General features: G+C 39.0%; 4 protein-coding genes and 3 long non-coding RNA genes across 14 annotated transcripts in view; 4 read left to right on the top strand and 3 right to left on the bottom strand.

Moving 5' to 3' along the window:
* LOC135168819 (glutamate receptor ionotropic, delta-1-like) overlaps window positions 1-22,224 on the bottom strand; it is a 63,348-nt gene extending 41,124 nt beyond the window's left edge. Inside the window, exons 1-2 of the mRNA XM_064133378.1 lie at window positions 22,051-22,224; window positions 11,012-11,115 (exon numbers count right to left, since the gene is read on the bottom strand). Of these exons, the coding sequence (XP_063989448.1) occupies window positions 11,012-11,115; window positions 22,051-22,147 (201 nt within the window). The 5' untranslated portion in view covers window positions 22,148-22,224. The remainder of the gene's footprint in view (window positions 1-11,011; window positions 11,116-22,050) is intronic.
* Window positions 13,280-14,834, top strand: LOC135168886 (uncharacterized). Its single transcript, XR_010300110.1, has 3 exons — window positions 13,280-13,679; window positions 13,899-14,168; window positions 14,260-14,834. It is a non-coding gene; the product is annotated as an uncharacterized LOC135168886 (long non-coding RNA).
* LOC135168880 (uncharacterized) lies at window positions 17,911-21,702 on the top strand. Its single transcript, XR_010300108.1, has 3 exons — window positions 17,911-18,380; window positions 18,461-19,361; window positions 19,492-21,702. It is a non-coding gene; the product is annotated as an uncharacterized LOC135168880 (long non-coding RNA).
* A 22,805-nt stretch (window positions 22,225-45,029) lies between the features above and the next one.
* Window positions 45,030-72,941, top strand: LOC135168047 (tumor necrosis factor receptor superfamily member 3-like). The gene is made up of 2 exons (XM_064131894.1): window positions 45,030-45,423; window positions 68,310-72,941. Exons 1-2 carry the CDS (start codon window positions 45,361-45,363, stop codon window positions 68,802-68,804), a joined length of 558 nt encoding a protein of 185 aa, XP_063987964.1. The 5' UTR covers window positions 45,030-45,360; the 3' UTR covers window positions 68,805-72,941.
* Ap-2alpha (Adaptor Protein complex 2, alpha subunit) lies at window positions 72,159-111,985 on the bottom strand. 3 transcript variants are annotated; one of them, XM_064131863.1, is made up of 9 exons: window positions 111,833-111,985; window positions 110,231-110,323; window positions 105,435-105,646; window positions 105,161-105,354; window positions 98,632-100,281; window positions 93,129-93,397; window positions 92,901-93,045; window positions 88,004-88,211; window positions 72,159-73,271 (listed from the first exon to the last, which is right to left on the bottom strand). In XM_064131863.1, the coding sequence occupies exons 2-9, from the start codon at window positions 110,292-110,294 to the stop codon at window positions 73,194-73,196; spliced, it is 2,820 nt and encodes a 939-aa protein (XP_063987933.1). In that variant the 5' UTR covers window positions 110,295-110,323; window positions 111,833-111,985; the 3' UTR covers window positions 72,159-73,193. The 3 variants fall into 3 exon arrangements, with proteins under 3 accessions (XP_063987933.1, XP_063987944.1, XP_063987954.1); XM_064131874.1 differs by lacking the exon at window positions 111,833-111,985 and adding an exon at window positions 111,585-111,809; XM_064131884.1 differs by lacking the exon at window positions 111,833-111,985 and adding an exon at window positions 111,282-111,302.
* Window positions 111,986-125,169: 13,184 nt separating this feature from the next.
* Window positions 125,170-127,763, bottom strand: LOC135160859 (splicing factor YJU2-like). Of its 6 annotated transcripts, XM_064117945.1 has the most exons (4): window positions 127,594-127,752; window positions 127,165-127,282; window positions 126,903-127,034; window positions 125,170-126,310 (listed from the first exon to the last, which is right to left on the bottom strand). In XM_064117945.1, the coding sequence occupies exons 3-4, from the start codon at window positions 126,945-126,947 to the stop codon at window positions 125,264-125,266; spliced, it is 1,092 nt and encodes a 363-aa protein (XP_063974015.1). In that variant the 5' UTR covers window positions 126,948-127,034; window positions 127,165-127,282; window positions 127,594-127,752; the 3' UTR covers window positions 125,170-125,263. The 6 variants fall into 6 exon arrangements, with proteins under 6 accessions (XP_063974015.1, XP_063974057.1, XP_063974030.1 ...); XM_064117987.1 differs by lacking the exon at window positions 126,903-127,034; XM_064117960.1 differs by lacking the exons at window positions 127,165-127,282; window positions 127,594-127,752 and adding an exon at window positions 127,130-127,148.
* A 5,556-nt stretch (window positions 127,764-133,319) lies between these two features.
* Window positions 133,320-134,566, top strand: LOC135166538 (uncharacterized). Its single transcript, XR_010299698.1, has 3 exons — window positions 133,320-133,546; window positions 134,158-134,394; window positions 134,473-134,566. It is a non-coding gene; the product is annotated as an uncharacterized LOC135166538 (long non-coding RNA).
* Window positions 134,567-144,179: the final 9,613 nt, after the last annotated feature.

The following is a 144,179-nucleotide window of genomic DNA, read 5'->3' as shown; positions in this document are numbered from 1 at the left end:
TGGGTGAGCTCATCGAGTCATCGGTCTCCGCGTCGCGAATGATGCTAGGCAAGGCCCAACCTTCAGGGCTGCCGCAGGTACGTCGTTCACCGACGTCACACTGGCCACCCCTGGCATGTATAAATTCATACGTGCATGGAGGTTGCAGGACGAGTGGTCCACCGGTGACCACACGTCGGTTTTCTTTCGTTCAGTGATCCGGAGTTCCTCACAGCGCGTCAATAACTCGGGAGTCGGCGAGGGCTCCGCCATGCGGTTCAACGTTCATCGGGCCGACTGGGAAAAGTTCAAGGCGACCCTCGATAAGGAGGCCCGTGAGAAACTCGTGGACCATCCGCTGGATCTCCCAGCGGATGTTGAGAGAATGGCAGAGGTGCTGGGTGACGTACTCACGAAAGCCTGCCAAGATTCGATGCCGCGCCGCAGACATTACCGTCGCGCGAATCCGTGGTGGACCGAGGAGCTGACCAGCGAACGCAAGCTGGTCAGTCGTCTCCGTAACGGCTACCGAAGGGAGACCAACCCTGACGCGCGAAAAATTAAACAGAATAGGTATCGTGTAGTCCTGCGGTCGTAGGCTACTTAGGGCTTGTAAAGAAAACAGCTGGCGCCGTTACATAACGACGGAAAGCAACGCGAATCCCTGGGGCTTCCATTATAAATACGCGGCTGATAAATTGTGTGTCCACGGTACTCAGCACAGTTAGAACCGCGAATGGCACGACAGTTACACTGCGTCAGACTGCTGAGGTACTGTTGAACACACACGTACCCGACGATGACCCCAACGAAAACACACCGGAACAGACGGACATCCGCGAACGCGCGAGGAACCTAAGTGTTCAGACAGAGGATGCACGAGACTTGACGGACGACTAACTTAAGGGCCTCGTAAAGACCCTTAAGAATGACAAAGCCCCAGGATGCGACTTAGTAGAAGTTAGGGTCTTGAAAGTCGCCGTGATGAGGACGCCTCACATTTTTACTAGACTTTTCAACGCCTGCCTTAAGCACGGCGTTTTCCCCAGCGTTTGGAAAGTCGGCACACTTCGTGCTCTCCTCAAAGGAGTTCACAAGGATGTATCCGAACCCAAATCGTACCGTCCCATTTGCCTCTTGTCGGTTGTCGGAAAATTCTTCGAAAAGGTCCTTCACGGGATCCTAACGGCGAAAGTCCTTACTGAGGACAAAATATCAGAACGCCAATATGGCTTTCTGCCTGGACGCTCCACGGAAGACACGATAGTAGAGTTGCATGAATTAGCCGAGCGCGGTAACGACAAGCGGTACATCATTGGACTCCTCTTCGATATCTCGGGAGCCTTTGACAATATGTGGTGGCCCCTAGTCCTCCAGTCTTTGGCGGATCGAAACTGTCCGAAGAATGTCTTTGAAGTGCTCTGGAGCTACTTCGACAATCGGACCGTCAAGATCGCCTGGAGCGACCAAGAGGTTTCCAAGCCGGCCACCCGGGGCTGTCCGCAAGGATCAGTCCTGGGCCCCGCTTGCTGGAATCTCATGTTCGATGCCCTCCTCAAGAGCATCGAGCAGAACTTCGACGCAATCGAAGTCGCGTACGCGGATGACCTTATCGCAGTCGTATCGGCCGACTCGCGTAAGGAATTAGAGCGGATAGGCCAAGCCATCGTCGACCACATCTCGTCGTGGTGCGCATCAGCGAAGCTCGAACTGTCGAAGAGCAAGACAGAGGCAATAGTCCTGGCATGCTATTCGCAGAAGAGAGCGCCGCTGACGCAGTACAGGTGGGATAGGGCGCGAAAGCGACGGCGGCACGTAAAACCGGCATTGGACAGCCGCCCAGTCGACATTCGGCTCGCCGGGAAAAAGATTAAGTTTAGGGAGAGCGTAAGGTACCTCGGGGTACATTTTAATAGGAACATGAAGGCCACACCATTCTATCCACTTTTTCTAGCACATAGAAGACTCGCGTAATTTCTCCAAGATTTAAAACCGACGAAGGTCTCTCTAAACATTCAAGACAATGTTAGTGTTAAACTGTGAGATTTTCCCCATCAAATTGTCTATGTTTCCCAAGGCCCAAGAAACTTTAACGTTTTTTGTGTGCAACCGAACAGTCGATTCAAACGGTTTATGACTCAGGCCCTTTCAGTCGCTTCAAACTTAAGTACCACGGTGGGCCTTTCCCCAGACGTGACATTTTCAAAAACACCCAGATTTATCCACTCCACGCGGACTTGGTCAACATCCAAGTCATAAACCGCCAACTGACCAATCACGATCTCAAGAATCTCTCTTCATCAATCAAAAGAATCCTGATACCCCTACTCATCCTGAAGGAAGAACTCAGGAACAAGGGTTTGACCTGGAGAGAACGAAGGAAGGTCGAATCAGTAGTTTTCGAACGTCGAGTGAGCTCACGTTGATAGAAGATAAAGTGCGCGTTTTTAAGACATTACGACCTTTCACAGTTCCCATCAATTACCTAAATCAGTTTGTTTTTAAATGTAATAATAATTTAACCAAGGTAATCAACCTTACGCTAGGAAATAAACAAGCGATTCACCCAAATCATTCATAGTTTTTAGTCAATTTAATTAGTAGCTCAAATGTGTTGTCTGCTATAGAGTTAGACGAAACCGCGATGGTCAAGTAAAGTCCCTGTTTTATTCGAAATAAATGTCAACTCGCACACCGAACAACTAGTGACTATTGTCGCAGTAAAACATGGGCCGATCGAACAGCAATTAAGAGTGTTATGAAGAGAAATAGCGATTGTCACGATTATTACAATGAACGGAGCAAAGAAGCACTAAAGATTCGCAAAATGATATCTGATGCTATCGCGCGTAGTTCCGGAAGTGGACTGATAACCGCCACTGGGCCAGAAATCGCAAATGCCCGAATTCCGGGGCGCTAGAGGTCCCTGGACCCTTTGACAAGAATTGTTGACCAGTCCCGGACGTGCCCCTCAGGTGCCAAATTAATTCACCACCGATCTCTGATGGTAAGTCACCTGTGTGCGTTGACCGATAAGCCCAAGCCCAGTTGTGGAGACGAACTAAGGATGAGCAGCTTGATGCTCCTGAGAAGATCTTACCCCGCTGGTTGAAACTGGCAACGATGCGAGCTTCACGATGGGCCGTTAAAGTGTAAAACCGGCCGGTGTAGTTACCGCTCTTGTGAGTCTATATCTGCCAGGATGGAGAGCGGTAACTCGAGCAAGAGGCCACTTCATTGGTGGAAGTCTATCTTTGGTACAAAGGACTATAGGGGCGATCTTAATGTCATGAGAGGAGTGCGACATGGAGATTGACTGGAGGTTCTGAAGATAGCGCGTTGACAACGGCTTCCAAAAGCACTAGACCTTCTGCTGGATGAGCTGCCAAGGGGAAAGATGACCGACGTTCGCTTGTTCCAGAGAAGGTTCAGGCAACGCTGTCAAAGCTTGTCCAATCAGGAAATGCCCTGAGGTTACATCATCAGGATCTTCGGAGAGACGCTCAGGCGGTCGCGAATTGAGCACTAATGTGATCTGAGCCAGCAGAGCGGTTAGTTCCTCGAACGTGAGCAGGTCTCCTCCAATTGTGCGTTTGAGATAGAATTTAACTGACTTCACTAGTACTTCCCATTTTCCTGCAAAGTGAAGAGCCCCCCCGGGGTGTAGCGCCAGCTACATCATCAACACCGTCAGAGTGAGACGATACGACTCTCACTCCTGGTGTTGTTATTCTTTCGATGGTTCGATGAAATTCTTCACCGGATTATCCCCACTCCCGGCAAAATCACCTGCCGAATTCCGGCATTCGATCGTTCTAGATCAATTAGTAATACTTCGTCTACGATTCAAGCAACACGCTGCAATCGACACTGTACAGATTAAGTTAACGGACTAGTAAACCGAATATTATATTTTTATAATCAAGTGCTTGTTATTTATGTAGTGCATAGAGCGAACTCCGCTACATAATTACAGGGTCTGCTACAGGGTCTGCTAAAACACTCCCGGCATTCCACCCGGCACCACATACGCACGACGCCTGGACCACCCGTTTGCTGCCGAGCGCGTCGCCTGGCGCCTGACAAACTCAGGATGGCCCATGACGAGTTCTCCAGCATGCTGAAGCTGGGAACTGCACGGAGATCCGAAAGTCCGTGGGCGTCAGCACTCCACCTGGCACCCAAGAAGGATAATGGTTGGAGACCATGCGGAGACTACCGGCCGCTCAACGCGAGGACAATCCCCGACAAGTACCCTATCAGATACATCGAGGATTTCTCTGCGAGCCTGCACGGGACAACGATATTCTCAACCATCGATCTGGTTAAGGCCTTCAACCAGATTCCTGTCGCACCTGAGGATATTGAGAAGACGGCCATCATCACGCCGTTTGGGCTGTTTGAATTCCCATTCATGACCTTCGGTCTCCGGAACGCAGCCCAAACCTTCCAGCGTTTGATTGACGAGGTTACCCGGGATCTCCCCTTTACATATGCTTACATCGATGACATCTTGGTTTTCCCCAGGGACCCTGCGGAGCACCAAGAGCATCTCCGAGCTCTCTTCGCCAAACTACAAGAGTTCGGCCTCGTCGTCAACGCTCGGAAGTCAGTCATCGGCAAGCCGGAGGTAATTTTTCTGGGCCATCTTATCTCAGCTCAAGGAATCAGGCCACCTCAGGACAGAGTCGAAGCCATCAGAGAGTTTCCGCGCCCAACAACGGTTAAAGCCCTCAGGAGATTCCTCGGCACCCTTAACTTTTACCGACGGTATATCAAGGGAGCTGCCGAGATTCTCTCTCCACTGACCCACCGTCTACAGGGCCCGGACCTAAAAGGCTCTCATCCAGTAGAATGGACCCCGGAACTGGACCAGGCATTCGAAAGCGCCAAGCAAGCCCTCGCGAACGCCACCCTGCTGTCGCACCCAAACACCGAGGCAGAGTGGGCAATATTTAGTGACGCATCAGACCACGCCATCGGAGCGGTTCTCCAGCAACGTCATCAAGGATCGTGGCAACCGATAGCTTTCTTCAGCAAAAAGCTATCTGGTTCAGCACTCAAGCACTCGACGTACGATCGAGAATTGCACGCGATATATGAAGCAACCAGGCATTTCAGGCACATTTTTGAGGGTCGTCACGTGATCATCTTCACAGACCACAAGCCCTTGACGCATGCCTTCGCCCAGAAGCCAGAACGAGCAACTCCATGGCAGTTCACACGGCTAGACTTCATCGCGCAATTCTCGACCGACATACGTCACGTGGCCGGAACCGAGAATATCGTCGCTGACACCCTCTCGCGAATCGAAGCAGTGTCAACAGTTGTTTCTACTGAACAACTGGCACTAACACAACGACAAGACGAAGAGCTCCAACAGCTCATCCAACGAGAGGAAGGCAGCCTCCGACTTCAGAGAATCCACTTTCCCGAGCTGGACACGGCACTGTACTGCGATGTTTCATCGAAATCAGTGCGACCATTCGTCCCTCAGCCTCTACGGAAGCAGGTTTTCACTTCCCTGCACTCGTTGGCTCATCCAGGAAAGAGGGGTTCAAGGAAACTTGTCTCGGCTAGATACGTCTGGCCTTCAATTCAAAAGGACTGCGCTGAATGGACGAAACACTGCCTTGAGTGCCAACGAAATAAGGTGACTCGACATGGTGCAACCCCGCTCGGAAATATCCAACTACCATCGCAACGGTTCGAGCACATTCACATCGACCTTATTTCGCTGCCTCTATCGAAGGGCCATAGATGGTGTCTAACGATCGTCGATCGGTTCACCAGATATCCAGAAGCAGTACCGCTAATCGACTCGAGCCTCAACACAGTCGCTCAAGCCCTGCTGTACCACTGGATATCTCGACATGGAGTACCACTCAGGATCACGTCTGATCGAGGTGGTCAATTCTTCTCAGACACCTTCCACAAACTCTCAGAATTATTGGGCAACCGTCGTCTGATGACAACGCCATACCACCCGCAGTCAAACGGCTTAGTCGAACGACTCCACCGCCAACTAAAAGCCGCAATCCATTGTCACGGCAACGAGTGGTACGACGCCATTCCAATAGTGTTGCTTGGCCTACGGAACGCTTGGAAGGAAGACATCTCCACCACGCCAGCCGAGATGGCCTACGGTGAGCCACTGCGCCTTCCAGGTGAGTTTCTAGCTCCCTTAGCCGACAGATCGTTAGCCTCAGACTTCGTCGGGAACCTAAAAAAACGCCTCCGCACCATGGCGCCGCAACCAACATCTCGTCACGGAAACAGACAGACCTTTGTTTTCAAGGATCTGGCGACCTGCTCTCACGTTTTAGTCCGGAACGATCAAGTCCGTAGGGCTTTTGGCTCGCCTTACTCAGGCCCGTTCCGAGTGATCAGCAGACATGAGAAATTTTACAAGGTCCACTTCCGTACCGGAGGATTCGGGGAGTACCAGAGCGTCGCCATCTCAATAGACCGACTGAAGCCGGCCTACGTCTTGCCAGAAGATTTAGACCAGGTGCTAGGTCAGCCTCCCGAGCCACAACAACAGCACAGCACAGCGCAACAACAGCTAGGTCGAGACGAACCTCAGCCGCCCACCAGCATGGCGACCAACTCAGCCGTATCAAACACCCAGGCCAAACGCAAGCGAGTAACCTTTAGCCGTCCAAGGCGACCAAGATAGCCAACGCAGCTATCTCTCGTTTGCACCGCTATACTTTTTCTTTTCTGTTACACATTTTTTTTTATAACCATGGCCACTTTATCAAACAGGGGAGCCATGTAGCGTCAGCTACATCATCAACACCGTCAGAGTGAGACGATACGACTCTCACTCCTGGTGTTGTTATTCTTTCGATGGTTCGATGAAATTCTTCACCGGATTATCCCCACTCCCGGCAAATTCCGAATTCCGGCTTTCGATCGTTCTAGAACAATTAGTAATACTTCGTCTACGATTCAAGCAACACGCTGCAATCGACACTGTACAGATTAAGTTAACGGACTAATAAACCGAATATTATATTTTTATAATCAAGTGCTTGTTATTTATGTAGTGCATAGAGCGAACTCCGCTACAGGGGGGGGGGGTTGGCAGACCACTTCGTACCATCGTTGATCAAGAGACGAGCAATCTGATCCGATTCCTTGCATGCCAGAGAGAAGACCTTCTTTAACTCCTTCTCGGCTCCGAGGAATGTTGTTCCCCAATCGAAGAATTCCTTTAGAGACCGCGCCAAGCGACGAAACGACGATACACCGCAACGAACCCCTCCGTGGAGTAAAAAGAGACAACTTCGAGATGGACGGCAGACGTATCCATACAGACGAAAACTGTAAGCCATCCTTTGTAAGATTTAGGGCGACGTCCTTTCCATGAGCGGAGTGACACTGAGCCGGTATAATCAATCCCCGTATTGAGAAGTGCACAGCTAGATGTGAGAACGAGCTACTGGGAGCTGACACATGAGTTGTTGCGCTCGTATTCCTCACTGTCTCGCACATAGAACGCACTTCAAAATAAATGATCTTACTGGTACTCTTCCACTGATGATCCATTAAGATCACCTGAGCTGACTAAACGTGGGCTGCGTTCCACTATGAAGGGTTCTCCGATGAGCCCTTTGAATGACGAGTTTAGAAAACTGAGGTTCTCTCGGAATGATAGCTTCATATTTGCTACCACTATCGAACTGCGGAAACCCGACACGTCCACCAACGTGAAGAATACCCCGGTGATCAAGATAAGCGGTCAACCGCCCCTGAGGATGAGAAGGCCCGAGTTTCTGCCCTCTAGACAAGGTCATCAGTTCAGCCGAGAAATGCGCTGACTAACGAGCCTTGATCCAGAAAAATCAAGCACGTTCAACATCGCCGGGGTTAAGAGCTATCGCTAACGATGATCCGGGGGTTCTTTTTAGACGAGCAATAAAGCGCCTGTAGAGGGCAGTAATCCTGAGCAACTGTGGCGACTCCGATCTCCACCAGCTCCGGAGCGCCTGTGCAGATCGCGCTTACCTCACTGACCGGCAGGCATTCGAGTGCGTCGACGCAGATCACGGCGCCGGCAAAGAAGAATCGGACTGATGCGCAGCCGCAAGCGAAGCGCATGCGTAGGGCGGGAGCACAACGAGAGGTTACAAAACTGTGATTTCCGCCTACACCACACGTATGGCGAATATTGTTGTAGACTGATTGTTATTAAGATATACATATATTTCAAGAGTGTGAATAAATACATATCGTACCTGACACGTGAGAATCTTCTTTACCCGAGGTTAGGACTCAGAATAGCTAAACAACTAGCACAGCGACGAATACTGATGCAGTAACTCCCCGATTTCTGGCCGCTGGACTCTAAAGTTGCACTCTTCTACAGCCATGCTGGACTCTGGCACGATAGTTCGTGCGAAGAGATTGGACGGTGTTTACCTTTCGAAACGCAAAATTAGCTGGGTTCGCCTTTCCGTTGACGAGTTTCCATTGAGCTTTCTTTAATGGGCTGGACACGATTTCTAATACATTCTTTCTATTTGGAAGGGTGAAAGCTGATCCACGTGAGCGATACTGAAAAGTCGGTCCACAAGTACGTTCGCAAGCTATGAAGTCGAGCTGATCTTTCACGTACTTAACAAGCTATGCAAGAACAACGGCAGCTGAGAGCTCCAGTCGTGGGATAGTCAGCCGTTTAAGTGGAGCTACGTTTGTTTTTGACCAAACCAATGAGATGCGCGGTTCTTTTCTCCCCTTGGGGACTTCGATACAAACTGCGTCTGCCATTGCAAGCTGAAAGGCGTCTGAGAATCCGTGCATTTCCACCACAGAGCCCTCGAGCAATCCCATCCATTGGGATGCGCATACGTTGGACAACAAGCTAAGATCTTGACGAAAAGTAATCCTGCGATGAGCTCTTTGAGGTGAAACTTCATCATCTCAATCAGGTTTCTCCATCCAGATCTCCTGGAGAAGCATCTTCCCTCTGATGACTACAGGAGAGAGAATTCTAAGCGGGTCGTAGAACTAAACAATTTCGGAGGGAATCCTCCGCTTTGAAAAGGACGAATCCTCCCCCATCTGGTTGAGAAGTCAAAGTTGTCCGACGTAGGCTGCCAAGACAAACCCAGCATCCTGGTCTCTGAGTCCTCGTACATACACTGATTATGGGAGGTACTTCCAGGGTCGAGCCACCGGAGAAGAGCGGAGCCCTCGTTGTGCCATTATGCCAAAGGCATCCCTCGGGCAGCTGAGACAACTTCGAGATAGACCGCAGACGTACAGAGATCGTGAACTTTTTGAGCCGTTCTTACGAGCTGGTCCTGGGTATCTGCACCCCCACAGGTCAAAAACATATCTTCCTTTCACTTTTCCCGACATTCCTCGGAAGGAGCAGGGGGGGGGCGTTACCTTTGCCAGTTCTCATACTCACATCCGATATCTTATCTTCCGGCACTGTACAGAGTTTTTCTGTCAGTATTTACAATTTTTCGAGGTACTTCAATGGATAGGTCACGTGTGGTGGACGATGACAACTCGATTCACTCTTTTGCGATTTATCTTTTCATATAAGGAATTGTGACTTTTCCGGTTAATATTCATTCAACCAATGGGAACGGTCACAATAAAGGGACCGGGGAACAATTCAAACAACAATAATTATATTCTGACATACGTATTTAGACGATTCATCACTATGAGCGTTGAGTCGTGATATCAAGTCTTTCTTGATTTTGTGTCTTATTAGGATTATAAATTTCATTACTGGAACATCTATGCCTCAATTGTCCTCACTTATTTCCTATTATTTGCGCTAAACGCCATATTTTTCCTATTTGAATGTATTGTCATAAAATCATTTCCACTATATTAAAATTCCTAATCCCATGTCACTATATGCCTAGTCCCCATGACCATCATCAACATCCCAGGGGATCTTGACCATACCTGAACTTCATGAGTCCCAATATTTGAAGTGTTAGATTTCTAATATATAGTTAATCCGGAATTTCCCAATTTTACAATACTCAGCCGATCACAGCATTTCTTGCTGGATATAAAAACTGCGACTTGCTCATCTTTAGTTAGTTACAATCAACCGTTGAACTGTTCAATACAGTCCACTGTGATATTGTACAATCCATAATCAACCAAATACACTCTTTATTAACATCAAAAAGTGTTGTGTTTTCGAGTATTTTATCCATCCATTTTAATATCCGACCAAAGTTTACCACGTCGTTCGGAAGTATCTTTCAAACGATACAATGAGAATGATTTCGGCCTCTTCTAAATATTCAAATTTTATCCAGGGCGGGAGGTTGAGGGAGGTAACTTGTGGGACCTATTCATATAATAAAAATAGAGTTCGACTCTAGTCTTCAATAATCAAAAATAAAATGGTTAAATTGAGGAAATCTTTTTTTTTTAAATAGTATAATATTTTAGGGGGGATGAATGGGGACTCACCGTTGGGGTGATGGGTTCAACCTGTGGGAGAATAGCTGTTGGGACGAGGTGGAATGGAAAGGTACTCACTCGGTGAGGGTTCGGCTATTCCCATCCAGGGTGGATCGGTTCCTCAGCACACAAACTCGCGGCGCGGATTTTCAGGGGTTTCATCGTCACCGGAACAGGTCCGGAATTAGCCTCTCTTCGTGGCAGTGGTTTTTTTTATCTTAGTGCACTTGTAGGGAGATAATATTTCGATATCTTGTTGAAACTGTTCTAAGTGATATCTCACCACGTTATTATAAGGGGACAGTTGTTGTTCGAGTACATGACTCGCGGGCCGTTCGGCTCTTCCATGATCTATTCGAGGGTCCTCAATTGTTGATCGTTGATTTCCGGTAGATTCCTTTCTGGGTGCGATCAGGTGCTTTCAGTTGTCTTCGGGCCGTGGGGGAAGGAATTACAGGGAACAGGTTATCCAATGGCGAGTTAAAATACAAACAAACTGATGATAATAAAACGGGGGGAGATAAAATAATATATTACATAACCTCGTCAAAATACATAATTCTTCAAATTGGCTTGTTCTCACCTCCAAAGTAGCGACTTTGATGACTGGCGGTGCAGGTTCACCAACCACAGAAACAGGAGCAACATCCGCCAACGAAACCTTGAAGTATTCCGCAGAATTCTCCCCTACAATATTATATTTCTTTACAGTTATACCAAATTTTCATTTTCAAATAAATATTACATGACAGTAAATAAATTTAAAAGGAGAGAAATATTCAATAAGAGAATAATTTTCATACAATACGCCGGATTCATTCTGTTCGTCTTATAATTTTGATTTTAATGGCTTCTGAAACAGCACGATAACGTAATTCAAATTTTTCAAGCCGATTCCCAACTCGTTGAGTGAGGTCCATATGACCACAACGCCAGTTCATCCACTGAAAAAATCCTTGTGATTTTACAAAGTGGCAATTCATTATTACTCCTCTATCACTGTAGGGTAGGATGCTTCGCAACTAGTTTCCACCTCGTGAGGTGGTTGGAATTGTTTTTCGGAAACTTACATGAGTAGATATATAATCTCCATGAGTGAGACTGAAAGATTCACGTTTCCTAAATACATGATTGAATTCTTCGTGAAGATGGTTCAAAAATATCAGTCTCCCTATAATGTTCAAGAAACTCATGATTCCTGCGAATCTTGCGGGCAACCGAATAGGATGGGTTGAATTATTGGCGCTGCAAAGTTATAGTGAGCTCCGTCAAGCTGGCAGGATACGAATGAAAAAATCAAATCCATATATTTCAGCATTAATGTGCTTATTATGTGCTTTTCTTGGCCACTTTTTGTTTTTTTTGGGCTCTTACCATTTTTTTAAATAATTGAGACCTCGCTAGGTTATGTGTAACTCAGCAAAACATCTAGTTAGTAAAGACTTTTTGCTGCTTACGTGGGCTTATTTTGTTGTGCTTTTTAAGTGTTTAAAAAATATTGCCCAGTGTTGGAAATCCCACGAAATTCCTGGCCCTCCCTTCTCCCGCGACGATGCTTCGACCGCTCGACCCCCTAGATCACAACAAACCTCTATGGCCAGGGGGATAATATGAATATTTCCTAATTTGGGGCGCCACGTCCTGGACGCCTCAACCCCGGGAATACACATTTAAATCAAAATGACTGGTCACGTGGCAACAATTAGGCCAATTGTCGTCCGTGACCCAGATGATCCAGATCCAAATGTTTGGATTGCACTAGATCTTTTATCTTTAGAAAAAATGTCACACGAAATTCAGTATTTTTGTGCTGCGCCTTTTTTCTTACACTGGTGCACCAAACATCAGTTTACAGTCTATAATAAACTATTAACTTGAGCTGACAACGACCATGTCTGCTTAGTAATTGATGCATCTGGTCGACTTGTGAAACCACTGCCTTTACCCAACATGCCAACGACGGGACTAATATTCTCATATAGTATTGTTGCTAAAAATTCAGCATGTCAAGTTCCCATTGCACAAATGTTGAGTGCACGGCGTACAGCGATTGATATTCAATTTTGGTTGACGTCATGGCGAGAACAAGGGACATTGCCAATCCCTACAGAGGTGGTAACCGATGGATCCCCAGCTCTGATAGATGCTTCTGCCATTGGTTTTACTCGCGAAACAACCGTCATTGAGTACGCTGATGTCTTCTTTACAGAGGTTCCTGTGGCGCTACCTACTTGCTATATTCGACTGGATGTTGCTCATTTTCTGAAGACTTATCGAGCTTTATTGGGTAAAGTCGCAAGGCCTATAAGGCAATTCTATTTAGCTGGACCGGGGAAGCTGACAAGATTTGAAAACCGACAAGAAGCTAAGAGAATCATTCAAGCATTGCTTACCATATCAAACTGTGAGAGTGATGGACCTCAATCGAATGGGGAGAAATCAACCATTCAACAAGAAAAAACATCGTGGAGACGCTATTAACGGATCAGGATTATGAATTTTAATCTCTTAGAGAATCGCTTATTATTGAGCGAGACGGAACTCCACAAACTCAAGAGCCAGAAATTGAACCAATAGAAACGATAACCCAACTAAGTGAGTGGTATAATGAGGTAGTCATGGTGAATCCTAATTTTGTGTAAAAAATCAAGCAGAAACCTGGCAAACCCCGAAGTGCAAATGCTCACTTTTTCCCTCAATTTGCAGAAAAACTAATGGCAGATGTAAAGTATTTACCATTGTGGCGTTGCATTACTCGGAATGATTTCGGTTACGGACGTAATCCTGGTTCTAGCAGCCAAGTTAAGGGAAAATTTAAGAACCGTTCATAGTCTGCTGCTTCTTTCGAAAGGTTATAAACCTCCTAGACCTACTGATGACTTCATCCAAGTGTATAGCCACACATCTTAATGGATTATCAAAAATGAAAAGAGTAGAAATTGCGAGAAAAAATAGACTTAACCAACAAACCCCAGACAATGTACCTGATTCCTTCGCGAACACAGAAATCCATTAAGAACGTGATGGTAAAACTGATGCAGAGGAGACAATACATTCGAATTCCTCTGATGAAAATCATGGATGTGAAGGTTTAGATTTGGATTATAATTACGCGTCTGATTAGAAGACAAATACATGGTTGCCCCATACACTCTGCCCACCTCAGTTTACAAGTTCACCCATTGAGCCAGCGATTCGAAAGTAAAACCCGAATAAGAAGTTCATTACTTTTAACTAGATAAATTCAACAGGTAATATTTTTGACGTCAGCCATTCAATTCGTGAATTAGAACACTTTGATGCTGATCGATGCGGAATAACTAAAATCAACGAATGCATCACTTGTAGCGAACAAACTGAAGATAATGATAAATGTAGGCTGAGCCATTGTCATATAATGAATGTGAAATAACAAATAGGGACGAATAGTCGATTAATAAATGCAATTTTTCAATTTTGTCATTTTCTAGTTCATCCTCGAGACTCCTGCTCAGAGTACTCTATCATGTTCAGGATCACGTTAGCGACATCCGGATATGTTTGATTTGTCAAGACAGTCTGCAGGCCATTCAATATCTAATTGAGGAGCTCGATATGAATTTACCTATTGATCAAATGGATAAACTCTATTGACAGCAAGCAAAGACGGGATAAATTATGAGAGTATTACAACAAAACCCACAGATAGACTGACTTGTCCAGTCTGTAAGCGCGCAGTGGGCTTAGCACACAAATGTAAAGTATGTATCAAATATTCAGTATATTTGGTTGTGCCTTTTGATTGGAAAATTCCATTGGATAAGTTCATCTTTCATTGAATTTTTCTTTCAGAATTGTCATCTTCCAGTTCAGGCTATTGATACTTGCTCAATACCAGATGCTGAAGCCAACGAAGGTATTGGACAGTTGAGGGCTTCTCATATTTGTAACGAAAAGACTTCTAGGATTATCGATTCTCCTTTCTCAGAATCTAATTCCAAATTTCCAAGCTGTAAAAAATCTGGCAGGAAACTGAGCATTTGCATTGTACATATGATTTGTTCTATACGAGTCGCTATCGTTACGTTATTCCATACAAAAATAATTTACCATGACAATGATTTTTCACAAGTTTGATTAATGTCTTCAATGGAATATCAAGTTTTGTTTATTCGAGTTCAATTTAAGAAATCATGGGTGTAATCTTGAGGAAGCAAAATTACAATTCGTCCAAAATAACATTTGACGAACCTGAAATTCTATAATTACGATTAGTCATTTTTTCGTTGTATTCTCTTTTCACTTAATTTTGTCGCCGAAAAAAAGATTTTGAATCATTCTAGAAGTACCTCATTATTATAGATCTATTTTTATCGAAACATTTTCTTCAAATTGACTTATTTTTCTTAAAAATCTGTCGGAGTATATGTTGCATCAGCCAATACATAATGTTAATGAGTGTCATTGTTAATCATCAATCGTTCAAATTCAAGTTTTTTCCATTGTATCGTTTGAAAGATACTCCCGAATGCCGTGATAAACCTTGTTCGGATATTAAAATGGATTGATTAAAAACTCGAAAACACAACAGTTTTTGATGATAATAAAGAATGTATTTGGTGTATTATGATTTGTACAGTGAGACAGTGCACTGTATTGAACGGTTGCACGGTTACTTGTAACTGTCTAAAAATGAGCAAGTCGCAGCTTTTATATCTTAACAAGTCTAACAAGAACCGCCGTGACTGGCTTGGTATTGTAAAATTCGGGAATTCCCGGATTAACGGAAGTTAACGGAAGGGTCAGGATCCCCTGGGACCCTGATGATGGTCATGAGGACTAGGGAGATAGTGACATGAGATTAGGAATTTTAGTATACTGGAGATGATTTTATGAGGATGAAATCAAAAATGAAAAATGACGTTGTGCGCAAATGACAGGAAATAAGTGGGGGATATTGAGGGGCAGATGTTGGGGAATTACCCAGTAATGATTTTTATAACCCTAATGAGACCAAAAAATCAAGAAAGACTTGATATCACGACTCAACATCCATTTTGTTTCGCGAAAAGTCATGATCATGGACTAAGATAAGAAGCCACATGGAATAAGAATAGTATCTCATGTCATCAGGTAATAAAAGTATTATCTGGCGAATATGGCTTCATAATCCGAGCCGAGACTATTTCGAATATATATGCTTGAGTACCAATAATATATCCAATAAAGATTCCATTTAATTTACACGACATTTTCTATTGCAGCTTTGCAATTATTACATTTACACATTGGACACCTGTTCGTCATCATGCAATGAAGATAACAGAGGCAATTCACAGGGTTATATTTGTAAAAAATGTGGTGGTACTGAAGATTCCGGGGAGTTTGTTTAGATGCGGTGTTTAGAAAATTGGATGGGTCAAGCACAAAAATCTCAATTCTTCTTATTTCTCAAGAACAAGAAAAGCGCGGATATTATTTACGAAATAAATTCTCTAAGGAAGTTTTTATGATAAAGAGAAAACTAGCGGCAATTCCGATCCTGAAGAGTGGAGAGAATCCTGCCTTGAAAGCTGTGACTTTGAATAAGAAGAGGGTTGATTTAAAGAATACTTGTGCGTTTGATAGTTTCACCCAGTTATTTATGAGCGCATTATTCGATAGTGAATATTTTAGTTCTATCCTCCAAATTTTTATGAACAGCGATTAATTGGTTAAAATGTTGATTGACGTGAGAAACAATGGAATAAGCAAAAGGATATATCATTTACGAGCTGAGATTCTGCAACCAATAGCAACAGTCGGAGTCGAACATGCTGACTGTGTCGTTATTGATGCCCGAATGAAGGTTGGAGAACTGCCGAACTCTCTTGAAAAATATTCCGGGCTTCAAGGGAGTCACCAAACGTGATACTTGCAAGTATCAGAGTGAGAAACTGTTCCCAATTACAAGTTTAAATATTGAAACGTGGACAACAGAAGATTATAATGAATCTATTCGGAATGACATTATTATGTCACAGGATAGAATTTGCAGTCATTATCGACAGGAAAATGATGAATGTTTCGGTAGAACTTCCAGTGACCTCACAATATCAGGTACAAAATGATATGTAGATAAATATCATTTGGTGATACATCATATCGCAAAAAACTATCTACACTTCTCATTTTTTAGAAGGATTTGTGATTTTTGAACTTCACCTCAAGGAAGAGTTTCAGAAAATACGATTAAATGAAATTCCCAAGTCTATCTAACTTTTGAAGATGGCAAAGGAATATTCGTTGACAGGGATTTGATGCACCGCATAGTAAAGAAGACTCTAATCGTGAAATGATTGGATATTACAAGGCTTTTTGTTTTCATAATCATAAATGCACGGAATATCATAGGAAACTAACGAAACCTGATATTCAATGCCGAATGATCGAGAGAAAAATATATATATAGAAAAGCCATAGAGCCCTCTTTGAAATATTTCACTGCACATTTTACAATGAATTTGACTAAAATTGAAGAAAGATGTAGAAGACTTTTCTACCGCTGTAGCTGCAATTGTGCCAAAAAAATTGAAATGCCGTGAATCGTTAATATTATGACAGATTTGTATAATTCGAAAAAAAACTAAGATAAACGTCGTAATTTTTTGTAATGTTTTAAATAAAAAATAACTACAATTCTAATGCCTTCTCTTCATTTATTTGCCAGAATCTGGGATTTGCACACCGGAATTATTTCACTTATTTATATTGTTCAGTTACAGGAATTTTTCTGGAAGCGTTTGTAAAAGGGTCCAAATTTAAGTATGTGTAAATAGAACTTTCCGATAGAAATGCAATTCAAGTACTGATTTTTCAAATTCTCAATTTTTTTCCAAAATTGTTTGCTCAACAATAAGTGAAAAAAGTCCATCCGGTGATGGATTAAGAAAAGTGTTCAGATGTTTTCTTGATGGAATTTGACGACAGAGGTCGCCACAGCATTATTCCCATTCTTTCCGAATTTTTTGATGGCATCGAAAAGCCCAAAAAGTTCCATTACGGAATATACGGATGTCTTAATTAACCGTTAATGGCGATTTTGGAGTTTTGCCAGGCAATAGTTTTATAGCACATAAAAAGCACAAAAAAAACCCACGTAAGCAATAAAAAGTCTTGACTAATTAGATGTTTTGCTGAGTTATACGTAACCTAGCAGTCTTAATTATTTAAGAAATGGTAAGAGCCCAAAAAAACGAAAAGTGGCCAAAAAAGCACATAATAAGCACATTGATACTGAAATATATGGATTTGATTCTTTCATTTGTATCCTGCCAGCTTGACGGAGCTGTTATAATGGATTTCCAGGATCATTGAGTCCTTTTTTGGCTGGGTGGAATATCATTTCGCGCAGCTGTGACCGTCATCTCTACTGCATTGTCAGGTGGCGGCAGTGTCGATGGAAAAACATAAAATAAAATAATTAATGATTACCTGTCTGGTGCAGAAGTGGGTGAAGTTTTTCAGTCGGTCTAGGGAGGTGATGTAAGTTACTTGGTTAAAGTCTTCGACAAGATCCAAAATATTTCGCGAGCACCAAACCAAAGTGGATATGCCCACTCGACTTATCAACACTGGATCGTTGTGATACATGACTAGTGATCGCAGTTACATTAAAAATATCGAGTGAGTGTTCCTCATTTATTTTGAACAACAAGCGGGCGAAATTCCGTCTAGATACCAAGGACTCTAGCTTAGTCAAAACAGGCCCCTAAATTATCATTTTGGGATAGAAGTTTTCTGAGTCTTGTCGCCAGTCTTGGATCGTCGATTTTCTGAAATCCACTTAGCGACTGTCGGGTAATTGCTATATCACTGTGAATAAATTTTAGGCACCCTATTCGGAAAGTATACCTTTTGATGATTGCTTTTGTATTCATGCATTAAATGCCTCAGTTTAACAACTAATAGCGAGTGTGTGTTTCTATAAGATAGTAAGATAACAATGAACTATAATAATCAAAGATAATAATTATTTTGTAAGCATATATTCCATTGGTATTTTCTTTAATAGGATCATAGGATAGTTTCAAAGTGGACAGTTGACAATTCGTTCTTAGTGAGATGGGCAGTCCGCATAAAATTCATATTGAGGCCAGCAAATACCACGTCAGCGGTAGATTGTACCATCGATAGTCGGAAACTTAAAAGTTTAACAATGATGTCTTTACTCCCTTCAGTAAAAAGCCGCATTCGATTATCTTTAGAGTCTAATCAGCAGCAATGTCGGAGAACCTGTCACGATTGCAATGATCAAAAATTTGATTACATCATGTATTTTCCAGAAATCGTGACTAAAATATTCCCCAATAAATCTCTCTCTTTCTCTCGCAACAATTTCGTCAATGTGTGACCCAAAATGTACTCTACTGTCAAACATTTCATGTAGATCAATCTAATTGAGCGAATGAGATTTTTATTCAGACAGTTAAGGTCCAGGTGATTCTTCTTTCACCATCTGGCAGACCCGTCCGGATCATTTTGCCAATTCATGATATCTTCACCATTCACAATGATGCTCAAGAACTTAGCGCCGTAGGCATAGATGACCTCTCCACAACGTAAACCATCGACTATAGCATTTAGAAATATGTTAAAAAGCAGGAGAGCCAGGTTAGAAATACGAAGTACGCGAAAGGTACCCGAGCAGGTTTTACAAGTTGATCCGAACGCTGCTGCACCACAAGATCTATCAGTCTCATGAGAGCTGAGCAGAGAAGGGATCTGCTCCGTCACTCGTAATTCACCAATCTACCCCAACAACGAGACAATATCAACACGATCAAACGTTTTGGAGCAGTCAGTATGGATAACGTCTACCTGATTTCCCTTGGCCAGGACGACACCGACAAACTGAACGTGAGCTAGAAGGGTGGTGACCGCACACCTCCTAGGTCTAAAGCCATGCGACAAAGGTGAGAGTTGAAACATTGAAATACCAGAGATGAGATTATAAATTTAGATTTCAAATTTAGATTTAGATAAATTTAGATAAATTTAGATTAATTTTATAAATTTAGATTTTAAATACTAATTATGTTCCAGGGATTAGGAAAAAGCTCAGTGCGCATAGAGAGATCAAAGTTTAGCTCAATAAGTACCGCGGGAGCATGGAAAGTGTCCATCCCAATGCTGTTAGGAATCCCATCCACCCACGCACTCTATTTTGATACCAGAGAGCAGACTGCTTTTGATATCTCATATTCTCAAGAACGAAGTCACCCTCTAAGTGATGTGGGCCCATTGTACTACTGGCATTAAGATCGGAATTAATATAAGTACTATTGAGGAAATGAGAGAATTGGTGCAAGAATTCACGACGATTAGTGAAAACCCTTCCAACATGATGAATAAGTCCCTCGATATCGGTTTCTAGTGTATAGGATCCACCCACCAGCCAGAATTTTCCACAAAGACTGAAATATTTTCCTAAGAAATCAAGACCCAGAAAAAAGTTACGTGACAATATTGGTGTAAATTTTATGAACAAATATTTTTTGTTTGAAACCATTTTCGATGTCTCCAACCATTCAAATGAAAGATCAAGGTCCCCAAAGCCATCTTCCTATCCGTATTCGTCGCCTTAAAATAGATCTGATAAGAATATCAAAATAGCACAATATAAGTATAATAGAATATTAGTAACAAAGGTAGTTGTTTCTCACTCGTCAGCAAGTACTTTTTTCATGTTTATGGTACGATATTTTATGAGGTTGGTCATCACTTATGTCATAACATGCTCATTATTTCAAGACCATGGGAGCGCTATCCATAAAGTGCTTACATATCGATTTCTCCATGCTGGAATGAACTTGAAAACAAATTTTCTATTTTTTTTCTACTCATAAACCCTGTCGAAGATTCACGATTTGTTCCGATCTCCGTGTAGCGGATTTGCCGAAGGATGAGGGAACAACCTGCCCGGGTACAGTCACCTCTTTGACGAAACTATCACTCGGCAAGGAAACTACGAGATAAAAGCCCTACAATCCCTTTGACCGCCGTCGCCGGGAACCGATCACGCTTCCATGTCTATAATAATCTAACAATCTTACCGCACGGCCACAATCGCCGGTATCCAAAAACTTTATATTTATTTTAATTGTTGTACTAAATATAATTGTGATAAGTTTTGACAATGTCGACTGTCTTTTGGAGGTTTGTATGTCACATAAAAAATCGTGGACCAAATCGCCATTATGGGCTGGGTGAGGTGGCATGGAATATCCCCTATTTAGTCTGATTCTATTTTATGTTCATATTATTTTACTGAATTATATGCGATTGTATCATAATATATGTGGCCTATATTTTCATTTGTATTCGATTCCCGTATGGAAGGGAGCGAGAAAATAAATATCGAAGTCGATATATATTTAGTTTGGTGAGAATAATTGTTTTCACCCAAAGTGTTGGAAAGTCTAGAGGAAAAATTCAATAAAAAAATAACACCAAGTCACTTCAATGAGAAATTAAGATATTTCCACACTTTATATTTACTTGATGAATTTGCGATTAATTGGAAACACAATGAAAAATGTACTGTGAGAGGAGTTGAAATTACGGGAATTATGTATTGAATAGGACCGACGCGATGTGAGTATTCGATTATACGAAAATACACGGAAAAAGAGTCGGTACATTATGATATTAGGTAAAAATGAATACTGCAAAATGTGGAGAAAAGTGTCGAGTTACATATTCAAAGTCCGCATGGACTGAGCAGAAAAATTTGTTGAATTTCAGTTGGTCAAAAAATAAGTGCAAGAACATTTTCATTCGTTTATCTATATGAGGTGAAGGGAGGGTGGAAAATAAAAAGGCGTCGTAAGTTCGGGACGTGTCTGGGTCTGAACTCTTCGAGTAACCGTAATCAAGTAATAAATGATCCGAGTTCTGAAGCAATTGAATATTTTTCTTGAGATTTTTGACAGGCGAGGACAGGTGATGACCGCCGTAATAAGGGTGTAAAATAATTAACTATTCTTTGTCGGATTTATAGAAAAGCACAATAAATGAGCTCGAATAATGAAATATTTTCCTGGATTCGAAGAAAAAGGATACAAAAGAAACGAAAGCGGTTTTTGAATTTTGAGTAATATTTCGAAGGTTAAACTGTTGACCGTAATAAAACTTTTGTTTTCGACTGACGGACTTTTTGAAAATGTAGCCTTTATGATAGCTATATTACAATATTTTAAAGGATTAAAATTTTTGAGACGACGAGTGATAAAATAAATTCAAGTCCAATTTATAAAGACGGGTTGTTTTTTTCTAATTTGGAATTACCCCAACACGATGAACAATTCCGTGACGGAACAATATACCTGTCAATGATTATGCCAAAGAGGCAAACAAATCCGAAAATTTCAACACGTAAGCATTGATGAAGTGAAAAAAATTCAACAGAGAAGACCATGTTCATAATTGATGGCAACAAATTTGTACTCTGAATATTCAGTCTGATTGTTTTCAGCCAATGGATATTGTGTGAATGAACTGTAACACTTGTAAAATTACGTGCCACCGGCGAGTAAACTTTAATTATTCTATTTTTTGTTGAATATTTCTCTCTCTATATTTTTAATAGAATGATAATCCTACACTCATACGGATTCTGGATCACAGTTCCATTATTTGCTGAGTCGGTCACGATCCCCAGAGCACTGATGCCCATCATCATGAGTTCGGTCCCCCGCATTGTTCTCAACTTTTAATCACTATTCACCTACATTCGTTATAAAAACTGGTAAATTTATTGCACGTTAATGATCACGAGAGAACCACGCACTCGATTGGTAAAATGCTTCTCACAGCAGGAACTGAAGTGAATCGATACTGCCGCCCGGTACCGTCCGTATACATCCAACAAACTATCCTCAGGATGGTATTCTATGTTTACCATAGCCAACCCCTCTGGACAAGTTACGTATGGAAGTGTTTCACGTATAAAGATACCGATCATTTACTGTCACGCATCACGCGACCCATTCGGGATGATCCACTGCTGATTATTGGCTTAGTAATGTTAAAGCTTTTGAAGGGCAGGACTATGTTTTTATCGTTAAAGCAGCGGTCAGGGGGAGAATGTCGCGAGGTGAGTTCCAACTGCGTAATGCTAATATATGGGGAGATTCGCTGAGGGGTGTGACTCTCCCAGCTGTCAGTATTTTTGCTTGACATTCAACTAGGCTGGAAGCACTGGCAGGTAAAATAAGGGGATGTGTATGTCCTTCATAGCTTTACTATTTGACAAGAAAGTGTGTCATTGCTCATGGGTGATGTCATTTTACAGAAGAATATTCATTGTTCAACTTCTGTGGACAGGGAATTTATTCCGTTCATCCCGAAAGTCCCCGAAAGTGGAAGGATTTCATATCCAAATATCCATAACAATAATATTTACGTCGAAATATTCTCGAAAATTTATTCGCAGAAAGATATCTACGATAGAAATATCGGCCATAAAAATATGGTATTACTAATAATAAAACTGTTGAAGGTAGGCACAAGTCCCTTTAACAACAAAGCCAAAACATCTTATGTTCCTGTTTAGAATAGGAAATTGTTGATGTTTCTTAGTGAAAAGAAAGAGCAAACGGGGGACCTAAGGCGTGCTCCCATTTTGAGTGCAACAGATAGTGGAGGTAATTGATTTAGTGCGCGTGGAATACCGAGTCGAAATTTTGGTAGGTTTTTCGGCTACATTTCAACATCGGTTAGTAGATTTGCGACATTTGAATGCCGTTGAGAATCGACTAAATTTTAACGTAATTGGACTGTCTTGTTTCTAAATATTCCGTATTTCACGTTGAAAATCCGTCCAAGTTCAACAGAAGATGAAGGGGGGGGGGTCTTGAATCATGAAAAAAAACCGGACAGCTGGTCACTTAGGCAGGCAAAATGGAATATTGAGGTGTATTGGAGAGAGAAACAAAATGGGATAGTCGGATCAATTGAAGAATGAGTGACTCCTAGCGTTTTGTCAATTTTGAAACAATTAAGTGAACTGGTGTGGTGTACCCGATGTTCCCAGCAGTGTGGCCATCAGCAGGCGTACCGATGGTGTTACGTACCGAACTGGTTCTTCCCTAAATCCAGGTGGCGGGTCCAATGCCCGTGGAGTGCTGAACCACTCTGCTTCACAAGTGAGAGAATATTTGAATTAAGGTGAAGAAATTAATAGACACTAACACAGAGTTTAAAAGCACACTGATGTAGATATAATTGACTTTAATAATTGTTTGTTTCACAATAATAACTTTAATGTTCAATATTCGTAGGTGATTAACAACTGAACTGCTCTTCTCAATACCCAAGATGGATCTACTCTTGACTTTTTCTTAAAAATTATTCTAACACTAACGAAAATATTTCACGCCTCATGCTCATCCATTAAAGGAGTAGGGCGCCGATCACAACCCTGACTCCGGTCAGCAGGGTTGGTCTCACTCCCCCACACTGTTGTCTGCTGGGCCAGCACAGACGCTTGGGCCTACGTGATGAGAAACAAAAAATTCTCACATATGCCGAAAGTGGAGAGTGAGATGCTGGGAAAGGTCTTGAAGATAAACTGTCGTCGGAAAAAGGTTTTTATGACTCTCCGGGTTCAATTGCACTCGTAATCCTAATAAGAAAAAAAATTGCCGGCGAAGCTTTGTTATCGGGGGCTCCTGAAGGCTACGAAATATTGAGATTTGTAGCTAGTTTCCTGTTTGTGCTTGTCTTTCGACTTTCCCCATATTTTATGTGTTTCTTAATCTAAATATTATTTCAAATATTATGAACTAAACTTTAATAAAATAAATCGACGTTGTATTTAAACATGAGCGGTTAAATATCGTGGAAATGGTTATTATCTAGGGACCCTAAGTCACCACTAGTGTTCTACTCGACAATAGAGCTTCGTCAGCGCCGCGGAGCACAAGCAGAGCACTTATCCCTAGACCCAGACGTCGTCGCGCCCGAGAAACTCACCGGTGCTGTTACTAGCATGTAACGCTCCTCAGGTGTATCCAAAGTACTTATTAGGAGATGAAAAGGTTAAGTGTTAAATAAATATATTTATGGTATGTTCTTAAATATTAGTGCCCTCATTATTGCGATTAGATGTCCCGTTCGAATCCGTGTAGTAAACCCAAAAAATTGGTAACCCCGACGTGATCTACGCAGATTACGGCATCTTTAATCTCCGAGTACACGTGATACAAGGAAGACATATACAGCACGTCACGACCACCTCAGGATGTAGCGAGACGACGCAGTCCCTTGGGCTTGGGATAGAGACGGGACTTGACCGATTCGTTGATCGACCTCGACAACAACATCCAGTGCAACAACGAACCTGATTATTCAACCCAAGTGGCCAATGTCGAGACACCACGCAGGTACCGGTTCAAATTGCCTGTATTGAGCAAGAGCCAGCCACAACTCTGGTTTTACCAGGCCGATTCAGTCTTCCAGGCCTCCCGTGTCACCGACGATGTCGACAAATTCCACCTTGTGATCAGTCATCTCAGGCCAGACATTCTGCAAGAGATTCCCGACATCCTGGAAAATCCTCCCCCGGCAGATGAGTACGGATTGCTTAAACAAGAGCTTTTGAAACGCGACACTGACTCTCCTGACCGACAGCTGGAAAAGGCTTCAGAGGTGCAGCTGGGGAGTCAGAAGCCTTCACACCTAGTCCGCCAGTTACAGCTGCTGGCAGGCAACAGAGCCACAGAGAACTCTATGGATCAAATGGCTCTCGCTGCTACCTGCTGACGTGAGGTAGATCCTCAAGATTACCAAGACGTTGCCATGGAAAGACCTGCCCATCGCCGCTGATGATCTACTGAAGGAGTCCTCCAACGCAGCCGTCATGGCTGTTTCCAGCCACACGAGCATACCTACCCAGCAACATACAAACTCAGTGGCCTCAGCGCTCATCGAGCTTCGACAAGCGTCGGCCCAGTTGATCATCTTGAATCAGAGCATGGCCAAATCCATCGAGAGGCTAAGTCATACTATTAACAGAGGCAGGTCCAGGTCACGTAATTCCACGACATCCTGATCAAACTCACCAGCCCCAGAAGATATGTGCATATACCACGTAAATTTTGGAAACCAGGCACGTAATTATCACAAGCCTTGTTACTGCGTATCCTCCAAATACGGCCAAATATCGAACAGGGGAAATTAAAACCGCTGTCGTCAGTCATGGCAGTAGGCGACAGCGACTCCAATAATATATAACCCGAACACCAAGGAACGCCGCCTATTTTTCACCGATACTAGCTCCAATATCAAGTTCTTCATGGATTCTAAGTCAGTCATATTCATAATTCCACAAGAGAATCGACAACACAGCGAAAAACCAACGGACTTTCATCTATATGCAGTCGAGGGGACCAGCATTCACACGTACGAACAGCGAGTGCTCAACCCAAACCTCGGGTTCCATCGTGCCCTGAAGAGGCCTGTCATCATCGCCGACGTGAAGACCGCGATCATCAGTGCAGGCCTGCTGGCCTACTATGGTTTGCTCATTGCCTTCCAAGGCCGCCGTTTGGTTGATAAAGTGACTAACCTCAGTATCGCCGGCACCTTGGTCGAGACCTCGATAATCAAAGTCTCTCCAGTCGACAAAGCCCTGCAGTTGCCTCCATTCTACACGGGACTGCTGCCGAAGTACATTAACGTTACCAAGCCTGCGCCGATTCCCGCGATCAGCCTCTGAAACCCAGTCGCACACCACATCCACACCACAGGCCTACCTGTAGTCGAGCGGCCACGTCTCTAACTGGCGAGAAACTCCAGTCTGCCAGAGAGAATTTGGACCTGCTCCTACAGTTCACTGTCATCATCAGCAGCAGCTAGTGGACCAGCCCAATACACATGATAGCCAAGAAAGACGGCCCATGGCGAAGCTCAGAAGATTATAGACAGCTCAGCCGATAAAGGGCAGCTGATCGTTACCCCATTTCGCACACAGGAGACGTGATCTAGCGCAGTCATGATAACAACATCTTCACGACCCTAGACCTGGTGCGTGCCCATCACCGGATTGCGGTAGCTTAAGAGGACGTACCCAAGACTGCGGTGACCACTCCCTTCGACCCTTTTGAGTTTTGTGGCATGCCACCAGGGTTGTGCAATGCGACATAAACCTTCCAAAGACAAATGGATAATCTTCTGCGACATTGTAAATTTGCTGCGTGCTATATTCATGATAACGTCATCTATTCCAGCACTCCCGAGCAATGTGCCGAGCAATGTGCAAGTGCCAATTCGCAGAGGAGAAGGTCCAGTATCTGGGATATACCATCACCGAACATGGCTGCCGTCCACCTGCAACCAAGGTTAGAGCCATTTTGGCCTACCCCAAACCAGAGACCGTCGAGCATCTCCGCAGTTTCCTCGGCATCGCCAACTACTATCGCCGCTGTATCCCCCTAGTCGCAGCGATCCAGGCCACCTTGAACGAGTACCTGAAGCAGGCCAAGAAGAAGGTCAAGTGCAAAGTCCCTTGGACCCCGGAATCGGAAGCAGTCCTGGAGAACTACAATTAGCGTGTGGCCAAGGCCACCAGAGCATCCTTCCTTTTAACATCAGCCCCTCTGTCTCGCTCCACCGACGTTTCCGATTCAGCCATCGGTGGTGCTCTGGAGGAACTCGTAAATAATAACTAATGACCGTTAGGTTTCTTCTTGAGGAAGCTGATTCCCACTAAACAATGCTACAGTACTCATGACCGTGTGCTACTCGCAATCTTCGCAGGCGTCAAGTCCTTTAAACACATAGTCGAGAGTCGTGAGTTCGTCTGGAAAACGGACCACACGCCTCTTCTCTACGCGTTCCATCAGTGACCCGAGAAGGCTTCACCCCGACAGGTCTATCAATTGAGCTTCATCTCTCAGTTCATGACCACCATTGTTCACGTAAAGCGTGAGGACAGCATCGTTGCCGATGCTCTGTCACGAGTGTGCACCATCAACATGCCCACAGGCATTAGCACTGACATCGTCTACGAGGCCCAACAAATCAACCAGGAGCTGGCACGGCTCGTTAACAACCTTGACAGCTCGCTGAAGCTCCAACCTCTGATCGTCGAAGGGTTCGAGATTTATTGCGGAACTTCAACCAGACGACTTCGCCCGTTCATATCCGAGGCTTTACGTCAACAGGCATTTGAGATTGCGTAAACTAGCGCACTTCTCCGGAAGAGTAACAACACAAAGTCTCAAGAAGAAATTCGCGTGGCCTGGCATCAGACATGACGCCATTCATTGGGCTCGTGAGTTACTCCCGTGTCAGCGCTCCAAGGTGGTAAGATGGCGCAAAGGCACCCTATCCACATCGACGTGCCTGATAATCATTTCAGAATGAGATGCTCTATAAAAGGATGAAAGATGATGTTTTGCTAGTAGTTCCGAAAGTTATGCACTCACAGATAATTAAGGAGGCACATCTGCTAAGTCATTTTGGAATAACAAAAACAGAGGCAATTGTAAAAAAAGATTATTGGATTCCGAAAACAAGAGAGAAAGTTGAGAAAATTGTTAGAGGATGTATTGACTGTATTGTAAGAGAGAGAGAGAGAGAGAGAGCAAGGGAAACACGAGGGTTTTCGTAATCCAATTGGAAAAGGGGAAGTACCCCTTCACACGTATCATATTGATCACATCGGTCCAATGGCAATCACTAAAAAGAGATACAAGCATATTTTGTAGTTGTAGACGCTTTTGCCAAATTTGTATGGTTATATCTCACAAGATCTACTGATGCTGCTGACATAATAGATTGATTCACCAAGCAGGCTGTAGTTTTTGGAAATCCCAGACGGATCATCTCAGATCGAGGCAGCGCGTTCACTTCGAACACATTTCAAGAGTATTGTGTAGAAAATAACATTCAACATTCGCTAATATGTACTGGGCTCCCAAGGGCTAGCGGTCAAGTAGAAAGAGTGAATCGAACTTTGATTCCATTGTTAACAAAATTGTCTACTCCCAACCCGGAGAAGTGGTACAGACATGTCCATACTGCTCAAATGTTTTTAAATGCGACACCAAGTAGAAGTACAGATCGAACGCCATTTCAATTATTGTTTGGTACGAACATGCATGTTGAGAGAAAATGTAGAGATTCGTAAGATGATTGAGGATGAGTGGATACAAATGTTTGAAGAAGAGCGCAACGAGGTGAGAAAAGACGCGAAGGAGAATATTCGTAAAGTCCAGATTGAGTATTAAAAAAATTATAATCAACAGCGTAAGGAAGCTGTGTTATCGAGAAGGAGATTTAGTTGCGGTCAAGCGTACCCAATTGGGTCCGGGCCTAAAGCTGTATCCCAAATTTTTAGCGCCTTATCGAGTTCTTAAAACATTGCGTAATGATCGGTATATTGTGAGAAAAGTAGAAGAGCATGCAGGTCCACACGAGACGTCCACATCGGCTGACCACATGAAGCCGTGGCTACCTGATGTTGATTGCTCTGATGAGAAGTAGATTAACATTTGAGGGAAAATATTCTTGTCAGGGCGGCCGAGTGTAGTATCGTAAATTTGTCTCTAATGAAGGTGGGGAAATACGTCTGGATAGCGGCACATTTTGTTCAGGTGTTGGGGAATTACATTCATAATTTAGTTTACAATACGTTTATAGTACGTTAGGATTAGGACGAATAGTAATTTGTTTATAGTTGCTGGAGTAGTTCGCTTATAATGGGTCCGAGGACTCGACCATAGACAAGTAATTCAGGGATATTACGGGTCGGAAGACCCAGGGCAGAGGCGATTATGGGGACTTCCTCATTGACGTCACAAGAGAGATGGTCACGATGACCCACGCCGCTGACTTCAGAAGGTAAGAGCTTGGGACTTTTACCGAGGCCCCTCGTGACGTAGGGCGTTGGGGTGACCAAAAGTAGGGGTAGTCTAAGGGACCACCTATAAGAGCAAGTAATTTGCATTCTAAAGACAGAGTTGAGCAGAGACAGAGTCCAGCAGAGGCTACAGAATGAAGCAGAGTAGAGTGAAGAGCAAATAGAGAGAGAGAGACTCTCAATTCAGAGTTAAGAGTATATAGTATTAGACGCTAGTTTGTAACGAATTGTGGTGTACTTTTTAATGAACTCGTGTACCCAATTATTGAATGTGTTTGGGTAGAAGTGTTATCTGTAACTGAAAATCCTTTACCGATTATCCCCACAATAAAAATATCGCTACAGTTAAAATGCTGCCAATAACTCGAATACGTGCCGCGAGTTCACGGCGGAACGCGAGTGGTAGTATTCACCCGCGTAATTCCTCTCGTGGTTCTTCCACAATCGGAATTCGATCTCGTTCTGCTTCTCAAACTCAAGATCTAATTACCAACGCAGTCGTAAAGCACTCTAAACACTCATCAAGGGAAGTTTCATGTAATCCCAGTAGCAATTCGAATATTTTATCCGAGATACGTGAGTTAAGTTCACCATCAGTCACGAACTTTGTATCATACAGGGTGTACAGCGGGTAGAATCTAATAGTGGACAGGCATGTTTTGGGGGTGATTCTGAGCAGAAAAGTCCTTTTCCACTTTTCGCTCGGACGCACCCCTGCAGAGATATGAGGGTGAAAGGAACGGCCAATGGGGCGCGAGCATTGCGCGGCTCTCCGTCCGTGTGCCGCGGGTAAGCAGTGTGCGTGCTTCCCCTTCTCCTCGGGCGAACGTTCCATTCCGCTAGTGAGTGCGAGAGAGAGAGGGGGAAAGATATTTCAAGACAATCCTTTCGGGGGAGGGGGGAACGCTAGGCTGATTAAAAACCGATTATTATTTACATTAGTATTATTTATTAAAAGACAAGATTCTGAAAACCGCGGGCAGCCCCCTTGACGTTCCAAAGCTAATTGTTTAAATGTTAATTACCTCATGATGCAATAGCCCTATAGTGTTTTGTCAAAAGATTTTTTTTATTGTAAATTTAATTTACAACAAGAAAGGTCTCTTGACAAAATCCTGTAAAAGAGCCTCTTATCAAGATAATTAATAATAAACAATCGATACCACAATTCACCGGGGAACGCTCGCGAGTTTCGCGGAATCGGGTGCAATTTCTTTTTTTTTCTTATTGATAAGGAATCGGGAGCAATAAACGCAAAAAAGGCCTACTGTGTTTCTGTAATGTTGTTTTCATTGTAAATTTCATTTTTTAATACATAGGGAAAAAGAGGGCCGATTTTTTTTCTTCGGGTGGACTACAATCGATTTTCAAAGTGTCCACCTCCAGCAGCGATGCAGAGTCGGGCCCGTTTCAGCAAATTGGCCCTCATTCGCTCCAGTTGATCAGGAGTGATAGTTGCGACTGCTGCGTGCAGCAGTGCAACCATTTCCTCCTGATTCGCGGGGTGGTGAGCGTGTATGCGCGACTCCAGAGTACCCCACAAGAAAAAATCGAGTGGGGTAACATCTGGAGAACGCGGAGGCCACGCAACGGGTGGTGCTCGTCGTCCGGCCCTGTCCCGGTTATTGCGATTCCCAATCCAGCGCTGGGGGAACCATTCATTGAGCTGCTCAATGACCGGTACGCAGGTATGTGCTGGTGCTCCATCGTGTTGGAACCAGACATCCCTGGAAGCCAGACCATCACCAACTATCGGCGCAATCCGCTCTCCCAGGAACCCCAAATAGTTCCCACCCTGCCAAAAAACAAATAATTATTAGGAGAAACCTGTCGTACTGGGTTAGACATCGAAGTCCAACAGGAAACGCAGTATTGACTATGGAGAATACTTACGTCGAGACGTCCTGCAAGATGATGTATGTACACTTCATCGCCAAGGATTCCTCCTCAGATATTCAGTATTTTCCAGCGATACTGGAAGTTGGAACTTTTTGCGAGCCGAGGATTTTCAACCGCCTAATGATGCTCATTGTGCTGGTTGACGATCCCCTTCTTCGCAAAAAGTTTTTCGTCCGTCCACAGTATGTTTCGAATGAAGTTTGGCTCTTCACTCCTGTCGAGGAGCCATCTACCGAAGGCCAAACGCTTGGGGAGGTCCTCGGGCTTTAACTCCTGGACCGGAGTAAATTTCCAGGGGCGAACCTCCTCCTCCTGCAGAACTTTCTGCACCGTGCTGTGTGGAACTCCTAAGGAAGCCGCGATCCCCCGAATGGATTGCTCTGGATCCTCCTCCACGGCCTCCAGGATCGCCTCCTCCACTCGTACCCCAGCATTAGGTCTTGCACGCCCTTCTCCCGCATGTCGCGGAAGAATATTTCCCTCTCGGAAGCGTTGTAGGGCGTTTCGGAAGGTTCGTGCCTCAGGAACCACTCGATGAGGGTACTGTTGCGCGTACAACCGTGAGGCTTCCGATCCATTACCCCTCGCAATACCATAAATGGTCACCATATCCGCATATTCCGCTGCACTAAACTTTGCCATTCTACGATATCAATTTAATGACACTGCACTTTTTTATCACTAACTAATAACGTATGTATCCCGGTAAACTGAGGGAACTACAAGTTATTTGGACGAGAATAGTATAGGACCAAGCATACGCGAAATCTAGCTCTGTCTTGGAAGACGTTTTGAGGGATATTGACGCTTTGGAAAAATTGGTGGAAAAATTTCCTCTGTCAACTATGAAATAATAATTTTTATGGGTGAAAATGGCCTGTTCTTCTCGTTCAATTGTCCCATCGTCCGCAGATGGGAAATTTGGACAGGAACGTGCCACATTTGAGCTACAATCCATACCGGTAGTAGGGAAACCCTTTTTTTTCGCGGGCGGCAACAGATCAAGTCGTAAAGCTGTGCAACACAGCGTCCCTTCCACATGGGCCTTTACGACAGCTAGTTAGCCAAATACCGTAATTACCTCAGCTTTAGAAGAGTCCCTAACTATTTGCTACTTTTTGTCGTTTATTGCTACCGAATCCGGGGAAATCCCCAGCCATCTTCTTTGACAATTATCTTGTAAACCAATGGGTTTACAACATTTTGTCAAGACGATCTTTTTGCGAGAAAATTTGATTCTCTGCAAAAAATGTCTTGGGACAAAAGGCTGTAAATCCCTTTATTTACTTGATAATCAAGACAACGCAGTTATTGCTTCGGATTCCGCGAAAATCGCGAGCTATCCCCTCGGAATTTCGACGTCGATTGTTTATTATTAATTATCTTAATAAGAGGCTCTTTTACAGGATTTTGTCAAGAGACCTGTTTGGGGATTGTCTAATTTTAGGGTGGATGTAGGTGGAATTTGAGGTGGAGGATCCTTTAGAATTGAACCGGGTGAAAAAAAGTCACTAAATGTTGAGTTTTCTATAAAAGTTTATTGGGGCCACGTGCCACCAAAGTCGAGGGTTTACACTGAGTTCCACACTTAAAACGGTTGATACACAAATGATAATTGGATAAATGTTTAACACACAATTAATAAGCACTGTTGAATAACTAGATGTGGCTAATTAGGCCGTTTATCTCTGAAAGAGATGTACTTGTCGATGTACTTGGTGATGTACTTAGTATCAAAAAGGGAAGATTTTCTGAAAGTTGATTAACGTTACCGCTCTCGATGAGGATCTACGATAGACTGGGGGGAGTTGTCGTACTTCCGGGGTCAGCTTGGGGGTCTAGTGACCCGAGGTGTCGCTGCTGACCTTTTGGCCTGACCGGGGGACTGAATTACAATATGGCGCTAAGTCTTTATGTTTCAAACAGACCTTTCTTGTTGTAAATTAAATTTACAATAAAAAAGATCTCTTGACAAAACGCTGTAGGGCTATTGCATCATGAGATAATTAACATTTAAACAATTAGCTTTGGAATGCCAAGGGGGCTGCCCGCGGTTTTCAGAATCTTGTCTTTTAATAAATAATTATAATGTAAATAATAATCGGTTTTTAATCACCCTAGTGACTCCCCCGAAAGGATTGTCTTGAAATATCTTTCCCCCTCTCTCTCTCTCACTCACTGGCGGAATAGAACGTTCGCCCGAGAAGAAGGGGAAGCACGCACACTGCTTACCCGCGGCACACGGACGGAGAGCCGCGCAATGCTCGCACCCCATTGGCCGTTCTTTTTACCCCCATATCTCTGCAGGGGTGCGTCCGAGCGAAAAGTGGAAAAGGACTTTTCTGCTTTCTGTATATGCCCCTGAAACTTGCTGCCGATACGATCCCTAAATTCGACGGAAAATCATGCACTCTCACTAAATTTGTAAAACAATGTCAAATCGCTGATCGTAGTGTTCGACCCGAGGAGCGTGAGCATTTATTCTCGTAAAATAAAAACCAAAATTGAAAATTTGAAAACCTCAATGATGCAATCAACGCAGTTACTCAACTCGAGCGGGAAATCGGAAATGACTCGTTACCCAAAGCAATCACCCGCGAGGCGCGTACTCTCACAATCTATGACACAGCAAACACGTATTCATCAGATAATACTCAAGGTACACCTATGGTCTCCAAGCCTTACGATATTCACGCACCCCCCAAGACACCCTATGCACGTTTTGCCCCTAACAATTACAATAGATACGCGCTCCCTACTAGACGCACATATCAAATCCAGGATCGGGAAACACGAACGTGTTATAATTGTAATAGATCAGGACACATTGCCACTCACTGTCGCCAAGAATCTACCCTGAACTGTCACTGGTGTGGTAAGTTAGGCCATAAGGAGAGCGTTTGTCGATCGAAATTAAGCGGGAATCCTCGATTGAACGCTCATTACAACCCTAATCCACCAATTCCATAAATATATTCTTTAAACCCGAACGGGGGCTGAGAAACGGGCGCAAGCCAGGTACAACCCTTTATTCCCCACGGAAACTCTAACGCGTCTGCTTAAATTTGAATACGAGCAATGCCTATGAGTTACCCGTCCTCAGTCTAACTAGTCCCCAATTTAATTAAAAAAACCACGTATTTTTTTATTGGCACTGGTTCTCAATTAAACCTTCTCAAACAAAGTACATTAAATTCCCATACATCAATAAATTCAAGAAGAATATACGGACTCACAGAGATCGGATCAGGCCTGATTAATACCTTGAGGAAAGTTTTGTTATCTATCAATAACTCAAAAATTAAATTTCAAATAGTCAATAATAATTTTCACATCGATGATTTCGGTATAGTCGGTATTTCATTCTTCAAAGAACAAAAGGCTCAGTTGATATTCAGTGATGAGGTTCCCGGAAATTTAAAATTAGGAGGAAGAGCTCTTTCGTTCTGCTCGCCTACTACACTCGAACTACAACCACGCGCGAAAACCCTCATTACGATCTCAGTTAAAAATACAACAGAAAAGGCAGGCTATATACTAAATATTGATGCAGGGCCCGGTGTATTCATTGGAGAATCACTTGTGACAAACATGAACGGCACAGAAAAAATTTTTGCAATGAATTCCAACACGACCCCCATTACACTTACAGTTCCTTCGATTGAACTAGAGAAATTCGAAGCTGTATCTCCTGCTCACCGTTCTGCTCGGACAGCTGACCCTATACTTGATAGATCAAAAGCAGAGGCCGCGAGAATAGTTCAATTAAATAAAAATCTAAAACTTGATGATTTGAACGAGGTCTAAAAGGCTAGCGTCCTATAAAATAGCGCCTTACTCCCTTATCAGTTTATCGTGCTCGGTGATAAGATAGGTTCAACCAACGCCGCTCAACACAAAATCATAAGGACAGATGAACTACCAATTAAGGGGTTATTCTCATGTGAGCACTTCAAAAAATCGATTTTTTTTTTATATTTCGACAGTAAAACCTATTGAAAACATGCTGTGAAAAATTCAGACCGAAATTCATAGTATTTGATAAGATACAGCTCATAATCGCCGAGGTGTCGTAAGCGATTGTCTACCAGACTTTCAACTTTAAACGCGTTTTTCTCGAATCATCATTTTCTGAAACGGTCAAGGTCCTACAAGAAAAAGTATTCAACCGATTGCTTTAAAATTTACATATGTTCTTCTACTCATTTATAGTGATCGTCCCTACCACAATTGTTTATTTTCGACAATATCTTCATATTTTTTTTAAACGATTTGTAACGAAAAAGAAGGAGATTTTCGTGATTTTTTTTTTGAAGTTCGATATTTTTTTTTGTTTTTAATGAAATTGATTATATTTGGTAGGGACGATAGCCACAGATCTACTGAATAATAATCCATTCGATTTTTTTATGTCAGACAATATGAACAGCCGCTATCACCTTGACCAGTGAACTGCCTTTTTTTGTTGGGGACTACTTTGACTTGAAAAAAATATATATTAAAAATGTAAAAAACGAAAAAAAAAATTTTTTCGTATATTTCAAAATACAAATAAAAATATATTGAAAAAACAACATGATTGAAGTTTGTTGTCGCATAAAAAAAAATTTCCTAAAAAGTGGTAAAATATAGGCGTTCACATGAGAGTAACCCCTTCAACAAACTATTTGTCGAAATGCAAAATAAACCATTTGTCGGAACGTTAAATAAACAATTTGTCGTGACGGCCGTAGCCCCAAAAATTTGTCAAATACCTGATGACTCGAAACAATATAATTCGGTGAGTCTCAAAACTCCCAAGATAGAGGAATGTGATAATAATACCCAAGACGAGCCAAACAAGGGCGAGGTCTCGCGACCTTCACATTCCTCAGCCGACCCCCATGGCTCGAGATAAAATAAATCCAAATATACGGTTGATTATTTTTCCTATCCAAATTTCAGCCAATAGGATTGCACCATTCGACGTTATTTTGTATAGCCAACACGGTATTTCTGCGGAAATTCTTGGAAATTTCACTGGAAATTTTTCATGTTGCCTATATAAAAAAATACAAATGATGAAGTAACCCTCAATTGTATCTGACAGATTGGATGGCAATTCGTTAAAAATTATGTCTCATGGTGCAATTCTAACGACCAACATTTGGATGGAAAAAATAATCACATATAATACCACAAGTGGTTCAAAATTATCGAATATTTCCCGATAGATTCGTTGCAAACAAATGAAGGAGTCAAGTTTTTCAGGCTAAAAAATCACGAGTGCGAAGCACGAGTGATTTTTCCTGAAAAACTTGACTCCTTCATTTGTTTGCAACGAATCTATCGGGAGTCAAGTTTTTCAGGCTAAAAAATCACGAGTGCGAAGCACGAGTGATTTTTCCTGAAAAACTTGACGACTTCATTTGTATGCAGGGAACCTAGAGGGAAATATTCTATAATTTTGAAGCTCGAGTGGTATTCAGGGGATTATTTTTCCTATCCAAATTTCGGCCAAGAGAATTGTGCCATGACATGAAAAGAGGTTTATTTGGTTAAGTGTTGTTTGTTTACCAAAATATTCAAAAAATTATCGCTGATATTCGAGGTAGGCTATACAAAATATCAACAAATGGTGCAATTCTATTGGCTGAAATTTGGGTGGGAAAAATAATCACATATAATACCACAAGAGCTTCAAAGTTATCGAATATTTCCCGATAGATTCGTTGCAAACAAATGAAGGAGTCAAGTTTTTCAGGTTAAAAAATCATGAGTGCGAAGCACGAGTGATTTTTCCTGAAAAACTTGACGACTCTCTTGCTCTTAAGCAATTTGTACGCGTTGGAAACCCCAAAACTGTCATTAGAAAACATCAAGTTCACTGACTTTACCTCGACATGAGGAGATTTGGGGAAGAATCCTTGGACATTATTGATCAAAAAATTAAAAATAATGTGCCTAATAATACAGTGGAGACAAAAGCCACAATTTGGAAAAAATTCTCTGCATTTTGTGCAGACAGAAAATGTACGCTGGAAGCCACAACTACGAGTGAAAAACTATGTGATATTTTAAAAGATTGGGCTTATCATATGAAGAAAACTAATGATGAGGATTATAAAGAAAATGTAGTGAAAACAATGTCGAAACAGACCGCAAAAAAGGTTCAAAAAAAGTACTCCAAGAAGTTTGAGAGAGAGATCGATCCTTTCAAGAGTTCAGTGTTCCAATCAGCTCGGGATGCCCGGAATGCTGAGAGACGTGTACTCCAGTCTAATCCTGATAAAAGAACAACCAGTGCAACAGCTTTTGATAAGAGTGACCTTGAAGCTATGATGAATGTTTGGGATGAAGATACGCCAGAAGGATTGCAGAGGAAAGTTTTTATCATTATTTCGGTGGAATTGGCTTGAAGAGGGGGTGAAGGAGTATCAGCTATGGTACATCATTTCAGAGAGGAGCTAAAGAACGATGCTTCACTCACGGGGAGGATTGAGTATAATCCTGTCTTTCCAAAGACAACCCAAGGTGGGGACAAAAAATGCGCCAATAGCAAGTGGCTAATTCAAAATAACGATAATCCTGAAAATTGTCCAGTCAGATTGCTGAGGAAATTTCTTTCAAGGAGAGGAAGTAATAAAACCACTTACAGATTATTTTTGACAGTAAATCACACTTGGGAGGAAGAAACAAACACGAGGTGGTATTATTTCTAAGTCTAAACGGTGTGAATAAAAGTTTCTATATTATAGCCCTATAACCTTGGTGTTTGTGTTCGATCATTTAATTCAAAAATCCCGCACGTATGAAGCAGAGTGCATTTGCACTCCACGGGCATCGGACGCGCCATCTGGAAACCAGTGAACCAGGCTCGAACGTAACAACTCACGTAGATGTGTTATGTCCTCCCAGATGTCACTAGGAAATAGCATGTGATGTCCTGCGGCCAGAATTACATAGATGGCACAATTAATTCACCATTTTATCCGCGAAATTTGAAAATGTATTGCGATAAAATAGAAAGTTAGGAGAGGGTCGAGCTATAGAAGAATAAACAAGGGATGGAAAATAATTCTGTCAAAAGTGGAAAACCACCGGAAGTCATCAATCTCAGGAGTTGAGTCTGCCTGTTGGATTTATGATTCTCCAAAATTTATCATAAAAACACTTTCCTCGAAAGTGTCAAAATAATAGATGAAAATGCATTCGACGGTCACGGTCGGGAAATTGGAAACCTTCTGTTACGAAATATTTAGAAAGGTTTCGCGCTACATGTACCCCACACATGTCGTTTCCCTTGTTCATTGTTTTGCTGGCTCAAAGGGGCCTGAGTTTCTCGCAACGTAAACATGACGTTGCATGGTCCCCTTGTTCGAGATCCATCCCTCTTTTCTTTTCCCCCCTCCCATTTTCTTCTAGGAACTATCTTCCTATGTTTTGCGCACAAAGATTGCGCGCGCAACTAATAAACGGGTGGGGGTGTAGGACCCAACCCTTAGATTTAATTATTATTTTTAAGTTAGTCCTAGTGTGGCAGTCTTCCCACAACTTTGAGCTTCTCTCTTCGCCTTATTTAGTTTTACGGATTTTTATGTTTAAAGTCTTCTTGAAGTTTCAACAGAAGTTTAAATAAAATAAAGTGTGTTCTCCTAAAAGCTTGTTTTACCAATTTATTTATAATTAAAACCTAAACCCTGGCATCCGGAGAGTGAACGAGTCAACTTCGATGGAGTCCTCTTTAGAGGTTGAGCGGCTGACGAATCTACGATTTTCAAAACTTTGGCGCTCAACCTGGTGAGAGGCGCCACTATCCTCCTGGTAACTCAGGTAGGACATAACAAGCACCTTTATTCAAATTAATAAAATGAGGCAGGAACATAGCAGTATCCTATTAGCCGCAAAAAAACGATTTTTGAACAAAAAACTTATAGCATCGTTTGTACTTCGTTAGCAGGTTATTGTAGACCCGTTTTCAACATTTAAGAGTTGATTATTCTTTGTTAATTCATTAATCAAATTAACGCGTGAAGTTAGCCGACAAAATTTTGAAAAATTAATTATTTTGAGTTTTTTTTTCATTCGATCATAAATCGTTAGTAGAAACCGATTCTGTAATTATTATCGTTTAAGAGTGCATAGTTTTTTATGAAAAATATATTTTTCTCAATACCATTTGACATAGGGTCCCCCTCCCTCCCTGTAGTATATTAGCCGACACAGGTCAGAAAAATAGAGTATCTCAATTTTGTCTTCTGACTATTAATGGCAAATCGTTTGTAGAATGTAAATCTCAGTTTTTTATCGTTTAAGAGTGAATTTCCTTCTTTTTACAATACTGGTTATGCTAATCATTCGTAAGTCTCTTTTGCCGCCATTTGCCTTCCGAGCTCGTATACAGGGTGACCGGCGACTCTAGATGCTGGTGAACCGGCATGTTTTGGGGGTGATTCTGAGCAGAAAAGTCCTTTTTCACTTTTCGCTCGGACGCACCCCTGCAGAGATATGGGGGTGAAAAGAACGGCCAATGGAGTGCGAGCGTTGCGCGGCTCTACGTCCGTGTGCTGCGGGTAAGCGGCGTGCGTGCGTCCCCTTCTCCACGAGCGGACGTTCCATTCCGCTAGTGAGTGTGAGAGAGAGGGAAAGATATTTCTCTCTCGCTCATTGGCAATTGCATGACACTCCTTTCGAAGGAGGGGGGGGGACAGGGGGTGAATAAAAACCTATTATTATTAAGATTAGGATTATTTATTAGAATACAATCCCTTTTGGCATTCCGGAGATAATTGTTTAAATGTTAATTATCTCATCATGCAACACGTCTACAGTATTTTGTCAAAAGATCTTAATTTACAACAAGACAAAGGTATTTTGTCAAAAGACCTTGTTTGAGATGGAGACGAGGATGCGGTGCCGGTTTGGGATCGGTGGGGAAAATAAAGTACACGAGACATGAGAAACTTATATGGGATGCACTTATTTTATTCTAAATAATTGAGGCGTGACCTCGCGTCCTTGAGAGAATTTTGTACAGGTGATTTTCTTGGTTTCACTACGACTAATACTGGTGACGGAATCGAATAAGGAGCACTTGTGCGTCCGTTCATCGTATACGTTGAACCTGCTAAAAACGTCCGTTGAGTGGACGCATCTTAGCGCGTGGTGGTTTTTCATCCTTCTATAGGATGTTGAGAAAAACTATTTGAATTTGATAACTAAAATTGATAATTAGTTATCTTCGCGATTAGCTTTAATTGGTGATGTACAAGTTGATAATTATGGAGAACACACTAGTCTTATATAAATTGAGTCCGGTTCTAAATTGCGAATAAATATATCCGATCGAGAATTGCTTGTTGACGTAATTGCGTATTCACTGTTGACCGTTGAACTATTTGAGACTGAGTGAGCATGTCTGTTTTTGGGTCTCTTTATATACCCAAAGGTTGTTTTGATGGGATTAGCAGCCCAAGGCTTTGGAAAGTTCGAGACGAATTCCTCAGTTTGAATGTTCTCGAATTCTTCGCTGGAGAATTGGGTGATTTTTCTCTCTCTTTTAAACAGACCTTTCTTGTTGTGAATTAAATTTATAATAAAAAAGATCTTTTGACAAAATACCGTAGAAGGGTCTCTTCCATAGATAATTAACAATAAACAATGGATTCCAAAATTCACAGGGCTCGCGATTTTCGGGAAATTGGAAGCAATAAACGCATTTCCTTGGTTATTAAGTGAACAAATGGATTTACGGTCTTTTGTCACTATGTAGGATTCGGGGATTGATTTAGTCTGAGGGAACATCCGAATCTAACCACAGACGAATATTAGTTAAATAATATATTTATTCGCCGAAGCGTTAGTCAGGGTTACAACGTTATTGGAGCACAGTGATTAGAATAGATGTGACCAGGTGAGACACTGATAGTCAACTATTTTGCGCCCACTGGGCACTGTTCAAGTGTCCTGGGCAAATTCCTCTGGGTGCGTGTGTGTGTGTGTGTGTGTTTACCGTGCTCCTGTGGGTGACTTCAGGTGGTCTGTTGTCAGGCGGCATGTAGCCGCTACAACTAGACATTTTTTGAAGAGAATCAAATTTTCTACAATAAATGTCTAATGATGGAATAACGTAAATCCATTAGATTATTTAATAATTAGATTTTAACTTGAAACAAAAATCCTCGATTATTTAATAAACTAATTAATTTTCCTGATTTTCTCATTAGACATTTAATGTTTAAAACTGACTTCACCACAAAAAAATCTTGTTTGAAACGTAGATAAATAATCACAGTCGATAACTGAAGACATGCGGTCAAAACCAAAAAGTTCCCAGCGACACGTCGGGTCAGTAGATCAACGAGCTGACCCCGGAAGCTCAAATCTCGGATCAGCCAATCTGTGTCAGTCAGAGGACGCGATAATGCATATTTAATTGTCAGAAATTCGCTATCAGTAGAACCTCACCGAGTACATCACCAAGTACATCATCAAGTACATCTGCGCCGAGTATAAAGACGATTTCTCCTTATATTCTATAATAATTTACTGTCAATCAGTACATCACCGGACAGTTAGCGACATTAATTTAATACACCTCGGGAATTAGTCTAAGTAAGCCCGGTGTTAATTCTAGATTTTGATGGCACGTGGCCCCAATAAAGTTTTACAGAAAATATATTCAATCAGTGTTAATAATTTATTCCACCGGTTAGCCCTAATCATCCTTCCTTGAAATTTTCCATCTCACATCCACCCTAAATTCAGACAATCCCCAAACAAATCTTTTTGACAAAATGTTGTAAACCCATTTGTTTACAAGATATTTGTTAAAAAGCATTTTTTAGTAGAAAAATTCCGAAAAGCACGTGCATCCCCTTTGACATTACGGAGATAATTGTTTAAATGTTGCTGATATTTACATTCTACAAACGATTTGCCCTTAAAAGTAAGAAGACAAAATTGAGATACTCTATTGTTCTGACCTTTGTCGGCTAATATACTACGGCGGGGAGGGGAAGCCTGTGTCAAATGGTATTGAGAAAAATATATTATTCATAAAAAAATATGCACTCTTAAATGATAATAATTACAGAGTCGGATTCTGCAAACGATTTAGAATCGAATGAAAAAAAAAAGTTAAAATAATTAATTTTTCAAAATTTTGTCGGCTAACTTCACGCGTTATTTCGATTAATGAATTAAAAAAGAATAATCAACTCTTAAACGTTAAAGACAGGTGTACAATAACTTGCTAACGAAGTACAACCGATTCTATAAGTTTTTTTTGTCGAACATATGACAAATACAATGAATCTTCTACTCGATACTTACACAAGCAAACACACCTAACCGCGTACCAAATGTATCTTGAATGCAGTTTAGTTGAAATAATAAAGTCAAGCTGAGCAGACGTGCTGTTTACGTCCATATAGCGGTCTTGTTATTTCCCGGCATTTGATATCATCCAATCATATAGTTTAATTCCTCAACCTAATTAGTTCTACTGACTCTGTACACTTAATAATTCTCAATATTTTTCGTTCAAAAATCGTTTTTTTTTGCAGCTAATAGGATACTGCTCAGGAACGTTTCCCAGCTGAAGCCGGGATGGGCAATCCAACGAAGTCCAATCCAAATGACAATTGATAAATCGTCAATGTTAATTGGGATGAGGGTTTATTTAATCTGTTATGAATAAAACACTGTGTGCTTTGAGAGAGCACGTAAACTATTTATTCACACAATAATATTACAAGCTCTGTAACTCTGAACTCTATAATTTTAGCTAAATCTGATCTCTAAAAGGCTCTCGTCGAAAACAAAAAGTGAATTAACTTACTGTTCAAAATTTCCCTTTCGTGGGTCCTATGACTCCCACTCTTTTTAGGTTGCGCACGCATTCTTTTTCTTCCTTATGTTTTGAGCTATTAAAAATAAAAAATGATGGGGGGGGGGAGATGGACAACGTCGTGAAGCAGTCAACTGTTGCCAGCCACCCCCATGCACATTCTAGAATTTGAGATGCACGGGTGACCCGCAAAAAAAGACGTTCTTGGGTTTACTACAACGAATACAAAGGGAGATCTGTTGGGATTTGCTACGAACCTTTCTCAAAAAATTTACGTCTGAATTTATGGGTTTATGGCGACGACAGTAAATCAACAGCCGTCCAATATTTGTATTAACTCCCTTTGTATATTCGTTTTTTTCAACTGTTTATTTCCAATTATGTATCCTATTTTTCATGAATAAGCACTTCGTTATTGAATTTTAAAAGAGACGTCATTGTGCACCAGAGCACACGTGATCAGCTTTGCAGTATCAATAAGAATAAAATAATTAAATTATTAATGAAATTAAACGGGACATACTGGAATTTAAATTCACCACCAGGTGCGCAACGCCACCTAGTTACGAATGGCCATCGACGTAACAGATGGAACAGAGCCTCGTGCTTTGCGGTGGCGCACGAAGGGTATAGTCGGTATCTCGGTATCCTACGTCGGAAGATTTAAATTCTGCATTTTCTCAATTTTTTTATTTTTGCAGCCGTATCCGCGGAATTCCGGGATTAAGAAAAACATACCCTAATCTTTATTTTTCACGATTTCCTTTAACGTATGTAGCCAATTTTCATAACTTAAGCGACTATTGGCAGTCTACGCGAGAGCAACGGTCATAATTGGTCGCGTGGCCTTCCATGCAAAAATGCAAACTAGCCCACTCTACCCCGTTAATCCTCTATGTGAGTGGCAGGGTTTGAACTGCACCTACACGTGTTCGCAGAAACAATAATAAGGGAGAAAAAAAATAATGGTGCAGCTCGATAATATTTTGACCTATGTCACGATAATTTTAATGGATCCTAGTAAGAAATTAGGTCTAATTACACCATAGGCGTATATTACTCACAATTAAACGTAGGCGTCATTAATCCACAATCAATTGTTTAACTAAAACGACCAACTACAAAGTGTTCGAAATCTCAAAAATGATTTCTAAAATATCACAACTAATTGCAATTATTCTTTCCTCTGGGTCACTCTCTCCGTATCCGCTCAAAATCCGACGCAAAACGTTATCATGTCGCGGTAAGCGAAGGTATTTTTTCGGAATCCCGTACAAGCGCTAATACGAGCATGGCTCGGATACTATAATTTTAGAATTTGGAGGAAACTGTACTTACTCAATAATTTATTTATCACAACTTTCCCGTGCTAGAAAAATTTTGTAGAAAAAACGTGGAAAAATTGGAATATCTCGAAAACTTAATCTGCATTGTTATACATATTTTGATCAATTGAGATGATGTACATCGCGACGAAAATGACGAGAGAATTTGATTAATTAACATAGAGTACATCGAGATGGAGGTTTTTAGAAGTGAAAAACCTGTAATTGCTCAGACCGAAATGTTAATTAATGAAAAACGGCAAGATCAATCGAGCTAAATTTTGGCACACAGACTTAGTCCGTAGTAACACCTGTGATTCGGCGAAATTTCACCTATCTCGCAATAACTTGAGTTGTTTATTTCTTTGATTAAAAATTAATTAAAAACAAAAATTCAAAAATTTTATGAACCAATTAAATTGCAACTAATGGCGGTGCATGGAGCTGAGCAATAGCTAAATTAAAGGAGAAAAAATATTCAATTATATCCATTCCATCGCACACAGTGGAGAAAATCTTTTGTTGCATACACACATACGTGTAGACGTATGCACCCCCTTGAAAGAAATACGAATAATATCCGAACGTTTGGGATCCATTTCCATAATAAATGGAAATAATATGAAAAATCAAAAAGTTGAATTGAACGGTGGGGTGATGTGTACCTCGTGGCTCACGTCGACGTCTGTCGATACCGCGTGCTCAGTGTGTACCTGAGTGCAGCTGCTCCTGCAACACTCGGCTTGTTTCACTTCTTACGCAGCCGGTATACGAGCAACATCACAGCCCTCTCGCTCCTCGATCGAGACTACCCACTACATTTCATTGAATTGTTCGATATTTTTGTCAATATGTGGCGCATTTGTTAGTGATACAAGTATCCGGAATAGAAATCATTTGTCAACGCGAATCGCAGAGAGAGAAGAATCTCGCAACATTAATAGTGTTTAGTGACATTGCAAGAGCATTTGAAAGTATTAAAAAATACTGAAATGATCACTCAACGACTGGCAATTACATTCTTCACAGTGTGTGTAATCTTCAGAGTTTTCCAGGTGAGAAAAAAACATGCTAAAAAATATGATTCGAAATTTTTTTATGGCTCCTAGTCGATCGCGTGAATACTCACCAACTTTGCCTAGTTTGTTAGACAAAAAACGCTTTTTCATTGCAAAAAAGTAGAAACTTCACCTATGAAATCTTCTATTGCATTATTTGAATAGTACGAGCTTTTTTCATAAATAATCTATAAGCTCTCCATTGGCCACTTTGAAAATCATGTATACCGAATCGTGTAATGACGTTATTCATATATTCCAACACTAACGAGAAATAGATTTTAGGCTTTTACATAATAAAATTTCGGAGGGTTCATCCTATTTGAGGTAGTTATTTATTAACATCAATAAAAAAAAATATTCATTCCGTAGGAAATATTTTACTCTTTTCTTCTCCAGTGAAATCTCTTTCCATTTTTGTAATTGAAAATCAGAACTTTAAGTTGTGTTCCACTTGACCCACACGTGATAAAGCGATTTACTATTGGAAAGTTACTCAAATGAGAAGTAAAAATTTTGGAAAATTATTTTTCGTTCTTTTTCATTATCAATTTTTTTTCTTCCCAATACTACGAGATTTGTTAATCTTGAGTCGTGTAAATAACTTCTATTACTTTCGCCAAAGCAAGGAATATTTTTAAAAATAATCATTCGGTGGAAAATATAAGTTTATTGACGTTGAATTTTAATGATTTTTTAAAACATTTTTCTCGTACATGCAACTATTAACGAGTAAATCCATAGTGCGGTCTGGAATAAATTGAAAAAAATACTTGAATATCCGTAACTTAAAACTGCATAATAAATCATTTGTAATTTTATAGGATTCAATCGAATACTATATTATGATGGTTTTTGAAAAAATATAAAATTACAAACCAAAAAAATATAATAAAATTTTACTCGAGTTTATTTTTATAGAAATGTTATGCCTAATAGTTGAAAAATGTTTTTTTATGAATTATAACAAAATTTTGAAAGAATAACTCCTCAACCGAACATTGGGAATGAATCTTTTTTTTTCTACTAGATATTTACTTGAAAAATCACCAAATCAGGGTAAAAATTCATTCAATTTGTTAATAGACGTCAAATGAGATCAATATTTCAAGGTCGGGAATTAGCTTCTGTTCAAGATTATTTTAATGAAAATTGTCTTTTACCTCTCTTTTTGATAAATAACAAAAATATTACCGAGGCATTCAAAAGTTGCGATTCGACTGCATTTATCTGCACCTTGGTTTAATTTTTCTTTTCTTTGTTATCCACTTTCTTGTCTATCGCAACATTCCAATTTCTGTAAACTGTTCGATAATTCCCCTGTTAGCTACATCCCTAGATCATTCTATCTAATTTCCATATGTGATAATTAAGAGAAAATTAATTAGTTACCAAAAGGTTTCCTATGAATAAATCACTCAACCTGAAAACTCCGGTAATCTCCAAGTTTGATGTCATTTTATCGGAGTATGAAACTTTTACATGCGATAATCGAAATTATGTACTGGCGCCGGGCGTCTCGACGCTTCAGGTTGTCCCCATTAGCTGCGGACCAGTTAATTCAACGTTTGCCAAATGGAAAGATACGCTTCAACGGTTCACACTAGACAACTTATTGGGTCACAATGAAGAATAGTGACGTTATAGCCCATTCAGCGAGCAAATTCAATCACTACTTCGAATTCTATTAGCCGATAGTATTATTATTTATGTTACTTAAATGCATAAGTAATCTATTTAAGGAGTTATTCTTCCGGTGGATAATTTATCTCTTTTTAATTATTTTTTTTACATATCTCATCGTTCGGAGCGTCTATTATTTTGTTTATCGTTGTCATTGTTCACGTAGAAATTTCGATATTCAAGTAAAACTGCGTAGTATTACTAGTTATTATTTTTTAGATGATAAACACAATTGGAAACAAAAATTCTTTCACCTTTTATAAAGATAACTATACACATTTGTACTACTCATGAAAATTCAATAACCTGCCTACATTCATTGGACTGATCGTCAAGCGTATCTTGCCTCGATTTCCGAGCTCCGTTTTTTTTCTTATGAATTTCATTAATTTTCAGTAAGTAAGATAACCCAAGTGTCTTAATATATCCCGCTGCAATCGTTCTCTCAAAGCCTCAGACGACGACGACGACGCTGACAGAAAAATGATGTAATCATTCCCTTCCCCCCCAAATATCCCTATATCATGTGAGATTCCATGTTCGTTCCATCGTATTGCAAGTCACTCAATCAACTTGCAACCACTGCTTCATGAGTGATCCCCTCGACTCGGAATGCCCGACAGCATAAACTGCAAAGCCACCAATGACTGCCCAAACGCTCCACTTCCAACGCCAAATCCATCAGTTTGCTACATCTAATGGCATTAAATACCATCATCTCTTACGTATAAGCATGCCAAATCCTTACGAGCAACTCATCATTTTCCCCAATTAAAAGGAAAGCAGGACCGTCATTCACCCAAACTCGGCTCTCTAAAGAACCACCCTCCATCCTTTCCCAACCAATTCCGCTCCTTCTCAACTCACCACCACTACCACTATATCCCACCGCACTCATCCCCCTCACCATATCCAAACCAAAACATACACCCATGAATTTCAGCCAACGACGGATACTACATCAACTTTAATCCCCCTCAAAATATGAAACAAAAGAAAAATAACAACTATTTAACATCCTCAATAATGAATCCGATCAACATGGTCCTAGACATCTTGGTAGTGTTTTGAACTCTCCGGCCACCTAAGCCTAATCTCCAATGCCCTCACCTCAATTCAACAATTCTTTCTATCCAACACATGGCAAACGGTCGACATCCCCAACATCTCGGCTAAAGGTGATTCCTTTCCAGGCTTGGATATAATCAGTCAAATGGGCTAGACTTTTTAACTCCTGTACTAACTCCCAAGCGACAATCATCGTGGGCGATTTCCAATGTCATTCAGAAGTTTCTCTCCCTCTCTCTCCTCAAGCTCGCCGTCTTGCATTGATCTCACACTAGTTGCCTCTAACCTCGTCATTGAATCATCCTGGAAGATCCCCACCGACCACATGGATAGTGACCATTCTGCACTAGAAAAATGTATCAATTGCCCTCCCAACTAGTTGAAACCATTCTCTCACATAATAAACAAATGCAAAATTTATTGGCCATGGCTCACTCCTCTCCGCAAATTAAATGCGAAAATGTTATCATTAAAATTATGGAAGTACTCTCTTTTTCATCAAAAATGGAAATGAAAAATAAAAGAAGGTAAAGGTGAAAATAAAGAGGAAGAACCACTGAAAGGGTCCTCAAAAACAATGATAAGTATATCCACTAGCTCCATGGGGGAATGAAAGCTGCTAAAAAGCAGTAGAAAAAACAATGACAACTTACCAAACTCATAATTACGTAAGGAAAAATACAAGGATGGGTCAACTATTATTTCTTGCCCCCGAAAAACAATTCCCCCTCCCCGCCATCAATTATTTTTTAATAAAATTAAATGGCTCAACAATCAGAAAATGAAAAAATTTCTAGGCCATTTCTACCCCGATCTTACCTCACCTCACCTCTACCATCCCCCCCCGATAAATTCAATTCCTTCATTGACAAAAAATTCTCCTTCCACGTATCTGATAAATTTCGCTCTATTGCCGTCGCTCCTTAATTCCTCAAGCTATGAGAGAAAATAGTATCCAATACACTTACATGGTGGTGGCTGGAGAGCCAAAACATATTCCCTGATACCCAGTTTAGGGCTTCAGGAGAATGGGTTTGCTTCGAACCAGTTCACCCCTTCTCTGTTTTCGTAGACATTGGTAGAAAGGAGCAGTCGATAATGTAGATCCCTGCATACTCTACGAAGATGTAGCCCCTATAAACATCACCCTTCATCCACTTTCTCGTAAATGTTAATTTACCGTGAATTATTCTTCGTAATTCAGGGCAATCTCGAAGGGCCCTTTCCAACGAATATCGCTAAAGGCTAAGGCCCCGTCCTAAATCCCATCCTCTTCAGCATTTACCTCTCCTTACCTGATCTCCATGCCACCTCCATATCCTTCGCCGAAGAAGTCGTCGACTTTTATTGTTTTTTGTCTCCGTAAATTATAGTTTAAAAAATTAATCCAGTGCAAATGAAGTAAATTTTTTAAAATCACCTATCTATTACATGCGAATCTACGTAAGTGTTAAAAATGCTAAAAGAATATTGACTCAATCGAGGGGCTATTCATTCGTGAAATCACTGTGTCACTTCGGGCTGAAATCATGTTTGAAATCACATGAAATCTCATGAAATCGGGCGAAGTTAATTGCAATCAGAGAAATTCTGGGATTTCATCGATTTCAGGTGACTGCAAATGAAATCACATGAAATCAGTGAATTATAAAACTTGTTTATTAGGATTGGTGTTGAGTTTTGTTTATTTGGATGGGAGAACAATAAAATCTCGAGAGTTCTCAGGATCATATGCTAGTGTACAGGGTAATGTTAAAGAAATAGGTCTACTTTGCACCTGATATATTTTAAAGAAACAAAGATTTTTGAAATGCAGCCAATGACTACTGATGGCTGTATAAATATTAGTCAATACCGTCAAACAATTTCCTCTCCAGTCATTTCCAAAAATGGTCTCCGAGTTGATGAGAAAATATATAAAGACGTTGTCAAATATTTTTAGTTCTAAATTGTTTGTCCTTTACTGAGACGTGAAGATTTTATTTCATTTAGTTTAATTCAGTTCAGTATGCCAGAGATATACTTTATTTTACTATGTTGAATAAATGATTTAGTGAAAAAGATTGACATATTTCTCCTTGTATTTGTCATTACATGACTTGGATATAACTGCTGCTAGTGCTAGTATTTTATCCGGAGATCTAATTGAATCCAACTTATCTCCCCTACCAGCCCTCACCGCCCTTGCTGCCCCATTCGCATTAAAGACTTGAAATCGTGAAATCGTGAAATCACCGGAAAAAAATCCCTGGCAATCGCATGAAATCAACGATTCCAAGAAATCATTGAAATCATCTCGAAATCAGATGAAATCAGCAATCACTGTGTCATCGAATTTTTGAATGAATAGCCCCTCGGACTCAATATTTCAAAATAATTTTGGAAAATACGCTTTAAGAACCATCTGTTTGTGGTTTTGGATCGATAGGACCGTCGCAAATAATTATATGGCGTTTCACAACATCTTGTGACGTTACGGAAAATTGTTGGATAGGATTTCAGATCAGATAGGAAGCCAACCAGGATTAATGTCGATATAATTTGACAACAAAAATTACAGAAAAAAATTGATAGGCCAGATTAGGATTTGACATAAGACGTTCTCTTCATTCTACTACTTCATTTCAAATTTCTTATACATGTCTAGTTCCGCCGTCCTTCTTACGACAATCATTTTGACATGTGAGACAGGGTATTTCCATCCTTGAAGGGTAATATACTATTTCCTTGGAAATCCCGAGGGAGTAACTGCTGCGTACTAACATCTTGGAATATATCCAAACAAAAACAATTTTGTCAATTAATTTCATTATAAGTCCAGGATTTTGTGTTCTCTAAAGACCAGTATATTTGTTTGGAAAGAAAAATATTTGGTGTTAGACATGATTACAAAATGTTCCACTTTACATGGCCTTACCTTTGGTGAATTAGGAAAACTCAGTTTCTTAAAAGAAATTTCTAATTAACCCAATTTCACCTGATATTATCGATTTACGAGCCATTTTGGCGGTTAGGGAATATGGCAATGTCAAAAATCCACTAGCATTTTTTCTGCCAAGTTTGGACAACTATAACTACTTCACTCCCGATAGAAACTATCTTACAGGGTTCACAATAATTTCCCTCTTTATCATAGAACGAATGCTCAATGCAGTGAAATTAAACTTTCGTCCTGTTTAAAAAACTATATAAATGGGTAAACCTTATTTGGGTTTCCATATTCAGCTTATGATTCAAACATGTTCATCTCATCACTAGTGTTCCACTGTGCTCATTTCCTTTGACGTTTAACAATTTAGTCTAGTTATCACAATTTAAGGTAATTATTCATTTAAACAAATTCAAAGCAGAAGTTTGTAATATTTTGTAACAAGCCGGCGATCGACGCTATTTCACATAATTGATGTTACCGGTACTTAACGCGTTATTATTATTTTTTTTCATTTCTACTAATTCAATTGGTAATAGGCTTCCAGATTGATCCCCACCAATCTGATTTCAAAAAAGAAAAGGTAGATGTTGGCAATGTGAATTAGTTGTATTGACATTCACCAGGGGATTTGCAAAGATATATTTCCGCCTCGAATATAAACATACATGTAAAGAGTCGAATCGGTCTCACGCACCACGTCAACACATTTTTCAAGTGTCTAACTTAATTTATGTGATTGCGCTTTCATAGCCATTACTTTATACGTAATTGGTCTGATTTTTTTTCCATTTCTAAAACTCCCAGTTCTGGGTGGATGACTAGCCATTGCTTTTCGGCCTGGTAACGAACAATTCCTAGTGAATTCTTAGAAAAAGTACTGTTAAGAATTTAAAAATGAAATGCTAAAAAATTAAAAAATGACAATTGTATCATAATAGTCTGTAATGGGAGACAATTATTGTAAAACGTTGGAAGACTCAGGGTCAAACGGAGCTGAAATAAAAACTCTAGTGTTTGAGTGTTAAAGTAAAAAAGCATTTCACTGAACCCAAAGTAGCCAAAGTGTCTGGATCTTTATGCAGAAAAATACTTCAATGAGATTTCAATTAAGGGGGTAGATTGATGATGAAATTATCATATGAAATTTCTACACAAAGCAACTAAGCATTTCGACTGTTTTGAATCCATCTTAAAGAGATTTTTTACATTTTTACTATAATGCCTCAATATCCTTAACTACCAACGAATCTTGGTAATCATTAACATTTACTTTTATCAACTATTGCCTACCATTTGGACTAATTCACATTAAATCGATAATAAATAAGGCCTTTCGTCTGTGGTAAAAAATTATACCCAATGTACCCTATTATGTCCCCGGTAAAATGTACCCTATATCCACAGTAAAATTGTGTAAATGGACAGTCCTTTCATGAATTCACTCGTGAGGAATTCGTAAAATTCAAAAAAAAATTCTCACATACACACGCACTCACGTACGGATAGGGTATAAAAATTGGATTTTCGGATTTACTCAACAGGAAGCAATAATAGGAATTCTCGCCTCGTTACGGAAATCCTCACGATATTTTGTGTCCCAATTTTGTCGAAAACACGTTCTGTTATATTCTTCTGGCCAATCATTGAGTGTCACAATTTAATGGCTCACAAAGTTGCGGGATGAGCAATCATTTTCATCCGTTTTTTCTACAGTTCTGGGATTTTTTTTTAAGCCTATAAAAATACCACCTGATCTAAAAAAACTTGCAACTCGTGAGTCGAAACAAAATGTGATATTTTTTCACGTCAATTCCGTCATAAATTCGGTGGAAAAAATGAAAAAAGTGAATTTTTGCGTAAAGGGTGTAGAATATCCTTACCCCGTTGCATTCTCTTTTATGCATCAGCATGATAACAGCCTAAATCGTCTAATACGTAATAGTGATCATCTTGGAAGCCATAAACCAATTCATAGAAAGATCTCAATCGTCTTCTTTTACGTTAGCGAAAAATTCCATGGGCAATGGCAATGTTTATTTGAGACTTTTTATCGAGAAGTTGATATAAAAAAGAAAAAACTAGTAGTTTAACAAAAATGTCTAGAAAAGTTTTAATTGCAGATGAATCCCGTTACATGAACCATTTTTCCAACAATATCTTTCTATTTTTTAACACCTGACTCCATTATGAAATTTACAAAATAATACTGGAGAGAAAAATTGTCATGAATGAAAGAACTTTGTTCTCCCAGATCGAAACAGCTGTCGATAATACTTTGTTCCATTGTGGAGGATCATAATAGGATTGAGAACAGACGCAACGCCGATAGAATGAATAACTGGATGATTTTTATGGGAATTGAAGCCATCCAAGAAATCCAATAAATCTGAAAAAGCTTTGAATAGCTGCATTGCCTGCAAAATAATCAGTAGACACATTTGTTAATATCCGCTATTAAAAATGAAAAAGTTAGCAACTTCATAACAGCTGCTTTAATTTCAAAACAGTTAAAAGCACACAAGGATCAAAAGAATTATGACAATCAGCGGGTTGAAGTATCCTGGACTATGTTGAAAGCCAATGTGAAGCTGCTGCGGGAATACTTACTTGAAAAAAAAAAAAAAAAAACGTTGACTTTTAAACTCGTGGGAGGCAAGGAGAGTTATATCCATTGTTCCGTAGATGGTAAATGGCATTCTCCTACCATTCATTGCCTCTTTTTAGGTTGAAATAGCTTAGTCCTTAGCGTCATTATTCACTGGCAGAATCATTCAAGTTTTTTACATTCTGGCAACAAGTTACTAGTTATTAGTTAGTTAAGCATATAAATTTATCCGGTAGCTTCCCAAATCAAGAGATGAGTATTTTCGTAATGATAAACGAAAATAATAAAGCACCTCGTTGCATGATTATTTTAATTGCTGTCTTGAAATTTATGAAAAAACACATTTTGTTCTTTGGCGATTTTTATAGCCCTCTTTTATAGTTGACAACGACAAAGGTCTTCAGGAATTAAAGCTTTTGCTATCGCCCTTCGACTGCGGTACATCCCATTAGCTACAATTGAGACTTGGCGATTTTCATAAAAAAAATTTAGTGAAATCAAGAATATTTATCATTATTGAAATCAGGTTTTATGCTGAATAATTTCTTTATTCATGTTTATGGATTAAACAGTTGAAATTGTTTTAACGTTTGGAAACATTTGAACGAGCATGAAATCAATTCTAATAATATGGTGAATATAAATGGGCTTGTTGCAATTTTGCACAATTGATTTCTATTGTAAAAAATTGATGTTACATACATTATTTAGAGAAGATAAGCGTCATTATTAATCAGTGCAATTTTTGCCTTCGGAGTGAAGTATTGGAGAGCCATTTCAAATCTTTGAAAGAGTACACGTGTTTTCAAACACTTTGACCTGTAGTGATTTTGCAATACTCCGTGTAACGCGTACCAAAGTTATAAATAACTATTGTCATACATGACAGTCTAATAATTCCTCTCCTTCTCCTCCTCCTCCTCCTCTCGAAAAGGGGATACGATTTGATAGAGAAGTGGAGGAAATAAGTTTCGAGGATCTCCTTTGGAAAGAAGAACCTCGCACTAAAACCCAAAATTAATCAACATAACGATAATCTCACATTCAGAGTGAGAGTCCACCGAGACGTCCAGGTTTCACACATGGGAGGTGATAAAGACAATGTATTACAGAAAAAAATCAATGCCTAGAGCTACTAAAATAATAGAGAAATCCGTCCAATCAATTGATAAAAACCTACAAAGTCTTGGCTTATCCCTTGCCCCTGATAAGACATGGTTTTTCCAACCCACCAAAAGACACAACAATCAACGTTCTTGCTATGAATATTGATAAGGAATTAAATTTTAGAGCTCACCTTGAAAATGTTCTATTAATGCTATTACAACTACTGAACATTATCAGGTTTGTACGAGGCACTAGGTGGGGAACGGATCCTCCTCCTCTAACGCTCCCCATTGTATATAAATCTTTTGCTCTCCCACCCTGACCGGAGGTCATTTTTTGGTTAAAAAAAATTCTAGAAAATTTGCAATTTAGGCAAATCGTAGATAAGAGTTGATGCTAATTGTGGACCGAAATTGATCTCGATCGATTGAATATAATTCGTTTATTCGAAATATCTCCAAAATTAAGCAAAATATTTGATTTTTTTCATCTTTTTCGGGATTATTAGATCTCGAGAAATCAATAAGAAATTGAAAAATCAACCTTGAAAGGAATCATAGTTATTGTCACTTTTTCCGTTTTGAAACAAACATCGTTGTTCGCCTCCTCACCCGCGCAAAAATTGAGCTATTAACGTAAAATTCGGAGGAAATCTTCATTTCATCTCTACAACGGATGCCATTGAAAATTAACTTAATTCAGAGATTAATTAATTTTTAGTGTAAAATGATTATGTGGAATATCCCAGAATTGACTGAATCGGACCAAAAATGCCTGGATTGTTTTTTCTTTATGGAAATTTTCGTTTTAATGTCGCCTATCGTAATCAACAGAGAATGTCTTTTTCCCCTTGAAACACATGACATTCAGGGTTTTCAGTGTTGTCTTTCTGAGATGAGCCGAGAAGAGCCAGTGCCTCTCATAAAAGCTTTTACTGACCGCCACCCCGGGAAATTTTTGTCTATTAACTCTTATTTATTTATATTTTTTTGCTTTAAAACCACTTGAACTTTGGTGGGTTCCTGGATTTTCCTCGGGTTCAAAAATCACTCTTCTAGAATTTTTATATTTCCGGATTTCGGAATATTTATTTCTTTGTTGCTGTGGGACATTTCCTTTACGTTATAACAAAAAACAGGGGAAAATGCCAGAGGGACTTTCTTATTGCGAGATTTTCTCAAAATACTTGTGATGACCAGAGAAGGCGAAGAAAGAAAAGTCCAAGGGTTAACGGTGGAAGAACTTATATTTCCCTCTGGAGAGGAATTTAACGTGGGCCTCACCAGTAATGTTTAGTCAGTTCATTGTAAGTCTTCGTTCAGTAAAGTATCTCTTGACTGTCTAGAGCCTTATAATTTTTAATAATAATTCTCAGTCTTAAAAATACTCAAAGTGTTTATTTATTTCGACCTCCATAATTCAATAAACTTTATTCGTAGAGAAGTGCCGTACATCACTAAATCAAAATCAAATAATTAGAGGTTTTGGTTAATTTTTTTATTTATATCTATAAACATTTTTAATAGATATAAATTAATAGGGAAAAATATGTTGTAAAAATCGTTGAGAAGCCAGCCATCCATCTATTAACGGCAAAGAAAATATATTTTTACATTTTAATAACTCATTTACAATTGCATAACTATTGTCGCTGGTTTGTTTAATCACTTCAACAATTTTCTTCCGATTGGAAAAAAAAAGTCAAACGTTTTTCACATTAGCACATTAGCAAAATGGTTTTCAAAGTGAATCGTCAGATTCACATAAATACATGTTAACCCGTCAATTTGAAATAATAAAATTTAGAAATATAGTAGATTATGTGAAGATGCGATAAAAATATCATTTGACAAGTGTAACTCTACAATCGGCGGCGAAGATGAGGCAATCGGTGCCTATCATCACATCAGTCAGACGATACTTTGATTGCCGTATGACATATACATGCCAAGTGAGAATCGCGGTCTATCAGGCCTCATGACATAAATAAAATTCATTGCCAATTGGTCAATATTATTTATCAGTCATGATATTGAGTGTTCATTGATAATGTAAAAATATCTGATAAATTCTTAAATATTATCATCCTCAAATCATTAATTGAATGTCCGGCATTTCGGCGCAAGTCGATTTTCTCCCTTGATAACTCACTGAATATAACTATAACTAACTGAAAATAAAATTTCTCTCGTATTTTATCCCCCATTCCCATGCTTAAAACCCCAAAACCTCATTAGCATGGTAAAGTATAGCCATGGGCACAGCATTTAAAATGCAGAAAGCATGAGAATCACAACTACAGAAGCCAGACAATTCTCACGCTTATGATAAATCTCATTCCTTTTTTCCATCCGTTTCTCATTAAAAAATCCTACACCGAGAATTGACGCCAGCATTAACGAGCCCATTTGTCCGTTCAACATGTTTGCAATATTTTTAATTAAAATTCCAATTCTACCCTCATTTTATCATACGCAAAAATTTGACTGCTTAAAAAAAATTGACTGATAATCACGAAGCTGTCAAAAAAATGATTGATTCATTTATCTCCATTTCCCCGACAACATTTATCTTGCACTATTAACTATACAGGAATACATTTTTCGTCCTTCATAATACTTCATAATACGGAGACTGTTATTTCTCATTTCATTACACCTTCCCCCCTATACCAATTCATTTATTTTTTTTTTCGTTAACAATAGGAAAAACCGGATGTGTCACTGCGGCGTGACCCCGTCTCGTTCCTTCCGGAACTCGGACTGTTTGTTGTATTTGTTGATGGCGATAACGGGGGGGAAGTAGAGAGAAATAGCATAGGAACAACAATACCCGCCCGTAATACACCCTGGCATCCTTGTCACGTTTAGTGACTTTATTTATGATGTCCCAGGCTTTATTTCTCATCCGGGTGTGTCCTAGATAGGTTTATAGTTACACACTCGCAGTCGTAAATAATTAAAGCCAGTTGACTTGTTAAAAGAGCGTCTGCAATGTCTCCTCGGAGATAGGAACTTGTTGAATGTTGTATGGTGAAATTTAAATAGCCAAGTGGTTTTTTTAGAGACAGTAGAAGGTAATTGGCATTAACGATATTCAGGCGCCAAACACATTCAAAAGTCTTTTTATCGTGTACATTCTATATAAAAAGTTATCAAAAGTACTGAAGTGTGTGCGATCCTCATCAAGTTTGAAAAAAAGCGGATGAAAAGCCATAGATTTAAATTGAGAATGACGAAAATGGTAGAAATATCTTTGATGAATGAATGAACAATTTGCAAAAAAAGTGACTTCTTTATTGCCAAATTTTAGAGGTCTGAGTTTATACACTATCAACCTAACTCTTAGACGTCGAACAGGTTCCCTGTGTAACTAGTTCAGGAGGTTTTTAAAAGGGTTGGAGTGAGTGAGGATGTGACGGGTGAATATTGGAAGACTTGGATTTGTCGGATCTAAACACTTCACTTGTTTTCATTACCTTTTCGTTTATTCAAAAAAAGGTACAGTTGTTACTAGATGGCACTAGTAAAAGGTTTTAAAATTCAACTATAACTCACAATTTCACAATATTAGTCTTATATGCTAAATGGTGATGACAATGCCGAACGAATGAGACTAAAGTTAGAAGTTTTCCCATTGGTGGAAAAATGCAACGGAGGTAGGAAATAACTATCTTTGAGAAATTGGGAGGTTTTTTCGGTTACGGGGGAGGTGGAAGAGAACGGCAGCTTTGGGTTTGCTAGGGTAAGTGCAACCCGTGATGAGGGATTATCGAGACGAACCGATTGGTACAAATAAACATTACTGCAGTTCGTCGTGAATGTATTGGATAGTCATAAACGACCCAAAATTCAGAAATATTTGAATAAATGAATATTAACATCTAGAAAAAAAATTGAACAGGTGGACAAGGGTCTTTTATAGCGGTTTCACGAGGAATTTAATTATTTCTAGATTTGGAGAAAATATAAATACCGTAATAAAACGATAGAGAGGGCAGTTGCACTGAGGATTAAAAGTAGTGAATATAATTGCGATTGATGAATTTATGAACGCGGGAACATACGTTCTCATTGAATAAAATGATTTCTGGGGCAGCTAATTTGGGAAAAAGAGGAATGAAAGGAAAATGATAACAAATACCGAAAATTGAAGCTTCTACGAGACGGCACGCAACACATAGATTTATGGATTTTTACATTTGCAGCTAGGAATTGAAGAGTTTCAACTGCAATGTCAAGCAAACATGTATAAGTTATGTTATCTAATATCATATTTTGATTCTGCGGATAACCTACAAATTCATACCTGGAGAAATCCTTGTGAAAAAAGTAAATGGTTTCTACCTCATTGGTAACCTATTGATTTCAAACAAAAATCATATACATTTTCAAACTGCGCGCCAGAGAGTGAGAGATTATGTCATGGCCGCGCTATTATATCACTATATAGCTGACATGCACTTGCTTGGATGTTTATGAAAAATACTTGATAATAAGTCGTCAAGTTAACTACCTCTGTTTTATATTCGTAGGAATACCACATTCAATTTTCAGTTTCCTAGAGGTGTAAATTCTAGGAATTTCTCCTCCACAGAATGATATAGCAAATATGCACTACACGCGGAGGTTTTCCGTGTCTAGTTGGTTGAATGTTCTTTTCAGGAGAATGGGAATTTACTTAAATTATACACAACACCTTTAATAAAAACTTGAAATATATCTTATAAACAAAAGGTGAACTACAATGCACAGATATCGTGAGAAAGGGAAAGATCTTCGTTGGAATGTTTTTTGCTATGATGGTCGCGACTATACTGGTTGGATGAAAAATTATAGAAGTGGAAAATGAATTTGGAAATGTCTCAGGGTCGAAAAAAAACATAATCTTACTAATAAAGAATTTGTACTAAGTGGAAAAATGATTATTGCAGTCGACACTATTATAATTGGGGAAAAGAATCTGTAAAGTAATTCCACGCGCAGAGTTTACCGTCAATAAAGGGATTCAAACGGTTCCTTATAGGTGCAGGGAATCAAGAATTCCTTTAATAAAATTATGTAAATTATCAAAGAGAAAATTTGCTGAAAGATAAAATGAGCAATATTCCGAAAACATTCAAAAGAATTCTATAGGTTTTTTATACTCGAAAGGATGCGCCTGAAATTTTCAAGTTTTTTATGAATTCATTGGTGTTCTGGCGCATAAGAATTCATTTTATTTTGCATTATCTTCATTTTTTCCTCGGAAACTAAAGATATTATAAATCGTACAAACCCCTGACTAATACTTTTAAAAATTATAAGCCCATCTAGCAAGTCGTTTTATTATGCCCGCTGACTTAAATATTCGGTTTCACTAATGCCGTTGATCCCCGTGACTACTAAATCTTTCCGACAAATCCGTTTTATACGGGCCTTTCGGGAAAATTGTGATAATCCCTCGTCCCTCATCAACGCCGATCGAATTTTACCGGACATTTCCCGTCGCCTAAAAATACTTTATCACATTCGATATTTTCCCGAATTCTCAAACAACATTTAATTTTCTCCGCACTTTTATTATAGTTGCTGTAGACACGTCCTAATGATTTCCAACCCTTATAATTTCACGACATTCCCCAATTCCACTTATAATAAGGGCCTCAGTCCCACGCTCCTTTTTTTGGAAAGGAGACACGTCACAGAGATAAGTTTTTCTTCACCTCCCCTAAGCGCCTCTCCCCGAGGTCCGTGCTGTTAAACAAGAATCCTAACACTTCACTATAACATCAGTACTTTTCTAAGTTAATGAATTACATATCGCATTGGTTACATTCGATCGTCAAAATATCAGACAAACGCTCTCGATATTTTACATAGCATTATTTGATATCCATTTTAAATGACTTTTATATTAAACGCACATAATAAATAAATAATTGAAATATTTATAAAAACAAAATATCCTTTCACAAACACCGTTTCAATATTAATTCGTTGAATGAGTGTACAATTGGAGAATTTGCTCGAGGTAGAAATTTAGTTTGTACTAAAAAAGGGGAACGGAAAAATACTAAATAATAAATCTATTTCGTGTGTTTGACACGCAACAAATCAAGCAAAACTCGTTACTCATGTCAAATTACATTTGTTATGTTATATTTTTACCATCTCCTGAAATTCATGGTTTGAAAATTTGACCGATTTTTTTATCAATCAATATTATCAATTTACAGGTTTATGGCCTTTGTTATTTACCAAATTTTCCTTGACCAAGTTTTCGAACAAAACGTTTATTTTCCATTGTTGCCTTTTCAATTATCAAATTCGAGCCGGTGGAACTGTGACCGTGTGGTATTGGCGAGAGTTGTAGTTTCGGATTTTTCTCCAATTTTTTGGTTTCACTGTTGGACCGAGGTAAAGATTAAGAGTTTTCCGTGGCTCATGACAAATGTATTAAACACGAAGGATGGGATGGAAAACAAATTGTAGGAACCTGAAATAGTATCCGGGTAAGGGTTAACCACGACAATTTGAACTCGTCATCATTCAGGATTGGGTTCTTGAGGGATCCTTCATGCGGTTATGCGGACGAAGATATCGATCACATCGTATGGCAATGTCCACCATTTGAAGACTATGCATGAAAGAATGATATTAAAAATTGCTAAATATTGCACACTACCCTACGAAATGTTAGACAATGTACATGATCCTAATAGACTCTCTATCATTGACGCGATGAATATATTTTTCAAAGATTGCGAGAAATCAATACAGTCCAGACATTAATTCTATACATTTCCACTTTATAGCTGATAAACTTTGACAATAAGTTTCAAATGCTTAATAAGAAAATGAAAGAAAGCTTACGGATAAAAGAGAATAAAACTGACGAGGACATAATTTTCAAAAGTCAATATTTCTATAATTTCTGCTGCTATCAATTATATTGTGACGAATTTGTAGAAAAAAAACGTACCCTTGCGTATTCACTCCGCTGAAAAATATTGTCGGGTGGAGTACACAACACTCGACGTGATCGGCAGAAATGCGGGCAGGCAGGCAGTTACGCCAGAGGGTGGGAAGTGCCGAAGGTCACTTTAATTTAATACTGCATTCCAATTCCCTAGGATAATTCGAGCTGTGCATTTGAGTGTGATGCCAATGTGAATTTTAGAGCATTTACTTTGAATATTCGGATGGATTTTGACCTTATCCTTAAGCAGGGGAGTGAAACGTGCTTATTTCTCCCTGCAATATTATAGTATTCTCAGAATCTGAAAAATCTCGATGTGACTATCTGTACATAAAATGTTCTGGTGTCCTCTCGGATCTCGGCACTTGAATGAAAACTTAGTTAATAACCAGATGAAGAAGAGGCGATAAATTAATTCGTTGCATTGGGACGAGATGAAAATGGACTGAGTATTTAACTTCTATAGAGACATCTCCAATGCAATAGATGAATAATTTCATGAGAATTCCTCCAATGGATTCCATTATCATGGACTACATCGCAATGTCTTGACGTGTAAAATTGGCTGAAAGGTGTAGCATTATCTGCTCAGTGAAATTCCTTTAATGAATGCACGCAACTGATGATCCCGCCGGCTGTTGGTGTGGATTCACCTGAGTTTGGCGACCGCTGGCGCGTGCCTCCGACAGCTGCCACTGGAGTCATGTACAGATGGTCTTACACATTCACCTCACCTTTTACATTCGAGATACTTTCAATGTTGAAAAAACATTTGGCAAATTTCTCTTAAAGAACTTTGCCGAATATTCTACTCGAAATAGAAGCTCTCATATAATTTTGCACCACTGCACCGACAATGGATGAATATGATAAAGCTGAATGATATATTGGGAAACAATGGAATACACATATATTTTTGTTGCAAGTAGGTTTTTGAAGTTAAGGAAACCTTCCTTCAGAAAATCTATAATTTTAAACCATTAAGTAGATTGTTTCTTGCACCATATCCATAAATCAACATTAATGTAAAATTTTTACTGATCATAGGAATCATTAGTTTAAGCATCTAATTTGAAAAATGTGATTTTACCTATATTTATTTCTTTGGAGGACAAGGTTGAAACACCTATCCAATATAAATTGCAAACTATTCTCAAGGAGAGTTAGACAAACTTTTGGTCCATAAAATGTTGGAATGAATACAAAAAAATGGAACACATGACAGAGGTTTTTAGAAATTGGAAAAGAATCCCACTTTTAGGTAAATTTGATATGTTATTTTCTCCCAGCACGTGTAAGACATGCCTGGTCAACCATTCCTCTCTTTCTCTCTTGATCAGCAAGAATCGTTAGGTGTGGGTGGCAGCTGTTGAGTCTAGAGTGAAAAGAAAAAGTCGCTATCGACTTCCCACGAGCTCGTGAAGGGTGAAATTTTTCAAGGAGTGGAATTTATGCTATAGTTTTGAAGGGGATGAGTAATAAAAAATGTCCGTTAGGTCTGTACCAAGGATCCTTGTCGAGAGTGTATGCGTGAAACAGTTGTATCGTTTTCGGAACGATGGAGGCGGAAGGAACCGGGCAAGGTGTTACAATGTCAGCTGGCCCACGTCCATCCCCGTGCACCTGTCCGGCGGTATAATGCTGCGAGTCTACTTTTATTTTTATTTTAGCAATAAGAAATATTAACTTGATGGGCCGTTCTTTCATATATCTCTAAGCAATTTTTTCACTTCATTATCTTTTCTATTCTTCTCGATACTCATCGATAAAAAATAAGATTCGTAGCCTAATAGATGACAGAACTTAATGAAAAGTGCTCCGCGTGAACAGGGAATTTAAATTATAAATTCTTCACTACTATTTAAGGCAATAGTTACCATCATAGTTGAAATGGCAATTACCAATTGAAATCATCTATGAAAAATTTCTTGATTTGCATTTCATTTCTGGCAGGGCAGGTCACTCTTTTGGTGGACACTCTTTTCAAAAATAATTTTTAACGAAAATTTTATTAATTTTAAACTTGATTAGTATATTTATAACGTACTTAATATAAATCAAAAACTCTTTTGATCATCGTCTCTAGATGGAGTCTTGGGGAAATGGGTCAAGAAATAACTATAATATAAAAACGCAGTGAATTGAACTTTACTTCATTTTATAATTAATATGGCACTAGGAAGTGCCACGTATTTACTCTATGGGCTGTTGAAGCAGAATAAATACCGGTCACTAGGACCAATCAAAAAAAGAATATCCTCATCTATCGACAAAGAACTCTCAGTTCTCTCTCCCTATAAAATCATTGTTTATGTTTATATTAACTCTCCGGCTCTGTCCACGTCGATTCGTTTTTGGTACCAATAATATAAGTTAAGTCTGTTCTCAATAATAAGCCATATAACCCAATAGAGTCAATTGAGGTGCTCAACTGATAGGGTTCACCACTATTTCTACCCAACCACTCACCCTAGGAGATTAACGAACAATTGGAAAAGACAAAAGCCACTAGCTGTCACTTTTACAAATTTGCCAGAGAATTCTCTTAAAGCATGCTGCTCCACGATTTATAATTAACTCTCAATATTGTTGCGTGTCAAACACGCGAAATAGATTTTTTATCTAGTATCTTTCCGTTCTCTTTGTTTTTAGTACAATATAAATTTCTACCTCGAGCAAATTCCCCAACAAATTCATAAAAAACTTAAAAATTTCAGGGGTATCCTTAAGAGTTCAATAAAACTATAGAATTCTTTTGAATGTTTTCGGAATATTGCTCATTTTATCTTTCAGCACAGTTTCTCTTCGACAATTTACATCGTTTTATTAAAATAATTATCAATTCTCTGCACCTATAAGAAACCGTTCCAATTCCTTTATTGATGGTAAACGCTTCGCGTGGAATTACTTTATAGATTCTTTTCCCCAATTATTACATTGTCGACTGCGATAATCATTTTTCGGCTTAGTACAAATTTTTTATTTTCATTTCAGAGGAATATTCAGGATGTAAATCATTCTGTCATCAACACTCTGAAAATTTCTTAAATATTTTGATATTTTTAAAAAACTATCATAGTTTTACCGTAAAATGACCTTCATGTTACTAGCTGGTTCCCAATACCCAGGTTTCTGGGCATTTTACGGTAGAACTAGGGTAATTAAAAAATTTCTGAAAATATTTAATAATGTTTCAGAAAACAATATTTTAAGATAAGAAAAATTATTTACTAGAGCCCTTCGCTCTCCCACCTCCTCCGCCACATCAGGCAAAATATTCTGCTTGATGCAGGACTGCAGGAAAGTTGCAGATAAAATATAAAAACAAAACTGATCTATTCCAGGTAATCCAGTGAATCTGGGCCTTAAATTGAATAAAATATATGGGAAAATTAAAATTAAAAACTGAAGAAAAAATAGTGCATATATGTATGAAGATTAGGGTGGCCCAAAAAAGGAAAACTTTGAAATTTACATTTAAAGTTTTGTCTTCTGATGGGATAGCTGATGAAATATTAGTGTGAATTTTTTCAGGATTTTGAAATTGTTTTTTGAGGCGGCAAAGGGTTCTCGGAATTTCACATAATATAGATACGTAGAGAAACGAAAAAAGTTCATATTTATTATTATACCTGGAAATTATACGAATTTCGCAATTCTCTTCTCCAGCATGCATCACGAGAAGCCTAAGAATATTAGTATTATTTTTTGCAATTTTTATACTTATTTTTCATGGCATAAAAAAGTACGAAATTAGCTGAAAATCAAGGTTTTGGATGGCTTGTAAAAGCGTTCCAAATTATCCGATTTCCTTTCCGATTCGCCTGCATGGTTATCCAACTATTGTACTATCATCTCAACTAGAAAACTAATATTTTTCTACATTGTGAATCAAGGAAAACTGCATTGGAAAATTTTAAAATTTCTGGAAACGGCAGGTGCTCGGATTATCTGGTGCTCCTAATGAGAGCTGTAAAATGAAATGGAGAGGGTCAGGTAACCGTCTGACCCTTCACTGGCACGGGACAAAATCTTTTACTACAGCCAATAAATAAAAGTGTACCCTTCATTGCCCATGAGTGAATTTTTAATTTTTCAATGATTTCGATTAAAAATTTACATAGTGGAATGCTTCATATCATGACGAATCTAATGAAATTTGATTCGTAGGAATAGCTTCATTTGAAGTAAGCTTACTATATTTCAATCCTTATGAAATTTCAATAAATATCGATAATTACAAAGTTTTGTCACTCTATCGGGGAAATATTTCATGATATACGGTAAATGAGAGTTTCTGATCAGTTGAGCCCAATGTTCTAGGTGAAAGACATAAAAAACCAAAATCGTTATGCAAATTGCAATGAAACTTCCTCTGAAATACAATATTGATATTTTTTCGTATTTGTCAATCGGTTGCCAGCCTTTAATATGAAATAATTCATAAAAAAATACTATTAAAAAAATTGATCAGCATTCAGAATACCGATTGAGAGAGGCGGAAGGAGAAGTAATTAGAAGGAATGAAGGATTTTGAGAATCAAATAAGCTTCAGAATTTAACGGGAATCAAATGGGAAGGGTTAGTTCGACCGCAAATAACAGTGGAACAACGATTTTATTCATGGTTGACTTTACTTCATGGGCATTTGTCGATTAACAATTACCAATATTAGTATTATTATTATTATAATGATTATTATAAAGTATAACTTAATTATGACTTAATCGTAATCTAATAGTAATAGTATTTATAATCATTCTTATTTATTTACATTCAGCAGTTGGTTATCTAAATAATCATCAAGCCTAGACTGCAAATCTTTTCTTGTCGCTAAAGTGAATAGCGAGCCACATTCACTTTTCTTGTTGGCTATTCACTAACGTTCAAGAAAAAATTCCACAGGGCTCGTTTTACATAGCTTTACCTTATGTTTGTCGAAAATTCAGTGGAATGGATAGGCAAAGGTTTTTTTGGGGTACCTGGAAGATGTCCCGTGCACCGACTGAACACTTTTATGACATACCTAGCGAGAACCGCCATAAAGTAATTTGACTTGTCATCAAACTTAGTGACTGCAAACTGCCAGTAGGTCAAACATTTTCTTCAAACTTTGAATAGCGTTTGCGGTGGTTAAAAACATTTAAAAAATTTTGAAAAAATTCACATAAATGTTTTATAAGCTACCCTATCAGAATAGAACACTGTAAATGCAGATATTTAAACTACACTTTTCATGGGCCACCCTAATGAAGATTCATGCGCATGTTGCAAGTCAAGCGTGGCGACAGTGAACAACTCATGAGCACGTGAACTTCAACACATGTTTGCACTATTTTTTCTCCTTTTCTTTAGCGCAAGGAATGCGAGGAGACTTTACCTCTATGGGGTGCATCCTGGCTCACGTTAAGGGGTTATTCTCATGTGAACGCCTATATTTTACCACTTTTTCGGAATTTTTTTTTTATGCGACAACAAACTTCAATCATGTTGATTTTTCAATATATTTTTATTTGTATTTTGAAGTATACGAAAAAAAATTTTTTTTTCGTTTTTTACATTTTTAACATATATTTTTTTTAAGTCAAAGTAGTCTCCAACAAAAAAAGGTAGTTCACTGGTCAAGGTGATAACGGCTGTTCATGTTGTCTGACATAAAAAAATCGAATGGATTATTATTCAGTAAATCTGTGGCTATCGTCCCTACCAAATATAATCAATTTCATTAAAAACAAAAAAAAATATCGAACTTCAAAAAAAAATCACGAAAATCTCCTTCTTTTTCGTTACAAATCGTTTAAAAAAAATATGAAGATATTGTCGAAAATAAACAATTGTGGTAGGGACGATAACTATAAATGAGTAGAAGAACATATGTAAATTTTAAAGCAATCGGTTGAATACTTTTTCTTGTAGGACCTTGACCGTTTCAGAAAATGATGATTCGAGAAAAACGCGTTTAAAGTTGAAAGCCTGGTAGACAATCGCTTACGACACGTCGGCGACTATGAGCTGTAACTTATCAAATACTATGAATTTCGGTCTGAATTTTTCACAGCATGTTTTCAATAGGTTTTACTGTCAAAATGTCAAAAAAAAAATCGATTTTTTGAAGTGCTCACATGAGAATAACCCCTTAAGAAAGTCTCAATCTTCAGTTTGATACCAGAACTTATTTCCCTCGAATTTCCAGAGCAAAAACGCAGGAATTGACGTGAATGATGAGTTATCTGAAATCCACTCATCGAGATGAACTAGTCTCATTGGAGTGAAAAATGTAATTGCTATTTTGAAAAAAGCTCCCTATGCTTGCAGCTTGCATAAGTGTCCCCCTCGAAACCTTACAACTAGTGATCGACTACAAGTAGATTATTTCTAATGGACATATTGGACATCTTGCATAGATATATTTTTTGCCAAAAAGTGGTGCTCGTCAAAGCATCGATCTACTTAAACGTGTCTGTACTTTAACAAAAAAAAAACCAGTAAATGTAGATTTCTCATTTAGTGTATAATTTTATATTTTAGACTTGCGAAGCAAGGCCACGGATCAGGCATCACAGGGATGATTCCAAATGCACGAGATGTGCCCCAGGATGGGGTGTATCAAGGGCCTGCACATCTGGGAAGGATACCGAGTGCACTACCTGTATGCGAGGCACTTACAGTCCCCACCACAGCCTACAGCCCTGCTGGATTTGCTCTCGATGTGGTCCAGGGCTGTACGAAGCCCATGCCTGCACCTCAAAGACTGACACAGTCTGCGATTCGTGTCATCGTCATGCCCTCGACAATGCCGACTACCACAGCAAGTGCAAGGGCCACAAGAATTTATTTCTAGCCCCCGAAGATGCCAAAAGTACTGGCGAAGAGAGCTCTCTCGTGAATGAGGATGACGACGGCGACGACGATGACGACGACGAGCCAAAGGAGAGAGAAGAGAAAGAACGTGAAATCATTCTGGCGCAAGACATCGAGGCTGACGTACGTGAGGCTCAAAACAATTCGAGGCACAGGTTTTAGAATGAATCAATGACTTAATTGCGAGAAAAACTAGTCAAGATCTTTCTTAACAGCAGTTGTATATATTCGATCTGGGAATACAATTTGATATTTCACGATCACGATCGAATTAACCATAATACTTGTCATTCGTTCGCATCAATCATGTAAACATAAAGAAACGTCTAAAATTCAATGCGCCCTCCGCTCAGAAATAAAGATCTACAGAACTCTAGGTTTGCACTCGCAGTGAACAAACTATATATTAAGTGTATTATCTTCATTTTCTTTCTATTCCCTAACTTTGTTCATATGTTTTTGTATATATGTAGTTGATCACATACAATGTATACAATTTGCGTGTATATAACCAAAGACATGTTCAGTTTTAATGATAATGCTTCCTCCAAGTGGTGCCATTTGTTTGGAGCGAAAAAATTAGTCATCATTTGCAGTTCCGTGAACAAGTGCTAAATCATGGCATACCAATTTCAACGAGATATTTACCATTCAAAATAATTAACGCTCATCTCGACAATCGTGCCAGTTAAGAATCAAATGTTATACACTTGTCGTGTGAGCGATTTCCCAGGATCTCAGAGATGCAAATAAAGGATAAACTAGCAATGTGTCGAGTGGATTAATTTTAAGTGTATATATACTTTAGTATTTATCCAATTATTTAATTACATAACATAGTAATTATATTTGATTCAGTGATCTCGATGAAATGATTGGTCCAGAGGGAAGTTATTAATTATCGACCGAGATTCCCATTATTTCCTCTACTACACTTTTATACCAGGCTGATTCAGACAGCTTCAGAGAATAATATCAATGAAATATTGTCATGACAATTGTATGATCGGTTTATATTGCACCAACAGTGGTGAAATTAGGACGAAAAGTGGGTGTCAAGCAAGGCGAAAGTGAAACGCTTATTAATTATTATTGTGAATTCTGTCAATTCGGCTACGAGCGCAAGCGGAATATTTCCATTACTGTTGAAAATTTCCAACTCAAGTGTTTGATGAAAAAAAAACTTTAGCTTCACAATGTACAGAAAATTAAACGTACATTTTTTGGAACAGGTGCTCTTGGTAGAAGGGAACATTTTCTAGTCAATTTTAAGCATCTGAGAAATAATTTTATTCTCAGGATGAGAGAAAAAAAAGTTTTTCAGCAGAAAGAGATGTTGGATTATATCAAATTGATCGTTTTCGTCCCTCGTTATTAATTAATAAATTACCTATTTTTCATAACAAATCATCACATAAGAAATTTAAGGAAAAAAGTTTATCAGACACTTGAAGAATTTTAAAAACATTATATTTCTGTACCAGATGTCATTCTAATGATCCTGAATATTCATAATTTGCTTGGGTTTTTCTCATTCTACTCGCCCAACGAATTCAATATGTGAAAATGATAACACTCTAGCATACTCTATACTCAACTGTAAATACTGTCTATACCAAGCTATAAAAAATGCTTGGATATTCTTGAAAATTGTCTCGGTACGAGAACATCTGATCTCATTTGAAGACTTCTTTCTCTCAATGTGCGTACAAAGCCAAAATTTTTGACGATTCCCAAGATTGACAAGAGGATATTCTCTTTTACCTAATAAATAACGTGTTCTCTGAGTGTATTTACGAATTTGCAAATTTCCATAAAATGCCAGTGACTCATAACAGTAACATGTAATATTTATAATTTGTAATTGTGCACATTACATTAGTTTACCTGCATAAAGGCAAGAAAACTTGGAATATTTTATGATGAAAAATTGTCGTCGGCAAAGCTATTAATTTTCAATTTAGCCTTTTCCATGAACTGTCCTGGTTGAATAATCATATCGGACATGAAAATTGTAGGGAAAATACTCGTTGCTAAGAGAAAAAACGTTTATAATAAACTGACAATGATCAACGAAGTCCTGGAAATTCTGCGGTTTTTCTTGATTTTAATAAATCTTGCAGAAAAACCTTCAAAGAGATATTTTCAACAGCACTCAATATTCGTTTATTCGATATGACAGAAATATCAAACATGTGATGATTTTACGAATTCAATGTGAACGGGGCAGTCTTATTTCACTTTCAAATTGTACGAGTTTAGTTTTTAAAGACTAATGTACGGCTTTTCTCTAGACACACGATTTTACATCATAAACACACAATTTGATTCATAGTATTTTATCTCATCTTTCACTATCCATTGTCGCTTTAATATTAATATTAATATTATTATTATTATCATTATCATTATTATTATCGGTTTGAATGGTAACAGTAATACCCGGTGAGGCCGTTTCATTCTGGAGATATATGTATGTCTGACGACTATATCTATATTTATGACATGATTTGCATAATCGTGGAAGTGTTGTAGAATCAATGCAACATATCTATGAGAGATTATACTGTTTAATAATATAAATCAATAGTGTCTTACAAACATACATGTACAGTGATAGAAAATAATTCAAATAATTACAAGAAAGTATTCGCTGGTTTACAGTTTGGCGCTAATAAAGTCATTTTTATTACAAATATAAGAGACAAACTGATTTTGGAATTAATGCAAAAAAATATAAAGCAACATATACAAGAAATTAAGCGAAGATTTTTGTCCTCCTCTTTTTTATTCATAATATACGAATTCATGGTATATATATATATTTAGATATATATATATATATTTATATATGCTTCTTTAGATTTCTTATGAATCTATAACATAAAAAAAACTTCTAATGATTTCAGCATTATCGATTTTCCTCTAAAGCCCTTTACAATATAGCTTTCTCAAATTTTCAATTTAAAATGATTGTTCAGATATTCAAAAGACAATGATGGACTTCGATATGAGTACGGCAATGTAGTTGTTGATTCGTGGAAGGATCATCGCACAAACTTAAAGCGAGTTATATAATTTCAGAAAATAAAAACTACTTTTTATGAAAAAGAGATTGTTTAAGCATGCCAAAGGTACAATTTTTTTAAAGAAAATTCGTTTGGATACCAACGAAAGCTAATTATCATATGATGCTTTGAGATTCACTTCAAACTTCCGTCGAATCGCTTCTTCACCGAATGTCGAGTTCACATGAATAATAATTAAAAATTCAATTCAGCCCTTGTAAGTATTCCCCAATTTTCTTGATCTTGATGATGATTGGAATTAAGAAGAAAATCTAATTCGCTCAATTACGTACAATTCAATTTTTCGATTCCACGGGTGAGCAAAATAATATCTCTACGCCGTATGGCAAAGGACGGGGAGTATGACAAGACACTCATAGACCATTTAAAAAAAAAAATGAGAATAAGGTGAAGAAGAAGTAGAAGAAGAAGACGCGTAGCGACAGAATTCAGCGGGGATAATTTCTTACTTGTATATTTTCATTAATAATCTCTTACATCAACTGCCTCCAACAATCAGCGTGACATTTATGTACAATTATGATACTACCTTTACAGTTGGATTATCATTCATTTTCACTCCAACAAGACATTTTAATAATATTCCTTCAAGGGAAAAAAGAGAGAAAAAATCATTGAAATTAAAAATAGAGTTGAAAAAAACCTTTCACAATTTTCTGCAAGTCCTAAAATAAATCTGCACGCTTAATTAGCTGATGAATTAGTAAAAAAAATTTTAGTGACAATGACACAAGATAAATCAAGGGCGTCAATATTCTGATTAGAAGAGAAAAATGTTCTTGATTTTTGAGCTTCATTAAATAACACTGGACTTAAGGATAAATGAATATTGATATTATACAGCCCAACGCATTCAGACACCAGCCAATGTAACAAAATAAGGGGAGAACACGAGACGTGCAGCGAGAAGGTACACAGCAGAGCACAGCTGGGAAGACTCACGAGTCAATCTCCTGGTTTCCATCAATAAGAATAATTTTATAATTGGATGAACCTACTCTAGTCCGTTCTCGGTGCTGCACGGTGAGGGAATTAAAGAATAAAAAACAAAAACAGAATGAGCGACACCTATCAACTGAATCAATAGAAAAACTACTAATAATTAAATTCTGGACTTAATACTGTCCTTGGTAGCCAATATTCAACTTTTCAGCTCTGTGTGACATTATCATTGTCGAGTTATTCATTAACAAGGTCGTGATCAATCATTGCATCTTGAATTATCTTGAATTATTCAGGCTCGCGATTATTGAGGATGCGATATGCACATTATGTGCCATCATGAGTATAATCTTGGGGTAGATGGGGATACATCACCGATGTAATATCAACAGCAGTGTCCTCGTTGCACATTGAGAACGAATGGTGAGATCCCCACGGGGTTGGGACGGGCCCATAAATTAACAGAACATTGGTGGTGAGTTAATGTTTCTGTGTCCTCGTTGTGTACCGGAGGGGCGCATTAAAATTGGTCCACCAGGAGATCGCATACCTCTATTGACATTGACTCTTTGCTGGAACGCACTGTTAACCGGAACATCTGAAATTTTAGTAAATTCATGGGTGAATAATGCAAATTTACTTTGTTGTTGCCTCCGGTTTCCGCTTATAGTATGTATAATAATTGCCATCAGTGTAAGCGGACTGGTAAATGGTAAAAATGCTATACCAATTTGGATAGGAATAATTTATGGATCAATTGCTTTAACACGATATATTCAATGTCAGCTTTGGTTATATAGTTTTTCATTTCTCACATTACTCCTATTTGAATGATATTGTTCCATGGATCGGAATCATTTATATGCTACTGACTAGTGTTATATAGATACATAATTACGGAATATTTCATCATAAAAGGCCAAATGTTGTCTTGCGTTATCATTCAAAGTTAATCCTAAATTGTGATTTACACTATATAGAAGTGCGTCAATGGGGTAAATCATATGCCATTATATAGAGAGCTCTCCGACGATGTATAGTTCTTGATAAATGATGATGATTCTTAATGAATCTTGCTCCGTGACGACATTGCATTGAATCTATATTTGCTTAAAAACGGTACACAGAGTGGCGCTACTAAAATATGGTAGCAAGGATATATATGTACATGAACGTCAGAGTTACCCGAGTGTCTACATAAACATAAACAATATTTTCAGAGTAAGAAAGACCAGGGGTTTCTCTCATTAGGTGATGAATTTTCTTTCAGTATGTGTGAATAGCTTTTAGTCTCCTGGAGAGAACCCTAGACTACAAACGTCTCTCACTTGTACCATTTAAAAGGAATAAAAGAAATTGAGTTTAATTTACTGTATTTAGTATTCATTTAAATATCTCATTTCGTCGTATTTTTTATGATATGTAATCATTCGAATGATTGAGTGATCAACCCCGTTGACAGTTCCAACTAAACACCAGCGGTTCCAATCTTTGTCACCAAGGATTGCACCATGTCCGTCATCTCAATACAACCAACGAATTCCTACGACGGATATTTCTTCGTAGCCCCATAGAAATACAAAATTTTCCCCTAAGTGGGGTGCAAAATTCAATAGATTGGTGAGTCGTGAATAATGTGGCATACATCTGATTTTACATTCTATATCACATTGATTATCTCATCCGTTATCGCAAATCGAGAGAGACTAAATGAAATGTTTAATGTTAATGAAATGTTTCGTGACATCAATAATTTAATGATGTTGAAATTCACAATGACATAAATAGGTTCATTCGTTCATTTGTTCTTTCAATTAAATTCAAGTTGTGAAGATTGATTCCATTGTTTCCGCAAGTTTCCATTCAAAAAGAAGACACGAAGAAATTATTGGGAATGAAAGGCAATGAATTATTAAGTCATTGGCTTACAATGGAATACTTGCAGGCAATAGAAATAATGAGTAAAGTATTGTCCGTCATGCACCTGTAAATTGGCGCGCATCCCGTAGCACCATTCCTATTGTTGACTATAAAAATGTAGAATCGACATAATTTCGTGATTTGACCCCTTGATAATTTCTTGATTAACCGAGTCGTACTACCACGCCCTAGTACTCTTTGTACGCGAGACGGTTAACCCCGATTTTTTTAAAGAAAATGTTTCATATAAATCCGCAACTCAATAGCCAATTAATAAGACATTCATTGCCTCTTGTGAAAACAAGCTTGCTAGGTTATGGTTTTGGGAAAGGTTGCGAAACCGCGGCAGGATCTCCTCGGTCTGGGAAAAATCCAGATCTGCCAGCAAACTGGAGGACTTACACTATAATGCCACCACTTTTTTCAAAGTACTGACATTGCACCCACGGGGAACCTCGCGGAGGTAGTCCCTGGCATATGCCCAAATATGTAGGACCTCAAGCAGTACTGCCCCTCAATGGTCCATCTTCTAAATTCACAAAAGATGCCGTTACTATCAAAAGAACATCTGATAGAATTTAGAACTCGGCGAGATACCATTTTTCATGGTTTGATTTCCATTTTTATTTTTGGTTAATATTTTCAAATCCCAATGGTCTATATAATGAAATACACACAAAGAATCTTTGTGGAGTTTGAACTTCTTGGGTAGAATGCCATTTTGAATGGTTTGGTCACCATGCGCTACCAAGAACACAGACCGCACTTGGCATTATCACATTTCAAGTACTACTGTACAACTTCAGATGGGGTCCGGCTAGTAGTGGTTGAACCATCTTGAGGTTTTAGTCCCCAATGAGGAGCACACATTGCTTTTTTCTCTCTGATTATAGTTCTCTTCGAATTAGTTGATGCCTAAAAAAGATTAGGCGGTGTTTCTTGTTAATTTGAGAGTGAATTTCTGTGGTATCCGGTAGGTCAGTTGGTAAGAGTACCCACTCAGATGGAAAAGAATGCTCAAATAAATCTTTCAAAGTCTCAAATGGGTTACAACAAGGAACGGTTAATTCACCACTATTATTCAATATTTATACCAGCGATTTGTTAAATTTATTCGACTTAAATGTCGATCCCGAAAAAAAAAGCTGTAGCTTTCGCAGACGATTTGCTTGTCTATATCTCAGGCGAAAAATGTACAGTGATAAATGACTCACTTCAACAATTATTCGAAAAAATAGCAGATTTTTACCATACATGGAAATTGAAAATTAATACCACGAAATGCGAAACAATTTTAATGCGACCAACGCCGGATAAAGCGCATCCTAATGTTAGAAAGCACTGGAAATCCTGCCAACTAAGAAAGAAAATAGACTCCCCAATTACAGTTCCACATAAAAATGTAGTAAGGTATCTAGGGGTTTACATAGATCACCAAGTAAAATACACAGACCACGTTAAAATTCAACTGGAAAAAGCGAAAAAAGCGTTTAAGATACTTAGCAGATTATTCTACAATAAGCACGTACATAGGAAAGTAAAAATATTAAGTTATCTCCTACTTATAAGACTCATAATAATATATGTATGCTTGTCCCATTTGGTTCAACATTCCTGCACACTTGATGGGAAAAATTAGAATACTAGAGAGATATTGCTTGAGAGCATGTCTTAATATGTACAGAACCCCCGAGTCAAACCGTACAAAATCTTATATAAGAATGTAGTCTTATACAATAAAGCAAAAATCCCCAGAATAGACCATCATATATTCCGTTTATGCAGAAATCACATAGCTGAGGCATCGGCAGTCAAACTAGAAATCAATAGCTTAATTGGAGGACCGTTTTGTCCACAGGATAATTATTTCATTAAAGCAATGTCCACAGGGTTCACGCCACCAGAAATCTTTACATACCTCGATGCAAAGGGATATATTGTAGATGAAAACAATATTCCCATTATTTACCACGCGTGCAGATCCAATAATATCACCAGAGCAATTGATTACACCCCTCATCTAAATTGTGCTAACGTCATGAATCACTCAACAATTAAGTTTAGTACTGATCTACCTAATAGAGATAAAGCAATTAAACTTGATGAGATCAAACCCTACTGGTGGAGATGTATGCTCCAAGAACTGACTAGAAACCAGTAAGGGCCTTTCTCTGAAATATCAATTACAGAGAATCTATTTTCGTTGTTAGGATATATCTGTACATATTTATATTTATTGTTTTTTAGTTCTTAAGTCTCAAAATAAAAAACTATGTAAGAGCCTTTTTAATGACCATTTTTGGGCTCACTCTCACAGACAATAACTAGTTTTGAAACTAGCGTTTTCATAATTTTCAGTACTAATTAACAAAACAAGGTTTGTGAATTTAGAAGATGATCTAATCATCAGTAAGACGATTCCAAATGTCATAGTACGAGGGATCCTTCCAAAGGATAAAGAAATAAGTTTATGGGTGCGTTGGCTTATTCAATGTATTTTCCATATGTATTTTTCTCGCTCAATAAACGTACTTTTATATAAAAAAAAACAAAAAAAAAAGTTGGTAAGAGTACCCGGCGCGATACTGAGAGACCCGGGTTCGGTTCCCGGCTGGGTTAATGCGGAAATTTTTTCTCTCTGATTATAGTTCTCTTCGAGCAATGAGAGCAAGTAGAATTGTATTTCAAATGAGTTGGAGCGTGTCAGGAGGTTCCCAGTAGATGTAGGTTGGAAATTCCAAGCCTACATCGTTCTCTTGTCCTTTGATACCTTCATCTCTATTATGGAATACAATAAAGAAGCAATTTTGGTCTGCCAGGGGGCCAATTAATAAGACAGGAAAGTTCGGTCTACGTCCAAGATAAATTTTCGATCTTCGATGAATATTCTGTGACGCGAGCGTATAATATATCATTTTCTCCCCCCCCCGGCATCTTCATCAGTTTATATACCATTGTAATTCCTAGAATGAGAGTCGTATTTGAATAACGATGAAAATTCAGTGTCGCCACTCGAAGGCGTTGGGGGGTTTAGTTTTTGGTGAACAGGTTGATCATTTGGTCTATGGGCTGATGGATCGAGATTGATGAAAGATAAAGTGCTGTATCGGTAAATTTTTAATAAACTTTTTATATTTATTCTAGTAATCCTTGAGCTATTGATTTAGCATATACATTCTAATTCACCGTTGGATAACCTATCCCCCCCCCCCCCCACTCCACTCACTTGACTGCGAAATCACACAGTTCATCATCGCCGATATTTCCCCCTGAAGATATCTCCAACCGCCTAACAGCACTCGGAAATCAGCGATCGATGGCCGAGAACCCCCGAATGGATCGAGGAAGAACCCAACGGCCCATCGGTCACTCACTCGTACGACAGCTGTCTCCACATAAATACGTTGCGAAATCGAGCCGAACGACAGGTGAATTAGTAATTACAATATTGCCTCAGCACAAGCGCACCGAAACCTGAAAAGTGACCCACAGAAACCACGGCCAAGAGGAGAGGCTATGTGGGCATGCTCCTGGCCTAGGGAAGACCCCCGAACAGCTGTCGTAGTCCGAGTGAAATAACCTGTGAAGGAACATGGGGTCTTCACCGAGTGACTACCTTTCCATTCCTCCTTTCCCCCAAATGGTGAGCCCTCATTAGACCTCCCCTAACTTCTTAACCCCCTATTTAAAATATAGACCATTGTGCTATTATGAATTATTAGATTTCTCCCTCTATTATTATTATTATATACTGTGGTCCGACAAGTGACCTGCCTCAACCCACACTTCTGCATAAAGATGAACAATTTAGAAGAGGCCCCGATCATTATCGTCGCACAGAATCTTATCTAAATTGAGCTAACAATATATTAAGTATTAACGCTTTATTCAGTGCCCCCTTTATTTTTGACTTCCGCCGATCATTTCATTAGAATAATATTTTAAAACGTCACAATTCACAACATCTTCATTATATATTTGTTATTGCATTTCATGTCTATGTCTGTCTTTAATTGGCTCCATTAATAATGCCTGCTACATACACATAGAGAAAAAAACTTGGTTCCATCGAAAAGATGAATGCTCATCTGCGTAAAATTTTCTTGTATCGAGGTTGTTATTTATTATGCGACAATACTTAGACGATTTGGGTTCCATTCGCGCTTCGGTCGGGTTGGGACTACGCGACTAAGTTTTGCCGGAGCGGGTGGCTGCCACTAGTGCAACTTTGTTTTCCACCATGTTTTCTTCACAATGTTCCTTCAGCTATTTCCAAAATTTACATGTATTCACATGAAACAAAATGAAAAAAGCTTCCGTTCGGGAAGCGAAAATCAGTTCAACTTTCTTTGACCTTTTCCATTTCATTGCTGTTTCGTCGCGGAATTGTTCATTGTGTGGGGGTAATTTAAAATTGGAAAAAATACCCCGTTTTTAGAAATTGTGCTTAAGGGACTTCCGCAGTGAGTCAATAGAATAGAATAGAAAGAAATGCACGAAAGCGTTGCAATTTTCAGTATACATCTGCATCGGGACTAAAAATATGTAGCCGAAGTCCGAAAACAATGGGCTACATATTTTGCTTTTAATTAATTATCTAAGACATGCCATTTGTACAGGCTCTTATGGCACGCAATTTTCAAAAATCAATTAAAAATAATCGACAATCGCCAAAAAATCGAAAAACCTGCCGAATCACTCCGTAAACTAATCAAGAAGAAATAAAACTGATTTTTTTCATATGTTACCAAGTGGATTTCGTGTTTTGATTAAAAAATCTATCGTCAGTCAGGAAATTTCATCGAAATGACCATCAAACGTGGCAACGTTGAGAGGTGGTTGAAGCACTCCGCGGCGTGGTGGACGGGGTGGTACGGTAGCGGGACATTCAAATATTCGGGGCTTCCATCAGAATTCACTGGATAGGACAATATAAATTTCATGTTTCTTTAATTATTTTTCCTTTATATCTCAATCTTGATAAACTATCACGTTTCTCCATTATGTATCACAGTGATTTTTTTTTAATTTAAAACTCAAAAAATATAACCTCTGCAACAAAACAATACCACTCCCGACGCTGTGATATAGGCTATCTTGACTGACAAGCGTACCAACTCCATCGGCCGAAAATACGTTGTTGTCAAATGTATTCAGAAAATTTTAATAGATGAATAAATTCATGTAAATAATTTCGAATGTCTAAAAACGTTTTGAATTAATTTATTCATCACCAATAACTGAGAGGAAACAAATCGGACTGATTTCTATGCATACATTTACTCATTTATATTTGATGTATGTTTTTTCGCAAGTTGTCACGAGCTGTCGGAACCTTTGATCTTTACCCCCACTCTATGTTCTCCCACCTATACTGCGGAAGTCCCTTAAAATTATTTTATAATTCGTCGTCTAGGAAATTTTAATCGTTTCAAATATTGTAATATGGCTCTTCTAAAGGTTACATCTTCAAATATTCCGTCAGTTAAAAACAAAATTTTTATTACGGTCAAAATTTCAATCTTTGGAATAATTCTCAAAATTCAAAAACCTTTCTCTTTTCTTTTGCACCCTATTCCTTCGAATCCGGGAAAATAATTCATTATGCGCGCTCATTTATTCAATTATTTTACAACCTTATTACAGTCATCAATTGTCCTCTCCTGTCAAAATCTCAGTAAAAATAATCAACTGCTTCAGAACTCGGATCATTTATTACTTAATTACGGTCACTCGGACAGTTCAGACCCAGACACGCCTCAAACTTGCGGCGCCTTTTTTTTTCTTCCACCCTCTCTTCATTTCATCTACAGATAAACCAATGAAAAGGTTCTTGCACTTTTTTTTCACCAATTACAATTCAACAAATTTTTCTGCACAGTTCACGCGGACTTTGAATATATAACTCGCCACTTTTCTCCACATTTTCCAGTATTGATTTTTTACTTGACAACTTAACAACTTAGAGTACCGAATCTTTTTTTTCCGTGTATTTTCGTATAGTCGAATAGTCACATTGCGTTGGTTCTACTTTAACATATAATTCCCGTAATTTCAACTCCATTCACAGTCCATTTTCAATTTATATTACACTATTCGAAAATTTATCACATATAATACCACAAGTGGTTCAAAATTATCGAATATTTCCCGATAGATTCGTTGCAAACAAATGAAGGAGTCAAGTTTTTCAGGCTAAAAAATCACGAGTGCGAAGCACGAGTGATTTTTCCTGAAAAACTTGACGACTTCATTTGTATGCAGGGAACCTAGAGGGAAATATCAAACTTGACTCCTTCATTTGTTTGCAACGAATCTATCGGGAAATATTCGATAATTTTGAACCACTTGTGGTATTATATGTGATTATTTTTCCCACCCAAATTTCAGCCAATAGAATTGCACCATTTGTTGATATTTTGTATAGCCTACCTCGAATATCAGCGATTATTTTTCCCATCCAAATCTTGGCCAATAGGATTGCACCATTCGACGTTATTTTGTATAGTCAACACGGTATTTCAGCGGATATTCTTGGAAATTTCACTGGAAATTTTGCATGTTGATATATATAAAAAAAAACAAATGTTGAAGTAACCCTCAATTGTATCTGACAGATTAAATGGCAATTCGTTGAAAATTATGTCTCATGGTGCAATTCTATCGGCCAAGATTTGGATGCAAAAAATAATCCCCCGAATACCACTCGAACTTCGAAATTATCTGATATTTCCCTCAAGGTTCCCTGCAAACAAATAAGCTCGTCAAGTTTTCCAGAAAAATCACTCGCGCTTCGCGCTCGTGATTTTTAAACTGGAAAACTTGACACGTTCATTTGTTTGCAACGAACCTATCGGGAAATATCCGATAATTTCGGAGCTCTTGTGGTATTACATGCGATAATTTTTTGAATATTTTGGTAAACAAACGACACTTAACCAAATAAACCTCTTTTCATGTCATGGCACAATTCTCTTGGCCGAAATTTGGATAGGAAAAATAATCCCCTGAATACCACTCGAGCTTCAAAATTATAGAATATTTCCCTCTAGGTTCCCTGCATACAAATGAAGTCGTCAAGTTTTTCAGGAAAAATCACTCGTGCTTCGCACTCGTGATTTTTTAGCCTGAAAAACTTGACTCCTTCATTTGTTTGCAACGAATCTATCGGGAAATATTCGATAATTTTGAACCACTTGTGGTATTATATGTGATTATTTTTCCTATCCAAATTTCGGCCAAGAGAATTGTGCCATGACATGAAAAGAGGTTTATTTGATTAAGTTGTCGTTTGTTTATCAAAATTATCAAACAATTATCACTAGTATGAAGTAGTTCCCAAATTCTCCTGAATATGTTACTGGATTGTTTAAGATAAACGTCGTAACAGTTATTATTAGACATTAGACAATTTTCATGAATTCATTATTTGTTAAGTTTGTGTTATTTAGAATTTGGAGATGATAATTTCCTTCATGATATTTTCTGAATGCCCCCCAGTAAAAATTCTGCATAAATTAAATGTTTTTTCTGAGAAGATGAAGATTGTTTCTGCTGAAACAGTTTATCAAATTGCTGATTACCAGCCGCAAGTCCAAAAGGTCTAAGCCCAGATAACACTGAGCTGTTGTACGTCAATTCATTGAACTGATTTTATACCTTTGATCTTTATCACATTGAGCATTATTCGTCCTGTTTTTCGCCATTGAGGTTTAAATGGCTAAATATCTTATTAATATTTCTTAAATTTGAGTCTACTTGTTCATTAATTTGTGTGGCTTTTGTCATGATCGTGTTATAGATTTTTTTGTTGCATTCTAATAGCCCATAGACCAATATAGTGTTGATTGTAGGTTTGGCACATCTTGCGGTACTGAGCTCAGAGGTATGTATACATTGCGTAACAACGTATGTTTCCTCTGTACTGGTGGTGTATTCCTGCGTAACTGATCGCTTTCTCAATTGTTCTAGAAAGTCACACAATTTTTTCATCTCTAATTTGCTTATTTAAATGTAGTCCTTCCTCAGTAATTTTTGTAGCTAGCGCATTCAATTAATAGTTTCACGGAGTCTTCAACGAGGAGGCAGCCTTTGATACATTTATATTCTAAGCAACAGTTTGTATATGCGTGACACAGTCGTTGACATTTTTTACATTGACAAACTTTTCTTCGTGTAATGTTTCCCATCTGACTTGCTAATAAAGTATGATTTTAAAGCTGAGCATTGCTCGGATATTTGGATCTGGAAAACGTGATTATTGTTGTGTTTGTTAAATTGTACCTTTGAAACTTTTAGAATTTCTACATTAATTAAGTAAAAACAATAGATTTATTGCATTCTCTCATCTTCTATTAAATCACTGAAGAGATATTCAGAGCTGTAAGATTAGGTTTTGTCCGCTTAGGAGTCTACATGTATAGTATTATTGAATTCCGTCTTTTGTCAGGAGCTCTTTCATTATTTGATACATATCTGGATGTTTAAAGCAAAATTTATTATTATCATTTTTAGATGTGTTTAAGATTTTAGTAGTTCAGTCTTTTATATTTTTATTGTAGGAATATATTGCTGGAGGTTTATGAACTGAATGTCTCCCCGTATTTGTTGACGGTGGTGTGTTGTCAGCGAGATGGTCTCATTTTCACTCTCCTCCAGTGGTGGGCCAATAATTCTCTCGCAAATCGGCAGTGTTGACATTCCATTGTTAGATTTTTGGGGTTTTGCCTCGTTTTGGTAGTCCCGTCTTTTGGGGAATTCTCACTATCCGATCTCATCACTTCGGAATTGTTGCTTTCTCCTTTCTGATTACTACACCCTTTTGATGGTGTTCCAGTTTTTCTCCAGTGATTGTCATGATGACCTCTCGCGGCGTTCTTTATTCAGTCATTCATAAAATTTTTCCTCCAATCGGCCAAAGGTCAAGCACATAGGTATACGAGTTATTGAAAAAAGCAAAGACAATTCAATCTTATTATAGACCTATATAAATTGAATTTATAACCATGGGATCAGTCTCCCTGAAGAGTCGGTCTATGTCGTTTTACAATGAAACTACAGATGCATGTTCATGGTATACTATAAGCAAATGATGCTATGATCTTTGTGACTTTGACGCCTCGAAATCAGTGGGACGACTGCTCTAGAAGTGAGAACACATCTTAGTAAAATACGAGACCAAATGTGGGCCCTATTTGCATTAATTTATGTCATTGTGCTTTCTGGATTAAGATAGTTTACTTGCTCTTGTATAAGTGTCATTCACTTATTAACTTGGCTTCCAACAAAGCCAATGATATTTTTTTTTTGATGATCATCACGCCTCGGAGGGTCAGAAAAGATATTGTATTGTCCCTCAGATAACTCGCTATTGAGTCTTAGTACTGCTTAGTATTGGGGCTTGCTTTTATTCGTTTTTCCTGGTTGGCCTTGACTTGCCGTTTTACCGCATCTTCTTTGGAGAGCCCCATACACTAGGCAGTAGCTATCAACCAGTAGAAACACCAAGGGCTTAACCAGTGCCGTGCAAAATTAGTACTCGCTCTGAGGATACGCTTCGCGAGATACTCTGGACAATATCAAGACTGCGAACTGAGGAATCGAAACCAACAGCAGAACTCTCAATGCTGATAGACAAGTCAGAGCAATAGTAAACTTCATTGACGAAAGCAGGTGTATGAAAAATTATTACCTTACATTAGAGAAATGAAGTATAAGAGGATTAGACTATGGGTAGTACAGGATTCCAGTGGTAGCTGTGGTCATTTTGTCGATGGTGCACTCCAGTTCAGAGGTTCTGAATTACCGGTAGACCTGCACGTTATCGATTTCCGCATCCTCATCTACCTAAATAATGAATAAGACAAGCTCTTGCCACACTGCATTGTTGACCAAGGAAGCACAAAGAGCACGGTATCACCTAAAATCGTGAGGCAACATCTGATTGTTGACTTTCCCCAGAGCTAGAACTACAAATCTCGTCCAGATGGCCGGACTTTTTGCAGCCGCAAAGGCCCAATTGAAGAGCCTCACCAAGCGAGACAGTAGAAGTGGCAGAATAGTGAGAACCATAGATTTGGCAATGCTATCAGGACTTTTAACTTCAGAGGACAAATGTCCTTCCAACAGATAGGACAGGACCTTTTCAATCTGACCTTATCTTCTATAGTAGCTCTTTTGATAGCGAGGGATAGGAGTTACCACAAAAGGATATAGAAGTTTAGCCCGAGTGCAAGTTGGAAGAATCAGCCATATAGCGACGGATAGTATTGAACAGCCAAAGATGTCGTAGATAGCATGGGCACATAGAAGAAGGCAGGGGCTGTGTCAGAGCGAGATTGATTGATCAAGGGTAGAGATTAGCTGCGGCTCCGCCAATAAGAAAATTCATGAAAAAAAGCCCAGAAGCGAGCAATGGTGGGAAGTTAATGAGGCAGTCAGGACCGCCCAAGTATGAAATAACTGCAAAAATAGTCCGCAAATAAACAGGCGAACAGAACTGTGTACTGAATCATCCTGCATCTGACTGAGTGCTGAGCTGTTTGTTCCGTATGAATTCGAAATCTAGCCAGACACGTAGGATATTGGGAGTACTTGATATGTATTCAATCCATGTCAGTATTTTATAGTTTTTCTCCGAACAGTACCGAAACGTTTAGAATATTCTTAATAAACCCAACCAGAGAAGAAACAGAGAGGAATGAATGAACAAGGGCCTTTTGTCAAACGGGTTCAGAGTGTGAAAACTTTGGTCGGGAAGAGTCAGTTGATCTAGAAACATCATACGAGAAACATATGCCTTCTCCGTGCGATAAATAATAGATTAAAGTTCATTTTCGAATGGTTTTTATATTAATTAACAATCCTTGTCCATAATCCAATATATTAGGTGTGTGAATAAGTCTTTCCCGTTTTTTGTAAGAGATGCCGCCACCAATACTGTGCGAGTATTCAATGGTTACATATGTCATAATCAAAGCTTATTCATCTGTCAACAATTCCACACTAACACATTAGTTGAAATTTTTTCGCATCATAAATTTTTGATATCGTGAAAATGTCGAAATTTGAGCCGAGTCGACGTCATTTGCGGGAAGTTTCACTTTATTGGTTCAATTTGAAGAAATCTGCTGCCGAGGCGCATCGATTGCTTCAGGAAGCTTATGGAGAAGGTTGCGTCGATGATTCAAGTGTTCGCGGATGGTTTCGACGCTTCAAAAGTGGTGATTTCGACGTGGAAGACAAGGAGCGTTCCGGGCGGCCGCAAATCTTTGAAGATCAAGAATTGGCGACTTTGCTTGATGAAGATTCGTGTCAAACGCAAGAAGACGATGGCCAATACTTTCAATAATTCATTTGTAACCATTTTTTCACAATAAAGGCTCAAAATTTGAAAAAAACGGGAAAGACTTATTCACACTCCTAATAGACATATGAATTTCGTGGTCAAACTCCATTTGGTATTAAAAATTGAAGGCTCCACTACTTTGAGTTTCCTTCATTTCGTGAGCAGGACCAATGCCGTTTTATTAGGGTTGATCTTCAAGCCGTGCGATGGATACCAACCCTGCTCTAGATCGAGCGCTCTTTGCATTCGGGCCCGATGGACCCCCGGATGGTCCGAAGTGACCGTTATTGCTACGTCTTCCACACGGCCCACTCCCGCGACCATGATTACTTTCTAGCCCTTCCACAGCCCATCAACGACGAGGAGCTACAACAGGGAGAGAGAACTCCTCTCTGAGGGCATACGTTTCAGGGCAATACCCCTCCAGGAAGAGAAAAGCTCGCTGTCGCCAAATCTCAAGAATGGAACCTGTCCAATCGTATGGGTCCGGCACTAGGATTCCCATACATACACGCCCTGCGGTCAGGTACGTCTTAAGAGTAAATTAAATGTTCCCCTGAGGTGTTAAGACCTCATCGTGTGTGCACCATCTCAAGCTTCCTCTACAAAAGCGTAGAGGTCACCTTGCAGTGTTGCAAGTTCATCTGGAAGAGTTGAAGACACCGCAAGCCGTTAGACACTCACTCATAGGGAGCATGGAGTTTTCCCCTTCCAGGTGCGTAAGAGCCACGTTAGCTGATTCCGTCGACCTCAGTAGGACTATTGTCATCCTCGCTCGACTTCGGGCAACCAGTCGATTGCCGCTCTGTCGGGGCTTTATGTCGGTACAGGGCATCCTATGGATGACCTTGAGATTTGAGCCCCGACAGATAGGATGCCCTGTACCGGCCATAGGATGCCCTGTACCGGCATAAAGCTCTCGAAAAGCGACATGCCACCCCCCCCCCCATGTACGCAGTACAGCTCTCCGAGAAGCTCTCTGATTATGGCCTCCGGCCGGCTATCCAGGATTACGTAGTCCGGGTACCCTTCGGGTACCACGGCTACCATCCTCCTCCTAACGGTCGCATCACCCAAAAAAGAAAGCCCGATTCCTCTTGGTCGGCTGAGTAGCCTCTCGAGGAGTGGTCCCGGAGGACCGAGGTCGTCTTCAGAGCAGTCCGTGAGGAGAGCACGTCTAAATATCCGGTCGAAAATATCCAGTCCAAAATATCCAGTCCAAAATATCCAGTTAAAAATATCCAATTCGAAAATATCCGATTGTAAAAAACCCAATAGCAAATATATCCGCGAACATTGGATCTGTTTATAGATCCAAGGAGGTGGATTGGAGTTCAAAATAAATTTGTCTAATTTTTGTATTGGATTTGATAGCATGTGGATATTTGTGTTTTGGATATTATTGTTTTGGACATTTTTCATTGGAGATTTTTGTTTGGGTATTTTCGACTGGATATTTAGACGTGGAACCGTCCGTGAGGGTTCTTCCCACGTCATCCACGGGTACAGATGTTGGGGGAGAATGAGGGTGCTCCGTCCCGGCCAGGCCAGCAAGCCTGGTCTCGCGGGCCCTCATTTTAGGAAGGAGCCTGAGAGTATTGTCTGATAATATGGGGGGGGGGGGATCCAAAAAATAAAAAATTCTGGCTAATTTTAAGGAGTCTACAAATAAGAAAAAAGTTGGCATGTCGTAACTGAAAATTTCGGTTCCTGTGTCCCAATTAAAGTATCATCAAGTTGGAAAGATCAATCACCGCATATGACGAATCAACTTATCACTGGCATCGGATTTCACGTATACTCAAGTACGCGTGTAATTATTCAATTATCCTAATAACACGATCAGTAAGGAAAGATGCTACAAAGAATGAAATCAATGAAGTAGTATCGCAAGAATCATATGGGCAGAATGATTTGCCCATTTTGCGAAAATCCTCTTTTGCTCGGTAAAAAAATCGCTTTCTCTTACAGGCTATTATGGTGAATGTATTGGCAATTGTGTCACAAGTGTAAATTGACACATTATGCTTCTCAAGCGGTTAGTAATGAGAATTAGTAATTACCTGTGCTTGTTTATTGGGCTCAAGACGTAGAAGACAGCCAACCTGTTGGGCTCTCATATGAACAATTCCGGCGCATACGAAATTATCGGGATTTGGATCGATCCCGTCCAGCAACTGCATTCCGAAGCCCTGGAGCTTAGTACGCACCTGTTGGAGGTCCATGGGCGTTTGCGCTTTGAATATTTTCTGAGAACGCTGCTGATTTGCCCTGAAATATAGTGAATAGTTGTTAATGTTTACGGTTTCAGTGAAAATAGCGCGAGAGAAAATAGATGTATTGAACAAAAAATGGTTCTGCCGAAGAACTGTTCCATGTGAGAGTAGTACTCAACAGCATAGAAAACATGTACTGGAAAAATTAACGTATTCCGTGAACGATAAGGGAAGGAAGGTTGAGCGCCAATCTGATGCAAGCATAGATGGTAAATCAGAGCGGTCAGGGGGAGGAAGGGAAATTACTGAGGCTCGATCCCGATGGCCGCCCTGCGGAAACTGGCCCGCGGAGAGATGGGAACAACTAAAATGCGGAACTGCATGACTGGGTGCCTCGAAAGGCTCAGCTAGGGCACGGGAACGCGATCGCCAAGTATTAGCAATATTACACAGCCATCCATTCGTAATCACGATGGGCGGGCAAAATAGCAAGTTCAAGGATAGCGTTGGGTACTTAGGAGCACATTTCGATAGAAACATACGTGTCCGGACCCATATACATAGGTCACATAGTGCGGAAAGCGGGAGAACTTTTGAGCTGACATAATGTATGATCACTCGGGACTCCGGTGCGACTCCCCGATAAAGTTTCAACTACGATTGGTATTTGTTAAATTTTTCCACGTGGAATGCAATCAAACGGAGTGCAGTAGCCCACTTTTTTCCCATCTGTCGTAGAACATATTCAATATTAAATGTCTTGGAAGAAGAGAAACTTTTGCAGAACCACTAATGAATTTCTGTCGGAAATTTTGTAAAATTAGCAAAGGGAGTAATGACTAATAAAGGCACATAATTTGAGAAACTACTAACAACTAAAATACCTAGTGAATTTAAATACAGCGCCAACTTGAACAAATTTGCCGCATTGATCAGACAACTGCAGCATATTATTGGATGTCCACTTTTGCTCATAGCAACGGAATTCGAAACAAGTCAACTTGGTGTGCCGGATTTACGAATTATAAGACTTACGATACATTTGGGTATAGCTAGAGGAAGGGTAGGATTAATGCCCAAAATCTCAGAACTGGGCAAAATTCCAGTTTTTACGTTGACATCCGAATACTTCATTTCGATGACAATGAATTATCTCGGTACCCAGTGGCAAAAAATTGTTATTATTTAATGGGGACTTTGAATTAAATCTGAGGCCTAATACAAATATGCTGAGAAACTTCACTAGTGCTCTCAAACACAATTTAATGGTAAGATTAGGAAGCATGAATTTTAGTAATAAAGAGGGCTCGCCAAGTTGACTTTCTTGTAATCAAGTTCTCACGAGCAAAGTTAGACGTTTTCACACATTACCAAATAGCAAGGGTGGTTGAGGCGAGGTACCAGCTACTGGAGCAGCCAAAAAAGAGCCATCGAAGAGGACACTAGAAGAACTCTAGGATATTCCGGATGCTTCACAGCCCTGCAGGCTGCTAGCTAGGGCAGGCAAAAGGGAAAACCATACATACACCGAATCGTGGGGAAGAGGTAGTGGGCAAACACTTTCCAGGGTACAGAGGATGAGCTCGAACTGGAATACTGCCTCTACAATTACAAGTTGTCAGCCCTTCAAAAGCTCCGGAGCATATGCAATGCCCTTTGGTTGGGCCACGAAGCGAACTATTTCGAGGATCGGTTGCCACAGGATCTATACCGAAGATGTGATTGACGACAAGACGTAGTCTTGGTCTCAAAATCGGATGTAGAGACTACACATCACCGATTTCTTTCTGATCTAATAGTCTCATATCTTTCCTAATGCAAATGTCCAGAAAATGGTTGGGGAGAGACGTCAGGGACGAAACATTGATGACCCGACCACTATGTAGTCATCAGTTCGCCTATCAGCAAGACAAATCAATGGACGCAGCACTCCATCAACTGGTGACTCGAATGAAGGAGAGCAATGGACGTCAGCAAAATGACGAGTGGTCTATTCCTTGATATCGAGGGAGCCTTTAAGGGAAATCTCGATCCGATCACTCAATGAAGCAATTCCCATGGGTAAAGGCCGCGCTGAGTTGAAAAACCCTTTCGGTTCAGAGAGGAAACTACGTGACGAATGCAGGCCTTCTTTCGTAGACCGAACGAAGCAGGGATATTCAGTTATATAACCATGTAATTCCTGTTACTGCACAGTTTGCGGAGAACTGTTGAGGAGTGTAAGAGAAGGTCGCTGGGCCGGAACAATTCCAGCTATATAGGGGCCGGGAATTGATTCTCAAATACACGATAATGTACTGAACTGGGCAGTTCAATTTGAATATATAGACCCGAATGGACAAAGAGGCTCTATGACCAGACGTGGGGAATCAAACCAGGGATAAAGATATAGATTTACTCAACAGTCGTCCGACCGGTTGTACTCCATAGAGCGACTGTTTGGTGGAGGACAAATAAGAATGTCAGCTATGAGAGCCATGAAGACGAGACCTCAAGACCTCCGATACCCTGGGAATCGCAGGTATTGAAGATTTCCTGCTCGAGTGCTCTGTCGTCGGTAGGCGCTCAATGTATCATATGCGGACAGATTCCGGCGGAAGAATGCTGAGAGGCTTCTCAACAGCTAAAATTCCATCTGGTTCATCGAAGACCCGAAGTTGGGGGAGAATTCCGGGGCTGGACTTCACTTGAAAAATTGTGAAGTGGAACTCCTACTTAGACGAGCACTGCAGTATTTCCCGCCCAAGTCATTGAAATCTATTCAAATAGCTGGGGTCCCTTTCTCGCGCTCACGAATCCGAGGCTGAAATCAGTAGTAATGAAACTTGAATGTGGTGACTGGCCAGAGCAAGGTGACGTTGAATTGCGTATCAAGGCGTATCATTCTGACGTACTAGGCGAAAGCCAGGCTGATGAAGTGGTCAGGAGAAATGTGGGAAGTCACTTCGGTCGTCGGTCTACCGCGGCGAAGTGTCGAACGTAGTATCAGGGGCTAAACAATAGGCAAATAAAAAATACAAGCCCTCCATCAGAGAATAGAGACTTAAGCGGACAGAGCTGATAAAGTTGGTCAAAAACTCAGTGAGATAAGTCATCAACATGTTGCCGAAATGCTACAGACTCAGGGGACACGAGGATTGACAGTGTAGGTTCTACGAAGAGAATGAGGGGATTCCGTGGCACATTCTGGGTTTCCGTTCTGCTCTGAGGGGGAAACAGCAGCGCACGTCGCATAATTCATTCCCAGGGAAGGAGGAATACAAGCGACTATCAGTCAGATAAATACTGAGCCTATCTTTAGCCTTCGACAGTTCCAACCTCAGCATACCACAGAGAGCCCGTCGTTATCAAATACCAAATATATTTCCTCTACTAAAGGAATTTTTTTCATATTAAAAAAAATGGCCTTACAAAATGTATTTTTGAAAATTGTGTTGTTCGGTTGTACACCGAACGCTCCCACGCTCCCACTTTTGCACTAATGAGCGGGATTATCGGTCAACGCGCACAGGTGTAACTTACCACCGGAAGTCAGTGGTCAATTAATTTGGCACCTGAGGCGCCGCGTCCTGGACTGATCAATGATCCTTCGCCAAAATTCCAGTGAGCTCTAGTAGCCTGGAATTCGGGCATTCGCGGCCTCTGGACCTGCGAGCGTTATCAGTCCACTTCCGGAACTTCGTGTGATAGCGTCTGATATCTCTAGGTTTTCATTGCTCTGCTCACTATATTTTCGACCATCCATATTTCTCAATATAACACGCTCAATTTTATTTCGATCGGCTCTTTTTTATCGCGACATTAGTCGCAATTTGTCCAGTGTGCGATTTTACATTTATTTCAATAAAAAAAGTGACTTTGTTTGACCATCTCCACGTGCAGTGATTTCTCGACCTTCGGCTCATCCCCAGCCAGATTCCGCATTGAGCATGATTGTTGAACCCAATTTATAATGGTTAAAGGTTGCCGAGTGACGGACAAAAAACGAATAAGACATTCCAAGTGGATAATGTTCTGAAGATAATGTGACCGGGAGTTTGTAGCGATATTACTAATTGACAACTTGAAAATTTAATTGTAATTGTCATTTACGGATATGGTTATATGTGCTCCAGAAGTTCGATGCATTAGCCACAATCAACAATTTATTGATTGAACTATTTTGCTTTGTTAGTTAGACTTTGAGTGATTAATTTCCGTCGTTCTGACGACTATTCACATATAATACCACAAGTGGTTCAAAATTATCGAATATTTCCCGATAGATTCGTTGCAAACAAATGAAGGAGTCAAGTTTTTCAGGCTAAAAAATCACGAGTGCGAAGCACGAGTGATTTTTCCTGAAAAACTTAACGACTTAATTTGTATGCAGGGAACCTAGAGGGAAATATTCTATAATTTTGAAGCTCGAGTGGTATTCAGGGGATTATTTTTCCTATCCAAATTTCGGCCAAGAGAATTGTGCCATGACATGAAAAGAGGTTTATTTGGTTAGGTGTCGTTTGTTTATCAAAATATTCAAAAAATTATCGCTGATATTCGAGGTAGGCTATACAAAATATCAACAAATGGTGCAATTCTATTGGCTGGAATTTGGATGGGAAAAATAATCAGTATTATATCCTTTCATGAAACTGAAAATTCTCCCCACCGCTCAATAATGAGCCTTCACATTCACTTTTTCCACACTCTCCTCTCACATATCAACGAAAATTGGAAAGCAAAATGAATAAATATAATTTACCCTCCAAGATTTTTCCACCTAGCGAAGAAGGACTCTCCATTCATTTCTGTTGGCTCGAAAAATTTATTTATCGTCAGTGGCAATTTCATCGTTAGTTTCTGCGCCACATTCTTGCACAAGAACGATATAATCATAGCAGGTGTATCTGAAAATGAAGTTCAGCTCAAGTAAAACCAAATAAGAATCAATTATTAATGAATCATAAATAAATAGGATAATAATTGATACCGTTGTAATCATCGATGCACTCAGCATTGATCATCTGCTGTATTTGAGCACCAGCCTCTAGCACCGGTTCAACAGGTTTAACCTGGACAGCGAGCTTCAACTGATCCTCCTCTGACCAAGACAACTGCACAGCAAAATTATTAAGTGCATACTGCGTTTTGTTCCCATAGAACAAACCAATGCGCCCGAGATTTTGTCTGAATTCTGATTTTACACCAATCTGGATCATATCGTTTTCGAAGAGAACTCCATTGTTTTTACAGACGAATCTAAACATGAAAAATGGCATAATTAAGTAAATTTATCTCTCAAAACTACAAGGAGCAAAATTGCATCAAAAAATAAAAAAAAAATGCGGAGAAAATTGATTTTAGTTTACAAATATTTTCATTTCCGGTACACACATCAAGATATTTTAACAAAGAATGTACCTTTCGTATGAAAAAAGAACCTATTCTTATGTTGAAAAAAAAACAGGGATTCGGTTCAATGACAAGAGAATCTAGTTGAGGTTCTTTGATCGAATAGAATCCAGTGGATGGTTTAATTGGCGTAATTACTCTAGAAGGAAATTTCCATTTTCAGAGGGTAATATCTTTCTCTTTTGTAAAACATAATATTCGTACGTATTTGCCTTCTCTCTCCTTCTCAATGCATTTCAGGCACGATCGCCATTTCAGAAATTTTCCGTTTTTCATCTTAATCCCTAGTCGACGGAGCGTTTAGCCTTGTCCTAAACGTTGTTAAACGTTGTTTCGGTTGAATTTGAAAAGTAATTTCCATGCCAGCTTAGTCGGGAAGTGAAGCCCGGTCCAATACTGGGCGTTAAATGGGAAATTTTTTTCCTCTCTAATTCTAAATTCTCTTCGAATTGAAAAAAATTATATTCCATCCTAAAAAGAAACAAACATCTATGCTATCGACATGTCGCAAGTCCACTCACTTGAATTCAGAATTCCTTTAATTTTGAAACTTTCAATCATGATATTGATTTTGTTGGATTTTTCATGAAATAAATAAATAAAAAGCAAAAATCAGTCTCATTCTCTTCTGAGTGTTTGTACTTTAAATTGAAAAAAACATTTTTATGGATTGGAATTCTGAGAAGTATGAGGCATGGTGTTTAGGTTTGATTTTAAGTATGTAGATTAAGTGGAATGAATAGAACTCTTTGAGAGCATGTGGCTAAAAGGTCCAGGATGTTGTTTCTAGTTCCTCTAAGGAAACTGTACACAATTATTTGAGTTACGTAATAAAGTAGAGCAATAGTTTCAATTATTTCCAGAATTATTTCAAATAACCCATTTCCAATAAATTTCCGTACCTACAGCACGGCACGACGCGTTCGGTCTCGTACCATCTAAGTTGATGACCCAAGACTAAACGCTCCTGTAAGACGGGTAATTTTATAGCATTCCACATCTTATGACGTCACAGAAAGTTTTTAGAGAAGATTTTGGATTCTGCCTAAGCGCTTTGGGTCATCAACTTATATGATACATGTTTTTCCAATACATAGTGGAAATCCTTTCAAGGTGCTTTAGCCCAATTCGCGAAATTTTCAGAATAAACAATTCGCTCTAAATATTTATGTTCACTAAAACAGTTAATGAGAAAAGATAAAAAAAACAACAGAGAGTAACATGATTTTAAAAATTTACGTTTTCCATATTTGTTTTCAATTCGGCATAAAGAGCATCTCAGGATGGAAATAAAAATTAATTATAAATCCCCTAATAGATAGTAGACAATGGGTAATTTCCATGCATCACTGGCCGCAGGAAATAATATAACCATCACTTTACACATAATTAGTCATTGTTTCCTTCATTTGTATCAATTTCATTGTTGGTGGACTTCCGCATAAATTCTTTACCATTCCGATTTCAAAAGTGAAAAAGTGGACATTCGCGGTGTGAATTAAAGATTTAAAAAAATATATTGCACGCTGTCTCAAATGAGAAACTTTAGTTACCTTTTTGGGAGTTTTTAGAATTATTTCCACTTATAATTTATTATTCTATGAGGATACTAGCCAACACGTTCCATATACATGTTCCAATTTCAAATTCAAGTATCACGAAGCACAAAACACAATAAGAAACATCAACGATTAGGCGGATGTGAAGCTTAAAGGAGTGGAATATGTGGAAAATTTCTACAGAGAGGCTCTCAAGCTGTCGAAATAGATCTTGATTTTTTCTCATTTGTTTTAGACATATTTTTATTTCAAATGAAAATTTCCGAAAAAAAGGATTTATTTTCATTAAATTATGGAGGCCCACTATTGATCTGTCACAGAACCCCTCTGCGTTAGTACATTAAAAAAAAGGGGGAGGGGGGGTTCGGCAGGCCCGAAGAGAGAAGGGCAACGGGAATGATATTTCCGGGGATATTTTTCCCACCACTGGGTTCAAGAGTACCAATCACCCGAGGACTTTCATTGATGGATTAAGAGAGTCAGAGCCATCTAGTAAAGGATCCCAGTTGTCCCTGTGGGTATGAAAGTCAAGGATACAGACCACATTCAAATTCAAATTACAAACTCAAGAACTGCTCTATTAAAATCAACAAATCCTAAAGCTCCACAACAAAATTTACTCTAACCACTAAACAGAAAAGCCTAATACCACATGTAAAATACACTTAGGTACATACACTAAGAAAAAATATTACTGATATAGTATAAATATAATAAATGATGTAAATTTGAGCAATCAAAAAAATATTACTTTAGACTCTATCCCTGCAACAACTACCTATATTCTACAAGCAGATACGTCATAAATATGTCGAAACCCACTCAACCCATTACGCCCATTCAAAAGATCAACCTTTAATATTATTTTGGCTATTGTCATATGCCATTCGCAAATCCTATCCTCATGTTTTCTCAAGTTATTGTATGTAAAAAATTAAAATTCAACGTATGATTCCCCCATCCATATCACTATATGTTACTAGCTATTAACGATATTGAGCAGAACAACAAGACAATCAACTATAATTATGGCGTACTGGCGACACCGGAGAAGGGTACATACGGTCTTAAAAACGCACACTTTTGCAGGAAATTATACCAGTAGAATCAATTAGAATAGTTGAAAAGTTTCGTATAAATGTAAAGCGTGAGTGGCACTTAATTATTTTAATTCGTGCCCGAACATGAAATCACAGGAGACAGGTGACCATCCCCAAAAACAAATATCTAGAGGCATAAATCCTAGGGGACGAGAAGCTGGGCTACATCAACAGTTTAAGTTACAAATAACTCGTCGATCGACTTGGAAAAGTCCCCGAACCCGGATGACCCCATTGAGTTTCATTCTACTCGGTATTGGACGACGGCGGGAGGGGGGAGGGCATCGTCTAAGCACAATTGGGCAAACTATAAACTGACCACCTGCTTCCTGAGGACACAGGTGTCACAGCGACCCCAAAAACAGCTACATTTTTTCCCCTCTCCATCTTAGAGGAGGTGGGATACGGCGCAATACTGAAGCACATCTGGGAAGGAGAGAACAACAGCGCTCTGGTTCAAGTACTGCAGAAAAATATAAAAACAAAGGCTGAACAGAAGATCCAACTCGACTAGGGAAGAATAGATACCTTCAAGTACTATCCGGGTATTCAATTCATGGTGAACCAGAGTACTGGTGTTCAATACTAAAATAAAAAAGCTATAAAAGACAGCCAGAGAAAGCAGTCAGTCGGCATGGCTGAGATACCATAGTGTTGACAGAACAACGGACAAAGGCTTCAAGAATCCCAGATACAGTGCTCATCTACGAAAACGCATATTTCCAGTTATCGAAATCCACAGTCACCATGATCACTAAGAGGCTTAGGGAATGCCCTCCCACTATATATCTCTGTTACGTTGAATATGATAGTTGCCCCTTCTGAAGAGTGGACCGACGTACTCGATATGCAAGGGGTCAAGATTTTCAACAAGAAACAACAATGGACACACCCTTGGACATGGAGCAACACTCAACACTATCCTGCCAATGAGATTGGTAGAAATGAGAGAAATAATGGCGAATTATGCATAAAGCAACGGTTAATTATTTCTGTCCAATACAATAGGTCGCCTACTCATTTTGGATAGACTGAATTATCTTAAATAGATAGCTTGTATTTATTTTTTATCTGAAAAGGAAGTGAAAATAGAATTAAAAATGTAGAATCCTTGCTTTTTAATTTAGAGGTCAGGTTAAGTATAATAATAACAATAGGCCAGAATGTCTGATTTAATGGAGCAGAGGGGAGAGAGAAGGGCTATAATAGTATATTTCGATGCAACGGGGTGGTAACGAGTGTGTTGGTGATGTTAACTTCGGCGAGTGGCGAACTGTGCCATTTTTCATTTACTGGTAACCGAAAAGTCTTTTCGTTTACAAGTAAACGAGGAGACCCTTTGTGGCATAGGCTGAACGTGGCAGCAGTAACTACCTAGCAAAAAGTAAATAATTTGCTGACGGCTACATAGTGAATTATCATAACAAATCCTTTTCTAAAATAATTTCAATTATTTTAAGGAATTTTTCAATGACAACAGTCTAACTGGATAATTTGGAAAAGCCTGGAAATGAGAAAACGATAATTGAGGTGATGATCAATTGTCACTTTGCAATTCGCCAAATGACAATATGATCGCGGAATTTGACCGGTCCTCTACTTCACACCAAATAAAGTGACAGTTGATCACCATCTCAATTAAATTTTTCTAATTTCCAGGGTTCTACGCATTTTAAGGTAATACTATTGCAAGGAACAAATTTTTGTTAATATTTTTTAAAATTTTCCAGAACAATATTTAACAATTAATTTTCACGTGTTCATTACAGAATTATTTACATTCAGGATTCCGCCTGCCACGAGTTGAAATTGATCGCCACGTCAATTATAATGTTGTAATTTTCAAGATTCTATACATTATCTGATTAGACTGCTGTAATGAATAAATTTCTCAAAATAATTTAAAACATTTCAAAGAATGATTTATCATGATAATTTGCCATTAACCTCTCAGGAGATTATTTACTTTCATAGTCCTCTCCTCTCCCCTATACTCTACGACTCCATCACACATTCCTGGCTTTTGTTTTACAACAATGCTCCTGACATCAAAGTTAAAAAACGCTAGCACTATATTTACAACTTTTTTTCAGTACACATTCGTCTTTTTGGTGTACCTCTACTTAATGCAAGACTGCACCAAAGGATCAGATAAAAACTAAAAAACAAAAACATTCATTTCGGATAATTCAGTTCAATCCAGCGGAGCCTTAGAAAAAATAAATAAATAAATAAAACGTAAATACATTTTCTAGAAATATCATTTCTCCATGTTTCATAAAATTTGAAAATCCTCAAAATGAAGGATTAGAAAGCTTCCATCGAGAAGCAAAAGGTAGTTTTTTAGCGTAGCTTAGAGAACATCCCAACGCCCATTGTAATATCCTGAACTGATATACTGAAAATAGTTGTTTCAACTTACTTTTTTGGATTATACGTATTTTGCGCTCCATTTGTAGCACCAACTTTATTCGGCATATTATAAATATCTCCAAGCACATCCAGAAGCACTCCAGTATTACTACTAGGTTGTGAAGCAGGTGGCGTCGATAATCCCAACAAATCCGCCGAAGAATTGGTGACATTCGACACGGAAACCGCCGAGGGTGCATCAGCATGATGATTGGTATTCGGCGCTGGACTTTTACTCTCTCTGATCTCATTCTCAGGTACCCTCCCAGGTTTCTTTTTCTTGAGCACCGCCAGGATCGATGATTCCCTCTCAGGGAATGCAGGCATTTCCTCTAGAACAGTGGCTAGTACATCGGTCGAGGCAATAATACTCAACTGGAGATACTCAGATGCCCTCTGCTGCAGTTCAGCATCAGCACTTTTTAAATTACTATCCTGCCTAAATACATCCTGGATGGGACTCCTGATCTCCGGGAACAAATTCACAAATTTGATATACGTAGACAGCAACAAAGCTCGCGTCATGGGTGAGCAGAGATGATACTTGGAATGTAAAAGTTGGAATTGTACGCCCGGTGATGACCTCTGATCACCAGCTATGAGATTACCAAATTCTCCAAGAATATAGCCTCCAACTTTGACCATATTTTCATGACAAGCAGGTGCTTGGAGTGCCTCGAAGACTGTTTTGGCGGCATATCCCTGAACATCATCTCGATTAATGACAATCTGAATGACTCTGTACCAGACTTCCTCAGAAACATAATCGCCAGCTATCCTAATGAGATTCAGAATAACGTCGACGTACCACGTATAATCCGTTGCGTATTTCTCAGCTAAAATAGCAACTTTGAGTACCATCTCTTCTCTGATGGAGTAATCAGCTGTTTCGAGATAATTCAGCATCTCCTGGACTATCTCCTCTGCATTACTCTTGTCGCACATAGCGTAGAGCAGATCCACTGCTTGTTGACGCACTGAGACATCCTTCTCCATCTTCATCGAGAGGATGACCACCTCTTGGTGCTTCTTCACAGCCTCGTGGGAGAACTCTGATGTTGCCAAGTGGCACATGGATTCTAGAGCCAAGTAACGAAGATTCGTTTCTCGATTGGAGAGGAACTGGCCGAGTTGATTGCAAGCTCGCACTAGGAGATTTGGCTCACTGTCGTTGTGAATAATCAGGCTGATGGCTTCGAAGAGAACTGCGTTTTTGGCATTTGAGTGCTGAACTTTTTTGGACTTTGGAGGCTCCTGTGCCTTGTTCAGAATCGTTTCTAGGCATTCGTTTAGTCTGCCTCGTACACCAGGATCCTCTGCTGGAGGAGTGTAGTTTTGGAGCAATCGGAGAAGCTTTACCGACAGCCAGGGCGCTGGTACGAAGTAGTAGGTGTAGTCTTGCAGGTCTGTGTAGCTGGACGTGACAATTCTACTCAGTCGAGAGACTGCTAAGCTCACGCAGCCCTTGTATTCCTCTGGGTTTCGTTTTACTAGAGCGTCAATGAGGGAGGCTGCCGCGGTTACTACACCCAAGTGCTGATCATTCAGCAGATGCACGATGCGCGAAGTCCATTCACCACCTGGCACTACGTCCGGAGCTGTTCGTAGGAGGCGTAGAAGACAGAGGGCTGCACTCTGCTTCACCACGTCCATTGTGTCTCTGGATTAAGTTTAAAAGGTTCAGTTGGAGATGATGATGATTATACGTATAAAATAAGTCAATGAATAATTTTAATGAGGTCACTTGAAAATCATCTTATATTTTTCTAGCAAGTATTTGATAAAAATCCATTTTTTTTGCACTGATTCTGTTGGATATTTGATACGAAAAAGTTTACTAATTTTCGTTTTTCTATTAAAAATTCGCTTATGACGCCATTTCTATGAAAAAATTTAACCTCAAGATAAATCCAGCACTTTCCTATCACTTAGTTGCATTTTTGCCAATTTTGGGACTTTTATTGAAATTATCGACTGTTTTGTCACCGGCCGCAGAAAGAACGGTCGTTCCACCTTTCGTTTCGTTCGGAATCATATAATTAATATGTCAATAGTTAATGTATATAATTAATGTCATAGATCTGACAAATATTTTCAGGGCCTTATTATTGAGTGAAGAGACCACGCAGGTGGATTTCTAACAGTTATATTTTAACATGTAAGTGACGAAATTAGTATCACATTTCAAATTAATGGACAATGTCTGGGAATATTAAAAAAAAAATTCATGTCAGTGAAATTTCCAAATCTCCGCAAATTGAGGTAATCAGAAACTGTCTTATAATTCTAACCCGTGACAGTTCTTGATCAGAGTCATGTAACTTGGATATATATATATATATATATATATATATAGATAGAAATCCTTGTCCAGATGACCATATTGATCTAAAGTAATAATAATCATTCCAGTAAATGATATATCAACAAAGGAGTAATTAATGAATTACTGAATTCCGTAAAATAAATAATTTTCTACGATCAATGATTGGGGTTGTGAATTTTAGCACTCCGTGTCTGAAGGGAGAACGAGATTCGGTTGAAAATAGAGTGAAACTTGAAAAGCCAAAAAAATCAATGAGTAATTTTTACATGAATGTTTAACTATCTTGTTTTCGTCGTTAGGAACTGTCCTAAAAACTGTATTCTCTGAAACTCTGATTTCAATTCAGGATTTTATGGTCAACTCAAAAAAAAAACATCAATAATCATTAATAAATATCCACAATTCAACCTAATACAAGTTTTAATTGGCTTTCGTTGACCTGTCTATTTTTTCCGCCTTCTATTTTGCGATTTACCTCTGATTTCCGAATTATTTGCATAATTTCTTGTTATTTATGCATTAAAAAATCACAGAATCAATGCAAAAACTAAATAAAATTTTTTAAATTCTAACGAGAATTCTGTAGAATTTTAATCTCAGTACAATGCCATGATAATTCCTGTAGGATCTCTGAAAGAATTCACCGAATTAGTCTATTGACTTTTTTTATACGTGTGTTATGCAATTATGTATGATAGGTGCCTAGGAGAGGTCGCTGGAGAGAACATGGTGGGAGATTTAAGGGACTAGGCCGGAGAGTCAATGAGTTAGGGATTCTTAGGTGGCATTGAATTTAGTGACGAAATGGTAAATCATCGCACTATTTGAAATTTATATAATTTGAATGAATATTGCACTAATATGAGATTGTAGTCTTAGAAGTGAGAGCTTGCAAGATCTTGAAGACCTTTTGTAAGAAACCCAGACTGTTTTTTCCATCTGAATGCTGTTGATAAAATTATGATTTCAATATAACTTTCGATCGATTGTCAAACGATGGGGAATCGTAAGAAACTATCCTCAATATCTTCATGAATTTAACACATTTTCATTATTATGTGACAGTAGAATTAGAATTTTTCCTGCGAAATCGTATAATTGCCATAGTAAAAGTATTTTGGAAATTTTCCATGAACTTTGTGGTTATAAGTTGTTTCAAAAAGACTTGTCCGTCTAAATTCAAGGTGAAATTTATTATTGAATGGCATAATTTGATTGGCATATGTTTTTACAATTCACGCTATGTCAGATAAGGCCATGGCTGACCCTTATCTTTTTATATATTGGTTTCAATGTTTTTCTACGACCCGAACTGGAAGTGAGGAGAAGCAAATACAAATGGTTTTTTTTTTCAACGACTGAGGGCTCATAACACCAAATTTTGAACGATTTCAAAAGCTTGAAATTGGTTTGAAGTTTATCACACTTTAAATTTTTCGCCTTTTGTTATTTAAACCTATAGATTCATAAAGCTACAAACATGTATTTACAGAACTAATTTGGAGTTAGCGAATTTAGTTTTTCGTTATCATATGTTCAGGAGTTGAGCAGTTATACATTTAAATGACATTTCTTTAGAAAATTGTCTGTAGTTACTAAACATTTCTTATTGAGGTATTTTAAAAATGATTGAGTTTGGTATGGTGATAAGTGTCCGAGCGATAGGAGACCGTGGATCATGGAATATCTGTACTGCTCATAGAGAGGACAGCTCCAGAGGACATGATCAAGGTCCTCACTCGGATGACCACATGTGCAAACGACGGAATGTATCAATCCTTTACGTTTGAGGGAGTAGGCCAGATGGTAATGGTTTAAGCGAGCTCTGTTAACCCATTTTTTCGCCTTTTTCTTCGATACTTATTGTATCTAAAAAAATTAATTTGACCTGCTGTATAAAATAGGGCTCATCCTGGATCTATTTTATTTATCCACCACTAAATACTGTCACATCTTCGTTAGAAAAAGCAAAAATCGAGAGTAAAGTACTTATAAGAGTGCACTTTGCCTTTTTTGGTTAGAATTGAGAATGAAGAGTGGTGATAAACAATGTCATAGCTTACAACTATTACGGTAATATTATTATAATAAGCGATATTATGATTGGGTTATTAACTGCCAAGGCGAGCAGCAAAAAATTCCTGTATTTATTGAAATTGAAAATTAACAACCGTCCCACTTTGGCTCGCATTCACTTTTGTCTTTTGCTAATAAAAAAAATGAATCTATGAGTACACATTAAAATTTACATTACGTGCTATTTGTAATGAAAATGAATTAAGGATTTTGGATATATTTTTAGTCAAAATTCACGTTTTTTTTCTTTTTCTCGCAAATTCTCCATCCGATTGACGTGAAAAGAGATAAAGTTTTTGTCATTATTTGATTATTTAGGAAGTTTCGTGGGGGTGCAATGATTTTCATACATTTTTTCTACAGCTTTATGATTGTTTTTCAAAGTTTTCAAAAAAACGAAGGAAAACCTTCGCATGACCTTGAAACTGCGCGACTCATTAAATAATGACAAAGCGCAAAAACCTAGGCTTCCACGTCCATCCTATTGTCAAGTCGCGATAAAAATCTAAAAGGCGTCACTATTGTTCAAAGGGGTGTAGAACATCCTTAAACATATTATAATTACTTTTAGTCATAGACTTTGACAATCTTCATAAACTAATTCTTCGCCTAAGTACTCTCTAAAATTATACGGTAATAGAAACTACAGCGGAAACGGACGTCGCCGACTCGATTCTAAATTCTAAGGTTTTAAATTTGATCATTTTTACTTTCCATTACATGTAGGTACAGAGTCCATGAATTATCATATTTGAGTGCATATTATGTGGAAAAAAGTTTTATAAATTTCCTCTAAATTTCACCTTCCCCTACGCAATCGAAATAGTTTTAGGAGGTTGTTACCAAAATCGTCACATTTGGAGAAGAAAAAAATTCTAATAAAACAGATCCAGGATGGGAATCAACTTGCATGACAGACCAAAAGACTTCTTTTTATGACAAGAGTTACTAAAGACAATGGAAAAATAAAAAATGACATAATATTGATAAGTCACGTTTTCCCATTTTTCACTTCGGTACCATGAACACCAAAGAAGTGAACATGAAATTTATTTAAAATCTTAACAAATCATTGTGGGGAAAGTTGTTGATAAATCGATGCCGAAAAAATCAAGATTGATTTCCGACGACGATGAGGGTCAATCCTTAACTTTTTTGACATGGAATTATTATCGATCTAGGAATTTTTGCATGAACCCGAGAAGGATTCATTTTCGAAAAAAATGTCAAAAATTGGTTCCCACAAATGATAAAAATTCCAATAACTCTGACATATTCTTGCCAAACTATGCGTTACAAAAATGACGCCATATTAAACACTTGATCAGTCGCGCATTTTTTCAATTTTTCAAATTAGACAGCTGTGAAGTCTCAGAAAAAACTGAAAAAATTTCACACCTGAATGACAAGTGCACAAAATTTGAAAAATCATCGCTGACTTAACAAAAACTGTTAACAACCCAACAAATTTATTTTCATAAGTCATTAATAGTTATTTTTGAGAAAAGAATTTTTATTTTTCAACATACGAAGAGCGACATACTGGGAAATATTACTATGCTGCAAAACCAAATTTCGGGAACTGAATTGTAAAATTTGCTATCCGTATTACAATTGTTCTGCGATATCTCTGTAAAAAAATATCGACTACCGAAATTGCAATACATTGACCGAATAACAACAATTTTTGTCCTAGTTATTTTTCTGTGTATTCCAAAAAAGAGAAAACCCCGAGTAGAATGGACTGGACATCTCACAACCCCATTAGTCGTTTCAATTTAACGACCCAATTTCAAGGAAAAAAATTGTTTCCATTCGCAAAATTCTCGTCGTGGGTAGCTATCAAAGTACCTCCATTTCTAGAGAGCAACAATCTGACAAAAAATGCCTCCCAAAATTTTTTATAGAATCGTTCGTTATGAAAATAATGTCAACACAATTTGGAAAATCGACGCGTTAAATTTGACCATTTCACCACTAAATTTAATGGTATTAATTATCAAATTAACTCCCATGGATTTTACCTAATATCCAGACGCCTAGATGCCATGAGCAGGAATTGTAAAAATCGTGTGTAATGTGTGCTGTGGTTTGAGTGTTTGTCATGCATTATTCATTGATAATCGCCAAAACTTACCCCGAAACCAAAAGTTTTGGAATTTCATTGCCAAAGGCTTCAGCCATCTCTTTACTACCAATATTGGCGATACATTGTAGTGCCAGATTCACGTGGATCGGATTACGTGAGCCGAGATCATTCTTAATACTCTGAATTATGAGCTTAATGAGATCACTGTTTGTATTTACTAGGACTGATATGAAGAGATACCCCTGCAAAAGAATAAGTTTGTTTTAATCAATAATTATCATGAGTTGAGTTACACCACTCTCATGGACATTGTCAAACATACGATTTGCTTTTCAGAGTACTTATTGGAGGATAGTAAGTTGACAGCCTCCATGTGTCCAAAATCAATGTCATGCCCCAGAAGAAAGATAAACAGTAGCTTGCAGACATATTTTTTCTTCTGATATCCATCGAGGGTTTTGTCGCCTTTGAACTTGCTTCTTATATTCGCCAATTCTTTGTTTATCCTCTTGATCTCAGCTTCTTTACTTTTGCCTAGTTAATAATTTATAATGGTTAAATCATACTGATGTAGTTAATGAATATAAATATGAATATATACGAATATGACTGATATTCAATAAAGAGGAAGCACGAGATGATAAATAAATTTTATTATCTGTTAGAAATTTTCCCATGATGACCCATCATTTTTTTTCAGTTTCCACGTGAAGTATATTTTTCCGTCATTTTAGTTACTATGGACGAATTAAGAATATAAGAATATTAAGATCAAGTTTTAATTCAACTAGTTCAACATTTTTTGAGCAAGTCCACCGCAGGATTCGCCATCGAATATCGTAGCTTGCCAGCCTAGGAACATTTTACAGCTTGATACTAGAGACTTTTTATCAAGGCACATAAGGTATGAGCATATATTTTAGTTTTAACTACCAGCTAACGTTTAAAAATGAAAAAAAAAAACTGTAAATCCAGATTTTGAGAGAAATTTAGTAAAAACATAGAAAAGTTTCTCCTATGAAGTTATGTAAATTTCAAACGTTCTTCGTAAATAATAAATTATTAATTACGATCTTGGATGAATATGTAATAATTATGATAAGAAAATTTCGAAATTCTCCTAATTGAAAAGTCTAAATTCCAATAATGATTAACGACAATAAGAATATTAAAATTTATTGCTTCTTTTAATCTCATTTCATCTATAATGAAGTGTACGTATAGCATTGTCATTTGTAGAAGATATTGCAATAATTAAATGCTTACAAGCAAACTAAGCAAACTAACGTCATTCATAGATAATAAATTGTTCACCTCAAAAATAATTTCTTCAAATTTATTCATTTTCAGTAAATCCTGGAACTATTAGTATTAAACAGATATTGGTAAGCTTGGTAATGTTCCAGCATTGGCTGACATAGTATCTGGAGTTTTTTAAACATTTTATATTTTTCTCGGCTTCTACAAGGTAATTAAAAGGTCTAATCTGAACCAGTCAAAGTAGATTTTCATTTTTCTCATTAGCTGGTACAATGATCTATGTACGTTGAACTACTGAACCTGAATCGTTAACTATTGAGCAAAAAGGGACAGTTAAAAAATTATTAAATTTTTTATTTACAGAGAAGATGCAATTTGGAGAGAATTATGAGAGTGCAACGTGTTTCGAATTTGAATTATTTTAAAACTATATGAATTTCTATAATTTTTCAGGTACAATTGGATTCAAAATTTTGTGATTTATTATATCACAACAATAATCCAAATACTTCATGAAGTGATTCTGCAAAGAGTAAGAACATAATGTATCATAAAATTTGCCATCAATTTCCCATCAATCGTCATTAAATAAAAACATGCGAGAACATTTTTTTTTCTCTGAACAAATAATTTGTGTTTTTTCTAAATAGAAAATCATTTCTGTGATCATCGCCGAGGCTTCCAAGAAATTATCGATCATTTCCCAGTTAACTGGAAAAAATTAGGTTTTAGTTGTTATTTGAAAATGAAATGTAAAAAATTCTCGATTGTATGCGAATATTCAATACTTTGGTAAACAAAAATCAAAACAATTGTTGAATTGGTAAGAAAATTACAATGTCAATCCAGCTTTCTTGATAACACCTGACACATTTAGAATTATCACATATAATACTACACGAACTGCAAAATTATCGGAAAAACTTGACAACTTTGTTTATTTGCAGAGAACTCTGAGGAAAACACCAGATAATTTTGGAGCTGGAGTGGTATTCGGAGGACTATTTTTCCGGTGAAATTTCGATGAAAAGCATAACACCATCAGACAAAAAGTTGGACAAAAAAAACCTTGACGTTAGACGAAAAAGAAGAAGGTCTTCTATTGCATTATTTTCTAGCCAATTATACCGTAGTTCGATTTCAGAAATACAACCCTATTTTTCAGATATAAGGAATAGAGACTCCAACTTCACAGGACTCTCGGTGCTCTCTGGTAGATCAATTAGAAACTATACTGCCCTTTTCGCAAAGATCCCGAGATATTTGCAACTTTGTGTTTTTTTTAAATATTCGTTGTGCACTCTCTAACATGTTTTTGAAAAAATGTAAAATATTTACGAAAAACCATTGAAAAACAGATGACTTTTTCTCGAAAATCATTCGCTCGATCGAGCTGTTCTTGAGCACAAAGTTAGGCCACATTAAGATCTATGACCTGTGACAGTGTCATATTATTTTGAAAAGTTGATTTCGGAAAATTGGCGAAAGGGCGGTACATGCCGACATCTCCCTCAAACTTTATAATTTTGCGTGTTGAACCATTTTACTTTAATTTCCAGTAAAAATGAAGGAATGTGAAAAATGGCTAATTACAATGCTTTCATTCGGCAGTAAAAACCCATTCAAGAGTGCAATTTTGCCTAAGAGCTCAAATTATGTATTTTAATTGCATGAATCATTGAAAAAAATAGTTGAAATCAATTATTACATAATGTACGAACTCAAACATTTTCAATTTCCCATTCGATAATTCATTATTGCCTCCAAAAATCGAACAATAACGATAGAATTTAATCTTGACAAAATATCTTTTGCAAAAGGATTTTTGACAAGAATATCTTCCAATAATGTCTTCAACAGCAATATATTTCTTTTCGAAAATATTCTTGCAACAGATGAATTTACGAATGGAGGTCTTAATAGTTGCCTGAATCTATTCATTTGTTTATTTTGCTAATTGGTTACGCATAGATTGATTGTTGTTTTTTTGTGGTAAATTGATTATTGAATTGAATGAGGTGGATAGAACGCGAGTTATGAAAATTAAATTTTAAAACAAATTCTTTCAAAAGTACGCATTTTAATTTCTTTAAATTGAAAAAAATTTCTCTAACGGTGCAATATGGACCATTCAAATTCAAACCTGCCAAATTCAATTAAAAAGAGGATAAAATCATTGTAGTATGTATGTAGGTCAAGCAGCGAAAGCTAAAATGTCCTCCCACAAAAATAGAAAACCATTTCACTGGGGAAAAAAGTGGCCAAAGCACTACGATATTCTTAAAAACAAACGTCATAACATTCAATCGCACATTCATCGGAAGAAAAATGATGAGTAAAAATCCATCCAGACGAAAATTACTTAATAAGACTGAGAGAAATCCATGGTTTTAAGTAAAAATGATATCTACATAAATTCGAGAATTAAATATTAATGCAACAAGAATCGATACATCGTTCATCAAGATATACATTTCAGAGTTGCCAATATCATGAAGAAGGGATGGGGGAGTCGTGAATGGCACGATGCCATTTGATCTGACCTTTTAAATGACGACGTATTAAAAATTCATCCGCACGGCCTTCTATGCAACAATGCCCTAACCCCACCCTTCATCAATCTCCCATTAGATAAATTCAATCACACCGACGAAACAATTCTAGTGGCGTTTCAACTCTCCACGAAAACCAAAAATAAACATCTGCTCCATAGAATGTTGAGTATGGAAAGATAGTGCTGTATCAGTGTTCCGCCCCCCTTGCATCATGCATGCGTATGAAAAAAAGTTGAGAGGCAAAAACAGCTCTCCTCAATTTCAATGACAACAATTTATAAGCCGGAGGAGTAAGCCTGACTGGAAAAATCGTTGATGATGCATCTAAACTTATATCAATTGTCTAGACAAGCAGAGCCTGGATGCACACAACTATTGTTCATCACACAATTGTCATACAATTTATGAACTCGAGTTAAATTGACAGGGTATATGTTCTTGAATGACAATTCAATAACTCACAATTTCAATCCGACAAAATCAATAATGCGACTAATAAAATTAAACACATAACCATAACAGAAAAGGTGGCGAATACTTTAAACTATAATTTAAAAGGTCTCCAAACTTGTAGCAGAAAAAAATATGTAGACTACCGATAGTAAAACAAGTCTTACTTGTATAAAAAAATAGTTTTTTTTCTCATTATTATAAAAAAATAAGAATTTCTTAAACAATTTTGTTCAGTATAATGTATGTTTTATACAAAAAAAGTCTCCCATCATCCCACTGTGAATTTTTCGCTTATGCAATGAAATATTTCATTACTACGCTAAGCATCACATTATCTTTGGCATTTTTCAACTAATGATTTGATTAGCCTACACGAGAATCCTTTAAGAATGTTTTCTTTTTTTCGCACCAGGACAAATCAATATCAACTGTACACTTGTTTGCATACTTTTGGAATCATTAACGTCTCCAGGTTTTGATGATATTTTATCACTAAAATATTAGACCAGGCAACTGACCCTATGCATAGACATATATATATATACGAGAATTTTATATATTAGATATATATAAAAAACTGCAAATAGTGATGAAAATTTGTTGCTCAACATCAAAATGCCAAATTGCAGATAAAAAATAAAGCGTTAAAAACTAGGGAGGCCAAAGATCGAGCAATTGTCGAAATAAAGGTCATAGGGGTCATATGGGAGTTGACGAGAGGAGTGAGGAGAAAGGGTAATTGTCTAACGTAAAGAAATGTCTAAACCATCCTAGTGTCAATTATAAACAAGCTATGTAAAGCTTCCAATATGAACATTGAAGATCGGCAGTAAAAATAATGTCAACTCACAATTTCTTATGTCTGAAATAAATACAGCGAGCCCACGCATGCCATCCCCACGTACCGCTGGCATCTTGATTTATTTGTTCGGTACAGGATCACCTGGTGATTATAAAAAAAGCAATCAAAACAATTGGTTGCTGTACATCATTGCGACTGAATGCTCTTATATAACTTCTTACACTACTAACAAAAAAAATGTCATAATGAAAAATGGAGTTCGCACCATAGGAGTATTTTGTACAGATCTACAGCAATAGAAACATCTTAATTCAACCTTTTTACACATAAGAATAGGAAAATTAAAAGTTGGCATAACAACACAATTTTGAAAATATCCAATAGGATAGAGCCAATCAATAGATTAAAGATCACGATAATTGAATACCCTTGTACAGAATTTTCCATTAGAAAAAAATCCAAGTTAGGATCAGACGAATAAAGGTGCTCTACAATAGTTCAGAAACTTAAAAAACAATGGGAATAATATTTATTGGTAACATTTATTTGACTGAATTTAAATCTATTCTTGCTGCGAGCCAATTAAAATTGATTAGGAGTTGATAAATGAATTATGTTGAAAACAAGAGGTGGGTTAATAACTATTGATTATCTGTATACTAAAATCCGTCATTGCTGAGGTGGTTTTATAAAAAAGCTACCTCAGCAAAGACTTTGAAAAGACTTTTCAAAAGCGACAAGTTCCACTTTTTATTAGAGATCAGTTTCTGAAGAATATCTCCGAATCTAAGGAAGCTAGGAAATTTTTCATTGGACCTTTTCTATGGAACGAATTCAGTTCTACAACAAATCGTATGACGAAAATTTTTCTGTCTCCCTTAGATTTTGAGATATCGCTCTAAAGCTCGAGTGAGTTCTTCATTACTGAATGTTTCCATTATAAACAAAAATTAGAAGAAGGAAAAAATTAAGTTGCTTCAATTATTAAAAGTAAAACAATAAAGTGTTAAAAAAAGAATTGTTTTGTTAGGACATCCTCGTGATGAAAAATAACAAATAGTGAGAAATGAGAAAATGAAGCAATAGTTTGCAAGATTACATGAAGGTATTTGACAGAATTTGTAATCAATATAATTGTGCAGCGTTCACTAAATTTGGAACCACCTTGCACCGAAAAAATATCAATTCCAACCACGTTATCAATTCGCTTAAAACCCTGTCCCATGTCCAACACAATTCAACATACGGGCACCACTCAATTCATCAAATAAGATGTAATTCAAGAGACATATGTAATTTTTTGACAGCGGATTCTCCAACAAGCGCGCACGCAACACCCAGAAGTCAAAGATCGTGTGGCAGAGAATGGAAATGTTTTTTTTCCCGAAGTAAATTGACTCACCGGATTTTATTCAATCCACATACGTGATTATTAAATGGACAGATATGTCACGTCGATGATGAGGATGAAAATTGGATAATGAAGTGGTGGATTTGATTGTGGAGAATGTGTCGGTGAAATGTGAATGAAAAATCAGTAGATGGAGAATGAGCCGTGTGAAAGCCTCCCTCTTAACTATGTCCTTCCAGGCCTATTTTTTTTGCTACACTTGTGGTTTATTTACCGGTTGAATACATGTCTCTACGTACCGATACGAAATATTATGTTTTTATCGCCAACTTTACGCTTGCATTTATTTTCACCGGGGGGAAAGGGGAGAGGCGTTAACTAAACGCGAGTCGGTACCACAAATTTAGTGGCTGCCGCCATTTGCAACCGCTGACTGGCTCCAACTTCCCTGACGGCTGCACCGTGAAACATAGTACGTGAAACCCGTACGGTCACATCGGCTGCGCATCATACCGACCCGTGCGCCGGCGTTAACGGGCAACGCGCATGCGTCTTCCTCGCATTATTTTCGATTATTGTTTGAATGGCAAATGTCACATTGCTCTTCTACACCTAACAATGACTTTCAAGTAACTTTACCGTTTAAATTAATTTCGACACTCTCAAAACCGTTATAAAACTCCATCACATTTGGAATCGACATTTATTTCTCAATTTAATTATTTGTTTTTTGTTTTTGAAAAAAATAAAAAAAAGTTCAACAATCAGAACTACACAAAGGGTATAATGGGAAAATTAACATTTCTGTTCTAAAAATCAAGGAGTTTTTTCTAATTTAGTAAATAAGTTCTATTATTTGTTTATTAGAAGGGAATGTTTAAAGAGATATCAATATTTTCCGAAATCTCATTTAGATATGATATTGACCATAGATGAGTTTTTTAGAAATTCACTTATGCAATTAGTTGGAAAATTTGGCAACTGCAAATATTCAAACGCAGTGTATCCGGTCGATAAAATACCGACCTGAGGATAGAACTACGTTAATTAATAATTTCCACTCCGGATTTGAAAGGTAAATTTGAAGGCCTCTTGACCAGAAGTTTTTTTTTAGTTAAAAAAGCCTAGAACGGGGTAAAAACTTTCAAAAAAAAATTGAAATTTCGTCAGGTAGTATATAAGACGTGAGACTAACTCGAGACCCAGTTTCAGCTCGATCGGTTATGCCGTTTTTGTAAAATCATGATTTGTTTATAATTCGCTTTTCGAAAATATCTCCATAATTGAGCAATATATTGAGTTTTTGAAGTCCAACTTCTTTACGCTCGTCTGGCTGACTCGCGCTTCGCGCTCGTGATTTTTAAACTGGAAAACTTGACACGTTCATTTGTTTGCAACGAACCTATCGGGAAATATTCGATAATTTCGGAGCACTTGTGGTATTATATGCGATAATTTTTTGAATATTTTGGTAAACAAACGACACTTAACCAAATAAACCTCTTTTCATGTCATGGCACAATTCTCTTGGCTGAAATTTGGATAGGAAATATAATCCCCTGAATACCACTCGAGCTTCAAAATTATAGAATATTTCCCTCTAGGTTCCCTGCATACAAATGAAGTCGTCAAGTTTTTCAGGAAAAATCACTCGTGCTTCGCACTCGTGATTTTTTAGCCTGAAAAACTTGACTCCTTCATTTGTTTGCAACGAATCTATCGGGAAGTATTCGATAATTTTGAAGCACTTGTGGTATTATATGTGATTATTTTTCCCACCCAAATTTCAGCCAATAGAATTGCACCATTTGTTGATATTTTGTATAGCCTACCTCGAATATCAGCGATAATTTTTTGAATATTTTGGTAAACAAACGACACTTAACCAAACTCGTGCTTCGCACTCGTGATTTTTTAGCCTGAAAAACTTGACTCCTTCATTTGTTTGCAACGAATCTATCGGGAAATATTCGATAATTTTGAACCACTTGTGGTATTATATGTGATTATTTTTTCCATCCAAATGTTGGCCGATAGAATTGCACCATGAGACATAATTTTCAACGAATTGCCATTTAATCTGTCAGATATAATTGAGGGTTACTTCATCATTTGTTTTTTTTTTATACAGGCAACATGCAAAATTTCCAGTGAAATTTCCAAGAATTTCCGCTGAAATACCATGTTGGCTATACAAAATAACGTCGAATGGTGCAATTCTATTGGCTGAAATTTGGATAGGAAAAATAATCACAAAAAATTCAGACAAAATTTTTTAACAGTCGATGGCTAAGAAGTTTCACTTCTGTCGTGCATGAATTTCACGCGAATATTTTTTTGTTTTTCCATCTTTTTCGTCACATAAGGATCTATTGAAATCAATTAAAAATTGGGGAGTGAACCCTGGAAGAAATCATAGTTATTGTTTCTTTTCTGTTTTTCAAGGAAAAAGTGTTGCGCTTCTCTCATAAACTCTGAACGAAAGTAGCTCTGCCCTCAGGTCGGTATCTTACTGAGGAGATGCGCTGCGTTTGAAAAATCCCTTTCAGCCGTGCCAACATGAAGCCATTAACTTAAAATTCGGACGAGATCTTTCTTTCATCACTACACCGAATGGTATTGAAAATAAAGGTAATGAAATGCTTAGTTTCGTCGATATTCAATTGTTAGTATCAAATTATTATTATGTGATTATTCAATATCTTAGAATTGACCCGATCGAATTTGTTTTCTTTATGTGAAATTTTAGTCTTGATGTCCTCTATCATAATCAATTGAATAGAATATATAAAAATGATGGGAATCAACAAATAAAGTATTGCATTATGGAGGTCGAAATAAATAAACATTTAGAGTATTTTTAAGACTGAGAATTATTATTAAAAATTATAAGACTCTAGACAGTCAAGAGGTACTTTACTGAACGAAGACATACAATGAACCGACTAAACCTTATTGGTGAGGTCCACATTAAACTCCTCTCCAGAGGGCAATATAATTTCTTCTTCCACCCTTAACCCTTGGACATTTCTTTCTTGACCATCTCTGGTCACCAGATATGTTTTTCCCGCTATAACAAACTCCCTCACTATTTGCTCGCTATTTGCTTTGATATATATATGTATAAATATATAAAGCACACTGCGGGGTCGCATCCACGAATGTATAATATTGTTCAGGGATGCCCGGCTGTTTTGAGGATCGGATTTTCGAATCGAAATTTCGGGCATTTTTTCATCCAAAACAAATATGATTTAGAAAATGATATTTTTCTCCCAATGCAGTAAAACGTTTTTCCTTATTCATTTTTAATAAAAATCTATGTCTACCCGTCGTCGACTAGCTACATGTCAGACTGTCCGAGTTCCTGTTCGCTTGTGACAAGTCCTTAATTTCTTCGAAAAACCTAATTATATAATTAGCAATCGGGCATTTTTATTCCCTCTGCGTCAATGGGAAACAACAATTCCCAATCCAGAAACTGTGAGTGAATCCCCTTCCTAATATGTCAGTACTCAGTCTTTTTACGGATCCAATTTTACATATTTCTTCAATGAAAAATGTTTTCATGGCCGGCAAACAATGTTCTATGAAGTACAATGATAACAGAACCTTCTACCTATTTGATTCTTATATTGAAACTAAAAATCGATGGAAATTTGATTTCAATTTGTTTTATAGATGATAAATCGATACTACTTAAAAGCAAATTGGACATCGAAGATTGTTCAAAATCTGTCAGTCAAATGTCCCCCGGCGTCAACCAATTACCTTTGACCAACGTCACGAGAGGTTACGACGGGTGTTCGGGACCGTTACGGTGGTCAGTACACAATCGTAGATCATCCGGCTTGGGCGCGTTATCCTAACTGGCCCGGAAATCATCGGGAATTATTCTCACTATTGCGAACCTCATCTCTTTTTAGTTCAAATACAGTCCATTAGCCATCCAATTTTTTATTGTGACATTAATATCTACGTGTGTGTTTTACAATAAAACGGGATTCTCATCATACAGCCACGTGTCTGCAGTGAATAAGTTACCCCTCAACGAATTTCCACACTTCCCGTCACATCCACCCATTCCATCCAACCCGGACATCAAAATTGTTAACATTGGTCCTTTGAGTTGGATTCGGGACTGAAGTGAGGTGAAGTGAATCGGAAAATCAACGCGAGGAAAAACGGACGGTAGCCACATGGTTAGATCTTGGTGGGGCCCACATAACAAGGATATCGGCTTAGCAACAGGCAATAAAGACAATAAATTCCCTGGCCTTTTGTCCAAAATCAGGGTATTCATCGAGAAGATTCCTCAAGGGATTAACACGGTAACCTTAGCAACGTGCTTGTTTACATCGTGGGCAACAAACGGAAATCATCGTAAGGACTCGGCGGATTCCGGCACTCATCCGATTCTTCCAATCTCGTTCCATTCCACACTCAACGTAATTCATCAAACGCCCCATCGATCAACGCGGCGATCGGTAACTCATCGGCGAGCTCTTCAACGGCGGTCGGCAACTACTTACCCATATCTATCGGTAAGTCAGTGGATCAGACAGTAACCCACCGACGTGTTGCAGCATCCTACTCAACGGCAATCATCTATCTCCTTTGGGAAATTAATTAATTGGAGAATTACATTACACCTCATGCAGAGGGACAATTCCGGGAAAATAACAGCTTGGACAGACATCGTCGAGGATCAGGAGAGAATCGGGGCACCCAACATGGACTTTACAGAGGAATACTCGGAACAGCACGTGGACGTCATTGAAGAGGCCTCCGCAATTGACCTGAAGAAGCCAATCATCAAATCGAGGAGGTCGATTACACGCTGGCCTGTCAATTTTGAGCTGAAGGTCAGCACCCAAGTGAACCGTGTCACAACTCTTCGGGGCATCATCCAGAAAATTAGCAACGAAGACATCGGAGTTCTTCGACATGACGAACTGGAGGCCTATCAGCTTATCGTGGGGGACATGTGGACCAAATTCTCGACCTATCACGAGAGGTTGCTGGACGAGGTCACAGAATTAACCGCAGCTCATCCGTATTTTGCGGATGATATCTTCGACCAGGCCCAAGGGGCGTATATCCAGGCCATGGAGGAGCTAGGTCGCATAGCGGCTAGTCTACAGACGAGGAGGTCGGGCCAGCATCCACCGGGACAATCAACGAGCCATTTGGAAAGGCTCCAACTCCCCGAGTTTCATGGGACTTATTTGGAGTGGAGAAACTTCCATGACGCCTTCGTCTCCCTGGTGCATAGTCAGCCTGGTTATACTGACATGGACAAAATAGTCAGGCTGAAGAAGGCCATTAAGGGGCCAGCTGCAGAGCTGATCGCCAACATCGGCAGTGGAGCAGCCAATTATGAGACTGCGTGGAACAAGCTCATCGCTCGGTATGAAAACCCGAGGCTCATCATGGCAGCTCATGTTAATCGGATCAGCAACCTAAGGGGGCTTAAGGGAGAGTCAGCAGCCGGCCTTCTACAGGTCATCGATTCAGTGACCGAGTCTTTAACGGTACTGAAGAGTCTTGGGGCACCAACGGAGTCATGGGACATCATCATCTGCCACATCATCAGGGAAGCTCTCGATCACAGAACAAGAGAGGACTGGGAGCTCAATCTTGGAGACTCAATAGATCCCCCGAGGCTACAGACTTTTGTGGAGTTCCTCAAGGCCAGAGCAAGGGCCCTGGAGAACATGGAACGGGAGGGGGAGAAAACAGTATTATCTACGAGCTCAGAAAAGCCGAGATCATTAGCGAGGGCTAATTACGGGTCAACATCGGACACGTCATCAGAGGCCCCCAGGGGACGGGCACCATCAAGCAACCCACTTCGAAGAACACCAGCAAGGGGGACAGACTGCGTGGCTTGCGGAGGGCCCCACTGGATTGGGACAGAATGCCCCAAGTTCTATGACATGAACCTGTCGCAAAAGAAGCAGTTTCTCGTAGACCACGGGCTCTGTTATAACTGCATGGGGCCTCATCGCGCGCAAAAGTGCAAGAGCAACAAGAGGTGTCGAATATGTCAGGGACTCCATCACACATTGATCCATGATGAAGCGAAACAGATCCATACGGTAACATCATACGGCCAGCACATCGGTGGACAACAACACAAGTGGAGATAGTATCATCAACACGCAAGGAGGAATCAATAATCAGGATGCTGTCAACAAATCTTCGGGATCAGCAACTTGTCCAGACACAACACGAGGCGAATCATCATTAGGGAAGATGTCAATGACCTCTGACAGTCATCTCGGGGAAGCTCAACAATCCTACCAGCAAGGAGCTCAACTGGTCGTTTTGACAACGGCAAGGGTTTTTGCCCTGAATCACAACGGATACCCAAGGCCAGCAAGGATCCTCATCGATCAAGGCTCAGAAGTGTCATTGGTATCTGAGCACTTGATCAATCAATTACGTCTGAAACGGAGGTCATCATCGTTATCAATCATCGCCAACGGACAAACTTCATCGGGAAGAACGCGCGGGGTTGTGTCATTCGACTTACAACCGAGATATAATTTTACCGTACAGGTCAACGTGGAAGCGCACATCCTGAGCAAGTTCACGGCGAAAATACTGCCATTTGCTTGCGAAACGCGGACTCCCCCGGGGTTATGGGAACTTCAACTGGCAGATCGGAAATTCCTACAACCTGGGGCCATCGACATCATCATCGGAGGTGATATCTACGGAAAAATGATTGCTGAGAGAAGCATGAGATTTACCGGATCGAAACTCATCGCCCAGCAAACATCCTTTGGTTGGGTAGTATCGGGGCCAGTCTGTTGTACAGGCTGCGCCATCAAGAGGTCACTGAAGGTGGTCACAAAGACGGTCAATCAACAACTGTTGGACCTCCTGAAAAAATTCTGGATTCAGGAGGAAGTACTGGATACGCCATCTGCAGTTGTGAGCAAGGGTAACATAGAATGCGAGGAGCACTTCATGAAAACTCATCGAAGGGACTCAATGGGACGTTATATAGTGCGCTTACCGTTTAAATCATCGCCAGCCGCCTTAAGGGACACTGCATCGACGGCTACGTTACGTCTACAGAAGCTCATCAGGCATCTATCAGCAGATCCAGAGGCTCATACACTCTACAAGAAATTCATCAAGGAGTATGAGGTATTGGATCATATGCAACGGACATTATCGATGTCAGAGCTATGGCAGGAATATTATTTGCCTCATTATGGAGTGCTGAGACCGGACAGCACGACGACAAAATTGAGAGTCGTATTCGACGTATCTCATTGAAGCTCAACGGGAGTGTCACTGAATGACATCCTTCATTCAGGACCACAATTACCGACAGAGTGCTCTGACGTTCTCATCTGGCTTCGTCGGCATCGCTGGGTATTCGGTGCGAACATCGAAAAAATGTTCCGCCAAATTCGAGTCCATCAGGAGGACTGGGACTATCAACAGATTTATTGGAAATACGACGAAGGGCAGCTCATCGATTATCAACTGACAACGGTCGCGTACGGTACCAGCTGGGCACCTTGGTTGTCTCTTTGGGGGCTGAAGCAGCTGGTAATCGATGAAGGCTATCGATTCCCTCTGGCCCTACCAACGTTCGCAAAAGGGCGATATTTACGGAGGTGCAGACACGGAACGGGAAATGGAGAAGATCATTAGGGAATTAATAGACCTCTGCATGGCGGGCGGCATGCCACTGCAGAAATGGTGCAGCAACGCGCCACAATCACTCGGACGGCTTGGAATATCACCGGAATCAGCTCCATCCATCGAATTCAAGGAATCAATGGTAAAAGTGTTAGGACTCTGCTGGCAGCCCCACACAGACACTTTTTACTACAAGGCCAGGAGCTTCAACGGGAATATCATCACCAAATACGTAATCTTGTCTGAGATTGCACCGATCTACGATCCCTTGGGACTCACTGCGTCGGTAACCGTCACGGCGAAGATCATCATCCAGAAATTATGGCTACTCAACTTAGACTGGGTCGATCCAATTCCAATGACGCACGTAAAACGGTGGAAACTCTTCAGGGAGGGCCTTCAACAATTAAGCGGCTTCTCAATACCACGATGGCTACATCTTTCGTCAGAAAAGGAAATTCGGACAGCGAGGGCGAGCACCAGTACGCTCGCACATCATGAAGTGCGTCATCTGTGCACGTCATCGAGCAGTGAGGGCTCAACAGCTGATGGGACAGCTGCCATCGCGACGAGTGACGCCATCAAGTCTTCCTCCACTCAGGAGTCGACTTCGCCGGCCCAATCAACATCCTGAAGTGGAGAGGCTCAGGGGCAAGTAGAACCATGTCCAAGGCATACATTTGTCTGTTTCGACACAGCAACTTATCTGAAACTGGTGACAGACCTTACCGCGGAAGGCTTCACTGCAGCATACAAAAGATTTTCATCAAGACGGCGAATCTGCGCTAACCTGACCAGTAACAGGGGACTTAATTTCATCGGATCATCGTGTGATGGTTGGAGAGGGCGAGTCCATGCTAAAGAAGGCAATCAAAATTAAATTCGATGCCCGACTGACACACCTAATAAGGTACGTCGTTTTCTTATTAGACAGAATGCTCTCTCAACAGCTTCTACCATTGCCAACAGCAATATTCCCACTCCAACTTAACTATCAGAAGGAAAACGACAACTGGCCATCAAGGGGCGTTTGACCCCTGTCGCCAGGAAACAGCTCGACGACATCGCCAGGGGACCCCCTGATCTAAAGGACGATGGATTGTATAGAGTGCTCGTCCCAACCAAACACAAACAGACACGGAAGTGAAGACCACACCGTATTCTTTCTTATATTTCGTTTATTTGTTATTTTCCTACTAGTTTTCAAGATTTCTGTTAGCTTGAGAGGAATGATGATACCAGGATATTACTCTAATTCGAATCGTCATGTTCTATGAGCATTAGAATCATTGTTCATGTTGTTTTTACCCCACTTGGCGGTCAAATGTCCATTTTGTTTCGATTTAGTTCTGGGGAAAGTTACAAAGAAAACCCTAATAATTTACGCAATTTGTTGACAACTCCTCATAAGAGAAAAATTCAATAAAAGTTTTCACGATTATAGTCCATTTCATTCATGTAGACGTAAGCAATAGACGAAGAGAGAGAGAGAAATTTAAAGTAACTTTTGTGTTTAAAAACTATTACAGCTAAAAATCTTTACAATCAAAAATTTGAAAATAAATATTCAGTCAAAGTCGAATTAAATGGCAAAAAGGTTATCGGGAATTGTTTTCTGATGTGAAAGGCAAAAGGGGGAAGAATCGAGATGGGAGATACTATTTTCTCCTTCGCGTCGACAGAATTTCCTCTGTTCTCGGAGATCCTATGTGCTGTCATAGGGAATTGTTGAAATTGTCTCGTCGAATATATACTTCAATATTGAATATTGAACATGTTTGAATATTGCGGCATTAAATGGGTAGTTAATGTGAAGGGTTGCGTGGGCTAAATTATTCGTAAATCAGCGTGCAATGAGCCACCAAAGGCCCCTCGAGGAATACTCTCCACCCGACAGCGTCAGGAGCTATATCTCTGGTCGTATTACGTCGTATTTTTGTAATTTGTGTGTGAGAGTCGACTTCCGAGAACGTTGAAATAAGCTATTGAGAGTTAACAATGGTTAGGAAGTATTATTTATAGCATTCTTGCCGTCCTTATCCTATTTCTCTCTCTCTCTCTGTCAATATTCTGGATCTTCCAACCTCCACAACCTGAGAATCTGAGATTAGTCGAACGTTGTTAATTATCGCTAAATTAACTGGTGCCCAAATATCGAATCGTAACTGTCGAACAAGTGAAGTAATCTCGAAAGTATTTTCTAGAGCCCTGGTAGCCCTTCACCCAGGCCGCGCCAGGTGAAGGCCTTCAACAGTATTGTCTTAGTTGTTAGAAAGATCGTTCATTATTTATTTAAGTATCTATTAAGTCAAGTATTTATTATCCTAAAAAGGCCTGTCTCAAACCAACCTAAAATTTGCTGACGACATAGCTCTGGTGGCAAAGGAAGCTGAAGAATTGAGATCAATGCTGGCAATAGTGGAAACCTATTCCAAGAACAATCATCTGCACATCAACGAAAGCAACACCGAAATGATGGTCTTCCGAAAAGGGGGAAGATTGGCCAAGGACCATTACTGAGAGTTCAATGGTACGAAGCTGGAAGTTGTAGGGGAGTTTAAGTATTTGGGCTTCTGGTTCTCACTGAGAAGCTTCTTCAGAACGCACGGGGGGAAACTCGCTAATAAGGCAAGAATGGCAATCGACAGTGCTTGGGGACGCTCCATAGAAGGCTATATGTTCTGGACACTATTGGAAAGTCAGAGTGCCTCTATGGTATTGAGCTCTGGGGGTGGGGTCACTGTGCTACCATGCTGAGAATGCAGAGCCGATATGTGAAGTTAGCAATGGGGCTAGCACCGAACACCCCTGCTTACATATGGAGGATGGAGTCAGGAAGACGCAGCATTGAAATTGAGGGGCGAATGAGAGCCTAGAGGTACCTGACAAATATCCTGGGGAGGAAGGAGGACAGATGGCCCAGGAAAGCACTGAGCAAAGAAATAAGGAGAGTGCTCAACAGGTGCTCTTCCAAACTTGGAAAAATGATGGTCGGGGCATATGAGGAAAAAAAAGAGTTGCCTTCTAAGCATCACTACGTAACGCTTTTGACTATGCTGTACCTTGCAATTGCATACCAGCATTTGTATTGTCTCATTCATTGGCTTGCTCTTTTTGCTGTTTTACGTTTCTCCACATAGATACTATCAATAATTTGGCTGTAGTGTTTATTTATCCTCGTATTCTCATGTGAGAACACGCGTGGACCTACATTTTTGAGTGGGCTCCGAACCGCTGGGGCATTCGAGGAAGTCGGAGATGGTACCTCTTTGAGGAGGATTTCGGATCAGGAAGGACTTGAAGAGCTATTGTGTCAACTCGAGAGAAATCAGAGCACCAAGACCGATCAGGAGATCCAGATCGACTGGTACCATATAGCTTACTGTAGGTATTGGCCCCAGAACAAGTACTTAGCAGTAGATGCCAATGATCAGAAGTACTGGAGCTACAAGAACACAGGGGTAACACCAAAGAGCAGCGGGCTCCTGTAAGATGCGGCAATGTAGACAAAAGTACCCCGAAAGGCGGTGCTAACCCTACCTGCGCCTTTTGTGGTGACACGAAAACACTAGAGCACGTCTTGCTTTGTCTGCAAGCACAAAAATTAATCCCAACCGTAATATCAAGAAAACTGTTCAACTGGATGACCATTGAAATTAAGTAACACTAAGATGAGCAGAAATGAAGATATGAGGATGCTTCATTTAAAATTAAGGAGATTGGGAAGGCGGCGGTCCAAACCCAAGTACCAAGTTCATATCTTACTACACATATTGAAGTTGACATTTCAAACTGTTTATCAAAAATTACGTTACAGTTGGATTGGATAGGTCTTTGTACGATTCGTATTTTTTTTTATTCTAGTGTTTCCACTTGAGATTGGAAAACATTTTTATGGGTGAAAATTGTAAGAAGTTTGGGGTATGATGTGTATGCTCTGTTCTCTTAGGCCTAAACAGAGGTGCATCAGTGGGACCATGGTCTATGTGTTGTGGCCCTTTAGCCTTTTTAGTTAGTTGCTCTAAGGAAAGGAACCAAACCGGTTGTGCCTTTCAAGCATATTAAATAAAAGACAATAACATAACATTCACACGTTTGAATCATTATCACTGTCGCATTTCTAATAATACAAAATTCTCATCTCCAGAGTTTCTTTAAAGCTGCGAATCAAAAAACCATTGGATTGTTCTGTCAAAAAGTAAAAAAAAAAAAGTAGACTTGACCCCGTTCATCAGAGATTTCATGAGCAATCGAATAACGTTGGTTTCATCCCTTGATCTCAATTAGAACGGACAATATCAATTTTTGTAGAGATGGCGAATCTGCTGTAATCGGCGTTTGAAGGGAAAAGCTTCCCTCAAGGCCGTTCGATATTCAGAATGCCTGCGCAGCCGTTTAATGTTCCCTACTTACTTGTATTCCCCCACCCCGAGCTATCTGCTCTGTTCCGTTCTGGGGCGTCTCTGCACCAAGATTGCATTGGGGTTGCTGCCGCTTTTCGATTTTCCTCGTGGATTTCCCTTTTCCTGTTTTGACATTAAGAGATGAAAATGGACTTGTTCAAGAAGAGTTTGATTCTTCTTGGGGTAGCATCAGTTTCGTTCCTTAATGTTGATTAAGAAGGGAGAGATATTGTTATAATGAAATTTTTGGGTGGCTCATCAAGACTCGCCAAGATCGACGGTAGCGCCTCTCTCCGCTGCGATTTTTACTAGCGGTGGCGTGAGGTCGCCCAAAGAGGATAGACCAAAGTAGAGGCTCAGTCAAAGAAGATAGACCAAAGTAGAGGCTCAGTTCTGGGGGTTTGACTGACGCCAGTTTCTCCACGTTACCGACACGATTTCACCCCCGAGGAGACGGGGCGCCACGAGTCCTACTGGGGTATCTGCATATCGGCCAAGCGGGGGGGCTCCATTCGTACTTGTTCAACTGTACAAATGATCAACTGTACACAGAATTTTCAAACGGTGCTTTCACCGTTTGAAAATTCTAAAATGCTAAAAAGCTAGGCTGTACATGTGGCGCTGGGTCCACATGTACAGCCTAGCTTTTTCTCTCGACAGTTGAATCCCTTCACAGTAGTGCTCTCACCGTCTGAAAATTTTGTGTACAGTTGATCATTTGTACAGTTGAACAAGTACGAACGGAGCCCCCCCGCTTGGCCGATATGCAGATACCCCAGTAGGACTCGTGGCGCCCCGTCTCCTCGGGGGTGAAATCGTGTCGGTAACGTGGAGAAACTGGCGTCAGTCAAACCCCCAGAACTGAGCCTCTACTTTGGTCTATCCTCTTTGAGGTCGCCTAACTTCCCGGATCTAAGTCTCTATTTAGTCTATACTCTTTGTTTGAATCCCTGCATTTTTTTTCAATTAATTTTCCACACAATATTAGTTTTTCAAATTGGAGAAAATATTATCACTATTAGTTCCAAATAGTTTGGCATCCATTACATTTTTTTTTCATTTTGCTCAGTAGTTGCCCAGTAACTACCAACGGTTTTTGAATTATTTATTAATAATTATGTGTTCTCGGATTCTAAAATTACTTTTTTTCATTTTTTCAAATATTTGTAGATGAAAAATTTATATGAAAAATATACTAGATGCTATTGAGCCAGCCGGACCTTAAATTGTTTTCCATATAAAATAATATACATAGAATATTATATACATATTATTGTACATAGAAAATAATTTAAATAATTTATCATTACATGGTACAACGCATTCCGCGCATCCTATTTGTATTTCCCGCCTCGAATGTGAACATATGACAATGATATTGACAAATGAAGAAAAAGTCTTACGCATGTAATTAAAGACAGGGAGAGAGATTTTGAGTTGATATTTAGCATAATTTATATTAAACAATTCTTCGATTGAATCGAATAGTGGTTTATACACGAGCACACTGGTTTCCAGGAATAAAGAACAACGAGCATTCGATAGTTATGAGCCATCGTTGCATCTAGTCGATTGTTATTTATTTTATTTATTATCATTATTATTTACCAGCTATCTCTACATTCCATAGAAAAATATGCACAATTTTCTGAATCCAATAGATTAACTTATTTCGCTGCTACCGTCATCACTGCCTTCAGAATATGCCCCTAATAACGCCAAGCCATTCGTGCTAATGCCGTCGACACTATGCGAGTTGCTTGAATTATCATTCTGTCTATTTGGTGATGTAAGAGGCTTCAAATCCTTATTATCATGTCGACCAGCAACAATTCCTAGACATGTTTTTTTCTTGATTAACTGTTCGCTTCTATTTTGAGGTGCAGTAGAAACTGCGGACCAACTCAACGAGGTACCTTCTCCTACCGAAGATGATGTTAAGGTACTAGGCTTCGTCATGTCACCCTGTATCATTGAACTGGCTTTACCGTCTGATGTTTCACCGGAATTGACGGTTGTAGTTAATTCATCGGAACTGTGCAGCCTCTTCGGTCGAATGGAAGGATCATCAGGGTCGTCCAGCTCAATGATTTCCTCTTCTAAAACATGGCCGATTAATCTCTTTTTGCTGAAGATGGATTGAACCAATTCCTCGTCCAATTTCTCTTGCCCTTTGATCGTTCTCTGTCTAGCGATGGAGGTGTTGTACTGCTCCAACATCTCGTCGTAATTGATTCTCTGCTGTCGCCTGTTGAGGTCCTTCAATTCCTCCAAAGACTCGAGTAATTCTAATGCCTGTTTACATTGGTGTATTCTCTTTTCCAATAATTTCATGGGATTGATTGCCTCCTCTTCCTTTTCCTCGTCCTCCTCCCTCTGCGCTTGCTCCTCCGCTAATTTCAATGCCATGAAGTTCCTCGTAGCTCCTGCCTCGATCTCATAATCAGTGTTTTTTGGATCTGTCTTGAAGGATATCTCCTGCAGACATCTCGTGCATTTTATGTAGAATCTGTATATCCTAATGCCGAGGTAATCGTCACCGTCGACGTCCTCCTTGCGGGCATTGAATTTTTTTCCTTTGTAAATGTATTCACCGCACGTTTTACATCTCATGTTGAAGGGAGCCATTAGACGTACTGTATATTGACGATTTTTGGCAAGTTCCATGCGAGGTATCTTCGACGGATCAAAATCCGGGGGATAATATTTCTGTAAAATAATAATGTCAACGGGTTAATAATACCATTCACAGATGCAAACAAAATGGAAAACTTATTATAAGGATTTTTAAGATTATTTTAGGATTTTTAGGCGTCGTCAGGGACAATAAAAAAACATAGGGAATAATCTATGCAATAGAATCCATATGAGTGTTGTTATTATTATGTCTCTACCAATTTCATTGATGATAACTTTCCAGATGGCAGCAATAGTAATGTCAAAGTAGGCTAAACAATTTCAGAAAAGATTTCCTCCGGGTTTATAATTCACATTTTTATATTTCCGCATTTCGGAAATATTCATTTCTTTGTTGCTGTGGGACATTTCCTTTTCAACTCATAAAAAAACTACTAATCCTTCTTTATTAGGGAATTATTTACTCATTAGGTATAATATATATGTATATAATACTAAAACTTTCTTCGCTGCGGGGACAGTTAAATAATCAATTAGAGATGCGATAACAAAGCTGTTGCGTCCAATACAACCAAGATACTAATGAAACTGGTAGATAATGTAATGTGACGACGTTGTATTGAATCTCAATTTACTGCCTTATGGTATACACCGTGATTCTAACCTCGCTTCTCTCAGATAAATCACGGTTTATCAGGCCCAATGACATGAAAGAAGGAAATGCACAATGCAATAGTCACATGAGTTCTGTTGAATAGACTCTCATCTTATTTGTTTAAAAAAATTCTCTGCAATTCTGTAAAAAGCGAAAATCGACAATTTTTTTGATTTGTCTTGAAAAAGAGATTTGGCAAGAAATTACTGGAAAGATAAAGTTTTACGTTGGTTTACTAGTTCGTAATAAATTGAGGAATATATTTTCCTACTTATTTGTTTGTTGTATTGCAAAAATCATATGAGTTTGTAGCATCTCGCTCCATTTATTGTTTGTTACTTTAAAACTGTTGGGTAAATACAGGATTCTCACCGCGATAGAGCATGAAACTGTAAGGAGATGGTTTTAACTGTTACAGCAAGCAATTCTATTCTTATTAGTTATAAAAATCTATCTGTAAACAATTGACTTCTAATGGGATTTGATTTATCTCTGCATATCAGTATGACGAGAAAATTTTTTGAAATTTTGTGAAAATTTGATTCTGCTATTTGTAGAAATTGGGTTTCCATCACACCAACAAATAATATGTAAAGATTCCCATTTTATTTTATTCATTCCTGCGTTATATCATGCAAACAATTAGAATACAACCTTCAAATTGAACCAATTCATAAAATTTATTGTTCGTTGTACTTACGTTTAACACTTTACGTTCAGACATCTTTCAAGGTAATGTGGTTTCTCTTTTATGGAAATTTGCACTGTCTTGTAGTCAACTAAACAATCAATTCCAGAACTTTGTGAAAAAGCACTCAGTCACGTACGACTTACCCGTCATAACAAACAAGCGAATTTTCAAGGTTATGTCAGTCATTATACGGGATGGGTCTAAAATAGGTACATCCGCAAAGAATGGTACAGGAAGTGGCGGCCATTTTCCCCAGAAGTTTCGGGGGTAGGGCCATCTAAAATCACTGTAGGGAACTGAAAAAGAGAATTTCTTTACCTGTTGTGAAAATTACCGATCGGAGAAAGGAATGCGAATGTCCTCTATCATAATTTTGTTGTAACACAAAATTTTTATGTTTTATAGATGGCGATAGTAATCCAATAATCATCTTTCAACGTTCTGTCAAGGGATGCTCAACCTAAAATACTAACGAGAATGTGCTTGGAAGCTACATGCCCCGTTTTTTTCAAATAATTAATTAATTGTTAATGAATTAATTTATTGTATCGATGATGGTTATTCACTCTTTGAACTTAATCAGATATTTTTTTCGCAGTGCTCTATAATATTTCTTATTGTTACGGTTAATTATATATAATTGGACCAACCTAAATTACCGGGGATGTAATTTAAAATTTAACAAAATGATAAATAAATAGTTGTTATATGCTGGAGGATCAGGGTTCGAATCTCGCCGAAACCATTTTTTTTATTATTAACAATAAACATTAACAACAATTATTTGTATGGGATGATCCAATGAACAACTATTTATTTATCATTTTGTTAAATTTTAAATTACATCACCGGTAATTTAGGTTGGTCCAATTATATATAATTAACCGTAACAGTAAGAAATATTATAGAGCATTGCGAAAAAAAAATCTGATTAAGTTCAAAGAGTGAATAACCATCATCGATACAATAAATTAATTCATTAACAATTAATTAATTATTTTAAAAAGCGGGGCATATAGCTTCCATGCACATTCTCGTTAGTATTTTAGGATGAGCATCCCTTGACAGAACGTTGAAAGATGATTTGTGGATTACTATCGCCATCTATAAAACATAAAAATTTTGTGTTACAACAAAATTATGGTAGAGGACATTCGCATTCCTTTCTCCGATCGGTAATTTTCACAACAGGTAAAGAAATTCTCTTTTTCAGTTCCCTACAGTGATTCTAGATGGCCCTACCCCCGAAACTGCTGGGGAAAATGGCCGCCACTTCCTGTACCATTATTTGCGGATGTACCTATTTTAGACCCATCCCGATAATAAGAGCCAAAGAGGATAGACCATCCTCTTTGATAAGAGCTGTGTGAAGTTGGCACGCCACTTTCACCGCTTGAAGAATTTGACTGCATATTCGAAGCAGATTGACGCCCCGAGGAGTGTAGTAACATTTTTTTCGTGTGTAGTCACATCATTAGGCCAGAATTCATTTTTTAAATACCCTAAGTATCAAGAATGGAATGTAATGCATTCTAGTAAACACGTGTTAATAGTTTGTGAGGAACAAACATTTTTTAACGAATAACTTCGCGAATTACATTCTATTTTGTAGTTCAACATTTTGTTAATGCTCCGGGAATGAGAAATTTGAAGGTTTTCAGGATTGAGTTGAGGAAAAAAGGATTATTGCAATAAAATAACTTATCATTTTACTAGAGAAATGATTCATTGAGTCATTGGTTTAATTCACCTCGAATATAAAAAAGCAAATAAATGAAACTTGTTGTTTTTATTCCTACTTTCTTCAATTTTCAAATTTGCGACGAACTGGAAATGTCATCATTTAATTCCCATAAATTGGGAAGTTTGTTATTTCTTAAAATTAGTGGTCGATACTGCCCCGGAACAAATTCAATAGCTCCAATTAATTTGTAGGATTTACCACCAAAGTTTAAACAGGTTGGTAAATATGTTTGAACTTCTGTTTTAATTGACGTGAGGGAGGGTACGTTCGTCAAAATTTGTCTGGTACGTTACTAATATTGGAGTCACAGTCAACTAAATTATTATTTGGCGCTTTGAACCCAGGTATCATTTCACCTCGTGCCCTATAAACTTTAACTCTCGTTCCTACAGTAGACAACATTTTCATTGTATCCATAGCCCTCTTTTCGATTTCCAAATGATCAACAAATTCGTGGTAGGAAATCCAATCGACGTATGCAACCCGTAGGCAATGAAGTATTGACTCGATACTACACGTATTTGTGAATTTCATGAGTCCCATTGAAGTATTCACTAGTGGCATACTAGAGCCATTAATGAAAAGAGATAGTTTTTTCAGTCGTTTCTTCGGTTGCATGTAAATATTTTCAATATCAGGGCAACACTCCAAATAAATACTTTTCGTTTTTTTCCCAAGCTTGCCTTTCTAATTGTCCTGTTCATTTAGGTATGAATTCTCCTTCGTCGAGATCTCTTGTAATATGTTCCCGACTATCACTGGCTTAGTCGTTCGCCCTGGCTTATCAGCCGAATCATCAATGATAATTTTTCTTTTCTTCAAAGAGGGCACTATAGATGATGTATCCACTTGTGATATTAATGAACAGGGCTCCGCTTGACCCCGCAAATCTTTCTCTGGTGAAGGGCTCGAATATAATACGATTGAATGAAAGCTGTACTTGCGGTGGTAATGCCGTTCGTCAAAAAAGATGAAGAGTGAACAGGACATCTATCATTACTGCTAATATTTAGAACATTACAGAAAGAATGATCGTCATAAAAAATAGAATTTTTAGTAGTTTGTGCTGAGTCGTCATTCGCCAGGATTGATGAATTGACAGAATTAGAATTTCTTGATACGTTTGGTATAATCTCGTCCTGCACCACTGGTGACACAACCGGCTCTCGTTCTCACACACGGACATCAACGGCACGTTCACATCATTGTCCATAGTATCAGACTCGGTTGGGGAGGATAAGATGCTTTCTGATTGCCCAAAATAATTGTTATTGACAGACTTCCTAGTACGCATTCCGGCAGCCAATAAGTTAACAGTACCATTGAGCGTATTCAAATGATGAGGAACTCCTTTGGCCAACCTCAAATTTGTTTTTTTCTGCATTATGTATTTTTTTAAATCTTTAGTCTCGCTCACTCCGTGCTGATGATGCGCTTTCAACCTCTTGGATCTGGTGATGTTTACCTTGGTATAATCGAGGCATAACATGCATTCAAAGAACAAGTTTTCGAGACAACTCCAAAATTTTATGTGCGCATTTAACATTCATGTATTTATTCACATTTCCTGTCAGTGTTATACTTCGACGACTTGTGGATTCAATCTCTTGAATGAACAATGTTATTGCATTTTTCTTTTGTCATCGTAATCATCAAAATCGCTAATATCTGCACATATATCTTCAGGATTTTCCTTATACTGATCCAAGTCAGGAACTAAAGTCGTCATGTATTTTCAAAGCATCGTTCGAGCATGGAAGCAAGGATCCTCAGGATTGTCTGTGTCAATCTGAGGAGAAAGTGAGATAACTACCGTAGCCTGGAGAGTTGTCTGGAACGATGCCAAGTCTGTTCGGTGAATTAATAATCCAACCGCTCGAAGAAAAAAAATCTTCCATGTGACGTCGATCTTTTGGGAAGCATTTCCATTTCCCAATCATTTTAATAAGGTGGGCAATATCCAAGCGTAAGAAACACATCTTTTGTAGATGAACACGTGAAGAAGATAACTGAGAAAAACATTCATACTTTTCTGGGATGCATTGACTGAATGCCATAGAGATAGCATTTAACTGGGCAAGAGAGTGATCTGAGATGATTTCTTTTGGAATTTTAGCTCCTGCTCGCAGCCATTCTCGCAAGAAGAAAGCAATTGTATTCACATCATGATTTTCCGACATCGTTTGAAATAAAAGGAATGTTTTCTTTTTATAAGATGTCACACCTTGATACAAGAATATCGGGCTTTTTGAACCGTTTTCTGCTTGCTGGCACTTGGCCACTCTTGCAGTAGCATCGATGGAAATACTTTGACATTCGTTTTCGCCTGTCGCCAAATTATACACCGTAATTTGCTTTTGGAGCCAATACATCACGAATCTCTTGTTAATACCCATTTGATGGATGCTACCTGCATACGTTGGTGATTGTGTAGCTTTCTGTAGGGACACCGTTGGGTCTTCCCCTGGATTCACACCAAGTTCTTTCTCTATGGTTTCTTGAACAACTTTGCGTAGAACGTTGGAGGAATACAGGCCTGCGGGTTTGTCATCACCAAAATTCATACGCTGATGAGAAACCTCTTGTTGCCACAAATAGACTGATTTTCTCTTTAACTCCTTGCTGATGTTGCTTCACACTGTACCTCGCAACCTGGGATTTTTTTTATAGATTATACCTCGTGTATCCATAGTTGAAACGTAAAAGTCAGCTCTGTCATCGATCGGTTCGTGTAGGCAATATACATTGATCTCTGATTTACACTCGGGGCAGTCACCGAAAATCTTCAAGAGAATTCCTCCTTTGGTTCGATAAATTTTTGCGTTCTTTAAATTATAAGGGCCCGGAAGTTTCAAGTGACTGTATAGGTTATCATAAATTTTATCTGACCAACCAACTTGTAAGACTTCATACGTCCTGTTTTTGTACTCCTCCAGGTGAACTCCAAGTTTGTCATAATCAGTTTTGCTTAGATGAATTGTTTTTCTCAATTCTTTCGACTTTAGTTGATTAGGTTTCGGATTCTTCATGGACCAGTTCATGTCAGCATCTCTCTTCAAGTTTTTCGACTGTCTGGAAATTTTGAGAATGGCATAGCCGTGAATTCGATACGACAAGCTGGTTGTGGGATTCTTATTTACCATTCCTCGATTCTGGGTAATATATTGATAAATGTATGCTTTGGACATTTGTTTTTCAGTAGCAAGAGAAGCAGCTTCCCATATTTTATGGCTGTATGGTAAATATTTCCCATGTTGATAAAAATTCAAGGCTGACGATCGAAACAGGCCTGTACACGTCTTGCTTAGAGAAGCCTGCGTATCGCAAGCCTAGAACAGGCCTGACCTCATCGTCAGACACGGGCTTGAATCGAGGGCTAGTGATGATCCAATTCTCGAGGGTCATTTCAAGCTTGGCTAGGGCTCTGAACTTTCAGGCTGAAATTATCAAGGCTTCACAAAGGCTAAATCAATCCTCATTTTTCCCTGCTCTTTAGTCATTTATTTTTTAGTTATATTGATAAGTATTAACCCTTATGGATTATTTACGATAAGGATGAGCGATGCAAGGTACCTTGTACGTAAGGGGCCAGAAGACTTCTTTCTTGAGGGTTATGTCGATGAGAATCGGTTCAATGTTTTTACGACCCCCTGTGCTTCATCTGAAGTGGGAATTTACAAAATACAAATGTCTCCCTCGAAGAAATTGTCTAAGCTTACGGAGATTAGCAATAAATGTGTCTTCATGCAGTTCGAGAAGATGTTTTATGCCGTATGCTTACTCCATGGAAATTGCTAACTAGTGTTTAGTTATCTGTGAAAGTGTTAGTGTGTACAATAAAATTTATTGATGGAGTGTGCGGAATTCACCAAAGTATCTGAATGGGATGCTAAAATGGTTTTGTTCAGTGAGGTTGTGTAGAAAAAAAGCGTTGTGAGTTAGGATTAAAAAATGACAGATCTTCGAGGTTAGAAAAAAAAACAATTTTTTATTTTGTGTCCACCGGAAAGTCGGTAGAAGGGATTGACGCGGGGAATCGCAGAGTAGAGGGGGATGTTCGTTGCACCACACACAGTTCGTGGCAGAGCGAGGCGATACGCATTTCGGATGTAATTCGTTAATTTTTGACATTATTATTTCTCCGTTGTTGGCTGGTTTTGGGAGTGGTTTGGGCGGTGAAATTTACTGGGTGTTGACTACTGAGAAGGATTGATTGAGGTGGATAAGTCGAATTATTTTGAAAGTACATAGCTGTGCGGTGTTATCAAAGAGGATAGACCAAAGTAGAGGCTCAGTTCTGGGGGTTTGACTGACGCCAGTTTCTCCACGTTACCGACACGATTTCACCCCCGAGGAGACGGGGCGCCACGAGTCCTACTGGGGTATCTGCATATCGGCCAAGCCGGGGGGCTCCGTTCGTACTTGTTCAACTGTACAAATGATCAACTGTACACAGAATTTTCAGACAGTAAGAGCACCACTGTGAAGGGATTCAACTGTCGAGAGAAAAAGCTAGGCTGTACATGTGGACCCAGCGCCACATGTACAGCCTAGCTTTTTAGAATTTTAGAATTTTCAAACAGTGCTCTCACCGTTTGAAAATTCTGTGTACAGTTGATCATTTGTACAGTTGAACAAGTACGAACGGAGCCCCCCCGCTTGGCCGATATGCAGATACCCCAGTAGGACTCGTGGCGCCCCGTCTCCTCGGGGGTGAAATCGTGTCGGTAACGTGGAGAAACTGGCGTCAGTCAAACCCCCAGAACTGAGCCTCTACTTTGGTCTATCCTCTTTGGGTGTTATCTCGAAACGGCGGAATTTTCGGTTAGACGGTCTGTTTGGGAATCCCCTCATTACGAACGTTTTTCAATTGTTCAGAAACAGTTGATATTCGAAAAGTTAGTGAGACCAGAGCGATCATCTACAGTGGAATCATTTTGTAAAGATGAGTGAGTCCGAGAACAGGCAAAAGTTTACGATTGTGCATTTTGGGATGGGCAGAGCCACAAAAAACAATGAGGCGAAACTTGCATACATGAAAACAGTATGTTTCAAATGTATGGAGGGTGAGTTATTCTTTCAACATTTTTCCACTAATTATAAGTCAATGAATACTCAGTTTTTTAGATTTTTCAATTTTACAGATGTACTCACGAAGAAATTTGAGAAATTCCCTCTGACAGTGCTGACTGCGACAAGCAATTATCTAGCCGGTGCACCCAATCGAAAAGAATAAATACATCTTATCTTATTTTATTATCTTGATCTTATTATTTTAATCGATACTTCCCAGTTAATGCCCGCTCAGAAAGAGGATAGATAGTTCCTTCACTACCGTCGGAGGATAAGTGACTCTAAACGAAGGTCAGGCTTAGATCAGCCTTAGAACGAGCCTGGCAGAACCCTCGTTAATAAGGCTGTGGAGCCTTCATAAGTCTTAATTTGGGCCTCATTCCAACCCTCGCTATTTGATTTCACTATGCTTCGTTCAGGCCTCTCCACGAGGCTTCAAACAGGCCTCGCGTTCACAGCCTGGATTCGGGTTATCATTTGCAAGGCTGGATGAGGCCTTATCCATGTGTGAATCCCAAGCCTGAGTAAGGATTTGTGAGCCTTGTTTCAAGGCTTGATGAGCCCGGTTTCCATCGTTAATTCCTAGCTGGGATTGTGAGATTTTGATCGGTACAGTCTATGACGAAATAAAATTGTAGGGTTTGAGACAAGGCCCTTTTCCTTTTAAATAAATGTCGATAAATAATAATTAATTAATACTCGGGGGTTGTTACAAATTGGCTGAAGGCCTTCACCTGGCGCGGCCTGGGTCAGGGGCTGCCAGGGCTCAAGGGTTCGACAACTTAATTGTCGAATTATTCATTAAATCGATTAAACAATTCGTTTATTTGGGCGCCAGTTGGTTTAACGGAAACCAACAACGATCGACAGTACTCAGAGCGTGGAAGTTGGAAGACCCTTAAAGTTCAGAAGATAGACAGAGAGAGAGGAAATAAATACCAAAGGCAAAAATATTAATAACTATTTTACTCACAATATATGTCGACAGTACCCTGTCTATATAATACACAATGTCCTCGGGGATCGACTCTTTCCACAATCACAAAATATTACAAGTAACGCAAATTGACACAAAATAACAGATTAGGGTGCGAATATTATCGCTGTCGGGCGAAGAGTGTCTCGTGGGCCTCAGGCAACTTGTTGCCCCACCTTCGCATGCGCAGGGGTAGTCAAAATGTGTCCCTTGACGCATGCGCATTAACATCGACCGTATTGTCGTAATAATTTAATAAATTGAAGTATTTTAGATTTTATAATTTTAATAAGATTCCCGAGAACAGGGAAAAGTTCACAGGCGCGAAGGGAAAATAATATCTCCTGTCTCAAACTCCCCCCTTTGACCTTTACGTCGGTGAACAATTCCCCTTTTTTAATATTCTTGCCTTTTTGAATTGGAATAGCTTATCATTTCTTCCTTTGTTAGGGCTGGAAAACATACTATATAGTTTTATTATTCTCCTCTCTCTCTGTCTATTATTTGTTATAAAGATGAAAAATTGAATTGAATCAATAACATCCTATTATACGGTCAGGAGGATTTTCGACAGTTTATCTTACACAAGAGAAATGGAGAATTTAAAGAAATTTTTATTTTTGAAGAACAAATAGTATTACATGGAATAAAAAATGAAGTTGACCTTGCAGCATGTATTATAATGGTCAATTAGTTTTATGAAATGAAAAGAAAATAAAGAATGATCGACATGAAATGGTCGAGGTTTGACTTGATTGAGGTCGTCAATGATTCAGTCGTTGGTTGGTTTTTTGGTGCTGGTTTTCTTGTATTTGGCTGGGATCAACACCGTATATCCCTCGCCGTCCTTCAGTTCAGGACGCTCTTTCATGATTTCATCGAGATGATGTAGAGCTACAGGGGCCTGTAGCGCCTGTACAGCTAGCCTACGTTTCTCCTCAGACAGGTCGATGGGTTTTGGTAGTTTTGGGTTGGCCAACGTGGGTGCGCCCACCAGAGCGTTTTCCCTGATGAGGAAACGTCGAAGTTTATTTGGGGCATCGTGAGGGTTGTTAAATTTATATTTTATTTTTCGCTTCAGCATCGACTCGATTTCTTTCGACTCTTCTCCAACCATCACTCGATGTTCGGGTGGGATGAGCCATGCTGGCCAGGTAGCGTAGTTCAATCTCATCCAGTCGACCATGCCTTCCCAACGTATGTTGCAGTCTGGGCAATTGGGATCATACAAGCTCTGTTCTTTAGAACATCCCCAGCATCGACCCAGAGCGTATTCGTGCTCTACCCCATGAGGGTAGGGACAATCTTCTGCATCGTAACCTTTGGCACCACAAACATGGCAGAATCCCGGACGTAAGGGTAGCTGACACTTGGTGTAATGATGTTCAGCGCCGCAGTTGAGGCAACCCACCGTGTGTTGCTTGCCTGATTGGCTCACATAGGTTTGAGTCCCTCTGTCTATTTTCTTAGCGTCCATCCTGGCCACAAGTGTTTGAGCGCGGCCGATTATAAGCTGCTTCAACTGATCGTCATCGAGCAGGTACTGTGGCCGACCATTCTCTGTTGCTGTGATCGACGTAATGTTGTGTTCTTCGAGAAACTCGGAGAAGGATGTCGATTTTGGTACCGGAGCTGGGTACACCGTTACTGATGGTGCGAGAAGGACTTGAGGGTCGTCTGTCGATCTTATTGCTCTGGCAGTAGATGGGGATTTCAATTTAGGCAGGAATGCACCTGGTGTACGTCGACGCATGGCGTTCTCGTTGTCGATTTCCCGCTTGGAATATATTTTCCATTTAGCGGAATCTTTTGGCGGTTCCCTACCGCTGATCTCATGGAGTAACACCCATGCCTCTGGCGAGAGGGAATCCTCGGAGATCTTTGAAGCTTTTGGGATGGCTCCCTGTTGTAACGGGGTTAGTTTCAGGTCTTCGATGTTGCGCTTGTCGATCTGGATCCCGCTAATTATTGTGTTTCCCAATGTAGTTGTTGAGGTTATCGACTGTAAGGTTGTCGACAATGTCTTGGCGTTGAGTCCTGATTGGTTTAACGTCAGGCTCTGTAAGGCTGTGTCGATATTGTCGACATTGGGCACTTCGCTGTCTAGCTGAGGCTCCGTTTCATTGTCTGTATCTGCTGATGGAGAGTAGTCTTTGTCTCCCATGTTGAGATGATGTTCGTTCTCGTTCAACCTGTGGTTACAATTTTATTTTCGTCTTAGACTGCGACGCGGTATTTTCAAGTCTGTTACATAGTATTTACCGATCTTTTTGCCAGCCTTATCGACTAATTCCACAGTCATTGGACCTAACAATTTACTAACAACAGCAGGGCCTAGATAGCGATGAGCTAGTTTGGCGTTGTAATTTTCCCCTTTATTACTGAGTTTTTTGTTTGGATAGAAAACTTCAGAACCTATTTTAATTTCTACTTGATTTGATTTATTTTCATTTTCTTTTTCAAGTCGTTTGTCATTTTTGTTTTTCAAAAATATCTCTATTTTATGTCGAAACTCATCAATTTTTGATATTCTCTCCACCCAATATTTCTGAATTTCGTCAGGGGATAATTGATCATTGACGATCCTACGTTCGCGTTTTACTATAGCCTCCCTTCCATGATTTAAGTAAAATGGTGAAATTCGCGTTCCGGCGTGTGGTACAGTGTTGTAGGCTAATTGAAATTTCGACAGATTAGTATCCCATTCGTTTTGATGGTCTTTAATAAACGCAGCTATCATTGGTTTTATTGTCCGATTTACGCGTTCTACTGGGTTTGCTTGGGGATGACTTAATGGAGTTGTATGGTGTTTAACCCCTCTTGCTTTTAAAAGATTCGATACTTCTTTATTACAATATTCTGTCCCGTTATCTGAGATCAGAGTTTGTGGTGTACCCCAACGATCAAATATTGATTCTAAGATTTTAACTATTGTTTTCGCCTTTTTATCGCGTGTGGGGAATAGTTCGATGTATTTCGTACTTAAATCCTGGACGATTACAATATGGGAATTTCCCTTCTTTGACCTAGTCGTCATGTCGGTTGTATCGATAGCTAATTCCGTCCATGGAGTTTGTGTCGGTCTCACCGTCATCGGTCCTTTCACTGGGTGTTGATTATTTTTTACGCGAACACAGATTTCACAGTCGTCAACGAATTTCTTAACATCTTCTGTCATTCCAGACCAATAATAATTTTGTCGGATACGATCTAACGTTTTATCTCTACCTAAATGTCCGGCATGAGGCTCTTCGTGATTTTCCCGAAGAATTTCTAGGACTCGGTCTGCTCTTATCACAAGTTTCCACGGATTCTCATCATCTAAGATGGCTTTCGCGTAATCAGGTCGATAATAATATAATTCGTCATCTTCGATTTTCCATTCGGTGAATCTATTGGGACTTTTTTCGACTAATTCGCGTTTGGTTTTATACCAATTCTGATCGCAGATTGAATTTAACTTTATTCTACTCTTTATCGTCTCTTCGACAACTTTTTCCCATCCCAACGGATCGACGTCGATGTCGAACATACGTGAAAGAGCGTCTGGCGCCTCATTCATTGTACCTCGTTTATGTTCTATCGTCAAGTCATGTTGCAGTAGGTAAATTGCCCAACGGGCAAGTCGACCTACCGGATTTTTCAAATTGTAAAGCCATAACAGGGCTTGATGGTCGGTGACGACTTTGAACTTCATTCCTTCGAGATAACAACGAAGTTTCTCGACTGCCCATACGACGGCAAGGCATTCCTTCTCAGTCGTCGTGTAATGGAGTTCGGCTCCCCGCAATGGTCGACTTAGTACTTCTATTAGTAATTCTTTATCTGTTTTAGGATCCTTTTGAACTAATATCGCACCTAATCCAAAATCGCTAGCGTCAGTATACAAGATAAATGGCTGCCCCGGTATCGGAGTGTACAATCGGGGTATATCGATAAGAGATTGTTTAACCTCATCAAAAGCTCTCTGTTCCTTTTCCGTCCATTTCCATGGATTCTTAGGACTCGTTAGTTTATTCAGTGGCCCTTGAATTTTCGCGATATCTTTGAGATGTCGGTGGTACCAATTGACTAACCCGTTAAATTGTCGGAGCTGAGTACGATCGCGTGGCATCGGATAGTCGATGATAGGTTGAATTTTCTCCGGATTTGGTCTCATTCCGTCTTTATCAATAATATACCCGAGGTATTTAACTTCCTTGCAAGCGAAGCTACTTTTTTCTCGATTGATTTTTAATTTCGCTTCGCGCAAGACCTCGAAAAGAATCGACAGTAGCGAGAGATGCTCATCTAAATTCTCACTCACGATGATCCAATCATCCAGATAAACAAACACCTTCTCGATCCAGTGATTCGGTAATTTTCGCTCACTAATGATTTCCCTAATGCGTCTTTTTAATTTGTCCATCAGACGTTGAAATGTCGACGGTGCACCTGTTAAACCGTAGGGCATCCGGACCCATTCCAGTAGGCCTTTGCCTTCGACAACAAAAGCGGTATATTTCCTACTTTCTTCGTCCATTGGTATCTGATGGAAAGCCTCACTCATATCCAATGTCGAAATAATTTTCGCCTGGTATAGTTGAGACAAAATTGAACCCATTTGGGGTAGAGGGTACGCTGGCTTTTTTGTCTTTCTATTGAGTATTCTATAATCAATGCAGAAGCGCAATTTACCGTTAGCTTTAGGAGCTACTACAGGTGAACTTGCCCAATTGCTATTACTCCACGTAATATAACCCTTGTCTAAATATCTATCGACTTCTTCATAGATAAACGCGCGAACCGCTTCGCTGCGTCGATATGGCTTTTGTCGATGTGGTTCTCGATCTTCTAATTCTATCTCGTGTTTAATTAGATCAGTTACACCTGTACATTCGTTTTCGAATTTTACAAATTCTCGATCAAGAAATTCTCTCAGAGATTGATTCTGATTTATCGATAATGATTTTAATTGAGTTGGGAAAACGAATCGATGAGAAAGGGGGTAAGTGAATTCACTTCCCGCTAGTGTCCATACTCTTTCGATTGGATCTAGGTAAACTTTGAACGCTAGAATAAAATCCATCCCGAGGATGATGTCGTTCGACGCGCCTGGAAGAATGCTGAACCACTGTGGCCCATAGACATCTCCAATATCGATAATAAAGCAAGTACCTCCGTCGCTTTTAACTACGGAACTGTCACCCAAGCAGATTCCTTTTGTTGAAGTCGAATCTGGAATTACATCCTTGACCTTGAGAGTTTTCACTCGTTCAAAGGCTTCGGGGCTCATATACGTTCGTTCACTGCCGCCATCGATAATTCCGTTTAATTTATGACCGAAAATTGAAATTGTTACTTCGGCTTTAACTAAGTTCGTCGGTTCTTTACTTCCATTTTCTCCGCGGAATACACGACGCTGAGATAAACGATGTATTAAATGTGAGGGAAGATGTTTTGGTCTCCAATCCTTCAAATTTGAGACATTGGCTTCTATCGTCTGGGACTCGATCTCAATTGACGGTTTATTACCAAAAATCGTCGATAGATTTGTAATTTGGTCAATTTTCTCGTCACGAATCTCAAGATGATTTTCTTCGATATCTGAAAGTTCACATTCGTCCTCAGACTCTTCATCGACTTCTAATAAGATACTTTCGTTTCCTGAATTATTTTTCCCTAAACAGAGTAAAGATGTTGAGTCAATTCCACTCGGCGGATTTGCAAGCGTCTTTACTTCATCGATTTTGAATTCGCTTTCAAATTTTCCATTTTCCGTCTGTGCAGCACGATTTATTTCGATTTTCTCCGTTTTGCCCTTTTGTTCAGTGATCGGAGGCGATTCTACTGAGGGCTTTTTTCGTTTCCCGAGAGTGTAGGGCAATTTTCATTGACATGCCCAACTTGCTGACAGACGTGACACACCTCCTGTCTTTTGGCAGTACAACCGCGTGAGGAGTGACCCGTCTGCCCACAATTGTAGCAAAGTATCTTTGACCAATCTCTCGGTGCATCGAATCTTCTTTTTGGTCTGTGATCATGCTGGGCAGGCGTATCCTTTATTTCTTTACTTTTCCTCTCAAAATTCGCGAGGTTATTTTCGAGTCTTTTACGTACCATTGTTTTTGAGCCTTGACTCCTCGACTTATTGTTATACGCGTGTTGTTTTGACTCTATTGCATTTAATCCTGTTTCTTCGCTTTCGCTAGGCTCTTCTTCGTCTATCGAACCTATTTCATCTTCTATGTCGGATGTTTCAATTTTCATACAATTAAGATCGACTTTTTTCCGAGTGAACCTCCCCCGTTTTCGATCGACGACTTGTTTGAAGACGTCGCCACGTACGTTAGAAAATTCGAGAAAGTCGTCATAATTTTTTATTCCTAACCCTAAAATTTCAAGCGCAATCCTTGGATTGTATTTTTTAATAATTTGATCGATTTGTTTTTGAAATGTCGGAGGATTAGTCATACGTTCAAAAAGAAAACGAGCGCGATAGGTAAATTCCGCTAAGCTCTCGCCCCTTTCGACCGTTAAATTGCCTACTTCTGAGTATAAATCCATGTCGTCCTTTTTTACCGCCCAATTATGTCGAAACGCCGTCGCGAAATCTTTCCACGACCTCCATTTCGATTTGTTGATCAAATACCATGATCTGTGAGGGCCTTCGAAAATCGCGGATAAACACGGGACAAATAAATCTTTGTTTATACCGGTTGTGTCGAGTCGTTCCATTAATATCAGGAGAAATTGATCAGGGTCTTTTTCTGTCTGAGGAAAATTCAATTTCCAATCGCTAACCAGGCGTGTTACCCTAATCCCGGTATTCATATCCCACGGTTGTTGTAATCCAGTCGATGACACTTCGACCGGTTGATTTTCATTGAAATTCCCGGAATTATTTGTCGCGTAATCTTGAAGAGATAAACTTCCTCGCCCTGTCGCATTTTCTGTCCCGATAATGCGAAATGGGGAAAATGGCGAGTTTGTACGCAAGTTATTTATTGTTTGTGTTCGAAGGTTAGTTGAAACCGTTTGAGTATTTTGAGTATTACCGTGGTCGTTATTTCCAAAGTTTTGAAGTTCGGACGTATGTATAAACCGTTCCTCAACAATTTCCCTACCGTTGGGTAGCGTGTAAGAGACTTGAATTCTTTGTCTATTATTTTGTGAATTCGCATTCGAATTCCCTGCAAAATGGACGTGTCGTAATTCTCTTTCGACAGAACCGCCACTAATATTAAAATCACGAACAGGTGGGAGTCCAGACGTTCCCTCCTGACGAATTTCATTCATTGACACAAACGCCCCCCCACTACTTCGGGGAACTGGCGTAGGTCTTTCATCATTGACTTGCTCAGATGCACCCCCCACAGACGGGTGAGGTGTACCCTCAAAGCTAGGGTTTGGTTGGTGGGTACGTCCATCCACCGAACCATTCAAGTTTTCAATATCCTCATTATCGTTTCTCAAATTAACTTTTCTACTATTGGGAGGCACTTCTAGCCTTGAAGTGCCATCTCTATTCAATTCATCATTAACATAGGATCGACGGGAACATCCATCCACCGATCCGTTCAAATTCTGACTCTGCCCGACTAATAAATCTACAATTCTATCGACTTTACTGCTCAAATAATCTATTTTCTCATCGTGAATTTCAGTTCGTTTGCTTAAATCCCCGATTTTTTCTTCTAGTAATTCTAAACGATTTAATCTAGTTTCAAGGTTACTAATTTGTGACAAGATTTCGCCTTGTACAATATTTGTTATGGGTGACGTGACCCTCGACCCTCTCCCCCTACCGATTGTCGTTGGTGTCGGAGTTGTAATCATACTATGTTCATCGGGGTCTTGGGACCCCGCAGGTGCTGTTAAATTACCTTGCCTACATTCTTGGTCTTCGGTCGACCTATTTCTTTTTTTATTTAGGGGAGGAGAGTGCATCATATTTTAATCGCTTACTTCAATTTCACAAACAAAATTATTTTCTATTTTAGAGGTTCCGAAGTTGACCATTCAATTTCATGAAAACCGGGTAATTCAAACTCACAGAATAAATAAATAAATAATTTTCACAAAGATAATTCAATCGAGTCTGTCACTAATACCCTGATAACAGACGAACAAGGCACCAGATTTTCCCAATCGAATAACAATCAAGTGACCCCGACTACAGACGGACGAGATCACTCGGCACTTAATTACAAATACGTGTGGAAGAGTCGACAAGTATGGCAAATCGTATCTATATTATTCAATTTCCATTTTAATAGTACAATAATATCACAGTAAATTTCTTAAGAAAGATAGAAAAGGTTTAGAGATTAGAGAGAGTGTGAAATGTTTAATCGACTATTTGGAAAAGAGAAGAAAAGGGATGACCACCACTGTTTGGGTCCCTTTATGGCTCTATTCTAGGTAAACATTGCGCTCGGCCGTGACACTGAGCGTTCAAATTCCAACACCTAATTCTCTCTCTCTTACACATTAGAGAAATTTTCATCAAATATTCATTTTCAATTTCACTGATTCTACAGTAGATTTTCAAAGAAAAAAAATCCAACGCTGCCCCACGTTGGGCGCCAATTGAGACAAGGCCCTTTTCCTTTTAAATAAATGTCGATAAATAATAATTAATTAATACTCGGGGGTTGTTACAAATTGGCTGAAGGCCTTCACCTGGCGCGGCCTGGGTCAGGGGCTGCCAGGGCTCAAGGGTTCGACAACTTAATTGTCGAATTATTCATTAAATCGATTAAACAATTCGTTTATTTGGGCGCCAGTTGGTTTAACGGAAACCAACAACGATCGACAGTA

Source organism: Diachasmimorpha longicaudata, chromosome 1 (assembly GCF_034640455.1).
Source record: "Diachasmimorpha longicaudata isolate KC_UGA_2023 chromosome 1, iyDiaLong2, whole genome shotgun sequence".
NCBI classification, from domain to species: domain Eukaryota; kingdom Metazoa; phylum Arthropoda; class Insecta; order Hymenoptera; family Braconidae; genus Diachasmimorpha; species Diachasmimorpha longicaudata.
This window is presented reverse-complemented; position numbering and strand designations above follow the sequence as displayed.

Bases quoted from the DNA above. Each gene is read 5' to 3' on its own strand.
- LOC135168047 (XM_064131894.1), top strand. From the start codon at position 45,361: ATGATCACTCAACGACTGGCAATTACATTCTTCACAGTGTGTGTAATC. The intron at 45,424-68,309 runs GTGAGAAAAAAA...TTTATATTTTAG, and splicing joins TAATCTTCAGAGTTTTCCAG to ACTTGCGAAGCAAGGCCACG.
- Ap-2alpha (XM_064131863.1), bottom strand. From the start codon at position 110,294: ATGCCAGCGGTACGTGGGGATGGCATGCGTGGGCTCGCTGTATTTATT. The intron at 105,647-110,230 runs GTGAGTTGACAT...ATTATTAACTAG, and splicing joins TATTTCAGACATAAGAAATT to GCAAAAGTAAAGAAGCTGAG. The intron at 88,212-92,900 runs GTAAATTATATT...ACTATATTTCAG, and splicing joins AGGTGGAAAAATCTTGGAGG to GGCAAATCAGCAGCGTTCTC.
- LOC135160859 (XM_064117945.1), bottom strand. From the start codon at position 126,947: ATGTCATTGGGCCTGATAAACCGTGATTTATCTGAGAGAAGCGAG. The intron at 126,311-126,902 runs GTTAGAATCACG...ATTATTTTACAG, and splicing joins ATTTATCTGAGAGAAGCGAG to AAATATTATCCCCCGGATTT.